Genomic DNA, 144,179 nt, shown 5'->3' with positions numbered 1-144,179 from the left:
CCCCACTGGACATTAAGATAGCAAGCTATCTAGATGTGAAGGTTCCTTTCACAAAGCTCAAGAGAAGAAGATGATGGATTGATTCAAAACAAAAAGGAAATGGAAAGCACATAAACCATAGAAAACCAAGAACCATTAAAAGAAGAAGAAAACATAAAATGGAAAGGAAAGAAATGGTAAAAATGTGAGAAGCACGCCACTACAAGGCTAGGCTAGAAGCCATGACAACCTTGAAGATGAGTGGATGTGTGCCGCCACTTACTATGCAAGATAAGGCTTAAAAGTATTCACTCCCAAGGGAGGAAACTCTCACAAATGGTTGAGACACAAGAGTGTTTTTACTTCAAAATGTTCAACCCTTTTACATGTCTAGGAGCATCCCTTATATAGAAGAGTTTAGGGGCCTCTAAGCAAATAAAAGATACCTAAGGATGTCTCTACAAAAACCTAACCCTAGCTTCTAGAAACTAGGTCAAATAAGGTTACAAAAAATGAAAGACAAAAGAGCTAACTATGGTGTGTCCAAGGCTAATTTCGTTCTAGCACAAAAGGAGACAAAGAATGTGTCTCATATGCCTCCAAAATGTGGCCAAAGTGTGCTAAAAACAAAGGAGACCAAAGGTACATGATATCGCTGTCGTTAGGCGATCAAATTACCACTACTTTAGCAACTTCAGTATTGCCAGTTTGTAGTGAAGAAAATAGTTAGGGTTAAGATAACCCTGAGTCGTCTCACAACGAATACGGAATTGATCTCAAATATTTGATTCTCAAAAAATGTACTTTAAAACTAGCAACTATAAAAATAGGGGGGTTTTGATATGCAAAGAAAATGACACGGAAGATTGTAAACACAGTAATAGTAAATAGGTCAATTCCACTGCTTTTTCTAAATAAGATTCTTCATTGGTTATCTAGAGATTATTGTTAAATTAATTATTGTTGTTGATTTACAAATCAATCAATGTAAAGACTCAATTCATTTGTTGGCATCCTCATTTTTAATCAAAGTACAGTCTCAATTAAAAATGAGAATTGTTAGATTATCCATAGTAAATTCAATCAAAGTACAGTCTCAATTAATTTTACTATGCCTAATCATGTCTATTCCTTTGTTTCTTTACCAAATAGAAAACTTAATTAATCAAAGTAAAGTCTTGACTAATTTTAGTTAAAGTAATTACCTCTAATCAAATTAAAGTCTCAATTATTGGCAAAAACTTATTTAATCAAATGAAAGTTTCTAAACAAAATCAAAGTAAAGTCTCAATTTTATTTAAAAACCTCTTAACTCATATGATTAGCATGCATGTAGATTTAAAATCATTATTTTCTATTCAATTTAGAAGCAAAGGACATAGAATAACAAAAACCACAACAATAATCAAAATAACAAAACATATAAATTCATCTAACCTCAGAATCCATTTAAGAAATTACAGTGGAATCAACCCTTAAAGCTTAGCCCTCCATGGCTTTGATGGAATACATGATGATATGAAAGAAAGAAAATAAAAGAAAGAATGAGAGATGTGGTGGAGACGGTATCTGCCAAAACCAGAGAGTTCTAAGTGTCTAAGCTATCAACTGTAAAAAATATGTCAGTTCCTCCGCTTCTGCTCCCTTAAGTCTCTTTATATAGGCTTCCACTGGACTTTGGGCTTTATTTGTCAGTTGCTAAATTCTTTCATTTTTATTTAATTAATTAGCAACTCAATTTCTGTCCAATTTCCAATTCTGCCCCTCTTATTTAAGCATTTTTACAAAATTGACCAGAGTTTGACCAGTTTGACCAGAGTTTGACCAGAGTTTGACCAGTTGACCAGTTTGACTGTCCAATAGCAGCCTGACACGTGGCGCAGAGTGTCTCTCTCCAGAATTAGGGTTTCACTCTCACACTCTTCTCCCTCCCTCGTGACGGCGCGGCTGCCGGCGTGGTGCTGCTCCAGCGAGCTCTTCCGACGCAGTTCCTGTTCGAAGATGGTGGTGAAGCTGCGGTGGCCATGGTGGTGCAGTGGTGCGGCGGCGAGTTGCAGAGAAAATGAAGCTGTCTCGAATGGAGGACCAAAGTGTGGAGGCGCGACTGCCGGCGTTGCGCTGCTGCGATGTGAAGTGCGACGCGGTGGTGTTGCGGAGGCGCGAACGAAGAGATGCGACGCGGGGGCTGATGCGCGGTGGCCGTCGGCGCTGTTTTGCGAAGGAAGAGATGCGCGAGGTGCAGAGATGGAGGTTGAAGTTTCTGGCGAGGACAGTGGTTGCGGGTTCGTGGTGGCTCTCTGCGGAGAAGATGACCGCGAGTGGCACCGCTGGATGGTTCGCGGTGGTGGTGGTGGTGACGCGTCGCTGCAGAATCGTGGTGGCCGGAAACGGCGGTGGCTGCCGTGGAGGTTGATGGTGGCGGCTAGGGTTTGGGGAAAATTAGGGTTTCTGTTTTGGGAGATGAAGATGATGACGTGGCAGAATCTGATTGGTTAATTTGGTGAGGGTAGGATTATGACACGTGGCTTGTTCTGGTTGGCTAATTTTAAGAGGTGGGGATTGCCACATGGCATGATCTGGTTTAGTGGAGTTTAAGTGGTAGGAGGGGTGCAACTTAGTGAAAACTGGGGGTGCAGAACAGGTTTTTGTGGTCCACTTGAGGGAGGAGTGTGCAAATGAAAACTAGGGGTGCATTTAGCTCCTGATTTATTCTTTTTCAGAATTTCTTGATTTTGGACTTATTTTGTAACTTTGAATATTTCAAAATCACATTATTAATCGACCAAAAATAAATTCCAGCTGCATTAACAAACGTTAAAATATCCAATAATATTTTATGCAACTAAAATCAATTTTTACGCCACTTTTACCAAACTTACTCAATAAATCCAATAATCACAAATCCTAATTAAATCAATCTTTAAGCACAGAAAATTCAATTAAATCCCCAAATTTAAATATTAAATGAGGGCAAAAATTTGAACTCATCACACACCCACACTTATCCTTTTGCACTCCTGGGCAAAATTGAACAATTTCAAAACTCTTTTCTGAGGTCTTTTATTCCATATTTTCAGTGGATTAAAGAATTGAATACCAATGGAAACAGATCAATCTTCTAGAAATCATGTTGTCAAGCACAAACAAATGGATAAAATTCTGTTTTTCACACATGAGTTAATCTTTTGAGTTTACAAGATAATCAAATATGAAAGAGAAACACTCAAGTTAAATATATATTTTCTCACCAAGATTCGCTCAAGTGTTTTGGCTTGTGTTTTCACTCAAAATACCCATGCAAGTAAACACTCTCAATGCTTAGCAAGACTCTATTATTCACAGCTTTCAGAAAACATGCATTCAAAAATCATGAGGACTTTTCACAGGTTATAATGAGGCCAAGGCAAAGGTAGGAAAAACTTTAGGATTTGTGTGTTTTTGAAATAGTAAGGAAGAAAGAGTTTTGGAGCATAGTTTCAAAAACAATCTTTTTTCTTTGTTTTTTTTTTTCTCTTTTATCCTTTGTTTCTCTTTTCCAGACAGCAATCATTTTTCATTTCAATACTCTGTCATCAACAATTATTTTCCTTTTTGCCATTTTTACAACTTTGTGGGGGAAATACTCACCCCCACACTTTATTCCTCAACCAATCTCAACATAATCCACTAGCTCCTTCTTTCTCCCTAAGATAAGGATAAACATGGTCTTTTTCTTTTTAAGGTTTAACAATATGCTCAAAACAAGAAAAAGAGGTTTAAGCTCAAGGGGCTACCAATGGATTAATGTTATGGTTAGCTTATTTGGCCAAGTAGCTAAAAACAAGAAATGCCTCAGTCATATCAAATCATGCATGTTCACCTAAGATGCAAAACAACAGAATCAAGCTAAACATTTGAGTACCAACAAGACATGAGCAAATCACACAAGAAAAATAGGAATGACACACAGTAGTTCATCTTTACAATAAAGCTCAAAACTCACAAGGTCAAAAACTCTTTCACAAAAGATTTATTCCAGAAACTCTCAAATCAACTCAATCAAGTAAATCACAGAAAACAATCCACTCATAGCACATGACTTATTTTCTCAGAATTATGACCGTTCCAATTAGTAAATCAAATCCAAAAATCCAAAGTCAATATGTTTTATTGAAAACAGAAACTTTTTTTTTTTAATAAAAACAAGCAGAAAACAAAATTAGAAAAGGAAAAACAAAACAAATAGAAACAGAAACAGAAAAAGGGGGAAATCTCCCCACACCCCCACACTTTATCCATGCATTGTCCTCAATGTATTCAATATGTATAAAATGCAAAGAAAAAGTATGAAGTGTACTTACCTCCTCAAGGTGGAAGGTATGAGGGAGAAGTCAAGTTCATCCCATCCATCGTCTTATTCAGCATATCTTGATTTTTTTTTTTTAATAAAAACAAGCAGAAAACAAAATTAGAAAAGGAAAAACAAAACAAATAGAAACAGAAACAGAAAAAGGGGGAAATCTCCCCACACCCCCACACTTTATCCATGCATTGTCCTCAATGTATTCAATATGTATAAAATGCAAAGAAAAAGTATGAAGTGTACTTACCTCCTCAAGGTGGAAGGTATGAGGGAGAAGTCAAGTTCATCCCATCCATCGTCTTATTCAGCATATCTTGATTTTCATTGAATATCCGAAGACGATGCCCATTAACTTTAAAAGTTCTTGCTGAAGATTCTTCCTTGATCTCCACTGCTCCATAAGGGAAGACTTTTGTAACAATGTATGGTCCTTCCCAAGTAGAACGCAACTTACCACTCATGTGACCAAGCTTGGATTTGTATAGTAACACCTTTTGGCCTACCTTGAAATCCTTTCTAGCCACAAGCTTTTGGTCATGGAACTTCTTGGTTTTCTCTTTGTAGAACTTTGAATTTTCATAGGCTGCAAGCCTAATCTCCTCTAGTTCTTGCAACTGAAGTTTTCGCTCATTTCCTGCTTCTTCCAAATCCAAGTTGCATGCTTTCACGGCCCAATAGGCCCGATGTTCAATCTCCACAGGTAGATGACAAGCCTTTCCAAAAACCACCCTGAAAGGTGACATACCTATAGGTGTTTTGTAGGCTGTCCTGTGTGCCCAAAGTGCTTCATCCAATCTTGTGGCCCAATCCTTTCGACTAGGCTTCACTACTTTCTCTAGTATCTTTTTAATCTCTCTGTTAGAGATCTCTGCTTGTCCATTGGTTTGGGGGTGATATGGTGTAGCAATGCGATGTGTCACCCCATACTTCTTCAACATGTTCTCAAGTAGCCTATTACAGAAATGAGTCCCCTCGTCACTGATGATGGCTCGTGGTATCCCAAATCTACAGAAAATGTTAGACCTGACAAAACTCATAACAACTCGAGAATCATTAGTCCTTGTAGCTATGGCTTCCACCCATTTGGAGACATAGTCTACAGCAAGCAAAATATAAGAAAACCCAAAAGAAGGAGGAAAAGGACCCATAAAATCAATACCCCAAATATCAAATACCTCACAATATAGCATGGGTTGTTGAGGCATTTCATCCCTTCTTGTAATGGATCTGGCTGCCCTTTGGCACTGCTCACAATTTTCATATACCCTCTGTGCATCTTTAAAAATAGTAGGCCAATATAATCCACAATCCAACACCTTCCTACCTGTTCTTTGTGTGCCATAATGTCCACCAAAAGGAGACGAATGACAGAACTCAAGCACATGAGGTATCTCGATATCTGGAACACACCTCCTTATGACTTGGTCACTACCAATGCGCCATAAGATTGGGTCTTCCCAGATATAGTACTTTGCCTCACTTTTTAGCTTGATTCTTTCATATTTGGAGAAGGAAGGAGGAATAACAGAAACAACCAAATAATTAACAATGTCAGCAAACCAAGGTTCAGGAAACATACCTTTCACAGCAGTCAATGCTAGGAGGACTTCATCAGGAAAGTCATCCTTAATAGGAATGTTATCTTCTCCATTTTCAATCCTGCTAAGATGATCGGCTACTAAGTTATGTGCTCCACTTCTGTCTAGAATCTCAATGTCAAACTCTTGGAGCAGTAGCATCCATCTGATCAACCTTGGTTTTGAATCTGCTTTCTTCAGAAGGAATTTTAATGCTGCATGATCAGTATAAACAATTACCTTGGAACCAAGTATATACGGTCTGAATTTGTCCAAGGCAAACACAACCGCCAATAATTCCTTCTCAGTCGTGGTGTAGTTGGCCTGCGCTGTATCCAATGTTCTGGAAGCATAATATATCACATGTGATAGCTTCCCATCTTTTTGTGCAAGCACCGCTCCTACTGCAAAGTTTGATGCATCACACATCAACTCGAACGGTAATGTCCAGTCAGGTGGCTGGATGATAGGAGTGGTGGTAAGCGCCTTTTTCAATGTATCAAATGCATCTTTGCACCTCTCTCCAAAGTCAAATACTATATCCTTTTGCAATAGGTTGGAGAGAGGGTTGGCTATCTTGCTGAAGTCCTTGATAAACCTCCTGTAAAATCCTGCATGTCCAAGAAAAGATCGAACCTCTTTCACAGAAGAGGGGTAAGGCAATTGTGAAATAATATCAATTTTAGCAGGATCTACAGATATACCATTCTTGGAAACAACGTGACCTAAAACTATACCTTGTTCTACCATAAAATGACATTTTTCAAAATTTAGAACAAGGTTAGTTTCTTCACATCTCTCCAAGACTCTAGCAAGATTAGACAAGCAGTGATCAAAAGATGAACCATATACACTAAAATCATCCATAAAAACCTCAATACAATGCTCCAACAAATCTGTAAAAATACTCATCATACATCGCTGAAATGTTCCAGGAGCATTGCAAAGGCCAAATGGCATTTTCCTATAAGCATATGTACCGAATGGACAAGTAAAAGTAGTCTTATGTTGATCCTCTAGGGCAATACAAATCTGAAAATACCCAGAGAATCCATCAAGAAAACAGTAATGAGACTTACCTGCCAATCGATCTAGCATCTGGTCCATGAATGGTAAAGGAAAGTGGTCCTTCCTGGTGGCCTGGTTTAGTCTTCTATAATCAATACAGACCCTCCAGCTATTCTGAATACGAGTAGGAATCAACTCGTTCTTCTCATTCTTGACCACGGTGATCCCAGATTTCTTGGGGACCACATGTACAGGACTCACCCAAGTGCTGTCAGAAATGGGATATATAATACCTGCTTGTAGCAACTTGGTGACTTCTTTCTTCACAACTTCCATCAGCTGAGGATTCAGTCTCCTCTGAGGTTGCCTCACTAGCTTAGCATCCTCCTCCAAGAGTATTCTATGCATGCAGAAAGAAGGACTAATACCAGGAATATCTGCCAAAGTCCAGCCTATTGCTCGCTTGTGATCTTTGATAACCTGCAATAGCTTTTGTTCCTGCTCGTTAGTAAGCAAGGCAGATATAATAACAGGGAGTTTCCCATCCCTCTCAAGATAAACATATTTCAAATGAGATGGTAAAGGTTTCAACTCCAAAGTGGGTGGCTGTTCCACAGATGGCAACATTTTATTGCCTAAGGTAATTTCAGCCACCTCAGCATCACACTTGGACGCCACAGAGGTATCAAATAGTGACACCGCGTCCTCAACATCACCTGTTTTATAATTTTCTCTTTCGTCTAAAATTGAACCCGAAATATTCGAAAGAGAAAAATCCAAAGAAGAAGAAAAACCAGATAAAACGTCCAAAAGTCCAAAAGCATAATTGTTCACTACATTACTCAATAAATCAATGCAAAACAAAGAATGGTCTTCAATTGGGTGCTTCATGGCTTCTAGCACGTTGAACTGCACCTTCTCATCTCCTATCTCCATAGTCAAGGATCCTGCATGCACGTCTATCTTGGTACGTGCTGTCATCATGAATGGTCTTCCCAAGATAATTGTGGTTGAACTCATTCCTTCATCATCCTTCATGTCCAAGATGTAGAAATCTGCAGGAAAAATTAACTTGTCCACACGGACAAGCACATCTTCTAGCACACCTGCAGGGTTAACTGTGCTACGGTTGGCCAATTGAATGACCACACCAGTAGACTTAAGAGGTCCAAGATGAAGTGAAGTAAAAACAGATAAAGGCATTACATTAATGGAAGCTCCTAAATCTAACATAGCATTGTCAAACTTAGTACTTCCTATAATGCAGGGAACAGAAAACATACCTGGATCCTTACACTTTTGTGGCATTCTGACTGCAGGCTTCTTAATTAAGCTAGAGACATTTCTTCCCATGTTCACTACCTCTTTGTCCATAATACGCCTTTTATGTGTACATAATTCTTTGAGAAACTTGGCGTATTTAGGAATTTGTCTCACAACATCCAACAAAGGAATGTTTATCTCCACTTTCTTGAAGGTATTCAGGATTTCTTTGTCTAACTCCTCCATCTTTTTAGTTTTTGGTTTCAAACGGTTTGGATAGGGAGGAGGAGGAGAATAAGGAGAAGGATTTTCAGAGGAAGTATTAGGGGATACCAACCTGGAGTTATCACTGGGTGCAGGCATCTCAGATGTTGCTTGTGTTGCTTCATCTGATCTTCCTCTTTCATCATTAGGTACAACTTCATTGTCCTTATCTTCATCTTCTTGGGCATCCCCAAGACCTTGTATTTGCTTACCCGATCTTAAAGTAATAGCACTTACATTTCTCGGGTTGATTACAGTTTGTGCAGGCAAATTGTTTGAGCCTTGCTGAGACTTCATCTGATTTAACTCATTTGCCATTTGTCCAATCTGGTTCTGCAAGTTTTGATTGGTTGCTTCCATCGTCTGTTTTAACTCATTGATTTGTCCCTTCATCATGTCAGCCATCATTTTCATCATTGCCTCCATGTTTGAATCACCAGAGGTTGCAGTTGGTTGTGGTTGTTGCCTCTGTTGAGGTGGAACATAGACTTGTTGGTGTTGAGGCTGTTGATTCCCCCATTTCTGGCTGGGATATTCCTTCCAATCTGGGTTGTACTTGTTGGAGGACAGATCATGGTTGTATTGCTGCCGAGGTGGTCTATTATTGCCATAGATGTTTGCAGCATATGCCTGAGGTTGTTCATTGTCTAACGTCCCTGTCTCTTTTAACATAGAACAAGCCTCTGTAGGATGATTAGTAGAAGCACAAATTCCACATAAAGTAGAAGGGATAGGCTTTTTCTGTAAGTCTGTCAAGGTCCTTACCATGGCTGCTAAGTCATCCAACTTCCCTTCTAATTTCTTGTGATCTGCAACATATGAAGCTTCTACTCCATGGGTTCCCTTCAATAGAGTTATAGAATTACTCCTTGTGGAAAATTGTTGATGGTTCGATGCCATAGTTTCAATCAATTGTCTTGCATTTGTTGGCGTTTTGTCCATCAATGACCCTCCACTTGCAGCATCTATCATTTGTCTATCCATGATACTCAATCCCTCATAAAAGTATTGAATGAGGAGATGCTCGTTTATCTGGTGATGAGGACAGAAAGCACACAACTTTTTGAATCTTTCCCAATACTCGTGAAGACTTTCTCTTTCTTGTTGCCTTATCCCATAAATATCTTTGCGAATAGCAGCAACTCTAGATGCTGGAAAAAACTTTTCCAGAAATAATCTTTTCAGAGTCTCCCAGGTATTGATGGATCCTGGCGGAAGGCAGTATAACCAATTCTTAGCGGCATCTTGCAATGAGAATGGAAAAGCCTTAAGCTTGATATGTTCCTCTGTCACTGTTGTAGGTCTCATGGATGAACAAACAACATGAAATTCCTTCAAGTGATGGTATGGGTCTTCTCCTGCTAATCCATGGAATTTGGGTAAAAGATGGATTAACCCAGACTTGAGCTCACATTCTCCATCTGGATATTGGATGCACATGTTTTGTGTAATTGCTGCATCCGGTGAAGCCAACTCTCTTATTGTTCTTTCTTCCATTCTATCTTCTTGAATTTCTGGTTCAGGTGATGGATCAGAAGATATGTTAATCACCGGAGGTGATTCTAGTGGTACACTTTCAGTGGTAGGTTCAGATGATGATGGTGCTCCTTCAGTAGAACACCTGAGATCAAGTCTCCTACGTGATTTACGCAAGTTCCTTTCAAGTTCTGAATCAAGTTGATAAAATTGACCCGGATTGGCCCGAGTCATGCACTATGCAGGTCCACCTGAAAGTGTTTCCCTGTGTGTTGTTTTTTTTTTCTCTTCCTATTCTTGTTTTGGAGAAATATTTCAAGAAAGAAATGAGTTAAGATGTCGTTGGGTCTACTCCCAGGAAAGAGAGGTGCGTCACAGTGGACAACTTAAATACCAAGTCTTTCCTAGACAGAGTTTTCCAAACTAGTCTCAAAAAAATTTCTTAAAAGAAATTCTTAATCAAAACAAAAATAGAAATTTGCTTGGAATATATTGAAAGAAAACTAGAGACTACAAAATAACAAACTATATTAAACGTATATGCGTAAAATAAATAAAAAATAAAAAAATAAAATAAAATAAATTAAATTAAAATAAAATAAAATAAATAAAAACAGAATCAAAATAAAAGAAATACTAACCGTATTCCCCGGCAACGGCGCCAAATTTGATATCGCTGTCGTTAGGCGATCAAATTACCACTACTTTAGCAACTTCAGTATTGCCAGTTTGTAGTGAAGAAAATAGTTAGGGTTAAGATAACCCTGAGTCGTCTCACAACGAATACGGAATTGATCTCAAATATTTGATTCTCAAAAAATGTACTTTAAAACTAGCAACTATAAAAATAGGGGGGTTTTGATATGCAAAGAAAATGACACGGAAGATTGTAAACACAGTAATAGTAAATAGGTCAATTCCACTGCTTTTTCTAAATAAGATTCTTCATTGGTTATCTAGAGATTATTGTTAAATTAATTATTGTTGTTGATTTACAAATCAATCAATGTAAAGACTCAATTCATTTGTTGGCATCCTCATTTTTAATCAAAGTACAGTCTCAATTAAAAATGAGAATTGTTAGATTATCCATAGTAAATTCAATCAAAGTACAGTCTCAATTAATTTTACTATGCCTAATCATGTCTATTCCTTTGTTTCTTTACCAAATAGAAAACTTAATTAATCAAAGTAAAGTCTTGACTAATTTTAGTTAAAGTAATTACCTCTAATCAAATTAAAGTCTCAATTATTGGCAAAAACTTATTTAATCAAATGAAAGTTTCTAAACCAAATCAAAGTAAAGTCTCAATTTTATTTAAAAACCTCTTAACTCATATGATTAGCATGCATGTAGATTTAAAATCATTATTTTCTATTCAATTTAGAAGCAAAGGACATAGAATAACAAAAACCACAACAATAATCAAAATAACAAAACATATAAATTCATCTAACCTCAGAATCCATTTAAGAAATTACAGTGGAATCAACCCTTAAAGCTTAGCCCTCCATGGCTTTGATAGAATACATGATGATATGAAAGAAAGAAAATAAAAGAAAGAATGAGAGATGTGGTGGAGACGGTATCTGCCAAAACCAGAGAGTTCTAAGTGTCTAAGCTATCAACTGTAAAAAATATGTCAGTTCCTCCGCTTCTGCTCCCTTAAGTCTCTTTATATAGGCTTCCACTGGACTTTGGGCTTTATTTGTCAGTTGCTAAATTCTTTCATTTTTATTTAATTAATTAGCAACTCAATTTCTGTCCAATTTCCAATTCTGCCCCTCTTATTTAAGCATTTTTACAAAATTGACCAGAGTTTGACCAGTTTGACCAGAGTTTGACCAGAGTTTGACCAGTTGACCAGTTTGACTGTCCAATAGCAGCCTGACACGTGGCGCAGAGTGTCTCTCTCCAGAATTAGGGTTTCACTCTCACACTCTTCTCCCTCCCTCGTGACGGCGCGGCTGCCGGCGTGGTGCTGCTCCAGCGAGCTCTTCCGACGCGGTTCCTGTTCGAAGATGGTGGTGAAGCTGCGGTGGCCATGGTGGTGCAGTGGTGCGGCGGCGAGTTGCAGAGAAAATGAAGCTGTCTCGAATGGAGGACCAAAGTGTGGAGGCGCGACTGCCGGCGTTGCGCTGCTGCGATGTGAAGTGCGACGCGGTGGTGTTGCGGAGGCGCGAACGAAGAGATGCGACGCGGGGGCTGATGCGCGGTGGCCGTCGGCACTGTTTCGCGAAGGAAGAGATGCGCGAGGTGCAGAGATGGAGGTTGAAGTTTCCGGCGAGGACAGTGGTTGCGGGTTCGTGGTGGCTCTCTGCGGAGAAGATGACCGCGAGTGGCACCGCTGGATGGTTCGCGGTGGTGGTGGTGGTGACGCGTCGCTGCAGAATCGTGGTGGCCGGAAACGGCGGTGGCTGCCGTGGAGGTTGATGGTGGCGGCTAGGGTTTGGGGAAAATTAGGGTTTCTGTTTTGGGAGATGAAGATGATGACGTGGCAGAATCTGATTGGTTAATTTGGTGAGGGTAGGATTATGACACGTGGCTTGTTCTGGTTGGCTAATTTTAAGAGGTGGGGATTGCCACATGGCATGATCTGGTTTAGTGGAGTTTAAGTGGTAGGAGGGGTGCAACTTAGTGAAAACTGGGGGTGCAGAACAGGTTTTTGTGGTCCACTTGAGGGAGGAGTGTGCAAATGAAAACTGGGGGTGCATTTAGCTCCTGATTTATTCTTTTTCAGAATTTTTTGATTTTGGACTTATTTTGTAACTTTGAATATTTCAAAATCACATTATTAATCGACCAAAAATAAATTCCAGCTGCATTAACAAACGTTAAAATATCCAATAATATTTTATGCAACTAAAATCAATTTTTATGCCACTTTTACCAAACTTACTCAATAAATCCAATAATCACAAATCCTAATTAAATCAATCTTTAAGCACAGAAAATTCAATTAAATCCCCAAATTTAAATATTAAATGAGGGCAAAAATTTGAACTCATCAGTACATAGGTACACTTGTTTTATGCCTTTTACTTTATGCTTTATGCCTTTGCTTTAATCTCTCCTCCACATCATTTATGCTCTCCAATCACCATGCGCCACCTAGCCTTGCTTTCTTACTCCTAATTAACCTACAAAGCAAATAAACATAGATTAGCATGTTGGCTTAAGTGAAGTCAACTATAGTCAACAAGTCAAACCTAGTCAAAGGTCAACAAGTCAACTAAAGTTGATTCAACTAAGTCAACTTAGGGAATCAAAAATAACAAACACAAATGAAAGGGATGAAGGATTAGTGAACTTCCCTTCTAAACATGCTTAGTCTTCTTAAGCATGTGCCTCCATCCTTGGTTGGGGTCAATCCTTCATCATCCTCCCCTCCTTGGAGAGAATTTGACCACAAATTCTTTAAGCCTTTGTAGATGGAGATTGACTTGATTTGGGGGAGGTTTTGCGCTTCCCTTTTATGAGCTCTTGTTCCATCTTTTCTAAGGGTACTACCCCTAGCTTTGGTTAGGCCATCCCTCTTTTCTAGACCACTCTTCTTTTCATGCTTGTGCATTGGGTCTTCCTTTTGAGCCTTGCAAGAGAAGGAAGAATGGTGATGTTCATCTTGCTTTTGAAATCTTTTTTTAGAGGCAAGTAACACTGTGGAGGTAACTTGCTCTTTTTCTTTTTCATCTTTTCTCTTATCTTTCACTTTATTTTGGTCCTCATTTGCTTGATTGGGTGAGAGAGGTAGGAGTGTGAACTTCTTGCCTTGGAAGGAGAAAGCATAAGTGTTAGCATGGCCATCATAAAAGACTTTTCTATCAAATTGTCATGGCCTACCTAACAAAATATGAGTTTCTTCCATAGGCACAACATCACATAACACCTCATCTTTAAAATTTCCAATTGAAAAGTTAATGAGGACTTGTTGAGTTACTTTAATGTCTTCTTTCTTAAACCATGATAGCTTGTAGGGCTTGGCATGAGGAATAGTTTTCAAGCCAAGCTTGTCCACAACCCTTGTGCTAGCCACATTTACACAACTTCCATTATCTATAAGGAGGGGACATAGTTTGTCTTTGATATGACACCTTGAATGAAAAAGGTTTTGTCTTTGAGAAGGGTCAAGTTCCTTGGAAACTTGTCTTAGTTGGTGCCTTATCATTAACAATCCACCTTCAAGGGGTTTAATCCTTTCACTTGAAGAAGAAGTGTGGGAAGAAGTACTTTTGGGGGAAGGGGGAGAAGAATGTTCACTCTCTACTTCTTTTTTAAGGTTTAAGGCCATGGTTCTTTTGGTGGGACAATTTGAAGCTATGTGCCCATATCCCAAACACTTAAAACATTTTATAGAACTTGTCCTTGTACCTTGAGAAGAATTAGGAGTTTCATTAGAAGGCCTAAATGAATTAGTCCTAGGAGGTGGATCTTTGGAACTCTTGAGTGGTGATTTATCATGTTTTCTTTCTTTATCTTTCCAAGTACTGGAATAGTAGTCATTGTATGAACCACTTCTCTTGGCCTCTTTTTTCTTTTGCAATTGAGTTTCAACTTTGATGGCCAAATGTAAAACTTTGTCAAGAGAGGAGTACTCATATAACTCTACTAAATCTTGTATGTCTCTCCTTAAACCACTCACAAATCTAGCTACCTTTTCCTCTTCACTTTCAAATTGGAGTCCTACTTTTAGAAGCATGGACTCCATTAACTTGTAATATTCATCCACACACATGGACCCTTGTTGAAGCCTTTGGAGCTTCAAAAGAGTTTCCCTCCTATAGTAGGAAGGAACAAATCTAGCGCGCATCAAATCTTTAAGGTCCCTCCAAGAAGTCGCGAGTGACTCTTGGTTAATATTGTCCATACATAATTGATGCCACCAAGTCATGGCATAATCCTCAAACTCTAAGACTACCAAATCTACTTGCTTTTGATGACTAACTACATGAATGGTAAAAATTTGGTCCACTTTTTGTTCCCACTCAATGTAGATGTTTAGGTCATTTTCTCCTTTGAACTTAGGTATCTTTGGAGTTTGCTTCTCTTGTGATGATTTGCGCCTAGAATGCCCTCTTTTCCTAGCCTCTCTTTCTTGCTCCTTAGCTTCAAGCCTTTGAATGTGCTCATGGATTCTTAGGTCACTTTGCCCCTTGTCCTTTCTCAATTGTTCAAAGGCCTCCTTCCTAGACAACTCCAAATCCCGAAGCAATCTCATCAATGTATTGTTTTTGTTTGGTATAGGTGCATTTGATGAACTTGCCATGATTCCTACAATAAAAACACTCAAATCCGAGACAAAATAAATAGATTAGGGGTTAGACAACATGAAAATCGAGACCAAATCCAACCCAAATTGTAACCCAAGTGTTTAGATCACTCTCCCAAAGTAACAAGGCAAGGCTAGCACTCAAAATCCACCAAAGGAGTGAAGCAAACACTTTTAAAAACTTGTTCAAAACCTTTCAAATGCAAGACAAGTGATTCGGCCACAACATCCCAAGAGTTTCAAGAAAAGAAAACTACTAAGACACAACAAAGAACACCTAGTGACAAGCAAGAAAAGCACAAAAACAAGAAAGTTTAACTTCTAAGGAAATTTTGTTTTAAAGACAAAACTTGAACAAGACTAAAGCAATGAAAAACACTTTTAAAAACTCTATGGAAAGCATTTGAACAAACCAAGATTATACCTCAAATTATGCATACACCAAGAAAGATCATAACCATGTTAAAGCATGGAACTAATTTGCCAATATCACCCAAAATCCAAGTATAAAATTTGGTAGCATAACACCTAGTAAAATTGGCCAAATGGATTCACCAAGCAACACATTAGCTCTCGGCCAAACTGTTTTTGGTCATGAAAATAATTTTTCTTTTCAAAACTAGGTACTTAAGATGATGAGAAGGATATTTTAGGGTGTCTTGAACACTTAGTTCCGTAAAAATTAGGTCAAAATCAATTTCAAGGAGCATGCTACAACAAAAGGCATAGATCTCATGCAATAGCTCAAATACTTAGAAACAAGAATAAGAAAACGCAAAGAAGCATATGACATATGACTCAAGCAAAAGTTAGACACATTTAAAGACTCAACATGACATACACAAAGACACAAACATGTAGCTATCATGCATTTAAACTCATGGATTTGAGGCTCAAAGACTAAGCATCCAAAGACATGTTATCCAACCACATTTAGGAGCTTAAAGAGGTGCAAAAACCGTAGCCAAACTGCCCCAACAAAACCTGAAAACGCTGATTCACGTATTCTTGGCAGATCTGACCTTTGCTCACTAATTTGATCATAACTTTGTCCATAGAACTCCAAATGCGTTGGTTCTTTTTTTTTCTTGAAACTAGACTCAAAGAGCTTTCTTTTGACACCAAAAACGTAATTTTTGGACGGCTGAGCAGGTGCAGTTTAATGTTTTAAAATCGTCACGTTTTCTGCAAGCACTGTTTTTGTGTCATAGAAGTGGATTTGAACCATACCAAGATAGGTACAACAAGACAAGGTTAGAACATGAAAAATACCATATTCAAGATAACCTAGGCTCTAGATACCAAATGATGAAGGATTATCTTGGTCCTTTTTAAGATTATTGAATATGGTGTGAGTTGATTAAGAAAGCAAAGCGAAATCCCCACTGGACATTAAGATAGCAAGCTATCTAGATGTGAAGGTTCCTTTCACAAAGCTCAAGAGAAGAAGATGATGGATTGATTCAAAACAAAAAGGAAATGGAAAGCACATAAACCATAGAAAACCAAGAACCATTAAAAGAAGAAGAAAACATAAAATGGAAAGGAAAGCAATGGTAAAAATGTGAGAAGCACGCCACTAAAAGGCTAGGCTAGAAGCCATGACAACCTTGAAGATGAGTGGATGTGTGCCGCCACTTGCTATGCAAGATAAGGCTTAAAAGTATTCACTCCCAAGGGAGGAAACTCTCACAAATGGTTGAGACACAAGAGTGTTTTTACTTCAAAATGTTCAACCCTTTTACATGTCTAGGAGCATCCCTTATATAGAAGAGTTTAGGGGCCTCTAAGCAAATAAAAGATACCTAAGGATGTCTCTACAAAAACCTAACCCTAGCTTCTAGAAACTAGGTCAAATAAGGTTACAAAAAATGAAAGACAAAAGAGCTAACTATGGTGTGTCCAAGGCTAATTTCGTTCTAGCACAAAAGGAGACAAAGAATGTGTCTCATATGTCTCCAAAATGTGGCCAAAGTGTGCTAAAAACAAAGGAGACCAAAGGTACATAGGTACACTTGTTTTATGCCTTTTACTTTATGCTTTTTGCCTTTGCTTTACTCTCTCCTCCACATCATTTATGCTCTCCAATCACCATGCGCCGCCTAGCCTTGCTTTCTTACTCCTAATTAACCTACAAAGCAAATAAACATAGATTAGCATGTTGGCTTAAGTGAAGTCAACTATAGTCAACAAGTCAAACCTAGTCAAAGGTCAACAAGTCAACTAAAGTTGATTCAACTAAGTCAACTTAGGGAATCAAAAATAACAAACACAAATGAAAGGGATGAAGGATTAGTGAACTTCCTTTCTAAACATGCCTAGTCTTCTTAAGCATGTGCCTCCATCTTTGGTTGGGGTCAATCCTTCATCAAAGAGGACCTTCGCTGAAAGTTTGTGGATGACTTTTGGTAGCCTTAAATTCAGTTACAATCAACCATTAAGTAACGAATCATTATTAGCTTGAGTGGATCATTAATTAATAGCTTTAAGTGGGTTGTAATTGAAATTTATGTGTCTTTTGTAATTTTGATGCTTAAAGCTCCTATATAAGTTGAACCATTTTCATCAATGAAGGCAAGCTGAGTTTTATTCAGAAAATAAACCAGTTTTCTCTCATCTATCTTAGTGAGAGTGATTCTCCTAAGTTCTTGAGTAATTCAAGAATCTTTGAGTTTTACCAAAGTTCCTTTATCCCTTTGAGTGTTTAAACGCTTAGGCTTATCTTCCATTCTTGGAAGTGTGATGTCTATCAATTTCGGCTCCATCTTGTTATATGTTTTCGTGTTCTCGTTTTAAATGATTTGTCAAATTTCTTGCTTATTAGCATTCCAACCTGGAAAGATCAGTAAAACGAATCGAACCCTTTGGATTCACATCATTTGGTATTCATAGCCGGGCAATGTAGATTTGGTATAGGAATGGAAGTTTATTATACAAGGTGTTTAACCGAAGGCCACCCATTTTTAGTTGCATTAGATTACGAAAGTGAAAACAATGTTGTGAGCCAAAGATTGGTGGAGAAACTCCAGTTACCAACAACCTTTCATCTGAATCAAGCATGGATCAAATTGAGTACATGGCAATGTGTGAAAGAAGTATTATGTGATATTGCTCCCATGGACTCTTGTCATCTTCCTTTGGGATGGGCATGGCTTCATTTTAAAACCATCCATCTTGATGAACGTTCCCTTTTTTTGAGGCATGAGGGACATCAAAAGAAGTAGAAATTTATGACACCAAGACAAGTCAGTAAGGATTAACGTAGGCTAAAGGAGAAAACAGAAAAAGAAAGAATAGAAAAAGAAGTAATATAAACTGCAGAAGGAGGGGAAGATAAAGAAAAAGAAATGGAACTAGAGAAAGTTTATTCGTCAATGTTTTTTCTTCTTCAATTTGTGATGTCATTTTACAGGAACAAAAGGATAAGCATGTGAATTTTTGCCCTCATTTAATATTTAAATTTGGGGATTTAATTGAATTTTCTGTGCTTAAAGATTGATTTAATTAGGATTTGTGATTATTGGATTTATTGAGTATGTTTGGTAAAAGTGGCGTAAAAATTGATTTTAGTTGCATAAAATATTATTGGATATTTTAACGTTTGTTAATGCAGCTCGAATTTATTTTTGGTAAATTAATGGTGTGATTTTGAAATATTCAAAGTTACAAAATAAGTCCAAAATCAAGAAATTCTGGAAAAGAATAAATCAGGAGCTAAATGCACCCCTAGATTTTATTTGCACACTCCTCCCTCAAGTGGACCACAAAAAACCTGTTCTGCACCCCCAGTTTTCACTAAGTTGCACCCCTCCTACCACTTAAACTCCACTCAACCAGATCATGCCATGTGGCAATCCCCACCTCTTAAAATTACCCAACCAGAGCAAGCCACGTGGCAATAATCCTTGCACTAACAAGCTGTCCAATGGAAGGCTGCCACGTCATCATCTTCATCTCCCAAAACCCTAACCCTAATTTTCTCCTCTCCTTCCACCCTCCACATAGCCGCCGCCGCCAACCTTTTCCGGCCACCAATGCACGAGTTCCGCCACCTCCAACAGCAGCCTTCACGCACCATCTTCTCCATGGCAGCAGCGAACGCGAGCATCCACCACGCCACCACCATCTCCATCGAGCTCCGCGACCACCACGATTCTGCAGCACACACATCTCCTCGCCGCGCCACCACCATCTTCCTCCATTCACGGCCTCCGCGAATTCTTCATCTTCTCGCGCCATCTGTACCGCTGCAGCAGCGGAAGAGCTACGTCGTTCAGCCACTTCACGCGCAACACCACCACAGCTCCGTCGCGCGAACCTGCGCAGCGCACACGATCCACCACCACGGCCACCGCGAGTTCTTCTTCCTCGCGCACAACCATGGAGACGTCCGCGTGCCACCATCTTCTTCCCGCGAGCCACCAGCGCCTGCACCTACAGGAATCACGAACTATTCTGCGCAAGCAACTCGCCGGAAACGCGCCGCACCATCGGACCACCATGAACCACCGCGCCGTCAGCCGTCATTGCCATCTCCATCTCCATTGCATCTGTAGAAACCCTAATTCTGGAGAGAGAATCTGCACTGCCACGTGTCAGCATCTGATAGGACAGTCAAACTGGTCAACTCTGGTCAACTGGTCAACTCTGGTCAACTGGTCAAAGTCAGCAGTTGACACTGGTCAAAACTGCAAATATGGTTAAATGAGAGGGGCAGAATTGGAAATTGGACAGAAATTAAGGTGCTAATTAATTAAATAAAAATAAAAGATTTTAGCAACTGACAGATAAAGCCCAAAGTCCAGTGGAAGCCTATATAGAGACTTAAGGGAGCAGAAACGGGGGACTGACAATTTTACAACTCACAGCTTAGACACTTAGAACTCTCTGGTTTTGGCAGATACCGTCTCCACCACATCTCTCATTCTCTTCTTTTATTTTCTTTCCTTCATCATATTATCATGTATTCCATCAAAGCCATGGAGGGCTAAGCTTTAAGGGTTGATTCCACTGTAATTTCTTAAATGGATTCTGAGGTTAGATGAATTTATATGTTTTGTTGTTTTGATTATTGTTGTGTTTTTTTTGTTTATCTATGTCCTTTGCTTCTTAATCGAATAGAAAATAATGATTTTAAATCTACATACATGCTAATCATATGAGTTAAAAGGTTTTTAAATTAAATTGAGACTTTACTTTGATTTTGTTTAGAAACTTTCATTTGATTAAATAAGTTTTTGCCAATAATTGAGACTTTAATTTGATTAGAGGTAATTACTTTAACTAAAATTAGTCAAGACTTTACTTTGATTAATTAAGTTTTCTATTTGGTAAAGAAACAAAGGAATAGACATGATTAGGCATAGTAAAATTAATTGAGACTGTACTTTGATTGAATTTACTATGGATAATCTAAAAGTTCTCACTTTTAATTGAGACTGTACTTTGGTTAAAAGTGAGAACGCCAACAAATTAATTGAGTCTTTACATTGATTGATTTGTAAATCAACAACAATAATTAATTTAACAATAATCTCTAGATAACCAATGAAGAATCTTATTTAGAAAAAGCAGTGGAATTGACCTATTTACTATTATTGTGTTTACAATCTTCCGTGTCATTTTATTTGCATATCAAAACCCCCTATTTTTATAATTGCTAGTTTTAATTGCATTTTTAAGAGTCAAATATTTGAGATCAATTCCGTATTCGTTGTGAGACGACTCAGGGTTATCTTAACCCTAACTATTTTCTTCACTACAAATTGGCAATACTGAAGTTGCTAAAGTAGTGGTAATTTGATCGCGTCAACGACAGCGATATCAATTATGCATTTGGTATGTCGATAAGAAGAAAATTCGTCAAACACAATGCATAGAATTATTTATTGTTACATATCAAGGTGGGGTACTGTTGCCAAGAAATGTTATCGACGGATTGCAACCATTGGAAAGTAACAAATATTAAGTTGAATTTGATCCTGGAGGAAGAGAATCATTTTCAACTTATGAAAAAGTAAAAGTCCTTCACAAGATCATAATAAACTTACATTAAAACTAGTGTCTTAAGATTCGGGACAAATCTTCTCGAAGAAGGAGGGTATGATGTGAATTGCATATCGGTCAAATATAGGATGACAAATGTGCCGTGTTGATGCAGTTTCTTTTATTTAAATAAGGGCCCAGTGCTTTGTAAAATTGGCTGACCAAATTGTGTTTTGGCTTAACCAATTAATGGGCTTTAGTTTTGCTTTATTTTCAAGTTGAAGTAAGAGTCAATATATATGCCAACTTAAGAACCAACCTTTGGAAGATGAAGAGGACCTTCGCTGAAAGTTTGTGGATGACTTTTGGTAGCCTTAAATTTAGTTACAATCAACCATTAAGTAACGAATCATTATTAGCTTGAATGGATCATTAATTGATAGCTTTAAGTGGGTTGTAATTGAAATTTATGTGTCTTTTGTAATTCTGATGCTTAAAGCTCCTATATAAGTTGAACCATTTTCATCAATGAAGGCAAGCTGAGTTTTATTAAGAAAATAAACTAGTTTTATCTCATCTATCTTAGTGAGAGTGATTCTCCTAAGTTCTTGAGTAATTCAAGAATCCTTGAGTTTTACCAAAGTTTCTTTATCCCTTTGAGTGTTTAAACGCTTAGGCTTATCTTCCTTTCTTGGAAGTGTGATGTTTATCAATTTCGGCTCCATCTTGTTGTATGTTTTCGTTTTCTTGTTTTAAATGATTTCTCAAATTTCTTGCTTATTAGCATTCCAACCTTGAAAGATCAGTAAAACGAATCGAACCCTTTGGATTCACATCATTTGGTATTCATTGCCTGGCTCTGTAGATTTGGTATAGGAATGGAAGTTTATTATACAAGGTGTTTAACCGAAGGCCACCCATTTTTAGTTGCATTCGATTATGAAAGCGAAAACAATGTTGTGAGCCAAAGATTGGTGGAGAAACTCTAGTTACCAACAACCTTTCATCTGAATCAAGCATGGATCAAATTCAGTACATGGCAATGTGTGAAAGAAGTATTATGTGATATTGCTCCCATGGACTCTTGTCATCTTCCTTTGGGATGGACATGGCTTCATTTTAAAACCATCCATCTTGATGAACGTTCCCTTTTTTTGAGGCATGAGGGACATCAAAAGAAGTAGAAAGTTATGACACCAAGACAAGTCAGTAAGGATCAACGTAGGCTGAAGGAGAAAACAGAAAAAGAAAGAATAGAAAAAGAAGTAATATAAACTGCAGAAGGAAGGGAAAATAAAGAAAAAGAAATGGAACTAGAGAAAGTTTATTCGTCAATGTTTTTTCTTCTACAGTTTGTGATGTCATTTTACAGGAACAAAAGGATAAGCATGTTAATGAAACACACCAATTTTCATGTTGGAAAAGGAAGCTTGTTCATAGTGCTTTATTATGCATTTGGTCCGTTGATAAGAAGCAAATTCGTCAAACACAATGCATGGAATTATATATTGTTACATATCAAGGTGGGGTACTGTTGCCAAGAAATGTTATCGACGGATTAAAACCATTTGAAAGTAACAAATATCAAGTTGAATTTGATTCTGGAAGAAGAGAATTAGTTTGAACTTGTGAAAAAATAAAAGTCCTTCACAAGATCATAATAAACTTACATTAAAACTAGTGTGTTAAGATTCGGGACAAATCTTCTCGAAGAAGGAGGGTATGATGTGAATTGCATATCGGTCAAATATAGGATGACAAATGTGCCGTGTTGATGCAGTTTCTTTTATTTAAATAAGGGCCCAGTGCTTTGTAAAATTGGCTGACCAAATTGTGTTTTGGCTTAACCAATTAATGGGCTTTAGTTTTGCTTTATTTTCAAGTTGAAGTAAGAGTCAATATATATGCCAACTTAAGAACCAACCTTTGGAAGATGAAGAGGACCTTCGCTGAAAGTTTGTGGATGACTTTTGGTAGCCTTAAATTTAGTTACAATCAACCATTAAGTAACGAATCATTATTAGCTTGAATGGATCATTAATTGATAGCTTTAAGTGGGTTGTAATTGAAATTTATGTGTCTTTTGTAATTCTGATGCTTAAAGCTCCTATATAAGTTGAACCATTTTCATCAATGAAGGCAAGCTGAGTTTTATTAAGAAAATAAACTAGTTTTATCTCATCTATCTTAGTGAGAGTGATTCTCCTAAGTTCTTGAGTAATTCAAGAATCCTTGAGTTTTACCAAAGTTTCTTTATCCCTTTGAGTGTTTAAACGCTTAGGCTTATCTTCCTTTCTTGGAAGTGTGATGTTTATCAATTTCGGCTCCATCTTGTTGTATGTTTTCGTTTTCTTGTTTTAAATGATTTCTCAAATTTCTTGCTTATTAGCATTCCAACCTTGAAAGATCAGTAAAACGAATCGAACCCTTTGGATTCACATCATTTGGTATTCATTGCCTGGCTCTGTAGATTTGGTATAGGAATGGAAGTTTATTATACAAGGTGTTTAACCGAAGGCCACCCATTTTTAGTTGCATTCGATTACGAAAGCGAAAACAATGTTGTGAGCCAAAGATTGGTGGAGAAACTCCAGTTACCAACAACCTTTCATCTGAATCAAGCATGGATCAATTTCAGTACATGGCAATGTGTGAAAGAAGTATTATGTGATATTGCTCCCATGGACTCTTGTCATCTTCCTTTGGGATGGACATGGCTTCGTTTTAAAACCATCCATCTTGATGAACGTTCCCTTTTTTTGAGGCATGAGGGACATCAAAAGAAGTAGAAAGTTATGACACCAAGACAAGTCAGTAAGGATCAACGTAGGCTGAAGGAGAAAACAGAAAAAGAAAGAATAGAAAAAGAAGTAATATAAACTGCAGAAGGAAGGGAAAATAAAGAAAAAGAAATGGAACTAGAGAAAGTTTATTCGTCAATGTTTTTTCTTCTACAGTTTGTGATGTCATTTTACAGGAACAAAAGGATAAGCATGTTAATGAAACACACCAATTTTCATGTTGGAAAAGGAAGCTTGTTCATAGTGCTTTATTATGCATTTGGTCCGTTGATAAGAAGCAAATTCGTCAAACACAATGCATGAATTATATATTGTTACATATCAAGGTGGGGTACTGTTGCCAAGAAATGTTATCGACGGATTAAAACCATTTGAAAGTAACAAATATCAAGTTGAATTTGATTCTGGAAGAAGAGAATTAGTTTGAACTTGTGAAAAAATAAAAGTCCTTCACAAGATCATAATAAACTTACATTAAAACTAGTGTGTTAAGATTCGGGACAAATCTTCTCGAAGAAGGAGGGTATGATGTGAATTGCATATCGGTCAAATATAGGATGACAAATGTGCCGTGTTGATGCAGTTTCTTTTATTTAAATAAGGGCCCAGTGCTTTGTAAAATTGGCTGACCAAATTGTGTTTTGGCTTAACCAATTAATGGGCTTTAGTTTTGCTTTATTTTCAAGTTGAAGTAAGAGTCAATATATATGCCAACTTAAGAACCAACCTTTGGAAGATGAAGAGGACCTTCGCTGAAAGTTTGTGGATGACTTTTGGTAGCCTTAAATTTAGTTACAATCAACCATTAAGTAACGAATCATTATTAGCTTGAATGGATCATTAATTGATAGCTTTAAGTGGGTTGTAATTGAAATTTATGTGTCTTTTGTAATTCTGATGCTTAAAGCTCCTATATAAGTTGAACCATTTTCATCAATGAAGGCAAGCTGAGTTTTATTAAGAAAATAAACTAGTTTTATCTCATCTATCTTAGTGAGAGTGATTCTCCTAAGTTCTTTAGTAATTCAAGAATCCTTGAGTTTTACCAAAGTTTCTTTATCCCTTTGAGTGTTTAAACGCTTAGGCTTATCTTCCTTTCTTGGAAGTGTGATGTTTATCAATTTCGGCTCCATCTTGTTGTATGTTTTCGTTTTCTTGTTTTAAATGATTTCTCAAATTTCTTGCTTATTAGCATTCCAACCTTGAAAGATCAGTAAAACGAATCGAACCCTTTGGATTCACATCATTTGGTATTCATTGCCTGGCTCTGTAGATTTGGTATAGGAATGGAAGTTTATTATACAAGGTGTTTAACCGAAGGCCACCCATTTTTAGTTGCATTCGATTACGAAAGCGAAAACAATGTTGTGAGCCAAAGATTGGTGGAGAAACTCCAGTTACCAACAACCTTTCATCTGAATCAAGCATGGATCAAATTCAGTACATGGCAATGTGTGAAAGAAGTATTATGTGATATTGCTCCCATGGACTCTTGTCATCTTCCTTTGGGATGGACATGGCTTCGTTTTAAAACCATCCATCTTGATGAATGTTCCCTTTTTTTGAGGCATGAGGGACATCAAAAGAAGTAGAAAGTTATGACACCAAGACAAGTCAGTAAGGATCAACGTAGGCTGAAGGAGAAAACAGAAAAAGAAAGAATAGAAAAAGAAGTAATATAAACTGCAGAAGGAAGGGAAAATAAAGAAAAAGAAATGGAACTAGAGAAAGTTTATTCGTCAATGTTTTTTCTTCTACAGTTTGTGATGTCATTTTACAGGAACAAAAGGATAAGCATGTGAATGAAACACACCAACTTCCATGTTGGAAAAGGAAGCTTGTTCGTAGTTCTTTATTATGCATTTGGTATGTTGATAAGAAGAAAATTTGTCAAACACAATGCATAGAATTATTTATTGTTACATATCAAGGTGGGTTACTGTTGCCAAGAAATGTTATCGACGGATTGCAACCATTGGAAAGTAACAAATATCAAGTTGAATTTGATCCTGGAGGAAGAGAATCATTTTCAACTTGTGAAAAAGTAAAAGTCCTTCACAAGATCATAATAAACTTACATTAAAACTAGTGTCTTAAAATTCGGGACAAATCTTCTCGAAGAAGGAGGGTATGATGTGAATTGCATATCGGTCAAATATAGGATGACAAATGCGCCGTGTTGATGCAGTTTCTTTTATTTAAATAAGGACCCAGTGCTTTGTAAAATTGGTTGACCAAATTGTGTTTTGGCTTAACCAATTAATGGGCTTTAGTTTTGCTTTATTTTCAAGTTGAAATAAGGGTGCATATGATGAAGGTGTGACCACCTCCTTAGAAGCTCCCTCAAGAAGGATCACTAGAAGCATGTCTAGAGGGGAGTCTTCTATTCCATCACCTTTATCTTTGTTTTGCATTACTTTAGTTTGAATTCCCTAAGTTGGTTTATAGTTGACTTATTTTGGTTGAGTTGTTGACTTTGATCCAAAGTTTACTTTTGACCAATATTAGATTAACTTAAACCAACATGCTAATCCTTGTTTGTCTTCTTTTGTAGGTAATTAAGAGAAAGTAGAGCATGGCTAGGTTGCACTTGGTGATTGGAGCTCCTATATAAGTTGAACCATTTTCATCAATGAAGGCAAGCTGAGTTTTATTAAGAAAATAAACTAGTTTTATCTCATCTATCTTAGTGAGAGTGATTCTCCTAAGTTCTTGAGTAATTCAAGAATCCTTGAGTTTTACCAAAGTTTCTTTATCCCTTTGAGTGTTTAAACGCTTAGGCTTATCTTCCTTTCTTGGAAGTGTGATGTTTATCAATTTCGGCTCCATCTTGTTGTATGTTTTCGTTTTCTTGTTTTAAATGATTTCTCAAATTTCTTGCTTATTAGCATTCCAACCTTGAAAGATCAGTAAAACGAATCGAACCCTTTGGATTCACATCATTTGGTATTCATTGCCTGGCTCTGTAGATTTGGTATAGGAATGGAAGTTTATTATACAAGGTGTTTAACCGAAGGCCACCCATTTTTAGTTGCATTCGATTACGAAAGCGAAAACAATGTTGTGAGCCAAAGATTGGTGGAGAAACTCCAGTTACCAACAACCTTTCATCTGAATCAAGCATGGATCAAATTCAGTACATGGCAATGTGTGAAAGAAGTATTATGTGATATTGCTCCCATGGACTCTTGTCATCTTCCTTTGGGATGGACATGGCTTCGTTTTAAAACCATCCATCTTGATGAACGTTCCCTTTTTTTGAGGCATGAGGGACATCAAAAGAAGTAGAAAGTTATGACACCAAGACAAGTCAGTAAGGATCAACGTAGGCTGAAGGAGAAAACAGAAAAAGAAAGAATAGAAAAAGAAGTAATATAAACTGCAGAAGGAAGGGAAAATAAAGAAAAAGAAATGGAACTAGAGAAAGTTTATTCGTCAATGTTTTTTCTTCTACAGTTTGTGATGTCATTTTACAGGAACAAAAGGATAAGCATGTGAATGAAACACACCAACTTCCATGTTGGAAAAGGAAGCTTGTTCGTAGTTCTTTATTATGCATTTGGTATGTTGATAAGAAGAAAATTCGTCAAACACAATGCATAGAATTATTTATTGTTACATATCAAGGTGGGTTACTGTTGCCAAGAAATGTTATCGACGGATTGCAACCATTGGAAAGTAACAAATATCAAGTTGAATTTGATCCTGGAGGAAGAGAATCATTTTCAACTTGTGAAAAAGTAAAAGTCCTTCACAAGATCATAATAAACTTACATTAAAACTAGTGTCTTAAAATTCGGGACAAATCTTCTCGAAGAAGGAGGGTATGATGTGAATTGCATATCGGTCAAATATAGGATGTCAAATGCGCCGTGTTGATGCAGTTTCTTTTATTTAAATAAGGGCCCAGTGCTTTGTAAAATTGGTTGACCAAATTGTGTTTTGGCTTAACCAATTAATGGGCTTTAGTTTTGCTTTATTTTCAAGTTGAAATAAGGGTGCATATGATGAAGGTGTGACCACCTCCTTAGAAGCTCCCTCAAGAAGGATCACTAGAAGCATGTCTAGAGGGGAGTCTTCTATTCCATCACCTTTATCTTTGTTTTGCATTACTTTAGTTTGAATTCCCTAAGTTGGTTTATAGTTGACTTATTTTGGTTGAGTTGTTGACTTTGATCCAAAGTTTACTTTTGACCAATATTAGATTAACTTAAACCAACATGCTAATCCTTGTTTGTCTTCTTTTGTAGGTAATTAAGAGAAAGTAGAGCATGGCTAGGTTGCACTTGGTGATTGGAGCTCTTAGATGAAGTGGAAGAGGGAGGAAAACAAAAAGCATAAAGCAAAAGCAAAAGTAGACATGTACCTTATCTCCTTTTGCCTTAGTGCTTTATGCCTTAGAAGGTCACTTGGTCTCCTTCCTCTTTTGGCCTAGAATCCTCATGGGAATACCTTCACATTAGGTTTAGGGTTTGCTAGTTAATCCTTTTTCATGTTTTTGTATTTGCTAAAGGACCCATATGAACTCCTATTTAAAGGGTGCTCCTTATCTTGTAAAAGGGTTGATCATTTTGTTTCTAAACTATTATGTTTCAACCATTAAATTTTCGTGAGCTCTCATTCCTAGAAGTGAACTCATGCCAAGCCCTATAAGCTTTCTTGGCTTAGTGAGGAAGGTGAGATTAAAGTGGACAAACAAGTCCTTATTAACTTCTCCATTGGAAACTACAAAGATGAGGTATTATGTGACTTAGTGCCCATGGAAGCAACCCGCATTTTATTAGGAAGGCCATGGCAATTTGATAGGAAAGCTTTTCATGATGGCCATGCCAACAAATTTACCTTTAGCTTCCAAGGCAAGAAGATCACATTACTACCTCTTTCACCAAGAGAAGTCAATGAGGACCAATTGTAAATGATAAAGAAAAGAAAAGAAGAAAAGGCGCAAAAGAATGCACAAGAGCATGGCAATGAGTCCAAGAAGAGCATGATCACCGTCAAAGGGATGAAGAAGGTAAGGCTTGCCCAAAAACCCATCTTCCTAGATTATCCTAGTGAATCTTTCCCCTTCTTCCAAAACCCTCACTCTAGATGTCCCTTAGACTTGTCATGAGTCTTAGATGAGTTCAAAGATGTTTTTCAAGAACCTCCAAAGGGTCTCCCACGCCTAAGAGGTATAGAACACCAAATTGATTTCATACAAGGCTCATCTTTGCCTAATAGGCCAGCCTATAGGACTAGTCCCGAGGAGGCTAAGGAAATTCAAAAACAAGTGAATGAGTTGTTAGAAAAGGGGTGGGTGCAACATAGCATGAGTCCTTGTGTAATGCCCGTGATTCTTGCCCCCAAAAAGGATGGAACATGGAGAATGTGCGTAGATTGTAGGGCTATCAACAACATAACCATCAAGTATAGGCATCCTATTCCTAGATTAGATGATTTGATTGATGAGTTACATGGTGCAACCATATTTTCCAAAATAGACTTGAAGAGTGGGTACAATCAAATTAGAATCAAAGAAGGTGATGAATGGAAAACCTCTTTCAAGACTAAGTTTGGATTATATGAGTGGTTAGTCATGCCTTTTGGCTTGACCAATGCACCTAGTACATTCATGAGACTCATGCACCATGCTCTTAGAGAGTTCTTAGGGAAGTTTATTGTGGTGTACTTTGATGACATTCTCATTTATAGTATGTCTCAAGATGACCACTTGCATCATTTAAGGAGTGTGTTAGAGACCTTAAGGAAGGCATCCTTGTATGCTAACATGGAGAAATGTGTGTTTAGGATGGATCATGTGATCTTCCTAGGTTTCAAAATAAATCAACAGGGGTCCATGTGGACCAAGAAAAAGTGATGGCCATCAAGGATTGGCCTCCCCCAAAGAATGTAAGTGCGCTTAGGTCTTTCCATGGGTTGGCTAGTTTTTATAGGAGGTTTGTGCCAAACTTTAGCACCATAGCCGCCCCTCTTAATGAATTGGTCAAGAAAGGTGTGGTCTATAAGTGGGGCAAAGATCAAGAAAAGGCTTTTGAAACTTTAAAACAAAAATTGATCAATGCACCAGTCTTAGCCCTCCCTAACTTCTCCAAAACTTTTGAAATTGAGTGTGATGCATCCAATGTAGGCATTGGGGCCGTGCTTCCCCAAAAAGGGCACCCCATAGCCTATTTTAGTGAGAAACTCAAGGGGAGTCACATCAACTACTCCACCTATGACAAAGAGCTTTATGCTCTTGTGAGAACTTTGCAAACTTGACAACACTATCTTCTTTCAAAGGAGTTTGTGATACATAGTGACCATGAGTCACTCAAAATTTTGAAAAGCGAAGGCAAGTTAAACAAGAGACATGCTAGGTGGGTAGAGTTCTTAGAGCAATTCCCATATGTGATCAAACATAAGCAAGGGAAGGCTAAAATTGTGGCATCCCATCACCTTTATCTTTGTTTTGCATTACTTTAGTTTGAATTCCCTAAATTGGTTTCTAGTTGACTTATTTTGGTTGACTTGTTGACTTTGATCCAAAGTTGACCTTTGACCAAGATTAGATTAACTTAAACCAACATACTAATCCTTGTTTGTCTTGTTTTGTAGGTAATTAAGAGAAAGTAGAGCATGGCTAGGTGGCACTTGGTGATTGGAGCACTTGGATGAAGTGGAAGAGAGAGGAAAGAAAAAACCATAAAGCAAAAGCAAAAGTAGACATGTACCTTGTCTCCTTTTGCATTTGTGGTTTATGCCTTAGAAGGTCACTTGGCCTCCTTCTTCTTTTGGCCTAGAATCCTCATGGGAATGCCTCCACCAATCATCTCCCTTCACTTGGCCAAGACTCACTCTCACATTAGGTTTAGGGTTTGCTAATTAATCCTTTTTCATGTTTTTGTATTTGCTAAAGGACCCCTATGAACTCCTATTTAAAGGGTGCTCCTTGTCTTGTAAAAGGGTTGATCATTTTGTTTCTAAACTATTGTGTTTCAACCATTAAATTTTCGTGAGCTCTCCTTCCTAGAAGTGAATTCACCTTTGTCTTATCTTGCTTGCAAGTGGCGGCACCATCACTCATCTCTAGGGCTTGGTTGGCTTAGATCCCCCCCTATGAGTGGCGTGCTTCTTTCATTTTGGTTCTTTAAGTGTTGTTAATGCCGTGTGAGTTTAAGCTTGAATCCAACTCTCTTCTTCCTTTCATAAGCTTGAGAAATGAACCTTCACATCTAGATAGCTTGATGTCTTAATGTCCAGTGGGAATTTTCAAAAAGCTTTCTTAAACAACTACACCATATTCATAACTCTAAAAGAAAACCAGATAATCCTTCATCACATCCACTCATCTTCAAGGTTGCCATGGCTTCTAGCCTAGCCTTGTAGTGGCGTGCTTCTCACATTTTTACCATTTCTTTCCTTTCCATTTTATTCTTTCTTCTTCCTTTAATTGTTCTTGGTTTTCTATGGTTTATGTGCCTTCCATTTCCTTTTTGTTTTGAATTAATCCATCATCTTCTTCTCTTGAGCTTTGTGAAAGGAACCTTCACATCTAGATAGCTTGCTATCTTAATGTCCAATGAGGATTTCACTTAACTTTCTTAATCAACTCACACCATATTCAATCATCTTAAAAAGGAACAAGATAATCCTCCCGTATTTGACCCGGGAGGACCTTTCAGAATTCGGGTCGAATTCTCTCCAAACAGGGGAGAATGATAAAGAATCTTCAAGTGAGACGAATTTGAGGAGAAATTCCCTTTAAGAAGGAGGGTACGATATAAGTCTATTTCCTAAACTTCAAATGGTAGAATTTGAGGACAAATTCTCTTCAAGAAGGAGGGAATGATAGAGGATTATCCCAAGATTCCATACAAGAAGAACTTAAAGATGAACTTTTGGGTTTTCTTTTAGAAATTAGTTATGTTTTATGTTTTTGGGTTTTGAGCTTTCTTTCATAATTAGTTTATGCTTTTATGTTTTGGGCTTGGGCCTTCTTGTAGGGTTTGCAGGTTTGCTTAAACTTATGTGCCTATAAATAAAGGTACTAAAAACTGATGTAGACACTTTGAGTCATATATTGAATTTGATTTCATTAAAGAGAGGGTTCTCTTTGTTCTTGGCTTAGACCTCTCGTTCTTATCAAAGATTAACATCTTTGTGGCGAATCTTCATTTCACTTATCAATCTGCTAGATTGTGGCATCCTCCATCTTTGTCTTATTTCGCATTCTTCTCTGATTTATTCGTGTCGTGCCTATTGAGGGTTCAAATTCAAAAACGATCATACTCTTTCCTGGATAGGATTGTATCACACCACCACCACCATCACCACCATGACCACCATCATTACCACCATAACCACGACCACCATCACAACCACCATGACCACCACTATCACCACCAACATCATCACCACCACAATCGCAACCAGACCACGACCACCACCTCCACCCCTCCGCACCACCACCACCATGGCCACCTCCACCATAACCACCACCACAACCACCATGCCCACCACCACCACCACCCCAAACCATAAACCATACATCGTAAACCCTAAACCCTAACCTTAAAAACTTAAAATATAAACCTAAACCCTAAACTATACACCCTAAACCATTAACCCTATACCCTATACCCTAAACTCTAATCCATAACCACAAACCCTAAACACTAAACCCTAACCATAAACCCTAAACCCTAAATCCTAAATCATAAACGCTAAACCCTAAACCATAAATCCTGAACCCTGAACCCACCTCAACCCACTTGAACCCCCACCACCACGATCACAATCACTACGACTACCACCACAACCACCACCAGCATCACCCCGACCACCACCACAACCACCACCACCATCACCACCACCACGACCACTACCACCACGATCACAATCACTACGACCACCACCACAACCACCACCAGCATCACCCCGACCACCACCACAACCACCACCACCATCACCACCACCACGACCACCACCACCAACACTACCACCACGACCACCAACACTACCACCACCAACACCACCACCACCTCTACCGCCACCACCACCACCACAACCAGCACGACAACCACGACCACCACGACCACTACTATCACTAGCACAACAACAACCACCACCCGCCCCCATTACATTAACCACCACCACCAACACTACCACAACAACCACAACCACAACCACGCCTACCACCACCTCCATCACCACCACCACCACCACCATCGCCACCACCACAACCACCACCGTTGCCACAACCACCACCACCACCACCATAATCACCACCACCCCCACCACCACTACCACCACCACCACTACCACCATTACCACCATAACCACCACCAGCATCACGACCACGACGACCACCACCATCACCAACAACATCATCACCACCACCACCGTACAAAACCACGACCACGACTTCCTCGACCACGACCACCACCGCCACCACCACCACAACCACCACCGTCACCATAATCACCACCACCCCCACCCCCAGCACCACCACCATCACGGCCACCATTACCACCACAACCATCACAACCACCACAACCACCACCACCACCAACATCACTACCACCACCATCGCAACCACGGACACCATCACCGCCTCCACCTCCATCGCCACCACCACAACCACCATGAACCTCAAAACCTTAAACCATAAACCCTAAACCCTAAACTATACACCCTAAACCATAAACCCTATACCCCAAACTCTAAACCATAACCATAAACCATAAACACTAAACCCTAACCATAAACCCTAAACCTTAAATCATAAATGCTAAACCCTAAACCATCAATCTTGAACCCTGAACCCACCTGAACCCACCTCAACCCCCATCACCACCCCTACCACACCAGAACCACTATTATCACCTTCACCACAACGATCAGAATCCCTACGACCACCACCACAACCACCACCAGCAATACCACGAGCACTACCACCACCACCACAACCACTAGCACTACCACCACGACCACCAACACCAGCATAACCACCAAGGCCACCATCACCACGACCACGACCTCTACCACTGCTACCACCATCACCACCACCAACACCACCACGACCACCACAACCACGCCCACCATCGCCACCACCACTACCACCACCATCGCCATCACCACATCCACCACCGCCACCACAACCACCACCACGCCCACCACCACCACCACCATTACCACCATAACCACCACCACCATCACAACCACCACGACTACCACCATCACCACCAACATAATCACCACCACCACCGCAATTAGACCATGACCACCCCCTCCACCACCACCACCCCCACCCCCACCACCACCACCATCATTACCACCACAACAATCATAACCATCACTACCACCACCACCACCAACAACCACATCATCACCACCATCGCCACCACCACCACCTTCACCACCACCACCACCATCTCCACAACCACAACCACCATCGCCACCCCAAATCATAAACTATACATCATAAACCCTAAACATTAAACCATAAACCCTAAACCTTAAACCCTAAACCCTAATGGGGGTCGTGGTGGTGGTAAGTGTTGTGGTGGTGATCATAGTGGACGTGGAGGCCGTGGTCGCCGTGCTTGTTGTGGTTGTGGTTGTGGCGGTAGAGGTGGTGGTGTTGATGGTGGTGGTGGTGGTGGTGGTAGCGGTTGTGGTGGTCGTAATGGTGGTGATGGTGGCCTTGGTGATTGTGGTGGTGGTGGTTGTGGTGGTGTTGGTAGTCATGGTGGTAGTGCTGGTGGTGGTGGTCGTGGTGGTGATGGTTGTGACCGTGGTGGCGACGGTGGTGGTAGTGGTGATGGTGCTCGTTGTGATGTTGGTGGTGGTTGTGGTGGTGGTCGTAGTGATTGTGATCGTGGTGGTGAAGGTGATAATAATGGTCATGGTGTGGTAGGGGTGGTGATGGTGGTTCAGGTAGGTTGAGGTGGGTTCAGGATTTAGGATTTATGGTTTAGGGTTTAGCGTTTATGATTTAGGGTTTAGTGTTTACGGTTTATGGTTAGGGTTTAGTGTTTAGTGTTTAGGGTTTATGGTTATGGTTTAGAGTTTAGGGTATAGGGTTTATGGTTTATGGTGTATAGTTTAGGGTTTAGGGTTTATGTTTTAAGGTTTTGAAGTTAGGGTTTACAGTTTAGGGTTTATGGTTTAATGTTTAGGGTTTATGATGTATGGTTTATGGTTTGGGGTGGTGGTGGTGGTTGTGGTTGTGGTGGTGGGCATGGTGGTTTTAAAGTTAGGGTTTATGGTTTTGGGTTTATGGTTTAATGTTTAGGGTTTACGATGTATGGTTTATGGTTTGGGGTGGTGGGGTTGGTTGTGGTTGTGCTGGTGGTGGTGGGCATGGTGGTTGTGGTGGAGGTGGCCATGGTAGTGGTGGTGGTGGGGGTTGTGGTGTGGGTGGTGGTGGTGGTGGTGGCGGCGGTGGTGGTTGTGGTTGTGGCGATGGTGGTGGTGGTGTTAGTGGAGGTGGTGGTGGTAGCGGTGGTGGTGGTGGTGGTCGTGGTGATTGTGGCCCTGGTGGTTGTGGTGGTGGTTGTTGTGGTGCTGTTGGTTGTCGTGGTGGCAGTGCTAGTGGTGATTGTCGTGGTGGTGGTGATGGTGGTCGTGGTGCTCGTAGTGCTCGTGGTAATGCTGGTGGTGGTTGTCGTGGTTGTGGTGGTGATCGAAGTGATTGTGATCGTGGTGGTGAAGGTGATAATAGTGGTTGTAGTGTGGTAGGGGTGGTGATGGTGGTTCAGGTGGGTTGAGGTGGTTTCAAGGTTCAATATTTATGGGTTAGGGTTTAGCGTTTATGATTTAGGGTTTCATGTTTATGGTTAAGGTTTAGTGTTTAGGGTTTATGGCTATGGTTTAAAGTTTAGGGTATAGGGTTTATGGTTTAGGGTGTATAGTTTAGGGTTTAATGTTTATGGTTTGAGGTTTTAAGGTTAGGGTTTAGGGTTTATGGTTTAATGTTTAGGGTTTACGATGTATGGTTTATGGTTTGGGGTGGTGGGGTTGGTTGTGGTTGTGCTGGTGGTGGTGGGCATGGTGGTTGTGGTGGAGGTGGCCATGGTAGTGGTGGTGGTGGGGGTTGTGGTGTGGGTGGTGGTGGTGGTGGTGGCGGCGGTGGTGGTTGTGGTTGTGGCGATGGTGGTGGTGGTGTTGGTGGAGGTGGTGGTGGTAGCGGTGGTGGTGGTCGTGGTCGTGGTGATTGTGGCCCTGGTGGTTGTGGTGGTGGTTGTTGTGGTGCTGTTGGTTGTCGTGGTGGCAGTGCTAGTGGTGATTGTCGTGGTGGTGGTGATGGTGGTCGTGGTGCTCGTAGTGCTCGTGGTAATGCTGGTGGTGGTTGTCGTGGTTGTGGTGGTGATCGAAGTGATTGTGATCGTGGTGGTGAAGGTGATAATAGTGGTTGTAGTGTGGTAGGGGTGGTGATGGTGGTTCAGGTGGGTTGAGGTGGTTTCAAGGTTCAATATTTATGGGTTAGGGTTTAGCGTTTATGATTTAGGGTTTCATGTTTATGGTTAAGGTTTAGTGTTTAGGGTTTATGGCTATGGTTTAGAGTTTAGGGTATAGGGTTTATGGTTTAGGGTGTATAGTTTAGGGTTTAATGTTTATGGTTTGAGGTTTTAAGGTTATGGTTTAGGGTTTATGGTTTAATGTTTAGGGTTTACGATGTATGGTTTATGGTTTGGGATGGTGGTGGTGGTTGTGGTTGTGGTGGTAGTGGTGGGCATGGTGGTTGTGGTGGAGGTGGCGATGGTGGTGGTGGTGGGGGTGGTGGTGATGGTGGTTGTTGTGGTAGTGGCGGCGGTGGTGGTTATGTTGGTGGCGATGGTGGTGGTTGTGGTGGTAGAGGTGGTGTTGGTGGCCGTGGTTGCGATGGTGGTGGTGGTGATGTTGGTCGTGGTTGTGGTGGTCGTGGTGGTTGTGATGGTTGTGGTGGTTATGGTGGTCGTGCTGGTGGTGGGGTTGTTGAAGGTGGTGATGGTGGTGGTGGTGGTTGTTGTAGCGGCGGTGGTGATTGTGGTGGTGGCGATGGTGGTGGTGGTTGATGGACGTCCTTGGTGTAGGAGAGGAAGGAGGTCCATGGAAGACACCAAAAAGAAGAAGAAATGCAGCGGAAATTAAGATAAGAGCAAGAAGAGCTCTAGGCAATGGAGGTTTTTGGTGAAGATGATGAGTAGAAGTGGAACTATGGTATGGAAGGCGGCTAGAGGAGATGAAGGAGAAGGTTAGCCATGTATGCTCTCAAAATAATAGAAGAGTGCAGTGATCTGAACACAAACATTCTATTAGAAATTTTAATAGTTAAAATGTACAAATGCTCTACTTTTGGCTTTTATATGTGAGACTAAAAGCTAGACTAATTCTTGGCCCTTAGATTAAGCTTGGAGGAGAAACTTTAATCATCACCCTTGGATGGTGGCTTGGAGAAGGAGGCATCTTCCTAGCCTTTGGATGAAGACTTGGAAAAGAAGACACTCTCTTAGCCCTTGGATGAAGGAGGCACATGGGTGGAGTGTGGACTTGGCTCCATGGGATGCATGATCCATGAGGTGTAGGAAGGAATGTTGACTTCCACTTAGTCTACCTTTGAACTTTGGTAGCTCATGGCCAAATCTCCTATTGGGCTTAGTCAAGCCCAATTTTATCAATTCAACTACAGATTGTTTGACTTATTATTCTAGAAAACAAGGCCTAAACAATGGTCCAATTTAAATCTATACTACTTCCTTCACGCATCATCTCATATTTTAGAGATTTCTTTAGCCCATGTGAATAATGTAAAAAGCCCATGATTGACTTGATCATCTTGTGAGAGGCCCATGTGAATCTTTCTCATCATGCTTCTAGTGATTGGGCCTTGATGTGGGCTTGGGCTTGTTGATGCACTTGAGCCTGGGCTTGTTGATGCACTTGAGCTTGGGCTTGTTGGGGTCACATCATCCCCTCCCCTTTGAAGAGGATTTGCCCTCAAATCTTGGTGGTCACCCTCTTCATCAAAAATACCTACAAAAGGAACCAAATCCGTAATGTTGAAAGTAGGATGCACACCATATTCCAGAGGAAGATCCAATTGATAAGCATTATTATTGATCTTATTGATGATTTGGAATGGACCATCACCTCAGGGACTAAGTTTGGATTTTCTTATATTAGGAAATCTTTCCTTCCTTAAGTGCATCCAAACTAAATCTCCTTCATTAAAAGACCGAACTCTCTTGCCCTTGTTTTTAGAATGAGCAATCTTTTCAACATGGGCTTGAATTTGGTATTTAACCTTCTCATGAAAATCTTTTATGAACTTGGACTTAGAAGCCCCTTCTTTATGAACAAAATCAAAAGAAGTTGGAAGAGGTAATAAGTCCAATGGTGTGAGAGGGTTAAAACCATAAACTACCTCAAAAGGTGAGAGTTTGATGGTGCTATGGACCACTTTATTGTAAGCAAATTCAATGTGGGGAAGATACTCATCCCAAGATTTATGATTCCCCTTAAGCAAAACCCTAAGCAATGTGGAAAGGGATCTATTGACTACCTCGATTTTCCCATCAGTTTGTGGGTGATAAGAGGTAGAGAAAAAAAGTCGTGGTGGTGGGGGTGGTTGTGATGGTGGTGGTGAGCGTGGTTGTGGTGGTGTAGGTGGTGGTGGCCGTGGTGGTGGTGGATGTAATGGGGGTCGTGGTGGTGGTGGTTGTTGTGGTAGTAGAGGTGGGGGTGGTGGGGGTGGTGGTGATGGTGATGGTGGTGGTGGTGGTGATTGTGGCGGTGGTGGTGGTTGTGGTGGTGGCGATGGTAGTGGTGGTGGTGGTGGAGGTGGTGGTCGTGGTCTGGTTGTGGTGGTGGTGATGATGTTGGTAGTGATGGTGGTGGTCGTGGTGGTTGTGATGATAGTGGTGGTTATGGTGGTAATGGTGGTGGTGGTGGGGGTGGTGGTGATGGTGGTGGTGGTGGTTGTGGTGGTGGTGGTGGGCGTGGTTGTGGTGGTTGTGCTGGTGTAGGTGGCGGTGGCCGTTGTTGTGGATATAATGGGGGTCGTGGTGGTGGTGGTTGTTGTGGTGTTGATCGTAGTGGTCGTGGAGGTGGTGGTCGCCGTGCTGGTTGTGGTTGTGGTTATGGCGGTAGAGGTGGTAGTCATGGTGGTGGTGGTGGTGATGGTGGTGGTGGTGGTGGTGGTGGTGGTAGCGGTGGTGGTGGTCGTGGTGATGTAGATGGTGGTTGTGGTGGTGGTCGTAGGGATTGTATACATATCACAACAGTACGAAAAATAGCATTTCAAATCCCCTGACCTGTAATTCTGCAATGAAATTGGGAAAAAGAAGGTTCCTTATTCCCCAACCTTTTGCTTGAGCCCTTTGCACACCCAAACTCTCCTCTCCTTCTCTCAATTCATGCTCCTCTCCAAAAGCCAAACCAGAAACTCCAGAAACCTTTCTTCTCTCCTAAAATTTGGCTTTTATAGGTGCCATAATAATGGGTTGAAAATAATGAAACGAAAATGGCTTAATTATGGTTTTAAATTCCTATTCAATGTTAACTATGGTTTTTCGGCCCCCTTCTTTTGGTGCCCCTTCTGCTGGAGTTCCCGCTGCCTTTTCACGTCATACCCATTAAAATTTAATGACTTCAAAGCTTCCCACCACTTCCACCGGTCTCACATTCCCCTCAACTCAAAAGAATTTTCGTCCTCGAAAATGAGACTTACTAGAAAACAGGTGAGGGTATGACCTCCTCATGACCTCCTCATGGTCGTGGTGGTAATGGTGGTGGTGGAGGGGGGGGTGGTTGTGGCCGTGGTGGTGGTGCTGGACGTGGTGGAGGTGTTGGTGGTGGTCGTGGTCGTGGTTGGGGTGGTGGTGCAGCTGTGGTTGTGGTGGTGGTGGCCGTATATCCAGCCCCAGATTCATGTCCCGAAACTGTTCTATCAGCTCCAACTCTTTAATCATCATAGCTGACACATGAATTATCTTCCTACTCAGAGCATCTGCTACAATGTTAGCTTTACTAGGATGGTAAAATAGCTCAAAATCGTAGTCCTTTAGATACTCCATCCAACGCCTCTGTCTCATATTCAGCTCCTTCTGATCAAACAAATATTTTAAGCTTTTATGATCGCTGAATACCAGAAACTGCGCCCCATACAAATAATGCGTCCAAGTATTGAGGGCAAACACAACTGCCGCTAACTCCAAGTCCTGTGTCGGGTAATTGATAACGCTGTCGTTGACGCGATCAAATTAATTCTACTAAACTATAGCAACATCAGTATTGCTAAGATAGTAGTCAAAAAATAGAAAGGGTAAAGTAACCCAAAGTCGTCTCCCAACGAACACGGAATTGATTTTTAACAAATTAGTTCTTATAAAACTATACAAATGAGTTAGTCAAATAAAATTATAAAATATGAGGGATAAAGATAAAAAGATAAAATAAGATATAAACAATAGTAAAGAAAATAGATTGATTCCATTGCTTTTTCAAAATAGATTCATCATCGGTTATCTAAAGATTATTGCTCAATTAATTATTGTTGTAGATTTACAAATTAATCAATGTAAAGTCTCAATTAATTTGTTGGCGTTCTCACTTTTAACCAAAGTACAGTCTCAATTAAAAGTGAGAACTTTTAGATTATCCACAGTAAATTCAACCAAAGTACAGTCTCAATCAAATTTTACTATGCCTAATCATGTCTATTCTTTTATCTCCTCACCAAATAAAAAGCTTAATTAATCAAAGTAAAGTCTCAATTAATTTTCGTTAGAGTAAATACCTTTAATCAAAGTAAAGTCTCAATTATTGGTAAAAACTCATTTAATCATATGAAAGTTTCTAAATGAAATCAAAGTAAAGTCTCAATTAAATTTAAAAACCCTTGACTCATATGATCAATATGCATATAGATTTAAAATCATTACTTTTTATGTGATTCAAAGATAAAAGACATAGATAAATTAAAACCTCAATAATAATAAAAAGAACAAAGAAATTAATTCATTCTAACCTCAGAATCCATAATGAAATTACAATGGAATCAACCCAAGAAGTTTAGCAATTCATGGAATACAAAATAAAAAGAAGAATAGAGAGAAGAAAAGAGAGAGAAAGGAAACGAAATTAGGCACCCCTAAGGGTTCCAAAACTCCGAAGTCCCGAGCTTGTTTTCTACTTCTCCCTTGGTCTCTTTATATAGGAATTGGACTGAGCTTTTCTGTTGCTAAAATCTCTCAAATATCTTTTGAAATAAAGATAAATATAAATATTTAAAAATACTTGGAGAGATATAGACTATTTGACAAATATAATTGGTTGATAATATCAATATCTAATATAATTAAATTAATTAATTACTTAAAGATATATGATAAATTATCACCAATTAATATTTGTATTAATATTCCAAATCAACCCTTTGCAATCTCCTCAAATTATCTTCTAAATAATCCAATATCTTCAAGATATATTTGTTTGTTGTGGATCTAAAAATATTCCAGAAGATCTTGTCATATTTAAAAAGATTGGTAGTTAATATCTTTTAATATTTTATGATATAATTAAATAAGATAATTATTTAAAAATATCAAATAAAATATCTAAAGATATATTTTTCCTAAATTATCTTCTATCATAAAGATAAAGAAAACCGCAGGGTCCAATTTTTTTGTTCCTCTCTTCTCGGTTTAGCCAAACTTCCTCACTTTTTCAAGTTTTTCTTGCCGTCTTCATGCAATGCTTGGCTTGAAGTTTTGTGCTTTTGATAATTTTTTATTCTTCGATTAAGGTGTCATGAAGTTTTAATCAATTTATTTCCACACCTTCATGAGCTCAACTTAGCTGCAGCTGCACTAACACACCTCAAAATATCCAAAGAACATTTATGCAACTAAAAAGCTATTTTTAACATGTTTTTGTATCTCATGCTCAATAAACCCAATTATAGGAAATCCCAATTAAATCAATCTTTAAGCACACAAATTCAATTAAATACCCATAATTAAACATTAAATGAGGGTAAAAATACGCACTCATCAGTAATTTTTCTCATTCACCTTTAACTATCTCGATGCATAGGCCACATGTCGTTTATCCTGCATCAGCACACAACCCAACACTTGATACGAGGCATCACAGTATACCTCAAACATTTTAGTCGTGTCAGGGATCGCTAGTATTGGTGCGATCGTCAATCTTCTCTTCATATCTTCAAAATAGGCCTCACACTCATCTGTCCATGAGAAGGCTGATCCTTTCTAGTGAGATGTGTCAGGGGACTCACCATCTTGGAGAAACCCTCCACAAATCTTCGATAATACCCTGCCAAACCCAGGAAACTCTGCACCTTTGTCACTGTCTGAGGCCTCTCCGACTTCACCACCATCTTGATCTTAGTCGGATCAACTGCTATTCCTTAGGCTGAGATCACAAGGCCCAGGAATTGTACTTCCTCCAACCAGAATTCACATTTCGATAACTTCCCATACAACTGATGTTCTTTGAGAATCCCCAACACCACCCTTAGATGCTCTGCGTGTTCTTCTCTGCTCTTAGAGTAGATCAGAATATCGTAGATAAACACTACCACAAACTGATCTAGATAGGGCCAGAAAATTCTATTCATATAGTCCATGAATATAGTCAGTGCATTGGTCACCCCAAATGGCATCACCACATACTCGTAGTGACCATAACGTGACCTAAAAGTAGTCTTCTGTACGTCCTCCGGCCTGACCAGGATCTGATGGTATCCAGACCTCAAGTCTATTTTCGAGAACACCGCAGCTCCTCTCAACTGATCCAACAGGTCATCAATCCTCGGCAGCGGGTACTTATTCTTTATCGTTAACTTGTTCAGCTATTGGTAATCAACACATAACCTGGAGCTACCATCCTTCTTTTTCACTAACAGAACCGGTGCTCCCCACGGTGATGCACTCGGTCAGATAAACTTCTTCTAAGGTAGATCCTTAATCTGTTTCTTTAATTCGGCTAACTCAACAGGCGACATCTTGTACGGTGCCATAGAAACTGGCCCAGCGTCAGGGATGAGGTCAATGGAGAAATCCACATCCCTACTAGGCGGCAACTCTAGAATCTCATCCAGAAAGACATCTGCGTATTCATCCATTACCAGAATCCTACTGATCTTCTCAGTTGTACTCATCTTTTCTGCATGAGCCACTATCATATAACATGTAGCCCCAACCTCAATCTCCTTCACCGCCTGATTAGACAAGATAAGCTCCAACCCTACTGTATCTGGGAACACTACCTTGCGCCGTCCGCAATCGATGACAACATGATTGCTCGACAGCCAGTCCATGCCCAGAATCACGTCCCAACCCTCCATCGGCAGCCAGATAAGATTCAACTTGAACCTGCGGCCTGCAACCTCCATGGGGCACCCCACACACACAGAAGTGGTGGATAACTCTCCAGATACTGGCGTCGCGACTATCAATTAGCACTCCAACTCTCGCATCGCAAGCCCGAGCCTCCTCACGCATTTATTAGACACGAATGAATGGGTGGCTCCTAAGTCAAATAACACCACAACCTCGTGGTCACACAACAAACACAAGAACTGCAATAAGTTACCTGACTAGGTTGCCTCTGTAGTCGTCAAGGCGAACACACGCCCTGGTGCTCTAGGCCGATCTCCAACTGGTTTCTTGGCTGGTGCATCGCCAGCTAGTTTTCTGTTAGGACACTAACGTGCAAAGTGCCCAGTCTGCTCACATACGTAGCACTTACCAGTGCTACTTCCTCCACCCGTACTGCTGGCAGGTCTAGTGCAGTCTCTCCTCAGGTGCTCCTCGCTATAGTTATAGGACTGTAGCCTCCTGGAGGTAGTTGGTGGCCTGCTATATGGTTTTTCTACTGTCGTGTGTCTGTCACAGCCCATCTCTAGCTGCTCAACTATTTTGGCTTGCTCGACCAAAATTGGGAACTTTCTGATCTTGAGAGGTACCAACAATCTTTGCAGCTCATGTTTTAGTCCACCCTCGAACTTCCTGCGCTTCCACTCCTTAGTGACCAATGGAGTATAGAAACGTGCGAGGTACTCAAACCTCTCGATGTAAGCCTCCACAGTCATGGTTCCCAGCTGCAACATGAGGAACTCTGCCTCCCGCTCATGTCTCGCACTGTCCGGGAAATATTTCTCCAGGAACCTCGTCCTTAAGGTATCCCAGGTCACCTCCTCTCCACGAGTTTGCATCAGCCGCTGCATCCCCTGCCACCAATACTCTGCATCTGCCACCAGAAGAAAGGTGACAAACAATAGCACTCCCGCATCCAGGCGTCTGCCTCATCAAGAGTAGCCTTGCCAGAGAACTTCGTCGGCCTATGTTTCATGAAATCCTCCATAGTTACCAGCCTAGTAGGTGCAACTACAGCCCTGGGTGGCGCTGCTATAGGCTGCATCGCGTCCATTGCATATTACAAATGTAACATCCCATCAGGATATTACGAATTTATAATTAAATAAAAGCAAAAATCTAAAAAATATGCGGCAGTTAATAATACCTCCATTTGGCCCATATGATATTCACACCATATCCTCCTTCTTCGAGAAGATTCATCCCGAATCTTAAAACACTAGTTTTAATATAAGTTTATTATGATCTTCTGAAGGACATTATTTTTTCACAACTTGAAACTCATTCTCTTCCTCCAGGATCAAATTCAACTTGATATATGTTACTTTCCAATGGTTGGAATTCATGGAGCACTTTACTTGCCAACACTACCCTACCTTGATATGTAACAATAAATAATTCAATCCATTGTGTTTGACGAATTTGCTTCTCATCAGCGGACCAAATGCATAATAAAGCACCGTAAAGAATTTTCTATTTCAGACATGGAAGTTGGTGTGTTTCATTCACATGCTTATCCTTTTGTTCCTATAAAATAACGTCACAAACTATAGAAGAGAAACATTGACAAATAAACTTTCGATCATAGTTTTCTCTACTTCCATTTCTTTTTCCTCTTTTTCCCTACGTTCTGCAGTTTTTATTGCTGCTTTTTCTATTCTTTCTTTCTCTATTTTCTCCTCCAGCCTATGGTGATCCTTACTGACTTGTCTTGGTGTCATAAATATCAACTTCATTTTATGTCCCTCATGCCTCAAATAAAGGGAACGTTCATCAAGATTGAGTGTTTTAAAACGAAGCCATGCCTATCCCAAAAGAAGATTACAAGAGTCCACGAGAGCAATATCACATAATACTTCATTCACACATTGCCATGTACTGAATTTGATCCATGCTTGATTCCGATGAAAGGTTATTGGTAACTGCAGTTTCTCCACTAATCTTTGGCTTACAACATTGTTGTCGCTTCTGTAATCGAATGCAACTAAACATGGGTGACCTTCGATTAAACACCTTGTATAATAAACTTCCATTCCTATTCCAAATCTAGATAGCCAGGCTCTGAATACCAAATGATGTGAATCTAGAGGGTTGGATTTGTTTTACTGATCTATCAAGGTTGGAATGCTAATAAGCAAGAAATTTGAGAAATTATTTAAAATGAGAAAATGGAAACACAAAAGAACATGGAGCAGAAATTGATAGACATCACCCTTCCAAGAATGGAAGATAAGCCTAAGAGTTTAAACACACAAAGGGATAAAGGACCTTTGATAAAATTCAGAGATTCTTGAATCACTCAAGAACTTAGGAGAATCGCCCTCACTAAGATAGAAGAGATAAAACTCTTATATTTTTTTAATAAAACTCAGCTTGCCTTCATTGATGAAAATGGCTCAGCTTATATAGGAGCTTTAACCATCAGAATGACAGAAGACACAAATTTCAATTACAACCCTCTTAAAGCTATTAATGATCCACTCAAGCTAATAATGATCCGCTACTTAATGGTTGATTGTAACTAAATTTAAGGCTACCAAAAGTCAACCATAAAGTTTCAGCAAAGGTCTTCTTGATCTTCCAAAGGTTGGTTCTTAAGTGGGCATATGGACCCTATTACAACTTGAAAATAAAGCAAAACTAAAGCCCATTAATTGGTTAAGCCAAAACCCATTTTGGTAAGCCAATTTTACAAAGCATTGGGCCCTTATTTAAATAAAAGAAACTGCATCAACATGGCGCATTAGTCATCCTCCATTTGGCCCATATGAAATTCACACCACACCCTTCTTCTTCAAGAAGATTCGTCCTGAATCTTAAGACACTAGTTTTCATATAAGTTTATTATGATCTTCTGAAGGACTTTATTTTTCCACAACTTGAAACTCATTCTCTTCCTCCAGGATCAAATTCAACTTGATATATGTTACTTTCCAATGGTTGCAATTCGTGGAGCACTTTTTTTGCCAACACTACCCTACCTTGATATGGAACAATAAATAATTTCATGCATTGTGTTCGACGATTTTGCTTCTGATTAGCGGAGAAAATGCATAATAAAGCACTGTGAACAATTTTCTATTTCTTACATGGAAGTTGGAATATTTCATTCACATGCTTATCCTTTTGTCCCTGTAAAATGACATCACAAACTATAGAAGAGAAAACATTGACAAATAAACTTTCCATCATAGTTTTCTCTACTTCCATTTCTTTATCTTCTTTTTCCCTACGTTCTGCAGTTTTTATTGCTGCTTTTTCTATTATTTCTTTCTCTATTTTCTCCTCCAGCCTATGGTGATCCTTACTGACTTATCTTGGTGTCATAAATATCAACATCATTTTATGTCCCTCATGCCTCAAATAAAGGGTACCTTCATCAAGATTGAGTGTTTTAAAACGAAGCCATACCCATCCCAAAAGAAGATGACAAGAGTCCATGGGAGCAATATCACATAATACTTCTTTCACACATTTCCATGTACTGAATTTGATCCATGCTTGATTCCGATGAAAGTTTGTTGGTAACTGCAGTTTCTCCACCAATCTTTGGCTCACAACATTATTGTCGCTTGCGTAATCGAATGCAACTAAACATGGGTCGCCTTCGATTAAATACCTTGTATAATAAACTTCCCTTCCTATTCCAAATCGAGATAGCCAGGCTTTGAATACCAAATGATGTGAATCCACAGGGTCAGATTCGTTTTACTGATCTAACAAGGTTGGAATGCTAATAAGAAAGAAATTTTAGAAATTATTGAAAACGAGAAAATGGAAACACATAAGAACATGGAGCAGAAATTGATTGACATCACCCTTCCAAGAATGGAAGATAAGCCTAAGAATTTAAACACACAAAAGGATAAAGGACCTTTGATAAAATTCAGGGATTCTTGAATCACTCAAGAACTTAGGAGAATCACTCTCACTAAGATAGAAGAGATAAAACTCTTATATTTTCTTAATAAAACTCAGCTTGCCTTCATTGATGAAAATGGTTCAGCTTATATAGGAGTTTTAACCATTAGAATTACAAAAGACACGCAAAGGTCCTCTTGGTCTTCCAAAGGTTGGTTCTTAAGTTGGCATATGGACCCTAATTACAACTTGAAAATAAAGCAAATTTTACAAAGCATTGGGCCCTTATTTAAATAAAAGAAACTTCATCAACATGGCGCATTAGTCATCCTCCATTTGGCCCATATGCAATTCACACCATACCCTCCTTCTTCGAGAAGATTCGTCTCGAATTTTAAGACACTAGTTTTAATATAAGTTTATTATGATCTTCTGAAGGACTTTATTTTTCCACAACTTGAAACTCATTCTCTTCTTCCAGGATCAAATTCAACTTGATATATGTTACTTTCCAATGGTTGCAATTCGTGCAGCATTTTTCTTGCCAACACTACCCTACCTTGATATGTAACAATAGATAATTCCATGCATTGTGTTTGACGAATTTGCTTCTCATCAGCAGACCAAATTCATAATAAAGCACCTTGAACAATTTTCTATTTCAAACATGGAAGTTGGTGTGGTTCATTCACATGCTTATCCTTTTGTTCCTGTAAAATGACATCACAAACTATAAAAGAGAAAACATTGATAAATAAACTTTCCATCATAGTTTTCTTTACTTCCCTTTCTTTTTCTTCATTTTCCCTTCCTTTTACAGTTTTTAGTACTGCTTTTTCTATTCTTTCTTTTTCAATTTTCTCCTTCAGCCTATGCTGATCCTTACTGACTTGTCTTGGTGTCATAAATTTCAACTCCTTTTGATGTCCCTCATGCCTCAAATAAAGGGAACGTTCATCAAGATGGAGTGTTTTAAAACGATGCCATGCCCATGCCAGAAGAAGACGACAAGAGTCCATGGGAGCAATATCACATAATACTTCTTTCACACATTGCCATGTACTGAATTTGATCCATGCTTGATTCCGATGAAAGGTTGTTGGTAACTGGAGTTTCTCCACCAATCTTTGGCTTACAACATTGTTGTTGCTTCCGTAATCGAAAGCAACTAAACGTAGGTGGCCTTCGATTAAAGACCTTGTATAATAAACTTCCATTCCTATTCCAAATCTAGATAGCAAGGCTCTGAATACCAAATGATGTGAATCTAGAGGGTTGGATTCATTTTACTGATTTATCACGGTTGGAATGCAAATAAGCAAGAAATTTGAGAAATTATTTAAAACGAGAAAATGGAAACACATAAACTTTCAATCATAGTTTTCTCCACTTCCATTTGTTTTTCTTCATTTTCCCATTCCTTTTGCAGTTTTTATTGCTGCTTTTTCTATTATTTGTTTTTCTATTTTCTCCTTCAATTGACCAAATGCATAATAAAGCATTGTGAACAATTTTCTATTTCAAACATGGAAGTTGGGGTGTTTCATTCACATGTTTATCCTTTTGTTCCTGTAAACTGACATCACAAACTATAGAAGAGAAAACATTGACAAACAAACTTTCCATCATAGTATTCTCTACTTCCATTTCTTTTTCTTCATTTTCCCTTCCTTTTGCAGTTTTTATTGTTGCTTTTTTTATTCTTTCTTTTTCTATTTTCTCCTTCAGCCTATGGTGATCCTTACTGACTTGTCTTGGTGTCATCAATTTCAACTTCATTTTATGTCCATCATGCCTTAAATAAAGGGAACGTTTATCAAGATTGAGTGTTGTAAAACGAAGCCATGCCCATCCCAAAAGAAGATGACAAGAGTCCATGGGAGCAATATCACATAATACCTCTTTCACACATTGCCATGTACTGAATTTGATCCATGATTGATTCCGATGAAAGGTTGTTGGTAACTGGAGCTTCTCCACCAATCTTTGGCTTACAACATTGTTGTTGCTTCCGTAATCGAATGCAACTAAACATGGGTGCCCTTCGATTAAACACCTTGCATAATAAACTTCCATTCCTATTCCAAATCTAAATAGCAAGGCTCTGAATACCAGATGATGTGAATCTAGAGGGTTGGATTCATTTTACTGATCTATCAAGGTTGGAATGCTAATTAGCAAAAAATTTGAGAAATTATTTAAAACGAGAAAATGGAAACACATAAGAACATGGAGCAGAAATTGATTGACATCACCCTTCCAAGAATGGAAGATAAGCTTAAGAGTTTAAACACACAAAGGGATAAAGGATCTTTGATAAAACTCAGGGATTCTTGAATCACTCAATAACTTAGGAGAATCACTCTCAATAAGATAAAAGAGTTAAAACTCTTATATTTTTCTTAATAAAACTCAGCTTGCCTTCATTGATGAAAATGGTTCAGGTTATATAGGAGCTTTAACCATCAGAATTACAAAAGACACATAAATTTGAATTACAACCCTCTTAAAGCTATTAATGATCCACTCAAGCTAATAATGATCCGCTACTTAATGGTTGATTGTAACTGAATTTAAGGCTACCAAAAGTCAACCACAAACTTTCAGCAAAGGTCCTCTTGGTCTTCCAAAGGTTGGTTCTTAAGTTGGCATATGGACCCTTATTACAACTTGAAAATAAAGCAAAACTAAAGCCCATTAATTGGTTAAGCCAAAACCCATTTTGGTCAGCCAATTTTACAAAGCATTGGGCCGTTATTTAAATAAAAGAAACTGCATCAACATGGCGCATTAGTCATCCTCCATTTGGCCGATATGCAATTCACACCATACCCTCCTTCTTCGAGAAGATTCGTCCCGAATCTTAAACTAGTTTTAATATAAGTTTATTATGATCTTCTGAAGGAATTTATTTTTCCACAACTTGAAACTCATTCTCTTCCTCCAGGTTCAAATTCAACTTCATATATGTTACTTTCAAATGGTTGCAATTCGTGGAGCATTTTTCTTGCCAACACTACCCCTACCTTGATATGTAACAATAAATAATTCCATGCATTGTATTTGACGAATTTGCTTCTCATCAGCGGACCAAATGCATAATAAAGCACTGTGAACAATTTTCTATTTCAAACATGGAAGCTGGTGTGTTTCACTCACATGCTTATCCTTTTGTTCCTGTAAAATGACATCACAATCTATAGAAGAGAAAACATTTACAAATAAACTTTCCATCATAGTTTTCTCTACTTCCATTTCTTTCTCTTCATTTTCCCTTCCTTCTGTAGTTTTTGTTGTTGCTTTTTCTATTCTTTCTTTTTCTATTTTCTCCTTCAGCCTATGTTAACCATAACAGACTTGTCTTGGTGTCATAAATTTCAACTTCATTTTCTCTCCCTCATGCCTCAAATAAAGGGAACGTTCATCAAGATTGAGTGTTTTAAAACGAAGCCATGCCCATCCCAAAAGAAGATGACAAGAGTCCATGGGAGCAATATCACATAATACTTCTTTCACTCATTGACATGTACTGAATTTGATCCATGCTTGATTCCGATGAAAGTTTGTTGGTAACTGGAGTTTCTCAACATATCTTTGGCTCACAACATTGTTGTCGCTTCTGTAACCGAATGCAACTGAGCATGGGTGGCCTTTGATTAAACACCTTGTATAATAAACTTTCATTCCTTTTCCAAATCTAGATAGCCAGGTCCTGAATACCAAATGATGTGATTCGAGAAGGTTGGATTCGTTTTACTGATCTATCAAGGTTGGAATGGTAATAAGTAAGAAATTTGAGAAATTATCTAAAACATCACTTAAGCTAATAATTTTATATAGGAGCTTTAACCATCAAAATTACAAAAGACACATAAATTTCAATTACAACCCATTTAAAGCTATTAATTAATGATCCACTCAAGCTAATAATGATCCGTTACTTAATGGTTGATTGCAACTGAATTTAAGGCTACAAAAGTCATCCACAAACTTTCAGCAAAGGTACTCTTGATCTTCCAAAGGTTAGTTCTTAAGTTGGCATATAGTCCCTTATTTCAACTTGAAAATAAAGCAAAACTAAAGCCCATTAATTGGTTAAGTCAAAACACAATTTCGTCTGCCAATGTTACAAAGCATAGGGCCCTTATTTAAATAAAAGAAACTGCATCAACACGACGCATTAGTCATCCTCCATTTGACCCATATGCAATTCACATCATACCCTCCTTCTTCGAGAAGATTTGTCCCGAATCTTAAGACACTAATTTTAATGAAAGTTTATTATGATCTTGTGAAGGACTTTTATTTTTTCAAGTTGAAACTAATTCTCTTATTCCAGGATAAAATTCAACTTGATATTTGTTACTTTCCAATGGTTGCAATCCATCGATAACATTTCTTTGCAACAGTACCCCACCTTGATATGTAACAATAAATAATTCCATGCATTGTGTTTGACGAATTTGCTTCTTATCGACAGACCAAATGCATAATAAAGCACTCTGAACAAGCTTCCTCTTTAAACATGGAAGTTGGTGTGTTTCATTCACATGCTTATCCTTTTGTTCCTCTAAAATGACATCACAAACTATAGAAGAAAAAACATTGACGAATAAACCTTCTCTAATTCCATTTCTTTTTCTTTATTTTCCCTTCCTTCTGCAGTTGATATTACTTCTTTTTCTATTCTTTCTTTTTTTTTGTTTTCTCCTTCAGCCTACGTTGATCCTTACTGACTTGTCTTGGTGTCATAAATTTCTACTACTTTTGATGTCCCTCATACCTCAAATAAAGGGAATATTCATCAAGATGGAGTGTTTTTAAACGAAGCCATGCCCATCCCAAAAGAAGATGACAAGAGTCTATGGGAGCAATATCACATAATACTTCTTTCACACATTGCCATGTACTGAATTTGATCCATGCTTGATCCAGATGAAAGGTTGCTGGTAACTAGAGTTTCTCAACTAATCTTTGGCTCACAACATTGTTTTCGCTTCCGTAATCGAATGCAACTAAACATGGATGGCCTTCGGTTAAACACTTTGTATAATAAACTACCTTTCCTATTCCAAATCTAGATAGCCAGGCTCTGAATACCAAATGATGTTAATCCACAGGGTTCGATTCGTTTGACTGATAAATCATTGTTGGAATGCTAACAAGCAAGAAATTTGAGAAATTATTTAAGACGGGAAAATGGAAACATAAAAGAAGATGGAACTGAAATTGATAGACATCACACTTCCAAGAATGGAAGATACGCCTAAGAGTTGAAACACACAAAGGGATAAAGGACTTTTGATTAAACTCATGGATTCTTGAATCACTCAAGAACTTAGGAGAATCACTCTCTGATGAGTCATTATTTTCTTCCATTTCACTAGCCTTTGTGTACCCATTAGATAGTTGATTAGTGCTTAATTGTTCATCATTAGAGTGTTTTTCATCTGTTGGGCTTTATTGGGCCACTGTTCCGAATTTGGACTAATTTCACATTATTTGGCCTAATTTTTGTTTTTAATTATTTTTAGGTATTTGGGTGAAGCAATTTTGGAGCTTGGACATTAATATTTAGTTGAAGAAACTTTCCACATCATTGCCACATCATTTCCATGTCATTTCCACGTCAGCAAAGTCAATGGGTCAACATTTGAGGCCCAGAGTGGCATTTTTGTAATTCTGCGGCTCATAATGGCAGTTTTGTAATTCTGAGTGGCAGGGGGTGATACGACCACGAATTAGGTCAGCATGAGAGGAGGCCAGCCGCTCCATCATCTTCAACCTCTCTTCAAAAACCTCCATTTTCGTTCTCCAAGCTTCCATGGACGCCCACCTTGCGGTTTTTCACGTTTTTGGCTCATTTTTACCGTTTTTATGCATATTTGACAACACCCATTGAGGGTTTTACGTTTTGAATTCGTTTTCTTGCTTGGGCAGTTCGTTTTGTGGGTTTTATTGACTTGGAACAATACCCATTCATGGGGTTTTCGCATTTATATATGATAACACCGTTTTGCATTCCATTTAAGCTTTGAAATCTCAATTTTTGCTCTTAAATTGCGTTTTCAGATTTGATAAGTTAGGGTTCTTGGTTCTGATTTTTGTGATTTCAGTTTTGAAGTGTTTAATTACTCATTTCCATGTCTAGCTAAATTCGTGTATTGACTCCTTGATGAAAAATGCAATGAAGCTTTGAGGTTGTGCTTGTTTTGTGAAATCTGCCATGTTTTTGTTCTGAATTCGTGGAATGCATGTGGTGAATCTGTCAATGCTTAATTTACAGAGTACTTGCATGTGTTTTGTTTAAGATACGTTCATGCTTAATGTATGTAGCTTGGCTGTCACGAATTTAAGGATGTGTGCATTGCTTAATTGCACAATGAAGCTAGATTGTAATTTTCGCTTAGTGAATTATTATCTAGTGGATTGAGACAAGGCAGGGTTGGTGTTAATTTGGTGGCCTATGATAAGTGAAATTGCGTTTGAATCAGGGATTTCAATACGGTTTTAGTCACTGTAGCATTTAAATTAATCTATTGATTAGCATTCTGAATCTGTCTGCCAACCCCCCCTGTGTTTTATTGTTGTGTTCATCTGGGAAATTCGCTTTGAATGAAAATATTGGTCGTTGGGAGACGACTTGGTTCACTTTCATGTACTGCATTTAATATGTTTTAATTCCCGCCTGTGTTTTATTGTTGTGTTCATCTGGGAAATTCGCTTTGAATGAAAATATTGGTCGTTGGAGACGACTTGGTTCACTTTCATGTACTGCATTTAATATGTTTTAATTTGGTCGGGTACGACCTCTATCACTCTCATTTATGAGATAAAACTCATTTATTTTCTGAAAAAACCTCAGCTTGCCTTCATTCATGAAAATGGTTCAAGTTATATAGGAGCTTTAACCATCAGAATTACAAAAGACAGGTAAATTTCAATTACAACCCGATTAAAGCTAATAATTAATGATCCACTCAAGCTAATGACGATACGCTACTTAATGGTTGATTGTAACTGAATTTAAGGCTACCAAAAGTCATCCACAAACTTTGAGCAAGGGTCGTCTTGATCTTCCAAAGGTTGGTTCTTAAGTTGGCATATGGACCCTTATTTCAACTTGAAGATAAAGCAAAACTAAAGCCCATTAATTGGTTAAGCACAAACACAATTTGGTCAACCAATTTTACAAAGCATTGGGCCCCTATTTAAATAAAAGAAACTACATCAACACGGCGCATTAGTCATCCTCCATTTGACCCATATGCAATTCACATCATACCCTCCTTCTTCGAGAAGATTTGTCCCGAATCTTAAAACACCAGGTTTAATGTAAGTTTATTATGATCTTCTGAAGGACTTTTATTTTTTCACAAGTTGAAACTAATTCTCTTCTTCCAGGATCAAATTCAACTTGATATTGTTACTTTCCAACAGTTGCAATCCGTCGATAACATTTCTTGGCAACAGTACCCCACCTTGATATCTAACAATAAATAATTCCATGCATTGTGTTTGACGAATTTGCTTCTTATCGACGGACCAAATGCATAATAAAGCATTATCAACAAGCTTCCTTTTTAAACATGGAACTTGGTGTGTTTCATTCACATGCTTATCCTTTTGTTCCTGTAAAATGACATCACAAACTGTAGAAGAAAAAACATTGACGAATAAACTTTCTCTAGTTCCATTTCTTTTTCTTTATTTTCCCTTCCTTCTGCAGTTTATATTACTTGATTTGCTATTCTTTCTTTTTTGTTTTCTCCTTCAGCCTACGTTGATCCTTACTGACTTGTCTTGGTGTCCTAAATTTCTACTTCTTTTGATGTCCCTCATGCCTTAAATAAAGGGAACATTCATCAAGATGGAGTGCTTTAAAACGAAGCCATGTCCATCCCAAAAGAAGATGACAAGAGTCCATGGGAGCAATATCACATAATACTTCTTTCACATATTGTCATGTACTGAATTTGATCCATGCTTGATCCAAATGAAAGGTTGCTGGTAACTGGAGTTTCTCCACCAATCTTTGGCTCACAAAATTGTTTATGCTTCCGTAATCGAATGCAACTAAGCCTTCGGTTAAACACTTTGTATAATAAACTTCCTTTCCTATTCCAAATCTAGATAGCCAGGCTATGAATACCAAATGATGTGAATCCACAGGGTTCGATTCGTTTGACTGATCTATCATTGTTGGAATGCTAACAAGTAAGAAATTTGATAAATTATTTAAGACGAGAAAATGGAAACATAAAAGAAGATGGAACGGAAATTGATAGACATCACACTTCCAAGAATGGAAGATAAGTTAGACTAACTCGGCCTAGGTTGAATACTTGACTGCTTTGATGCATTTCTTACTTATTTGATTGAGTTTGGTTAGGTGTGGTACACCAATCCCCCAGCCTTGTCCGATAGGAGTGATCGGTCAAGGGTGATATGTGTTGGTATGCTAGCGGAACCAGCTAGGTGTGAGACACAAGTCCCCCAACCTTTAAGTGTGATGAACAATGTTAAGGCTAAAAAAGTGGTAACCATTTGAAGGTAGGTGAGGGGGTGTTAGGGGTCAAATCAATACGTTTTGGCGTCGTCGTTTTTAAAGGTCGCATCTTTCGCAATAATGGTGTCGATTGGTCTGGGGTATTATTTTGGCGGGAAAATTTTTCGTCGTTTGGGATCGTGGACTATAAATATAGGTTTCAAAACGGGGGAAGGGTTACTTGGTTCATTTACGAGAGTTTTGCATTCAGAGGTCTTGTGTGCGCATCATACTATCTGACTAGTTCCCAAATTCAACCGACATCTTCCCGTAAAAACGAAAACAGGTATGTCTAGTAGCGATAGCATATCGTTATCTTCGTCATCTAGTAGTAGTGAGAGTACTGAGTCTAAGAGAAGTAAGGGTGGACGATTTGACGAGGAGGATATGAGTTCTGGGGCCGTGACAAGTAGGATTCCAATGGAGATTGTAAGGGAGGTTCGAGAAGATCCCCCCGAAGAGTTGGCGGAAAGTGACTGGCCGACGAAAGGTGGCTATGGGTGGGCGGCTGCCGACGTCCGCAGCTAATCATCCCTGTTCCGGTGGTCCCGTCTACTGAACTCTTGGTTAAACTGCACACCTTTTATCTCCAAGGGTGTCAGTGGGGACATTGTTTCCCTAGAGAGGGTTAGTGCCGTCGATCGGGGATGCCATGGGCAGGAGGGGGCTACCGATAAGTTTTTCTACATGTATATGTGCCATTTCTCTCAACTTCATATGCGATTATTGTTAGATGATTTCACTGTGGGCGTATTGCGGGCTTTGAATGTGGCACCTACACAGCTACATCCGAATAGCTGGGCCTACTTGCAAGCTTTTCGCATCCTGTGCCAATCCTTGTATTTGGAGCCCACTCCTTATGCTTTTTTATATTTTTACGATACCAGACCCCGGCGGCCGGCTACTTGGTTATCTTTGATAAGTCGGCCCAATATCAGTAGACTGGATGACTTTTCCCAATCTTTCAAGCATTTCAAAGATGGGTATTTCAAGGTTGTCATTAAGGAAGGAGGCAAATCTCATTTTTTTAATGCAGATGGAAGTACCAAGTTTCCCTTTATTTGGACCAGCAATCCTTCCCGGTATAAAGACATGGGGATGGAGGAGTTGTCGGCTGGTGATAAGGAGGTGGTGGGGATGTTGTTGAAGTTTGTTGATAAGTTGCCCACTAAGGGTCTAGTTAGAGTTTATAATTCGGTGCATCCGATAATAGATATCGAAGGTATTTGTTTGTTACTTAAACTGTGTTAATAATTCTAAGTTGTCTTCATCCAAATTGTAATGTATTATTGTAGGGCATATGGCGTAGTCTGGAAAGAAGAACTTAGCGCTTTTCCAAACGCTGAGGAAGGAGATGGCCGCTAAGGCTAAGGCAACCAGGAAGACTGATGTTCCCAACTTACAAGAATTTGTGGTGGAGGTGCATGTGCACGACGGAACGAAGAGGAAGGCTGAGTTACCACCTCGACCTGGGAAGGGAAAAGACGTGAAGAAGGTAAGGGCGGCCCTGCTCGGAACGGGGTCGGTTAGTGGAGCAGGATCGGCCAGTGGCGAGAAAGGGCCGGAATCTGGGTAGATCGAGCTGCCGAAAATATCCGTGAGGAAGGACATTTCGATTACCCTCCCAGATACCCTTTTGAATTCTATTGACGGCATGGATGCGGACCACCTTGTGAGGACCATGGTGGACTTTGGGAGCAAGGCTTTAGTTTTGAGCCGACGCGTGGGGTCCCTTTATAGGAGAGAAGTGAAGGAGGGTGGTCGGGAAAAAATGGAGGAGTTGTAGGGGAAGGTGGTTAAGCTGGAGGAGGAAAAGGCTGCGTTGGAGAAGGCAAAGGAAAGTTGGGAAGCGGAGAGGAAAATTCTGGTTGACGAATTTTCTTCTTATCGACGGACCAAATTCATAATAAAGCACTATGAACAAGCTTCCTTTTTAAACATGGAAGTTGGTGTGTTTCATTCACATGCTTATCCTTTTGTTCCTGTAAAATGACATCACAAACTATAGAAGAAAAAACATTGACGAATAAACTTTCTCTAGTTCCATTTCTTTTTCTTTATTTTCCCCTCCTTCTGCAGTTTATATTACTTCTTTTTCTATTCTTTCTTTTTCTGTTTTCTCCTTCAGCTTACTTTGATCCTTACTGACTTGTCTCGGTGCCATAAATTTTTACTTCTTTTGATGTCCCTCATGCCTCAAATAAATGGAACGTTCGTCAAGATGCAGTGTTTTAGGGTTGGTTCCTAAGTTGGCATATGGACCCTTATTTCAACTTGAAGATAAAGGAAAACTAAAGCCCATTAATTGGTTAAGCACAAACACAATTTGGTTAGCCAATTTTACAAAGCATGGGCCCTTATTTAAATAAAAAAAATGCATCAACACGACACATTAGTCATCCTCCATTTGACCCATATCCAATTCACATCATACCCTCCTTCTTCGAGAAGATTTGTCCTGAATCTTAAGACACAAGTTTTCATGTAAGTTTATTATGATCTTGTGAAGGACTTTTATTTTTTCACAAGTTGAAACTAATTCTCTTCTTCCAGGATCACATTCAACTTGATATTTGTTAATTTCCAATGGTTGCAATCCGTCGATATCATTTCTTGGCAACAGTACCCCACCTTGACGAATTTGCTTCTTATCGACAGACCAAATGTATAATAAAGCACTATGAACAAGCTTCCTTTTTAAACATGGAAGTTGGTGTGTTTCATTCACATGCTTATCCTTTTGTTCCTGTAAAATGACATCACAAACTGTAGAAGAAAAAACATTGACGAATAAACTTTCTCTAGTTCCATTTATTTTACTTTATTTTCCCTTCCTTTTGCAGTTCATATTACTTCTTTTTCTATTCTTTCTTTTTCTGTTTTCTCCTTCAACCTACGTTGATCCTTACTGACTTGTCTTGGTGTCATAATTTTCAACTTCTTTTGATGTCCCTCATGCCTCAAATAAAGGGAACATTCATCAAGATTGAGTGTTTTAAAACGAAGCCATGCCCATCCCAAAAGAAGATGACAAGAGTCTATGGGAGCAATATCACATAATACTTCTTTCGCACATTGCCATGTACTGAATTTGATCCATGCTTGATCCAGATGAAAGGTAGCTGGTAACTGGAGTTTCTCCATCAATTTGTGGCTAACAACATTGTTTTTGCTTCCGTAATCGAATGCAACTAAACATAGATGGCCTTCGGTTAAACACTTTGTATAATAAACTTCCTTTCCTATTCCAAATCTAGATAGTCATGCTCTGAATACCAAATGATGTGAATCCACAGTGTTTGATTCGTTTGACTGATCTATCATTGTTGGAATGCTAACAAGCAAGAAATTTGAGAAATTATTTAAGACGAGAAAATGGAAACATAAAAGAAGATGGAACGGAAATTGATAGACATCACACTTCCAAGAATGGAAGACAAGCCTAAGGGTTGAATCACACAAAGGGATAAAGGACCTTTGATTAAACTCATGGATTCTTGAATTACTCAAGAACTTAGGAGAATCACTCTCACTAAGATAGATGAGATAAAACTCGTTTATTTTCTGAATAAACCTCAGCTTGCCTTCATTAATGAAAATAGTTCAAGTTATATAGGAGCTTTAACCATCAGAATTACAAAAGACACATAAATTTCAATTACAACCCGATTAAAGCTATTAATTAATGATCCACTCAAGCTAATGATGATGCGCTACTTAATGGTTGATTGTAACTAATTTTAAGGCTACCATAAGTCATCCACAAACTTTGAGCAAAGGTCCTCTTGATCTTCCAAAGGTTGGTTCTTAAGTTGGCATATGGACCCTTACTTCAACTTGAAGATAAAGCAAAACTAAAGCCCATTAATTGGTTAAGCACAAATACAATTTGGTCAGCCAATTTTACAAAGCATTGGGCCCTTATGTAAATAAAAGAAATTGCATCAACACGGCGCATTAGTCATCCTCCATTTGACCCATATGCAATTCACATCATACCCTCCTTCTTTGATAAGATTTGTCCCGAATCTTAAGACTCTAGTTTTATTGTAAGTTTATCATGATCGTGTAAAGGACTTTTATTTTTTCACAAGTTGAAACTAATTCTCTTCTTCTAGGATCAAATTCAACTTGATATTTGTTACTTTCCAATGGTTCCAATCCGTCGTTAACATTTCTTGGCAACAGTACCCCACCTTGTTAAGTAACAATAAATAATTCCAAGCATTATGTTTGACAAATTTGCTTTTTTTCGACGAACCAAATGCATAATAAAGCACTATGAACAAGCTTCCTTTTTAAACATGGAAGTTGGTGTGTTTTATTCACATGCTTATCCTTTTGTTCCTGTAAAATGACATCACAAACTGTAGAAGAAAAAACATTGACGAATAAACTTTCTCTAGTTCCATTTCTTTTTCTTTATTTTCCCTTCCTTCTGCAGTTTATATTACTTCTTTTTCTATTCTTTCTTTTTTTGTTTTCTCCTTCAGCCTACGTTGATCCTTACTGACTTGTCTAGGTGTCATAAATTTCTACTTCTTTTGATGTCCCTCATGCCTCAAATAAAGGGAACATTCATCAAGATGGAGTGTTTTAAAACGAAGCCATGCCCAACCCAAAAGAAGATGACAAGAGTCCATGAGAGCAATATCACATAATACTTCTTTCACACATTGCCATGTACTGAATTTGATCCATGCTTGATTCCGATGAAAGGTTGTTGGTAACTGGATTTTTTGCACATATCTATGGCTCACAACATTGTTGTCGCTTCCGTAATCAAATGCAACTAAGCATGGGTGGCCTTCGATTAAACACCTTGTATAATAAACTTCCATTCCTATTCCAAATCTAGATAGCCAGGCATTGAATACCAAATGATGTGATTCCAGATAGTTGGATTCGTTTTACTGATCTATCGAAGTTGGAATGCTAAAAAGCAAGAAATTTGAGAAATTATTTAGGACGAGAAAATGGAAACATAAAAGAAGATGGAACTGAAATTGATAGACATCACACTTCCAAGAATGGAAGATAAGCCTAAGAGTTGAAACACACAAAGGGATAAAGGACCTTTGATTAAAATCATGGATTCTTGAATCACTCAAGAACTTAGGAGAATCACTCTCACTAAGAAAGATGAGATAAAACTCGTTTATTTTCAGAATAAAACTCAGCTTGCATTCATTCATGACAATGGTTCAAGTTATATAGGAGCTTTAACTATCAAAATTACAAAAGACACATAAATTTCAATTACAACCCGATTAAAGCTATTAATTAATGATCCACTCAAGCTAATAACGATCCGCTACTTAATGGTTGATTGTAACTGAATTTAAGGATACCAAAAGTCATCCACAAACTTTGAGCAAGGGTCGTCTTGATCTTCCAAAGGTTGGTTCTTAAGTTGGCATATGGACCCTTATTTCAACTTGAGGATAAAGCAAAACTAAAGCCCATTAATTGGTTAAGCACAAAGACAATTTGGTCAGCCAATTTTACAAAGCATTGGGCCCTTATTTAAATAAAAGAAACTGCATCAACACGGCGCATTAGTCATCCTCCATTTGACCCATATGCAATTCACATCATACCCTCCTTCTTCGAGAAGATTTGTCCCGAATCTTAAGACACCAGGTTTAATGTAAGTTTACTATGATCTTCTGAAGGACTTTTATTTTTTCACAAGTTGAAACTAATTCTCTTCTTCCAAGATCAAATTCAACTTGATATTTGTTACTTTCCAATGGTTGCAAACCGTCGATAACATTTCTTGGCAACAATAACCCACCTTGATATCTAACAATAAATAATTCCATGCATTGTGTTTGACGAATTTGCTTCTTATTGACGGACCAAATGCATAATAAAGCACTATCAACAAGCTTCCTTTTTAAACATGGAAGTTGGTGTGTTTCATTCACATGCTTATCCTTTTGTTCCTGTAAAATGACATCACAAACTGTAGAAGAAAAAACATTGACGAATAAACTTTTTCTAGTTCCATTTCTTTTTCTTTATTTTCCCTTCCTTCTGCAGTTTATATAACTTGATTTTCTGTTCTTTCTTTTTCTGTTTTCTCCTTCAGCCTACGTTGATCCTTACTGACTTGGCTTGGTGTCCTAAATTTCTACTTCTTTTGACGTCCCTCATGCCTTAAATAATGGGAACGTTCATCAAGATGGAGTGTTTTTAAACGAAGCCATGCCCATCCCAAAAGAAGATGACAAGAGTCCATGGGAGCAATATCACATAATACTTGTTTCACACTTTGCCATGTACTGAATTTGATCCATGCTTGATCCAAATGAAAGGTTGCTGGTAACTAGAGTTTCTCCACCAATCTTTGGCTCACAAAATTTTTTACGCTTCCGTAATCGAATGCAACTAAACATGGATGGCCTTCGGTTAAACACTTTGTATAATAAACTTCCATTCCTATTCCAAATCTAGATAGCCAGGCTGTGAATACCAAATGATGTGCATCCACAAGGTTCGATTCGTTTGACTGATCTATCATTGTTGGAATGCTAACAAGCAAGAAATTTAGGAAATTATTTAAGACGAGAAAATGGAAACATAAAAGAAGATGGAACTGAAATTGATAGACATCACACTTCCAAGAATGGAAGATAAGCCTAAGAGTTGAAACACACAAAGGGATAAAGGACCTTTGATTAAACTCATGGATTCTTGAATCACTCAAGAACTTAGGAGAATCACTCTCACTAAGAAAGATGAGATAAAACTCGTTTATTTTCAGAATAAAACTCAGCTTGCATTCATTCATGACAATGGTTCAAGTTATATAGGAGCTTTAACCATCAAAATTACAAAAGACACATAAATTTCAATTATAACCCGATTAAAGCTATTAATTAATGATCCACTCAAGCTAATGACGATGCGCTACTTAATGGTTGATTATAACAGAATTTAAGGCTACCAAAAGTCATCCACAAACTTTGAGCAAAAGTCGTCTTGATCTTCCAAAGGTTGGTTCTTAAGTTGGCAAATGGACCCTTATTTCAACTTGAAGATAAAGCAAAACTAAAGCCCATTAATTGGTTAAGCACAAACACAATTTGGTCAGCCAATTTTACAAAGCATTGGGCCCTTATTTAAATAAAAGAAACTGCATCAACACGGCGCATTAGTCATCCTCTATTTGACCCATATGCAATTCACATCATACCCTCCTTCTTCGAGAAGATTTGTCCCGAATCTTAAGACACTAGTTTTAATGTAAGTTTATTATGATCTTTTGAAGGACTTTTATTTTTTCACAAGTTGAAACTAATTCTCTTTTTCCAGGATCAAATTCAACTTGATATTAGTTACTTTCCAATGGTTGCAAACCGTCGATAACATTTCTTGGGAACAATAACCCACCTTGATATGTAACAATAAATAATTCCATGCATTGTGTTTGACGAATTTGCTTCTTATCGACGTACCAAATGCATAATAAAGCACTATCATCAAGCTTCCTTTTTAAACATGGAAGTTGGTGTGTTTCATTCACATGCTTATCCTTTTTAAACATGGAAGTTACTTGATTTTCTATTCTTTCTTTTTCTGTTTTCTCCACCAATCTTTGGCTCACAAAATTGTTTACGCTTCCGTAATCGAATGCAACTAAACATGGATGGCCTTCAGTTAAACACTTTGTATAATAAACTTCCTTTCCTCTTCCAAATCTAGATAGCCAGGCTGTGAATACCAAATGATGTGAATCCACAGGGTTCGATTCGTTTGACCGATCTATCATTGTTGGAATGCTAACAAGCAAGAAATTTGAGAAATTATTTAAGACGAGAAAATGGAAACATAAAAGAAGATGGAACGGAAATTGATAGACATCACACTTCCAAGAATGGAAGATAAGTTAGACTAACTCAGCCTAGGTTGAATACTTGATTGCTTTGATGCATTTCTTACTTATTTGATTGAGTTTGGTTAGGTATGGTACACCAGTCCCCCAGCCTTATCCGATAGGAGTTATCGGTCAAGGGTGATATGTGTTGGTATGCTAGCGGAACCGGCTAGGTGTGATACACAAGTCCCCCAGGCTTTAAGTGTGATGAACAATGTTAAGGCTAAAAAAGTGGTAACCGTTTGAAGGTAGGTGAGGGGGTGTCAGGGGTCAAATCAATACGTTTTGGCGTCGTCGTTTTTAAAGGTCGCATCTTTCGCAATGATGGTGTCGATTGGTCTGGGGTATTATTTTGTCGGGAAAAGTTTTCGTCGTTTGGGATCCTGGAATATAAATATAGGTTTCAAAACGGGGGAAGGGTTACTTGGTTCATTTACGAGAGTTTCGCATTCAGAGGTCTTGTGTGCGCATCATACTGTCTGACTAGTTCCCAAATTCAACCGACATCTTCCCGTAAAAACGAAAACAGGTATGTCTAATAGCGATAGCATATCGTTATCTACGTCATCTAGTAATAGTGAGAGTACTGAGTCTGAGAGAAGTAAGGGTGGACGATTTGACGAGGAGGGTATGAGTTCTGGGGCCGTGACACCTGTTATCTCCAAGGGTGTCAGTGGGGACATTGTTTCCCTAGAGAGGGTTAGTGCCGTCGATCGGGTATGCCATGGGCAGGAGGGGGCTACCGAGAAGTTTTTCTACATGTATATGTGCCATTTCTCTCAACTTCATATGCGATTGCTGTTAGATGATTTCACTATGGGCGTATTGTGGGCTTTGATTGTGGCACCTACACAGCTACATCCGAATAGCTGGGCCTACTTGCAAGCTTTTCGCATCCTGTGCCAATCCTTGTATTTGGAACCCACTCCTTATGCTTTTTAATATTTTTACGATACCAGACCCCGGCGACCGGCTACTTGGTTATCTTTGATAAGTCGGCCCAGTATTAGTAGACTGGATGACTTTTCCCAATCTTTCAAGCATTTCAAAGATGGGTATTTCAAGGTTGTCGTCAAGGAAGGAGGCAAATCTCATTTTTTTAATGCAGATGGAAGTACCAAGTTTCCCTTTAGTTGGACCAGCAATCCTTCCCGGTATAAAGACATGGGGATGGAGGAGTTGTCGGCTGGTGATAAGGAGGTGGTGGCGATGTTGTTGATGTTTGTTGATAAGTTGCCCACTAAGGGCCTAGTTAGATTTTATAATTTGGTGCATCCGATAATAGATATCGAAGGTATCTATTTGTTACTTAAACTGTGTTAATAATTCTAAGTTGTCTTGATCCAAATTGTAATGTATTATTGTAGGGCATATGGCGTAGTCTGGAAAGAAGAACTTAGCGCTTTTCCAAACGTTGAGGAAGGAGATGGCCGCCAAGGCCAAGGCAACCGGGAAGACTGATGTTCCTAACTTACAAGAATTTGTGGTGGAGGTGCATGTGCACGGCGAAACGAAGAGGAAGGCTGAGTTACCACCTCGACCTGGGAAGGGAAAAGACGTGAAGAAGGTAAGGGCGGCCCTGCTCGGAACGGGGTCGGTTAGTGGAGCAGGATCGGCCAATGGCGCGAAAGGGCCAAAATCTGGGTTGATCGAGCTGCCGAAAATATCCGTGAGGAAGGACATTTCGATTACCCTCCCAGATACCATTTTGAATTCTATTGACGGCATGGATGCGGACCACCTTGTGAGGACCATGGTGGAGTTTGGGAGCAAGGCTTTAGTTTTGAGCCGGCGCGTGGGGTCCCTTTATAGGAGAGAAGTGAAGGAGGGTGGTCGGGAAAAAGTGGACGAGTTGTAGGGGAAGGTGGATAAGCTGGAGGAGGAAAAGGCTGCGTTGGAGAAGATTTGTCCACTAGACATGACCACCTCCTTAGACAAGATTGGAGAAGAGTTGTAGGGGAAGGTGGTCATGATGAAGGCATGACCACCTCCTTAGAAGCTCCATCAAGAAGGATCACTAGAATCATGTCTAGAGGGGAGTCTTCTATTCCATCACCTTTATCTTTGTTTTGCATTACTTTAGTTTGAATTCCCTAAGTTGGTTTCTAGTTGATTTATTTTGGTTGACTTGTTGACTTTGATCCAAAGTTGACCTTTGACCAAGATTAGATTAACTTAAACCAACATGCTAATCCTTGTTTGTCTTGTTTTTGATGAAGGATTGACCCCAACCAAGGATGGAGGCACATGCTTAAGAAGACTAAGCATGTTTAGAAAGGAAGTTCACTAATCCTTCATCCCTTTCATTTGTGTTTGTTATTTTTGATTCCCTAAGTTGACTTAGTTGAATCAACTTTAGTTGACTTGTCGACCTTTGACTAGGTTTGACTTGTTGACTATAGTTGACTTGACTTAAGCCAACATGCTAATCTATCTTTATTTGCTTTGTAGGTTAATTAGGAGTAAGAAAGCAATGCTAGGTGGCGTATGGTGATTGGGGAGCATAAAAGATGTGGAGGAGAGAGTAAAGCAAAGGCATAAAGCATAAAGTAAAAGGCATGAAGCAAGTGTACCTATGTACCTTTGGTCTCCTTTGTTTTTAGCACACTTTGGCCACATTTTGGAGACATATGAGACACATTCTTTGTCTCCTTTTATGCTAGAACGAAATTAGCCTTGCACACACCATAGTTAGCTCTTTTGTCTCTCATTTTTTGTAACATTATTTGACCTAGTTTCTAGAAGCTAGGGTTAGGATTTTGTAGAGACATCCTTAGGTATCTTTTATTTGCTTAGAGGCCCCTAAACTCTTCTATATAAGGGGTGCTCCTAGACATGTAAAAGGGTTGAACATTTTGAAGTAAAAACACTCTTGTGTCTCAACCATTTGTGAGAGTTTCCTCCCTTGGGAGTGAATACTTTTAAGCCTTATCTTGCATAGCAAGTGGCGGCACACATCCACTCATCTCTAAGGTTGCCATGGCTTCTAGCCTAGCCTTGTAGTGGCGTGCTTCTCACATTTTTACCATTTCTTTCCTTTCCATTTTATGTTTTCTTCTTCCTTTAATTGTTCTTGGTTTTCTATGGTTTATTTTCTTTCCATTTCCTTTTTGTTTTGAATCAATCCATCATCTTCTTCTCTTGAGCTTTGTGAAAGAAACCTTCACATCTAGATAGCTTGTTATCTTAATGTCCAGTGGAGATTTCGCTTAGCTTTCTTAATCAACTCACACCATATTCAATAATCTTAAAAAGGAACAAGAAAATCCTTCATCATTTGGTATCTAGAGCTTTGGTTGTCCTTGAATATGGTGTTTTCATGTTCTAACCTTGTCTTGTGTAGCTATCTTTGAATGTTCCACATAAAAACAGTGTTGGCAGCAACGTGTGCGTTTTTGAAAAACATACTTCAGCTAGCTCAGTGGTCCAAAAGTAACGTTCTTTATATCAAAAGAAAGCTCTGTGAGTCTAGTTTCTAACAAAAAAAGAATTAACGCATTTGGAGTTCTGTGGAGAGAGTTATGATCAAATGAGTGAGCAAAGGTCAGAGCTGCCGAGAATACGAAAAACAACGTTTTCAGGTTATGTTGTCGCAATTTTGGCTTCGGTTTTGTGACTCTTTTGCTCCTAAATGTGGTTGGATAACATGTCTTTTGATGCTTAGTCTTTGAGCCTCAAATCCATGAGTTTAAATGCATGATAGCTACATGTTTGTGTCTTTGTGTATGTCATGTTGAGTCTTTAAATGTGTCTAACTTTTGCATGAGTCATATGTCATATGCTTCTTTGAGTTTTCTTATTCTTGTTTCTAAGTATTTGAGCTATTGCATGAGATATATGCCTTTTGTTGTAGCATGCTCCTTGAAATTGATTTTGACCTAATTTTTAAGGAACTAAGTGTTCAAGACACCCTAAAATATCCTTCTCATCATCTTAAGTACCTAGTTTTGAAAAGAAAAATTATTTTCATGACCAAAAACAGTTTGGCCGAGAGCTAATGTGTTGCTTGGTGAATCCATTTGGCCATTTTTACTAGGTGTTATGCTACCAAATTTTATACTTGGATTTTGGGTGATATTGGCAAATTAGTTCCATGCTTTAACTTGGTTATGATCTTTCTTGGTGTATGCATAATTTGAGGTATAATCTTGGCTTGTTCAAATGCTTTCCATAGAGTCTTTAAAAGTGTTTTTCATTGCTTTAGTCTTGTTCAAGTTTTGTCTTTAACACAAAATTTCCTTAGAAGTTAAACTTTTTTGTTTTTGTGCTTTTCTTGCTTGTTACTAGGTGTTCTTTGTTTTGTCTTAGTAGTTTTCTTTTCTTGAAACTCTTGGGGTGTTGTGGCCGAATCACTTGTCTTGCATTTGAAAGGTTTTAAACCAGTTTTAAAAAGTGTTTGCTTCACTCCTTTGGTGGATTTTGAGTGCTAGCCTTGCCTTGTTACTTTGGGAGAGTGATCTAAACACTTGGGTTATATTTTGGGTTGGATTTGGTCTTGGTTTTCATGTTGTCTAACCTCTAATCCATTTATTTTGTCTCGAATTTGAGTGTTTTTGTTGTAGGAATCATGGCAAGTTCATCAAATGCACCTACACCAAACAAAAACAATACATTGATGAGATTGCTTCGGGATTTGGAGTTGTCTAGGAAGGAGGCCTTTGAACAATTGAGAAAAGATAAGGAGCAAAGTGACCTAAGAATCCAAGACCACATTGAAAGGCTTGAAGCTAAAGAGCAAGAAAGAGAGGCTAGGAAAGGAGGGCATTCTAGGCGCAACCCATCACAAGAGAAGCAAACTCCAAAGATTCCTAAGTTCTATGGAGGAAGTGATCCCAAAATCTTCCTTGATTGGGAAGCTAAAGTTGATCAAATTTTCAATGAAAATCATGCAAAGGATCAAGCACAAGTTGATCTAGTAGTTTTAGGATTTTTGGAGTATGCCAATACTTGGTGGCATAAAGTTTGTAAGAATTATGACCAAGGGCCACCCGCGGCTTCTTGGATGACATTAAAACTCTTATGCACGCTAGATTTGTTCCTCCCTCCTATAGGAAGGAACTTCTTTTGAAGCTCCAAAGGCTTCACCAAGGTTCTATGAGTGTGAGTGACTACTTTAAAGAATTAGAGTCTCAAATGCGTAGGGTTGGAATAAAAGAAACTAACAAAGAGAAATTAAAAAGATTTGTGAGTGGTCTTAGGAGAGACATACAAGACCAAGTAGAGTTGTATGAGTACTCCACTCTCGAAAATGTTTTCACACTTGCCCTTGGGATTGAAATTCAATTGAAAAGAAAAAGAAGGGCAAAGAAGAGTTACTCACCCAACCACTACTTTAGTCACTCATGGAAGGGAAAGGATAAAGAGAAACATGATAAGTTCCCTTCTAACTCTCATCAAGAACCACCAAGTGAAAGTAAGTCTCTAAGTGATCACATTCACCATTCCACTTCTCAAAGATCAAGTTCCATTAAATGTTTTAAATGTTTGGGTTATAATCACATTGCTTTAAATTGCCCAACCAAAACAACCATTATCTTAAAGAAGAGTAATGATGTTGAAAGTGAACACTCATCTCCCCATTCTCTTTCAAAAGAATCTTCTTCCTCTAGTAAAACTAAAATTTTGAGAAAGACCCTATGTTATTAAGGCGCATGATAGGTCAAGATCAAAGTGAGCTTGAGCCAACTCAAAGAGAAAACGTTTTTCAATCTAGATGCAAAATTAACAAATGGATTTGCTCTCTAATTATTGATGGAGGAAGTAGTACCAATGTAGCTAGCACAAGGTTGGTGGAAAAGCTTAGCTTAGAGACCATTCCTCATGCTAAGCCCTACAAGCTTGCTTGGATAAGTAAAGAGGGAGAAACAGATGTCAATAAACAAGTCCTAATTAATTTCTCTATAGGAAACTACAAAGATGAGGTGCTATGCGATGTTGTTCCAATGGAAGTCACACATATGTTACTAGGTAGGCCATGGCAATTTGATAAACAAACTTTACATGATGGCCATACCAACCAATACATTTTCTTCAAAAATGGGAAAAAGACAACTTTACTACCTCTATCACCTCAAGAAGTTAATAAGGATAGAAATATAATAAGAAAAGATAAAGAAGAAAAACAAAAGGGGCAAGCTTTCACCAAGGTGTTACTTGCCTACAAAAAAATTCTTCCAAAGCAAGATGTGCATCACCCTTCCTTCCCTTCCCAAGCCAAAAAGGAAGGCCCAAAGCACAAGAAAGAGAGGAAGAGTAGTCTAGAAAATAAAGATGGCCTAACCAAAGCTAGGGGTAATACCCTTAAAAAGGATGGAACAAGAGCTCATAAAAGGGAGGCGCAAATCCTCCCCCAAATCAAGTCAAGCTCCATCTACAAAGGCTTAAAAAATTTGTGGTCAAATTCTCTCCAAGGAGGGGAGGATGATAAAGGATTGACCCCAACCAAGGATGGAGGCACATGCTTAAGAAGACTAAGCATGTTTAGAAAGGAAGTTCACTAATCCTTCATCCCTTTCATTTGTGTTTGTTATTTTTGATTCCCTAAGTTGACTTAGTTGAATCAACTTTAGTTGACTTGTCGACCTTTGACTAGGTTTGACTTGTTGACTATAGTTGACTTGACTTAAGCCAACATGCTAATCTATCTTTATTTGCTTTGTAGGTTAATTAGGAGTAAGAAAACAATGCTAGGTGGCGCATGGTGATTGGGGAGCATAAATGATGTGGAGGAGAGAGTAAAGCAAAGGCATAAAGCATAAAGTAAAAGGCATGAAGCAAGTGTACCTATGTACCTTTGGTCTCCTTTGTTTTTAGCACACTTTGGCCACATTTTGGAGACATATGAGACACATTCTTTGTCTCCTTTTATACTAGAACGTAATTAGCCTTGCACACACCATAGTTAGCTCTTTTGTCTCTCATTTTTTGTAACCTTATTTGACCTAGTTTCTAGAAGCTAGGGTTAGGATTTTGTAGAGACATCCTTAGGTATCTTTTATTTGCTTAGAGGCCCCTAAACTCTTCTATACAAGGGGTGCTCCTAGACATGTAAAAGGGTTGAACATTTTGAAGTAAAAACACTCTTGTGTCTCAACCATTTGTGAGAGTTTCCTCCCTTGGGAGTGAATACTTTTAAGCCTTATCTTGCATAGCAAGTGGCGGCACACATCCACTCATCTTCAAGGTTGCCATGGCTTCTAGCCTAGCCTTGTAGTGGCGTGCTTCTCACATTTTTACCATTTCTTTCCTTTCCATTTTATGTTTTCTTCTTCCTTTAATTGTTCTTGGTTTTCTATGGTTTATTTGCTTTCCATTTCCTTTTTGTTTTGAATCAATCCATCATCTTCTTCTCTTGAGCTTTGTGAAAGGAACCTTCACATCTAGATAGCTTGCTATCTTAATGTCCAGTGGGGATTTCGCTTAGCTTTCTTAATCAACTCACACCATATTCAATAATCTTAAAAAGGAACAAGATAATCCTTCATCAGTTTTGTAGGTAATTAAGAGAAAGTAGAGCATGGCTAGGTGGCACTTGGTGATTGGAGCACTTGGATGAAGTGGAAGAGAGAGGAAAGCAAAAGCAAAAGTAGACATGTACCTTGTCACCTTTTGCCTTTGTGGTTTATGCCTTAGAAGGTCACTTGGTCTCCTTCCTCTTTTGGCCTAGAATCCTCATGGGAATGCCTCCACCAATCATCTCCCTTCACTTGGCCAAGACTCACTCTCACATTAGGTTTAGGGTTTGCTAGTTAATCCTTTTTCATGTTTTTGTATTTGCTAAAGGAACCCTATGAACTCCTATTTAAAGGGTGCTCCTTGTCTTGTAAAAGGGTTGATCATTTTGTTTCTAAACTATTGTGTTTCAACCTTTAAATTTTCGTGACCTCTCCTTCCTAGAAGTGAACTCACCTTTGCCTTATCTTGCTTGCAAGTGGCGGCACCATCACTCATCTCTAGGGCTTGGTTGGCTTAGATCCCCCCCTATGAGTGGCGTGCTTCTTCCATTCTTCATCTTCTATGCTTTCCATTTTTATTGTTTCTTCTTTCATTTTGCTCTTTAGTGTTGTTATTGCCGTGTGTGTTTAAGCTTGAATCCAACTCTCTTCTTCCTTTCATGAGCTTGACAAATGAACCTTCACATCTAGATAGCATGCTATCTTAATGTCCAGTGGGAATTTTCAAAAAGCTTTCTTAAACAACTTCACCATATTAATAACTCTAAAAGGGAACAAGATAATCCTTCATCACATCATACCCTCCTTCTTCGAGAAGATTTGTCCCGAATCTTAAGACACCAGGTTTAATGTAAGTTTACTATGATCTTCTGAAGGACTTTTATTTTTTCACAAGTTGAAACTAATTCTCTTCTTCCAAGATCAAATTCAACTTGATATTTGTTACTTTCTGATGAAGGATTGACCCCAACCAAGGATGAAGGCACATGCTTAAGAAGACTAAGCATGTTTAAAAAGGAAGTTCACTAATCCTTCATCCCTTTCATTTGTGTTTGTTAATTTTGATTCCCTAAGTTGACTTAGTTGAATCAACTTTAGTTGACTTGTTGACCTTTGACTAGGTTTGACTTGTTCACTATAGTTGACTTAACTTAAGCCAACATGCTAATCTATGTTTATTTGCTTTGTAGTTAATTAGGAGTAAGAAAACAATGCTAGGTGGTGCATGGTGATTGGGGAGCATAAATGATGTGGAGGAGAGAGTAAAGCAAAGGCATAAAGCATAAAGTAAAAGGCATGAAGCAAGTGTACCTATGTACCTTTGGTCTCCTTTGTTTTTAGCACACTTTGACCACTTTTTGGAGACATATGAGACACATTCTTTGTCTCCTTTTGTGCTAGAACGAAATTAGCCTTGCACACACCATAGTTAGCTCTTTTGTCTCTCATTTTTGTAACCTTATTTGACCTAGTTTCTAGAAGCTAGGGTTAGGTTTTTGTAGAGACATCCTTAGGTATCTTTTATTTGCTTAGAGGCCCCTAAACTCTTCTATATAAAGGGTGCTCCTAGACATGTAAAAGGGTTGAACATTTTGAAGTAAAAACACTCTTGTGTCTCAACCATTTGTGAGAGTTTCCTCCCTTGGGAGTGAATACTTTTAAGCCTTATCTTGCATAGCAAGTGGCGGCACACATCCACTCATCTTCAAGGTTGCCATGGCTTCTAGCCTAGCTTTGTAGTGGCGTGTTTCTCACATTTTTACCATTTCTTTCCTTTCCATTTTATGTTTCCTTCTTCTTTTAATTTTTCTTGGTTTTCTATGGTTTATGTGCTTTCCATTTCCTTTTTGTTTTGAATACATCCATCATCTTCTTCTCTTGAGCTTTGTGAAAGGAACCTTCACATCTTGATAGCTTGCTATCTTAATGTCCAGTGGGAATTTCACTAAGTTTTCTTAATCAACTCACACCATATTCAATAATCTTAAAAATGAACAAGATAATCCTTCATCACTTTCCAATGGTTGCAATCCGTCGATAACATTTCTTGGCAACAGTACCCCACCTTGATATGTAACAATAAATAATTCCATGCATTGTGTTCGACGAATTTGCTTCTTATCGACGGACCAAATGCATAATAAAGCACTATGAACAAGCTTCCTTTTTAAACATGGAAGTTGGTGTGTTTCATTCACATGCTTCTCCTTTTGTTCCTGTAAAATGACATCACAAACTGTAGTAGAAAAAAACATTGACGAATAAACTTTCTCTAGTTCCATTTCTTTTTCTTTATTTTCCCTTCCTTCTGCAGTTTATATTACTTCTTTTTCTATTCTTTCTTTTTCTGTGTACTCCTTCAGCCTACGTTGATCCTTACTGACTTGGCTTGGTGTCATAAATTTCTACTTCTTTTGATGTCCCTCATGCCTTAAATAAAGGGAATGTTCATCAAGATGGAGTGTTTTAAAACGAAGCCATGCCAATCCCAAAAGAAGATGACAAGAGTCCACGGGAGCAATATCACATAATACTTCTTTCACACATTGCCATGTACTGAATTTGATGCATGCTTGATCCAGATGAAAGGTTGTTGGTAACTGGAGTTTCTCCACCAATCTTTGGCTCACAACATTGTTTTCGCTTCCGTAATCGAATGCAACTAAACATGGATGGCCTTCGGTTAAACACTTTGTATAATAAACTTCCTTTCCTATTCCAAATCTAGATAGCCAGGCTCTAAATACCAAATGATGTGAATCTGCAGGGTTCGATTCGTTTGACTGATCTATCATTGTTGCAATGCTAACAAGCAAGAAATTTGAGAAATTATTTAAAACGAGAAAATGGAAACATAAAAGAAGATGGAACGGAAATTGACAGACATCACACTTCCAAGAATGGAAGATAAGCCTAAAAGATTAAACACAAAAAGGGATAAAGGACCTTTGATTAAACTCATGGATTCTTGAATAACTCAAGAACTTAGGAGAATCACTCTCACTAAGATGGATGAGATACAACTCGATTATTTTCTGAATAAAACTCAGCTTGCCTTCATTGATGAAAATGGTTCAACTTATATATGAGCTTTAACCATCAGAATTACAAAAGACACCTAAATTTCAATATCAACCCGCCTAAAGCTATTAATTAATGATCCACTCAAGCTAAAAACGATCCGCTACTTATCGGTTGATTGTAACTAAATTTAAGGCTACCAAAACTCATCCACAAACTTTGAGCAAAGGTCCACTTGATCTTCCAAAGGTTGGTTCTTAAGTTGGCATATGGAGCCTTATTTTAACTTGAAGATAAAGCAAAACTAAAGCCCATTAATTGGTTAAGCATAAACACAATTTGGTCAGCCAATTTTACAAAGCATTGGGCCCTTATTTAAATAAAAGAAATTGCATCAACACGGCGCATTAGTCATCCTCCGTTTGAACCATATGCAATTCACATCATCCTCCTTCTTCGAGAAGATTTGTCCCGAATCTTAAGACACTAGTTTTAATGTAAGTTTATTATGATCTTGTGAAGGACTTTTATTTTTTCACAAGTTGAAACTAATTCTCTTCTTCCAAGATCAAACTCAACTTGATACTTGTTGCTTTCCAATGGTTGCAATCCGTCGATAACATTTCTTAGCAACAGTACCCCACCTTCATATGTAACAATAAATAATTCCATGCATTGTGTTTGACGAATTTGCTTCGTATCGATAGACCAAATGCATAATAAAGCACTATGAAGAAGCTTCCTTTTTAAACATGGAAGTTGGTGTGTTTCATTTACATGCTTATCCTTTTGTTCCTGTAAAATGACATCACAAACTGTAGAAGAAAAAAAATTGACGAATAAACTTTTCATCATATTTTTCTCTAGTTCCATTTTTTTTATTTTCCATTCCTTTTGCAGTTTATATTACTTCTTTTTCTATTCTTTCTTTTTCTGTTTTCTCCTTCCTTCGGCCTACGTTGATCCTTACTAACTTGTCTTGGTGTCATAAATTTCTACTTCTTTTGATGTCCCTCATGCCTCAAATAAAGGGAACGTTCATGAAGATGGAGTGTTTTAAAACGAAGCCATGCCCATCCCAGAAGAAGATGACAAGAGTCCATAGGAGCAATATCACATAATACTTCTTTCACACATTGCCATGTACTGAATTTGATCCACGCTTTATCGAGATGAAAGGTTGCTGGTAACTGGAGTTTCTCCATCAATCTTTGCCTCACAACATTGTTTTCGCTTCCCTAACAGACTGCAACTAAACATGGATGGCCTTCGGTTAAACACTTTGTATAATAAACTTCATTTCCTATTCCAAATCTAGATAGCCAGGCTGTGAATACAAAATGATGTGAAACCACAGGGTTCGATTCGTTTGACTGATCTATCATTGTTGGAATGCTAACAAGCAAGAAATTTGAGAAATTATTTAAAACGAGAAAATGGAAACATAAAAGAAGATGGAACAGAAATTGATAGACATCACACTTCCAAGAATGGAAGATAAGCCTAAGAGTTGAAACACAAAAAGGGAAGAAGCACCTTTGATTAAACTCATGGATTCTTGAATCACTCAAGAACTTAGGAGAATCACTCTCACTAAGATAGATGAGATACAACTTGTTTATTTTCTGAATAAAACTCAGCTTGCCTTCATTGATGAAAATGGTTCAACTTATATAGGAGCTTTAACCATCAGAATTACAAAAGACACCTAGATTTCAATATCAACCCGCCTAAAGCTATTAATTAATGATCCACTCAAGCTAAAAACGATCCGCTACTTAACGGTTGATTGTAACTGAATTTAAGGCTACCAAAAGTCATCCACAAACTTTGAGCAAAGGTCCTCTTGATCTTCCAAAGGTTGGTTCTTAAGATGGCATATGGACCTTTATTTCAACTTGAAGATAAAGCAAAACTAAAACCCATTATTTGGTTAAGCACAAACACATATTGGTCAGCCAATTTTACAAAGCATTGGGCCCTTATTTAAATAAAAGAAACTACATCAACACGGCGCATTAGTCATCCTGCATTTGACCCATATGCAATTCACATCATACCCTCCTTCTTCGAGAAGATTTGTCCCGAATCTTACGACACCAGTTTTAACGTAAGTTTATTATGATCTTATGAAAGACTTTTATTTTTTCACAAGTTGAAACTGATTCTCTTCTTCCAGGATCAAATTCAACTTGATATTTGTTACTTTCCGATGGTTGCAATCCATCGATAACATTTCTTGGCAACTGTACCCTACCTTGATATGTAACAATAAATAATTCCATGCATTGTGTTTGGCGAATTTGCTTCTTGTCGACGGACCAAATGCATAATAAAGCACTGTGAACAAGCTTCCTTTTTAAACATGGAAGTTGGTGTGTTTCATTCACATGCTTATCCTTTTGTTCCTGTAAAATGACATCACAAACTATAGAAGAAAAAATATTGACGAATAAACTTTAGCTAGTTCCATTTCTTTTTCTTTATTTTCCCTTCCTTCTGCAGTTTATATTACTTCTTTTTCTGTTTCCTCCTTCAGCCTACCTTGATCCTTAGTGAGTTGTCTTGGTGTCATAAATTTCTACTTCTTTTAATGTCCCTCATGCCTCAAATAATGGGAACGTTCATCAAGATGGAGTGTTTTAAAACGAAGCCATGCCCATCCCAAAAGAAGATGACAAGAGTCCATGGGAGCAATATCACATAATACTTCTTTCACACATTGCCATGTACTGAATTTGATGCATGCTTGATCCCGATGAAAGCTTGTTGGTAACTAGAGTTTCTCCACCAATCTTTGGCTCACAACATTTCTTTCGCTTCCGTAACATACTGCAACTAAACATCGATGGCCTTCGGTTTTTTCTCTAGTTCCATTTTTTTTTATTTTCCCTTCCTTATGCAGTTTATATTAGTTCTTTTTCTATTCTTTCTTTTTCTGTTTTCTCCTTCCTTCGGCCTACGTTGATCCTTACTAACTTGTCTTGGTGTCATAAATTTCTACTTCTTTTGATGTCCCTCATGCCTCAAATAAATGGAACGTTCATGAAGATGGAGTGTGATTGAGGTCGTACCCCACCAAATTAAAACATATTAAATGCAGTACATGAAAGTGAACCAAGTCGTCTCCCAACGACCAATATTTTCATTCAAAGCCAATTTTCCAGATCAACACAACAATAAAACACAGGGGGGGGGGGGTTGGCAGACAGATTCGGAATGCTAATCAATAGATTAATTTAAATGCTACAGTGACTAAAACCGTATTGACATCCCTGATTCAAACGCAATTTCACTTATCATAGGCCACCAAATTAACACCAACCCTGCCTTGTCTCAATCCACTAGATAATAATTCACTAAGCGAAAATTACAATCTAGCTTCATTATGCAATTAAGCAATGCACACATCCTTAAATTCGTGACAGCCAAGCTACATACATTAAGCATGAACGTATCTTAAACAAAACACATGCAATTACTCTGTAAATTAAGCATTGACAGATTCACCACATGCATTCCACGAATTCAGAACAAAACATGGCAAATTTCACAAAACAAGCACAACCTCAAAGCTTCATTGCATTTTTCATCAAGGAGTCAATACACGAATTTAGCTAGACATGGAAATGAGTAATCAAACACTTCAAAACTGAAATCACAAAAATCAGAACCAAGAACCCTAACTTATCAAATCTGAAAACGCAATTTAAGAGCAAAAATTGAGATTTCAAAGCTTAGATGGAATGCAAAACGGTGTTATCATATATAAATGCGAAAACCCCATGAATGGGTATTGTTCCAAGTCAATAAAACCCACAAAACGAACTGCCCAAGCAAGAAAACGAATTCCAAACGTAAAACCCTCAATGGGTGCTGTCAAATATGCATAAAAACGGTAAAAATGAGCCAAAAACGTGAAAAACCGCAAGGTGGGCGTCCATGGAAGCTTGGAGAACGAAAATGGAGGTTTTGAAGAGAGGTTGAAGATGATGGAGCGGCTGCCTCTTCCTCATGCAGACCTAATTCGTGGTCATATCACCCATGCCACTCAGAATTACAAAACTGCCATTATGAGCCGCAGAATTACAAAAATGCCACTCTGGGCCTCAAATGTTGACCCATCGACTTTGCTGACATGGAAATGACATGGAAATGATGTGGCAATGATGTGGAAAGTTTCTTGAACTAAATATTAATGTCCAAGCTCCAAAATTGCTTCACCCAAATACCTAAATATAATTAAAAACAAAAATTAGGCCAAATAATGTGAAATTAGTCCAAATTCGGAACAGTGGCCCAATAAAGCCCAACATATGAAAAACACTCTAATGATGAACAATTAAGCACTAATCAACTGTCTAGTGGGTACACAAAGGCTAGTGAAATGGAAGAAAATAATGACTCATCAAAATCGACCACACTTACCCTTTTGCACTCCTGGGCAAAATTAAAGAGTAAAGCAAAGCAAGGACATCACAAACATAACAAGAGAGACAAAAAGACACAAGATAAACAGACACATGACAAACGGACTCGACACAGACAAATGGAAACACATCTAACACAAAAGGATTCAAAGCTGCAAGGTATCCGTGAACATCATCCAAGCAGTTCAAAACATGTCAAGTACTCAGTTCAGCTTAAGGAGAGAATTGAAAGCAACATAACCTCACGAAATATGCACTGTATCACTCAAATCTCTAGGCTACTGTTTACTCTCAAAGCACCCCTGAAAAACAAACATCAAACAGACTTGGCAAGCCTCTAGAACAAACAACCAAACCAGAAACACATGCAGGTCAAGATCAGAAGGACTTTTCAAGGTTGTAATGGGGCTGAGGACAAGGTGTGGAACATATGGATAAGTAGCTAAGCAACCAAGGAAATAGAGGAGCAGTGGGGAATAAGTCTCAATCAATCATTAAAAGTAATCCCAAACACCAACACTTCCAACTTCGGTTCTCACACAATGCTCAAATCCAAACTCCTTTTTATTTCTTTTCTTTATTCTCTTTTCTTTTCTTTTTTTTTCTTTTTCTTTCTTTTTTTCTATACAGAGAACATGCAGAGAAACAACAATTTTGAAATCCCACTTTGGTGTACAAATGAGCAATTCCAAGAACCAACAACAAGTGCGCGCACAACCACACTTGTTGTGCGCGACCACACTTAATTGAGCACCCATTCCCAAAACAATTCCAAAGCTCCAAAATTTCCTAAGGTAGGAATAATCATGGTTTTTCAGGCTAAGGGCTTGTAATGAGCTGTAAAACAATGAAAGGGTATGCAGGCTCAAAAAGGGGTATCAACGGAAACAGTTCAAGGTAGGCTCATCTGGTTGTAGGCTCACAGAACAAAATTGCCTAAATCATATCCCAACATGCATGTGAATCAGAAAGGCATTCAGAAAGAGTCAAGCCAAGGCCACTGTGCAAGCATTCAAGAGGCATATATCACACAATCAAAGAACAGAGAGTGGCTCAAATTCTTACACAGGGTAAACTAATTCCAAAAGCAAGTTGACATGCAAAGACAAAGCAAGGATAACAGTTCACAGAATAACCAACAACTCATCCTCCAAAAGTGAAGTGAGTGTCCCAAACAGAAAACAAAAACATCACACTAATTAACACAAATTAACAATAATGAAACAAACAAACAGAAACAACAACAGACAGACAGACCTGAACAAGTGCATTAAAAGTAAAGAAGAAGGGGGAAGAAGGGCAAAGAAAACTCCCTGAATCATGGTGAAACAGCAGTAGGGTCAAGCAGGGAAGTTTCCTCCACAACAGTATCCACCAAGGCAAGATTGCTGAGGAATGGCTTAAGACGATGCCCATTCACTTTGAAGCTCTTATCTGTGGACTGGCTTTTGATTTCAACTGCACCATAAGGATAAACATTAGTGACAACAAAAGGACCAATCCACTTTGATCTCAACTTACCCCTCATGAGTCCAAGTCTGGAGTTATACAGTAAAACTTGCTGACCAACAACAAATTCCTTTCTAGCAATGGAGCTATCATGGAATCTCTTAGTCTTCTCCTTGTAGAACATAGAGTTCTGATATGCCTCCAAACGGATCTCATCCAACTCATTCAACTGCAGCTTCCTTTCCTCCCCAGCTTGATCAAGAGAGAAGTTGCATGACTTGACAGCCCAATAGGCTCGATGCTCTATCTCCACTGGAAGGTGGCATGGCTTACCAAAGACAACCCGATAAGGAGACATCCCTATAGGTGCCTTGTAAGCAGTCCTGTGAGCCCATAGAGCGTCCTCAAGTCTATTGCTCTAATCCTTCTTGTTGGGCTGCACAATCTTCTCCAAGATCCTCTTGATTTCTCTGTTTGAGATCTCAGCTTGGCCATTAGTTTGGGGGTGATATGGTGTAGAAAGTTTATGCACAACCCCGTACTTTTGAAGCAAAACCCCCAAGGATCTGTTGCAAAAATAGATGCCTTGGTCACTAACAATAGCTCGAGGAACTCCAAACCTGCAAAATATGTGAGACCTAACAAAATCCACAACAACTCGAGCATCATTAGTTCTAGTGGCTTTGGCTTCCACCCATTTTGAAACATAATCAACAACAAGCAAGATGTAAGTGAAACCAAAAGAGACAGGGAAAGGGCCCATGAAATCTATACCCCAGACGTCAAACACCTCACAAAATAGCATGGGTTGTTGAGGCATCTGTTGTCTCCAAGAAATGGCTCCTCCTGCTCGTTGGCATTCCTCACATGTGCTACAAATCCTCCATGCATCTTTGAAGATGGTGGGCCAATAAAATCCGCAATCTAGCACCTTACGAGTTGTCCTTTGTGTGCCAAGGTGACCACCAGGTGTAGATGAATGACAAAATTTGAGGACCCAGTCAATCTCATGGTCCGGAATGCATCTCCTAGTAGCCTGATCACTGCACATTTTCCACAGATAGGGGTCATCCCAAATGTAGTACCTAGCATCGCTCTTGAGTTTATCACATTGAGCTCTGAATGCTAGGGGAGGAAAAACAGAAGCAGTAAGATAATTAACAATGTTAGCAAACCAAGGTGAGGAAGAAGTAGAGAGTGTCAACAAACTTTCATCGGGAAAGTCATCCCGGATCAGTGTAGCATCATCAGTAGACCTCTCAATCCTGCTTAGGTGGTTTGCAACCAGGTTTTGTGCTCCGCTCCTATCACGGATCTCCAAATCAAATTCTTTGAGCCAGAGCATCCATCTTATCAGCCGAGGTTTGATTCTGCCTTCTTCAACAGGTACTTAAGAGCTGCATGGTCAGTAAACACAACAACAAGAGAACTAAGCAGATAAGATCGAAACTTTTCAAGTGCAAAAACAACCGCAAGGAGCTCTTTTTCTGTTGTGGTGTAATTTGATTGGGCAACATCTAATGTCCTGGAGGCATAGTAGATTACCCTCGGCTGCTTATCAATCCTTTGAGCTAGAACATCCCCTAATGCATAGTTGGATGCATCACATATAAGCTCAAATGGGGCTGTCCAATCGGGCGCCTGAATGATTGGAGTTGTGGTCAGGGCCTTCTTTAGGCAATCAAAAGCCTCTTTGCATCCTTCATCAAAGATGAAGTCAACATCCTTTTGCAATAGGTTGGACAGTGGGAGGGCCTTCTTACTGAAGTCTTGAATGAAGCGCCTGTAAAACCCTGCATGGCCAAGAAAAGAACGAACCTCTCGCACAGAAGAGGGGTAAGGCAATTGTGAAATAATTGAGATCTTGGCAGGGTCAACTTCAATGCCCTTTTTTGAAATTATGTGCCCCAATACTATGCCTTGTTCTACCATGAAATGACATTTCTCAAAATTGAGAACAAGGTTAGATTGGATGCACCTGTTTAAAACTCTGTCCAAACTATCCAAACATGCATCAAATGAGGACCCATATACAGTAAAGTCGTCCATAAACACCTCTATGCATTTTTCAAGAAAATCACTAAAAATGCTTAGCATGCACCGCTGGAATGTGCCAGGGGCATTGCATAGACCAAACGGCATCCTCCTATAGGCAAAAGTGGCAAAGGGGTAGGTGAATGTGGTTTTCTCTTGGTCCTCAGGTGCAATGTGAATTTGAAAATAACCAGAAAACCCATCAAGAAAGCAATAGTGGGACTTACCTGCCAAGCGCTCAAGCATCTGATCAATAAAAGGCAGGGGGAAGTGGTCTTTTCTGGTTTCTCGATTTAGCTTTCTGTAGTCAATGCAAACCCTCCAACTGTTTTGCACTCTTGTTGGAATTAGCTCCTCTTTTTCGTTCTTGACTACAGTGAGGCCAGTCTTCTTTGGAACAACATGGATGGGGCTAACCCACTGACTGTCAGAAATGGGGTAGATGATCCCAGCCTGTAGAAGCTTGGTCACCTCCTTCTTTACAACATCCGAGATGACAGGGTTGAGTCGCCTCTGTGGCTGTCTCACTGGCTTTGCTCCATCTTCCAACAATATCCTGTGCATGCATGTTGATGGGCTAATACCAGGGATGTCAGCTAATGTCCATCCAATTGCCTTCTTATGCTTCTTAAGAACTTGCAACAACCTCTGCTCTTGTTCAGCAGTAAGGGAGGTGGAAATGATGACAGGCAGTTTGTTCTCCTCCTCTAAGTAGACATACTTGAGGTTGTCTGGCAGTGGTTTCAACTCTAGAGTACTGGATGCTGGCTGAATATCAGGAACCAGAGGGGAGGGAGAAATGGGTTCCACAGCCTGTACTTGAGCATAACAATCAGATGCATATGTACTTCCTGCAACATGGTTAGTGCAACCTGATTGTATAGCATCAAAGTGAATAGGTACAACATCCAGAGAGTCAAACTCTGTACATTCAACATTATCCACATCATATTCAGCATCATCAGAATCAGAATCAGAATTAGAATCAAGAACATCAATGCATGCAAATTCAGATAACTCAGACACAGATGAATGTTTTAATGTATGCAAAGAGTGGAAATCAGAAATCAATCCATCAACAACATCATCAATAATATCCACGTGAAAAACAGAATGATCCTCAGAAGGATGTTTCATGGCATCCAGAATGTTGAATCGCACAACAATATCATCAAACTCCATGGACAAAGTACCTGCATGGACATCAATTTTGGTTCGTGCAGTTTTCAAAAATGGTCTGCCTAAAATGATTGGTGCAGAACCATGTGAAAATCCCTCTTCCATGTCAAGAATGTAAAAATCGGCAGGGAAAATCAATTCACCAACACGAACCAAAACATCATCAACCAAACCTGCGGGGTAGGCAACACTTCTATTTGCCAACTGAATCACCACACCCGTAGGTTGCAGGGGTCCAAGAGAAAGAGATTTAAAAATAGACAGAGGCATTACATTTATTGAGGCACCAAGATCAAGCATTGCATTTTCAAATTTATTGTTACCTATGATGCAAGGTACACAAAATGTACCTGGGTCCTTGCACTTCTCAGGAATCTGAGGAACAGATTTACATATCAATGCTGACACGTTTCTGCCCATGCTGATCTTTTCGTTTCCCTTTAGCCTCCTCTTGTGCGTGCATAGCTCCTTCAAGAACTTTGCATATCTGGGAATCTGTTTAATGGCATCCAACAGAGGTATGTTCACATCCACCTTCCTGAAAGTTTCTAAGATCTCCTTGTCAACCTCTTCCATCTTTCATGCTTCCGCATCCAACACCATCCATGGAGCCTCCATTCTTCATGCAAGCTTCAATGGAGACAAGAAGAAGCCATCATGTGGTATCATGAGCCTTGGTTTTAGTGAGTTAAGTGCTTCTTCTCCATTTTTTTTTTCAATTCCGTGTTGTTCATCACTTCTCCTACTTGTCTTGCTGTTTTTGTTCATTTTATTTTGAGTATTAATGTCTTTTTACTTTGGTTCATCTTCATTTGCTTCATCTTGAACCATCCTTGTGTGCTTTAGGTGTTCTATTTGGTTTCTACCATTTACTTTTCATTTTAATTGTGTATTTGTTTTTTTTTTGTTTAGTTCATTCTCTTGATTCTTGAGTTTATTTTGATTTTAAGATCTATATGTTTTGTCTAGAGTCATGTTTAGTCCATATATGTCATTAATTCCTTGTTTAGCTTTTAATTTTCTTTGAATTTGTTGGTGATGTGTTGCTGAATTTTTTTCAGATTTGAGTGCAGTTTTTAATCCTTAAAAATTAACACTCTCTTCTCTCTTTGAGCCTTGGAAATGAACCTTCACATCTAGATAACCTTAGTTATCTTAATGTCCAGTGGGAATTTTCCTTGTGCTTGCTTAAAATCACCATAAACCACACTAAATTTCCTTTCAATTAATTGTGCTTTGGTGCTTTTTCATTTCTGTTTTTGAGTTCAGATTGCTATTTAGATCTTAGCAATGTCTTAGAGTCAATTTCCATTGTGTTTCATTGTGTTTCATGATCTTCTTTTGATTCCTTTAAGTTTCCTTCTCCTTTGTGCTTTTTGTTTCCATTAAAATGCAAATGATCAAGCATAGTGTGGTGGTGATTCTGTTTTGTGGTGGAAACTAGCTGCTGTAAGAGCTATAAAAAGAAAGAAAAAGAGCACAAAAAGAATACAAGCAAGTGCCAAAAAGAATCAAAAGAAAAGATCAAAAGAAAGTGGCAAAAGAAGTACACTAGAATCACTACCATCACTTGAGTTTGAGAGCATTATTTTGTTGTATTTTACTGCTGTTCCAGTTTCTGTCTGACTGCACACTGTTTGTATTTGATTTATCATAAAAAATTGGCCGGTGCAAATCCAAATCTAATTTTTGCCTCTTTTAGCTAAGACATAGACGAAAAAGTGAAAAAAAGAATCATTGAAAAATGTTGAGAAATGAAAAAATGAAAAATATCTGAAGCAGAGGCCTGAATTCACGTTTTTGGACTGGCAGTGAGTGAAAAATCAAATTCAGTGCAGTTTTCTAGCTTATTTTGGTTGTTTTTCATCCATTCTAGTGCCATTCATTAGGTAATTCATTTGAGTGCTTATCTTGTTTCTTTACCTTATTTCTAGTTTGTCATTTCTTTGGTGATCCTTTGAGTTTGTCATGGCATTATTCACTTTTGGTTTAGCAATTATAATTTTGTGCTTTTCTTGCTTTATTTCTTGACCTCTTTTGGTTTGGTTTCTATATTTGGTGCATACTTCTTTTTGGAGGTGATCTAATTTTCCTAAGGTAGCATCCTAGGAGGTGGAGTACCTAGTCCCGAAAGAGAATCCTCTTTGGTGAGATCAAGAGGAAGTGCAAGAGTGAAACACTTGTGAGGACCAAGCCAAGAAGACAAAGCCAAGAAGACCTTTTACATTTTGTGCACTTTGATTGTATTCAAATTGAGTTGTAAAATTGTAATGCTTTCCTTCTTGTGTTCATGGCCTAGTTAGGTGTCTTGGGGGAGTCTTAGGTACTCAATCCCATCTCCTAACTAGAACCTCTTCTATACATTAGTGAAGCGCTTTTAGTGGTGAAGTTTGAAGGTTCCAAGTGCCTTCTACTTTTACCAAAACTTAGGCCGCATATAGCTTATAATCTTTCTTGTTTTTAATTTTCTTGTTTAATAGTTTAGTGTGTGTCAACTTAGTCTTTGAATTAATTTCATTTAAGAAGTTTTGTACAAAAGTTTCAAGTTCCCTTGGCTAGGAAAGACTTGGTATGTAAGCAATCCAAGTGATTCACCTCTCTTTCCTGGAGGAGAACTAAAAGCTTTTGCTATCTACTTCTTCTTTGAAATTTTCTTTTAAAGACCAAAATCTTAAAAAAAAAATGTCTCAACCTCCTTCTCAATGTATGAGTGCTTCAAATGAAGAAGAAATAAGTTTGAAACAAATTGCCTTTGATTTGAGAGCACTACTACGTTGGAAGGAAGATGAAATAATTGCAAGGGAAAGGGAAAAACAAGAAAGAGATAGATTTCATCAACTTTTAGATGAAGAGAGGAGGGGAACAAGAAATATGGAAAGGTTGCATGAGAGGATGAGTAATAGGAGTCAACATTTGTACTCCCACACTCCAACACTAGTCACACACTATGAAGAAGATAGTAGACTAGTTGACAACTTCTATCAACCTCCTCCTCCTCTAAGAAGAGAAAGAAGAGAGCCTAGGGAACCAAGAGCCATTAGAATAGACCTCCCTCACTTTTATGGGAAAGATGATGTTGAAGCTTATCTTGATTGGGAAATGAAGGTTGAGCAACTCTTTGCTTGCCATCAAATAAGTGAGGAGAGGAAAGTACCCTTAGCTACCCTTAGCTTCCAGGGCAATGCTATGTATTGGTGGACTGCCCTCGAAAGAGATAGGAGAATCAATCAAAGTCCCGAGGTCAAATATTGGAATGACCTCAAAGGAGCCCTTAGGAGAAGACATATTCCCTCCTATTATCATAGAGAGCTAATGGATAAGCTTCAAAGACTCCATCAAAATAAAATGAAAGTGGAAGAATATAGACAAAAGATGGAGTTATATATGATGAGGGCTGGGATTAGGGAGTCCGAGGATACCACCATTGCAAGGTTTCTTAGTGGTTTAAGTCTTGAGATAAGAGATAGAGTAGAATTGTTGCCCTACCAAGACTTAAATGACTTGGTTCAACTTTGCATAAAGGTAGAGCAACAAATTCTAAGGAAAAATTTTCGAAATGACTACTCTAACTCTTATACCAAGAAAGAATTCAAGAGGGAGGGTAAGCAAGTCAAAGAGGAACCCTCCAAAAGTTTCAAGGAAAAGGAGAAACCAAGGGAAGGCACATCTTCACACACTCGCACTAGTGAAATCAAATGTTTCAAGTGTCTTGGTAGAGGTCATGTTGCATCTCAATGCCCCACCAAAAAGACCATGATCTTAAGGGGTGTTGACCACTATAGTAGCCAAGATGAGCAAGAAAGTGAGAGTGAGACTTCTAGTGAGGAGTCTAATGATGAGGCTAAGGAAATTGCCTATCCTTGTGAAGGAGACCTTCTAATGATTAGAAGACTTCTTAGCAACCAACCCATTCCAAAAGAGCCAACACAAAGAGAGAACATCTTTCATACAAGATGTAAAATTTTAGAAAACACTTGTTCTCTCATTGTTGATAGTGGTTCATGTTGCAATTGTTGTAGTATAAGGATGGTTGATAAGTTGGCTTTGACTATCATTCCCCATCCAAAACCTTACAAATTGCATTGGCTTAATGAAAGTGGGGATTTGACAGTCCAACATCAAGTGAAGGTCAAGTTATCCATAGGGAAATATGAAGATAGTGTGCTATGTGATGTAGTACCTATGGAAGCTTGCCATGTTTTATTGGGAAGACCTTGGCAATTTGACAAGAAAACCATGCATAATGGTCTTACCAATGAAATCACCTTCACTCACAAGGATAGAAAATTTGTCTTGCATCCTTTATCACCATCCCAAGTGGTAGAGGATCAAATCCAAATGAGAAAGAAGTTGGAAAAGGAGAGAAAAGAGGATAAAAAAAAAAGTCCTCCCTCTCTCCCAAAAAAAGTAACTAAAGATGAATCTGAGGTGGGAGAGATTGGTGTTCCTTCTCCCAAGGTCATTCAACATGAGAACATTTTGACTATAAAATCTTTGAATCAAGTTCTCAATGATGAACAACCTTCATGCCTCTTGTTGTGTAAAGGAACACTCACATGTACTGCCACAACTCTTGAACGTAAGAATCTACCTCCTAAAATTGAAAATCTTTTGAAAGAGTTTGAGGATATATTCCCTAAGGAAGGGCCTATTGGGCTTCCTCCCTTTAGAGGAATTGAACATCAAATAGATTTAGTGCCTGGGGCTAGTCTACCAAATAGACCAGCCTATAGGACAAATCCTCAAGAAACAAAGGAGATAGAGTCTCAAGTCCAAGAGTTGTTGGAGAAGGGTTGGGTTCAAAAGAGCCTTAGCCCTTGTGCTGTGCCTGTTTTGTTAGTACCTAAAAAGGATGGGAAATGGAGAATGTGCTGTGCCTGTTTTGTTAGTGCCTGTTTTGGACTATATGAGTGGTTAGTGATGCCCTTTGGGCTTACTAATGCACCTAGCACATTCATGAGACTAATGAATCACGTTCTTAGAGAGTGCATAGGAAAGTTTGTGGTTGTCTATTTTGATGATATCTTGATTTATAGCAAGAGCTTGCATGAGCACATAGACCATCTAAGGTCTGTCCTTACCATCCTTAGGGTAAATAGTTTGTTTGCTAATAAAGAGAAATGTACTTTCTGTGTAGATAGTGTAGTTTTCTTAGGTTTTGTTGTGAACAAAAATGGGGTCCATGTTGACCCTACAAAAATAAAGGCCATCCAAGAATGGCCTACTCCTAAAAATGTTGGAGAGGTTAGGAGCTTCCATGGTTTGGCAAGCTTTTATAGGAGGTTTGTTCCTAACTTCTCTACTTTGGCTTCACCCCTCAATCAACTTGTCAAGAAAGATGTATCTTTTAATTGGGGTGAAAAACAAGAGTCTGCTTTTCAACAACTCAAGGAAAATCTCACCAATGCACCCATTCTAGCTTTACCAAACTTTTCAAAAACCTTTGAGCTAGAGTGTGATGCATCCGGTGTAGGAATAGGTGCTGTGTTGTTGCAAGGAGGGCACCCAATTGCTTATTTCAGTGAAAAACTTCATGGTGCCTCCCTCAACTATCCCACCTATGATAAGGAATTGTATGCCTTAGTTAGGGCCCTTCAAACTTGGGAACACTACCTTGTGTCCAAAGAGTTTGTCATTCATAGTGACCATGAGTCGCTAAAATATTTGAAGGGCCAACATAAGCTGAATAAAAGACATGCTAAGTGGATGGAATTCTTGGAACAATTTCCTTATGTGATAAAGTACAAGAAGGGCAAAAGTAATGTGGTGGCTGATGCCTTGTCTAGAAGGCACACATTGTTTTCAAAATTGGGAGCCCAAATTCTTGGATTTGATCACATTCCAGAAATGTATAATCAAGATTCTGAGTTTTCCTCTACTTATGCTGAATGTATGGAAAGACCTCAAGGAGGTTTCTATGTGAATGAGGGGTATTTGTTTAAAGAAGGAAAAATTTGTATTCCCCAATGTTCACAAAGAAAACTCCTTGTTCAAGAAACACATGAAGGGGGACTAATGGGTCATTTTGGGGTAGAAAAAACCCTAGGTCTTTTAAAAGAGAAATTCTTTTGGCCCCATATGAGGAAGGATGTCCAAAGGCATTGTAATAGATGTATTTCATGCTTACAATCTAAGTCTAAAATAATGCCTCATGGATTATACACCCCCTTGCCTGTTGCTTCAGCCCCTTGGGAAGATATAAGTATGGATTTTGTCTTAGGACTCCCAAGAACACAAAGGGGTTTTGATTCCATTTTTGTGGTGGTAGATCGTTTTAGCAAAATGACACACTTTATACCCTGCCACAAAGTGGATGATGCTAGCAACATTGCTAGGCTTTTCTTTAGAGATGTGGTCAAGCTTCATGGTATACCCCGCACCATAGTTTCTGATAGAGACACCAAGTTCCTTAGCCACTTTTGGAAAACACTTTGGTCAAGGTTAGGAACTAAGCTTAATTTCTCTACTTCATGTCACCCACAAACTGATGGGCAAACTGAAGTTGTTAATAGGTCTTTGTCTACTATGTTAAGGGCAATTTTGAAAGGGAACCACAAATCTTGGGATGAATGCCTTCCCCATATTGAGTTTGCCTACAATAGAGTAGTTCATAGGACTACTAAAATCTCTCCATTTGAAGCTGTTTATGGCTTTAATCCTCTCACTCCCATGGACTTGCTACCACTTCCTACATCTTTTGATTTTATTCATAAAGAAGGGGTGGCAAAATCTGATTTTGTTAAGAAAATGCATGAAAAGATTAAAAGCCAAATCCAGCAACAAACAGAGAGGTATGCTAAGTACAACAATAAGGGGAAGAGGGAAATGATTTTTGAAGAAGGGGATTGGGTGTGGCTACACCTTAGAAAAGATAGATTTCCTAAGCAAAGGAAGTCTAAACTTAGTCCTCGAGGTGATGGTCCCTTTAAAGTGCTGAAAAGAGTAAATGATAATGCGTATAGGCTAGAGTTGCCTGAAGGCTATGATGTGCATGCCACCTTTAATGTTGCTGACTTAATACCTTTTGCAGGTGGTACAGATGATGAGGCAGAGAATACAGATTTGAGGACAAATCCTTCTCAAGAGGGAGGGGATGATGAGAAGCCTCGGGCCAAGGGACCTACAACAAGAGCCATGGCTAGGAGAATACAAGAGGAATGGGCCTTAAATGCGCATGCAAGGCCCAAGATGAACTTCACATGGGCCAAGGAAGATGTCAAGACCTAGCCTAGGACATTTTGTTTGTAAATACTAGATTAGGATTTTATTTTGGGCTTTGTATTTTGGGCCCAGTAGAATAGGATTTTTCTTTGGGCCATGTATTGGGCCTTAGAGGAAATTGGGCTTTAGAAGTAATTTTGGACCAAAAAGGGGAATTGGGCCAAATGGGCCAAGAATAGTGTGTCTACTCTAGAAAAGCCTAGAAGCTTCTCAAACTTGCTCTCCAAGGATGAGAGTTAGCTTCCCATGGCAAGACAAGTGTGACTTGCTTAGGTGGCAAGTCACACCTCCCACATGCTCCTTTTTGGCTCCAAAATTCAACTTTCTAGACTCCTTTTTCCCTCCACTTTTTGGAGACCCCTTGGTCTCATTTTAGACTATAAATAGAAGGCTTAGGAGATGTATTTTTCAGCTTGAAATTGAGTAATGAATTGCTGCCCAAATTTGTGCACAAATCTCTTTTGAGCTCACCTTAGAGTAAACTCTTCTCTAGTTTACTCTAGTCTTCTTCCTTAGGAGTTGGCCTCACCTCTCTTAAGAATCCTTTCACCTACACCAAACCAAACACCTTAAGCTCCTTTCCTTCATGCTTCCGCATCCAACACCATCCATGGAGCCTCCATTCTTCATGCAAGCTTCAATGGAGACAAGAAGAAGCCATCAAGGTGGAACAGGTGGAACAGGAGCAGCTTGTGGTGCAGGTGCAACTCTTTGTTGCGGAGGTGGTTGCACATTTTGAAATTGTTGGGGCTGCTGGTTACCCTGGTTTCCCCATCTCAAATTAGGGTGATTCCTCCATCCTGGATTATATCTGTTGGTTGACAAATCATGGTGGTTTTGTTGTTGCTGTTGGGGCCTATTGTTGTTGAAAATATTTGCTGCATAGGCCTGAGGGGTATCCACTGGTGTAGAAGAAGAAGCCCGTTGTTGCAATACTGGGCAAGAGTCTGTAAAATGATCAACAGATGTACAAAGGCCACAAACTCTTGCAGCTGGAGCTCTCTGATTGGAAGCAAGTTGATTGACTAGTGTAGTAAGAACATCAATCTTACTTTCCAACTTCTTTGTGTACTCGGCTGCTCCTACATCATGAACACCTCTAACAACTATGGCATCACTCCTTGTGCCAAATTGTTGAGAATTTGAAGCCATGTTCTCTATCAATTGTCTGGCTGCAGCTGGGGTTATGTTACCAAGGGCACCACCACTTGCGGCATCAATCATATTTCGATCCATGTGGTGTAAGCCTTCATAAAAATACTGCAGGAGGAGATGTTCAGAAATTTGATGGTGTGGACAACTGGAACAGAGATTCTTGAACCTCTCCCAGTACTCATAAAGGGTCTCCCTAGATTGCTGCTTGATGCCAGAAATCTCCTTCTATATGGTTGTTGTCCTTGAAGCAGGAAAGAACTTGGCAAGGAACAATCTCTTCAGGTCATCCCAGCTTGTGATGGACCTGGGTGCTAGGTAGTACAGCCAGTCTTTCGCATTACCCTCCAAAGAATGAGGGAAAGCCTTCAAGTATACATGGTCCTCTTGTACATCTGCAGGCTTCATGGTGGAACAGACGACATGAAACTGCTTCAAGTGTTTGCACGGGTCCTCACCTTCAAGACCATGAAACTTTGGCAACAAGTGTATTAAACCAGTTTTCAGAACATATGGAACCTCCTCCTCAGGGTATTGTATGCATAAACTATCATAAGTGAACTCTGGTGCAGTGAGCTCACTCATGGTTCTCTCATGAGGTGGAGGAGGTTGAGCCATGTTATCAGTATGAAAATGCTCAGAATATACAGTATGCTCAGAATGCAAAGAATGAGGAGTGTCAGGAATGTGATGAGAATCAGAAGAATCAGGAAATGTCACTGAATATTCAGCATGCAAAGATGGATTCCTAGGATGCCTACTTCCTCTGTGGAATGTCCTATCAATCTCAGGGTCAAATGGTTGTAATTCACTTGGGTTTCCCCTGGTCATGCACCAAAAAGCACTAATTGTAGTGATATTGGCATAACAAAGGGTATAACTACAAGTATACTCAAACGACCTTCAAATGACTTGAAAATTGGTAGGATATTCCTTTGAGTGGTCAAACAGAAGCACAAAAAAAATCAGATCAAAACTCAAAGCACAAGTATTTTTTTCAATTTTTCAAAAGTAAAAAAAATGAAGAAAAATCACAAAAAACATTGCTGAAATGTAGAAAATGGCATTTTCTGGAGAATCTGAGTTTGCAAACCGGCAAAGCCGATCACAACAAGGTGGGAAATCAAATTCTACCCCAAGTCCATATAAAATAATAGTGATTCTGATAACTAGAGCAAAAGTTATGGTCTTCTGAAGTTTCACTAAAAATCAGTCCAAAATTTTTTTGAATCTCTTAACTCAGACCATACCAACTGCTCTAGCTATTTTTCCTATCAAGTTCAACGTCTTAGAAGTGGGGGAAAAAAATTTCAAGTCAAAACAAGCTCCGTAGCTACCAAAACAAAAATCCAGAAGTTAAATGCCAGATTTGGACACTATTCAAACACTATTCACTACTACAAATGACATTATTCATGCGCGTCGCGACACTATTTACTACACTACACAGAAACACACAGGAATGGAAACAGGCACTGAACTTAACACAACATTAACATCACAATGAACATATACCAACTCAACCACACTTGAACTACACACACACACCAAAACACAAAACACAAACACACTGGAAATTTTACTATGAACGAAACGATTGGTCCCCGGCAACGGCGCCAAATTTCATATAGGTCGTACCCCACCAAATTAAAACATATTAAATGCAGTACATAAAGTGAACCAAGTCGTCTCCCAACGACCAATATTTTCATTCAAAGCCAATTTTCCAGATGAACACAACAATAAAACACACGGGGGGGGATGGCAGACAGATTCAGAATGCTAATCAATAGATTAATTTAAATGCTACAGTGACTAAAACCGTATTGACATCCCTGATTCAAACGCAATTTCACTTATCATAGGCCACCAAATTAACACTAACCCTGCCTTGTCTCAATCCACTAGATAATAATTCACTAAGCGAAAATTACAATCTAGCTTCATTATGCAATTAAGCAATGCACACATCCTTAAATTCGTGACAACCAAGCTACATACATTAAGCATGAACGTATCTTAAACAAAACACATGCAATTACTCTGTAAATTAAGCATTGACAGATTCACCACATGCATTCCACGAATTCAGAACAAAATATGGCAAATTTCACAAAACAAGCACAACCTCAAAGCTTCATTGCATTTTTCATCAAGGAGTCAATACACGAATTTAGCTAGACATGGAAATGAGTAATTAAGCACTTCAAAACTGAAATCACAAAAATCAGAACCAAGAACCCTAACTTATCAAATCTGAAAACGCAATTTAAGAGCAAAAATTGAGATTTCAAAGCTTAAATGGAATGCAAAACGGTGTTATCATATATAAATGCGAAAACCCCATGAATGGGTATTGTTCCAAGTCAATAAAACCCACAAAACGAACTGCCCAAGCAAGAAAACGAATTCCAAACGTAAAACCCTCAATGGGTGCTGTCAAATATGCATAAAAACGGTAAAAATGAGCCAAAAACGTGAAAAACCGCAAGGTGGGCGTCCATGGAGAACGAAAATGGAGGTTTTGAAGAGAGGTTGAAGATGATGGAGCGGCTGCCTCTTCCTCATGCAGACCTAATTTGTGGTCATATCACCCATGCCACTCAGAATTACAAAACTGCCATTATGAGCCGCAGAATTACAAAAATGCCACTCTAGGCCTCAAATGTTGACCCATTGACTTTGGTGACGTGGAAATGACATGGAAATGATGTGGCAATGATGTGGAAAGTTTCTTCAACTAAATATTAATGTCCAAGCTTCAAAATTGCTTCACCCAAATACCTAAAAATAATTAAAAACAAAAATTAGGCCAAATAATGTGAAATTAGTCCAAATTCGGAACAGTGGCCCAATAAAGCCCAACAGATGAAAAACACTCTAATGATGAACAATTAAGCACTAATCAACTGTCTAATGGGTACACAAAGGCTAGTGAAATGAAAGAAAATAATGACTCATCAGAGTGTTTTAAAACGAAGCCATGCCCATCCCAAAAGAAGATGACAAGAGTCAATGGGAGTAATATCACATAATACTTCGTTCACACGTTGCCATGTACTGAATTTGATCCATGCTTGATACAGATGAAAGGTTCCTGGAAACTAGAGTTTCTCCACCAATCTTTGGCTCACAACATTGTTTTCGCTTCCGTAATCGAATGCAACTAAACATGGATGGCCTTCGGTTAAACACTTTGTATAATAAACTTCCTTTCCTATTCCAAATATAGATAGCCAGGCTTTGAATACCAAATGAAGTGAAACCACAGGGTTCGATTCGTTTGACTGATCAATCATTGTTGGATGCTAACAAGCAAGAAATTTGAGAAATTATTTAAAACGAGAAAATGGAAACATAAAAGAAGATGGAACAGAAATTGATAGACACCACACTTCCGAGAATGGAAGATAAGCCTAAGAGTTGAAACACACAAAGGGATAAAGGACCTTTGATTAAACTCATGGATTCTTGAATCACTCAAGAACTTAGGAGAATCACTCTCACTAAGATAGATGAGATAAAACTCGTTTATTTTCTGAATAAAACACAGCTTGCCTTCATTGATGAAAATGGTTCAACTTATATAGGAGCTTTAACAATCAGAATTACAAAACACACATAAATTTCAATATCATCCCGCTTAAAGCTATTAATTAATGATCCACTCAAGGTAATGATGATCCGCTACTTAATGGTTGATTGTAACTGAATTTAAGGCTACCAAAAGTCATCCACAAACTTTGAGCAAAGGTCCTCTTGATCTTCCAAAGGTTGGTTCTTAAGTTGGCATATGGACCCTTATTTCAAATAGAAGATAAAGCAAAAATAAAGCCCATTAATTGGTTAAGCACAAACACAATTTGATCAACCAATTTTACAAAGCATGGGGCACTTATTTAAATAAAAGAATCTGCATCAACACGGCGCATCAGTCATCCTCATTTGACCCATATGCAATTCACATCATACCCTCCTTCTTCGAGAAGATTTGTCCCGAATGTTAAGACACTAGTTTTAATGTAAGTTTATTATGATCTTATGAAGGACTTTTATTTTTTAACATGTTGAAACTAATTCTCTTCTTCCAGGATCAAATGCATCTTGATATTTGTTACTTTCCAATGGTTGCAATCCGTCGATAACATTTCTTTGCAACAGTACCCCACCTTGATATGTAACACTAAATAATTCCATGCATTGTGTTTGGCGAATTTTGCTTCTAATCGACGGACCAAATACATAATAAAGCACCATGAACAAGCTTCACTTTTAAACATGGAAGTTGGTGTGTTTCATTCACATGCTTATCCTTTTGTTCCTGTAAAATGACATCACAAACTGTAGAAGAAAAAACATTGACGAATAAACTTTCTCTAATTCCATTTCTTTTTCTTTATTTTCCCTTCCTTCTGTAGTTTATATTACTTCTTTTTCTATTCCTTCTTTTTCTGTTTTCTCCTTCAGCCTACGTTGATCCTTACTGACTTGTCTTGGTGTCATAAATTTTTACTTCTTTTGATGTCCCTCATGCCTTAAATAGAGGGAACGTTCATCAAGATGGAGTGTTTTAAATCGAAGCGATGCCCCATCCCAAAAGAAGATGACAGGAGTCCATGGAAGCAATATCACATAATACTTCTTTCACACATTGCCATGTACTGCATTTGATCCATGATTAATCCAGATGAAAGGTTGCTGGTAACTGGAGTTTCTCCACCAATCTTTGGCTCACAACATTGTTTTCGCTTTCGTAATCGAATGCAACTAAACATGGATGGCCTTCGGTTAAACACTTTGTATAATAAACTTCCTTTCCTATTCCAAATCTAGATAAGCAAGCTCTGAATACCAAATGATGTGAATCCGCAGCGTTCAATTCGTTTGACTGATCTATCATTGGTTGAATGCTAACAAGCAAGAAATTTGACAAATTATTTAAAACGAGAAAATGGAAACATAAAAGCAGATGGAACGGAAATTGATGGACATACACTTCCAAGAATGGAAGATAAGCCTCAGAGTTAAAACACACAAAGGGATAAATGATCTTTGATTAAACTCATGGATTCTTGAATCACTCAAGAACTTAGGAGAATCACTTTCACTAAGATAGATGAGATAAAACTCGTTTATTTTCGCAATAAAACTTAGCTTGCCTTGACTGATGAAAATGGTTCAAGTTATATAGGAGCTTTAACCATCAGAGTTACAAAAGACACATAAATTTCAATATCATCCCGCTTAAAGCTATTAATTAATGATCCACTCAAGCTAATAACGATCCGCTACTTAATGGTTGATTGCAACTGAATTTAAGGCTACCAAAAGTCATCCACAAACTTTAAGCAAACGTCCTCTTGATCTTCCAAAGGTTGGTTCTTAAGTTGGCATATGGACCCTTATTTCAACTTGAAGATAAAGCCAAACTAAAGCCCATTAATTGGTTAAGCACAAACACAATTTGGTCAGCTAATTTTACAAAGCATTGGGCCCTTATTTAAATAAAAGAAACTGCATCAACAAGACGCATTAGTCATCCTCCATTTGACCCATATGCAATTCACATCATACACTCCTTCTTCGAGAAGATTTGTCCCGAATCTTAAGACACTAGTTTTAATGTTAGTTTATTATGATCTTGTGAAGGACTTTTATTTTTTCACAAGTTGAAACTAATTCTCTTCTTCCAGGATCAAATTCAACTTGATATTTTTTACTTTCCAATGGTTGCAATCCGTCGATAACATTTCTTGGCAACAGTACCCCACCTTGATATGTAACAATAAATAATTCCATGCGTTGTGTTTGACGAATTTGCTTCTTATCGACGGACCAAATGCATAATAAAGCACTATGAATAAGCTTCCTTTTTAAACATGGAAGTTGGTGTGTTTCATTCACATGCTTATCCTCTTGTTCCTGTAAAATGACATCACAAACTGTAGAAGAGAAAACATTGACGAATAAACTTTCTCTTGTTCCATTTCTTTTTCTTTATTTTCCCTTCCTTCTGCAGTTTATCTTACTTCTTTTTCTATTCTTTCTTTTTCTGTTTTATCCTTCATCCTACGTTGATCCTTACTGACTTGTCTTGGTGTCATAAATTTCTACTTCTTCTGGTGTCCCTCATGCCTCAAATAAAGGGAATGTTCATCAAGATGGAGTGTTTTAAAACAAAGTCATGCCCATCCCAAAAGAAGATGACAAGAGTCCATGGGAGCAATATCACATAATACTTCTTTCACACATTGCCATGTACTGAATTTGATGCATGCTTGATCCAGATGAAAGGTTGCTGGTAACTGGAGTTTCTCCACCAATCTTTGGCTCACAACATTGTTTTCGCTTTCGTAATCGAATGCAACTAAACATGGATGGCCTTCGGTTAAACACTTTGTATAATAAACTTCCTTTCCTATTCCAAATCTAGATAAGCAAGCTCTGAATACCAAATGATGTGAATCCGCAGCGTTCAATTCGTTTGACTGATCTATCATTGGTTGAATGCTAACAAGCAAGAAATTTGAGAAATTATTAAAAATGAGAAAATGGAAACATAAAAGCAGATGGAACGGAAATTGATGGACATCACACTTCCAAGAATGGAAGATAAGCCTAAGAGTTAAAACACATAAAGGGATAAAGGACCTGTGATTAAACTCATGGATTCTTGAATCACTCAAGAACTTCGGAGAATCACTCTCACTAAGATAGATGAGATAAAACTCGTTTATTTTCTGAATAAAACTCAGCTTGCCTTCACTGATGAAAATGGTTCAAGTTATATAGCAGCTTTAACCATCAGAATTACAAAAGACACATAAATTTCAATATCATCCTTCTTAAAGCTATTAATTAATGATCCACTCAAGCTAATAACGATCCGCTACTTAATGGTTGATTGTAACTTAATTTAAGGCTACCAAAAGTCATCCACAAACTTTAAGCAAACATCCTCTTGATCTTCCAAAGGTTGGTTCTTAAGTTGGCATATGGACCCTTATTTCAACTTGAACATAAAGCAAAAGTAAAGCCCATTAATTGGTTAAGCACAAACAAAATTTGGTCAGCTAATTTTACAAAGCATTGGGCCCTTATTTAAATAAAAGAAACTGCATCAACACGACGCATTAGTCATCCTCCATTTGACCCATATGCAATTCACATCATACCCTCCTTCTTCGAGAAGATTTGTCCCGAATCTTAAGACACTAGTTTTAATGTTAGTTTATTATGATCTTGTGAAGGACTTTTATTTTTTCACAAGTTGAAACTAATTCTCTTCTTCCAGGATCAAATTCAACTTGATATTTTTTACTTTCCAATGGTTGCAATCCGTCGATAACATTTCTTGGCAACAGTACCCCAACTTGATATGTAACAATAAATAATTCCACGTATTGTGTTTGACGAATTTGCTTCTTATCGACGGACCAAATGCATAATAAAGCACTATGAACAAGCTTCCTTTTTAAACATGGAAGTTGGTGTGTTTCATTCACATGCTTATCCTTTTGTTCCTGTAAAATGACATCACAAACTGTAGAAGAGAAAACATTGACGAATAAACATTCGCTAGTTCCATTTCTTTTTCTTTATTTTCCCTTCCTTCTGCAGTTTATATTACTTCTTTTTCTATTCTTTCTTTTTCTGTTTTCTCCTTCAACCTACGTTGATCCTTACTGACTTGTCTTGGTGTCATAAATTTCTACTTCTTTTGATGTCCCTCATGCCTCAAATAATGGAAACGTTCATCAAGATGGAGTGTTTTAAAACGAAGCCATGCCCATCCCAAAAGAGGATGATAAGAGTCCATGGGAGCAATATCACATAATACTTCTTTCACACATTGCCATGTACTGAATTTGATGCATGCTTGATCCAGATGAAAGGTTGCTGGTAATTGGAGTTTCTCCACCAATCTTTGGCTCACAACATTGTTTTCGCTTCCGTAATCGAATGCAACTAAACATGGATGGCCTGCGGTTAAACACTTTGTATAATAAACTTCCTTTCCTATTCCAAATCTAGATAGGCAGGCTCTGAATACCAAATGATGTGAATCCACAGGGTTCAATTCGTTTGACTGATCTATCATTGGTTGAATGCTAACAAGCAAGAAATTTGAGAAATTATTTAATACGAGAAAATGGAAACATAAAAGAAGATGGAACGGAAATTGATGGACATCACACTTCCAAGAATGGAAGATAAGCCTAAGAGATAAAACACACAAAGGGATAAAGGACCTTTGATTAAACTAATGGATTCTTGAATCACTCAAGAACTTAAGAGAATCACTCTCACTAAGATAGATGAGATAAAACTCGTTTATTTTCTGAATAAAACTCAGCTTGCCTTCACTAATGAAAATGGTTCAAGTTATATAGGAGCTTTAACCATCAGAATTACAAAAGACACATAAATTTCAATATCATCCCACTTAAAGCTATTACTTAATGATCGCTTCAAGGTAATAACGATCCGCTACTTCACGGTTGATTGTAACTGAATTTAAGGCTCCCAAAACTCATCCACAAATTTTAAGCAAACGTCCTCTCGATCTTCCAATGGTTGGTTCTTAAGTGGGTATATGGACCCTTATTTCAACTTGAAGATAAAGCAAAACTAAAGCCCATTAATTGGTTAAGCACAAACAAAATTTGGTTAGCTAATTTTACAAAGCATTGGGCCCTTATTTAAATAAAAGAAACTGCATCAAAACTGCATAAAAGAAACTTCATGCTTATCCTTTTGTTCCGGTAAAATGACATCACAAACTGTAGAAGAGAAAACATTGACGAATAAACTTTCGCTAGTTCCATTTCTTTTTCTTTATTTTCCCTTCCTTCTGCAGTTTATATTACTTTTTTTTCTATTCTTTCTTTTTCTGTATTCTCCTTCAGCCTACGTTGATCCTTACTGACTTGTCTTGGTGTCATAAATTTCTACTTCTTTTGATGTTCCTCATGCCTCAAATAAAGGGAACGTTCATCAAGATGGAGTGTTTTAAAACGAAGCCATGCCCATCCCAAAAGAAGATGACAAGAGTCCATGGGAGCATGATGAAGGCATGACCACCTCATTAGAAGCTCCATCAAGAAGGATCACTAGAAGCATGTCTAGAGGGGAGTCTTCTGTTCCATCGCCTTTATCTTTGTTTTGCATTACTTTAGTTTGAATTCCCTAAGTTGGTTTCTAGTTGATTTATTTTGGTTGACTTGTTGACTTTGATCCAAAGTTGACCTTTGACCAAGATTAGATTAACTTAAACCAACATGCTAATCCTTGTTTGTCTTGTTTTGTAGGTAATTAAGAGAAAGTAGAGCATGGCTAGGTGGCACTTGGTGATTGGAGCACTTGGATGAAGTGGAAGAGAGAGGAAAGCAAAAAGCATAAAGCAAAAGCAAAAGTAGACATGTACCTTGTCTCCTTTTGCCTTTGTGGTTTATGCCTTAGAAGGTCACTTGGTCTCCTTCCTCTTTTGGCCTAGAATCCTCATGGGAATGCCTCCACCAATCATCTTCCTTCACTTGGCCAAGACTCACTCTCACATTAGGTTTAGGGTTTGCTAGTTAATCCTTTTTCATGTTTTTGTATTTGCTAAAGGACCCCTATGAACTCCTATTTAAAGGGTGCTCCTTGTCTTGTAAAAGGGTTGATCATTTTGTTTCTAAACTATTGTGTTTCAACCATTAAATTTTCATGAGCTCTCCTTCCTAGAAGTGAACTCACCTTTGCCTTATCTTGCTTGCAAGTGGCGGCACCATCACTCATCTCTAGGGCTTGGTTGGCTTAGATCCCTCCCTATGAGTGGCGTGCTTCTTCCATGCTTCATCTTCTATGCTTTCCATTTTTATTGTTTCTTCTTTCATTTTGCTCTTTAGTGTTGTTATTGCCGTGTGTGTTTAAGCTTGAATCCAACTCTCTTCTTCCTTTTATGAGCTTGAGAAATGAACCTTCACATCTAGATAGCATGCTATCTTAATGTCCAGTGGGAATTTTCAAAAAGCTTTCTTAAACAACTTCACCATATTCATAACTCTAAAAGGAAACAAGATAATCCTTCATCATTTGGTATCTAGAGCTTTGGTTGTCCTTGAATATGGTGTTTTCATGTTCTAACCTTGTCTTGTGTAGCTATCTTTGAATGGTCCACATAAAAACAGTGCTGGCAGCAACGTGTGCGTTTTTGAAAAAAATACTGCAGCTAGCTCAGTGGTCCAAAAGTAACGTTCTTTATATCAAAATAAAGCTCTGTGAGTCTAGTTTCCAACAAAAAAAGAATTAACGCATTTGGAGTTCTGTGGAGAGAGTTATGATCAAATGAGTGAGCAAAGGTCAGAGCTGCCGAGAATACGAAAAACAACGTTTTCAGGTTATGTTGTGGCAATTTTGGCTTCGGTTTTGTGACTCTTTTGCTCCTAAATGTGGTTGGATAACATGTCTTTGGATGCTTGAGTCTCTTGTCATATGCTTCTTTGAGTTTTCTTGTTCTTGTTTCTAAGTATTTGAGCTATTGCATGAGATGTATGCCTTTTGTTGTTGTATGCTCCTTGAAATTGATTTTGACCTAATTTTTTTGGGAACTAAGTGTTCAAGACATCCTAAAATATCATTCTCATCATCTTAAGTACCTAGTTTTGAAAAGAAAAATTATTTTCATGACCAAAAACAGTTTGGCCGAGAGCTAATGTGTTGCTTGGTGAATCCATTTGGCCATTTTTACTAGGTGTTATGCTACCAAATTTTATACTTGGATTTTGGGTGATATTGGCAAATTAGTTCCATGCTTTAACTTGGTTATGATCTTTCTTGGTGTATGCATAATTTGAGGTATAATCTTGGCTTGTTCAAATGCTTTCCATAGAGTCTTTGAAAGTGCTTTTCATTGCTTTAGTCTTGTTCAAGTTTTGTCTTTAAAAACAAGTTTCCTTAGAAGTTAAACTTTCTTGTTTTTTGAGCTTTGCTTGCTTGTTTTTAGGTAATCTTTGTTTTGTCTTAGTAGTTTTCTTTTCCTTGTCTTCCTAGAGTGTTGTGGGCGAGCCACTTGTTTGAGCTTTTAAAAGGTTTTCATCTCTTTAAAGGTATTTTCACTTGTTTGGAAGGTTTTTGAGTGCTAGCCTTGCTTGTGTGCTTTGGGAGTGTGATCAAAAACACTTGGGTGCTTGAGAAGACCACACTTGGTCTCGGGTTTGGAATTTTTTGTTAGCTAACCTCTTCATTGTCTCGGTTTTTGGTGAGTATTTGGTGTAGGAACATGAATATGGATCCAATCTTGGAGGTAGAAGAAGAGGAGGAGTCGGCCTCACCTTATTCCCCTCCCATGGTGACTCCTATGGCCCAAGAAAGTGGACAAATAACCCTTGCCAACATCTTACGTGAGATGGAAGTGAGTAGGAGAGAAACTTTTGACCAATTGAGGGCGGATAGGAGGCAAAGTGAGATCTTCCTACAAAAGCACATCCAAAGACTTGAGCTTAGGGAAGATGAGAGGAGAAGGAGGAGGTCCTCTTCCGAGGACTCTAGCCATGGTGGAAGAAGAAGAAGACACGGCTATGATGGTGGTGGAAGGCACAATCAACTCCCACAAAGACAACCTCCACCAATCAAGATTCCAAAGTTCAAGGGGAAGAATGATCCAAACCTCTACATAGAGTGGGAGCAAAAAGTGGACCAAATCTTCAATATTCATTTAGTTAGTAATCAAGAACAAGTAGATTTAGTAGTTTTACAATTTGAAGATTATGCCATGACATGGTGGCATCAATTGTGTATGGACAATATTAACCAAGAGCCACTCGCGGCCTCTTAGATGGACATTAAAACTTTGATGCGCGCTAGATTTGTTCCTTCCTACTATAGCAGGGAGACTCTTTTGAAGCTCCAAAGGCTTCAACAAGGGTCTATGTGTGTGAACGAATATTTTAAAATGATGGAGTCAATGCTTCTCAAAGTAGGACTCCAATTTGAAAGTGAAGAAGAAAAGGTAGCTAGATTTGTGAGTGGTCTTAGAAGAGAAGTTCAAGATGTAGTTGAGTTGTATGAGTATTCCACTCTTGACAAAATTTTACACTTGGCCTTAAAATATGAAAGTCAATTGAAAAAGAAACAAGAGGCCAAGAGGAATACTTCATACAATGAATACTACTCTAGAACTTGGAAAGGAAAAGAAAGAAAAGATGAGAAACCTCCTTCCAAAGACCACCCACCTAGGACCAATTCGTCTAGAACCTCCCATGAAAATGCCAACTCCTCTCAAAGTTCAAGAACTAGTTCCATCAAATGTTTTAAGTGTTTGGGCTATGGTCACATTGCTTCAAATTGCCCAACAAAAAGGAACATGATCTTGAACCCTAAAGGAGAGGTTGAAAGTGAACATTCTTCTCCCCCCTCCCCTAAAAGTTCTTCCTCCCACACTTCTTCCCAATCTTCAAGTGAGGACGAAATCAAACCTAATGAAGGAGGTTTGTTGGTGGTTAGGCGCATGCTAGGCCAAGTGCCTAAAGAATTTGAAAACCAAAGAGAAAATATTTTTCACTCAAGGTGCCAAATCAACAAAAAAACTTGCTCCCTCATAATTGATAGTGGAAGTTGTGTTAATGTGGCTAGCACAAGGGTTGTGGACAAGCTTGGCTTGAAAACCATCCCTCATGCCAAGCCCTATAAGCTTTCTTGGCTTAGTGAGGAAGGTGAAATTAAAGTGGACAAACAAGTCCTTATTAACTTCTCCATTGGAAACTACAAGGATGAGGTATTATGTGACTTAGTGCCCATGGAAGCAACTCACATTTTATTAGGAAGGCCATGGCAATTTGATAGAAAAGCTTTTCATGATGGCCATGCTAACAAGTTTACCTTTAGCTTCCAAGGCAAAAAGATCACATTACTACCTCTTTCACCAAGAGAAGTCAATGAGGACCAATTGCAAATGATTAAGAAAAGAAAAGAAGAGAAGGCGCAAAAGAAGGCGCAAGGGCATGAGTCCAAGAAGAGCATGATCACTCTCAAGGGGGTGAAGAAGGTAATGCTTGCCCAAAAACCCATCTTCCTAGCTTATCCTAGTGAATCTTCCCCCTCCTTCCAAAACCCTCACTCTAGATGTCCCTTAGACTTGTCATTAGTCTTAGATGAGTTCAAAGATGTTTTTCAAGAACCTCCAAAGGGTCTCCCACCCCTAAGAGGTATAGAACACCAAATTGATTTCATACAAGGCTCATCTTTGCCTAATAGGCCAGCCTATAGGACTAGTCCCGAGGAGGCTAAAGAAATTCAAAAACAAGTGAATGAGTTGTTAGAAAAGGGGTGGGTGCAACATAGCATGAGTCCTTGTGCAATGCCCGTGATCCGAGTCCCCAAAAAGGATGGAACATGGAGAATGTGCATAGATTGTAGGGCTATCAACAACATAACCATCAAGTATAGGCATCTCATTCCTAGGTTAGATGATTTGATTGATGAGTTACATGGTGCAACCATATTTTCCAAAATAGACTTGAAAAGTGGGTACAATCAAATTAGAATCAAAGAAGGTGATGAATGGAAAACCTCTTTCAAGACTAAGTTTGGATTATATGAGTGGTTAGTCATGCCTTTTGGCTTGACCAATGCACCTAGTACATTCATGAGACTCATGCACCATGTTCTTAGAGAGTTCTTAGGGAAGTTTGTTGTGGTATACTTTGATGACATTCTCATTTATAGTATGTCTCAAGATGACCACTTGCATCATTTAAGGAGTATGTTAGAAACCTTAAGGAAGGTATCCTTGTATGCTAACATGGAGAAATGTGTGTTTGGGATGGATCATGTGATCTTCCTAGGTTTCAAAATAAATCAACATGGGGTCCATGTGGACCAAGAAAAAGTGATGGCAATCAAGGATTGGCCTCCCCCAAAGAATGTAAGTGAGCTTAGGTCTTTCCATGGGTTAGCTAGTTTCTATAGGAGGTTTGTGCCAAACTTTAGCACCATAGCTGCCCCTCTCAATGAATTGGTCAAGAAAGGTGTGGCCTATAAGTGGGGCAAAGATCAAGAAAAGGCTTTTGAAACTTTAAAATAAAAATTGATCAATGCACCACTCTTAGCCCTCCCTAACTTCTCCAAAACTTTTGAAATTGAGTGTGATGCATCCAATGTAGGCATTGGGGCCGTGCTTCTCCAAGAAGGGCACCCCATAGCTTATTTTAGTGAGAAACTCAAGGGGAGTCACATCAACTACTCCACCTATGACAAATAAACATAGATTAGCATGTTGGCTTAAGTCAAGTCAACTATAGTCAATAAGTCAAACCTAGTCAAAGGTCAACAAGTCAACTAAAGTTGATTCAACTAAGTCAACTTTGGGAATCAAAAATAATAAACACAAATGAAAAGGGATGAAGGATTAGTGAACTTCCTTTCTAAACATGCTTAGTCTTCTTAAGCATGTGCCTTCATCCTTGGTTGGGGTCAATCCTTCATCATCCTCCCCTTCTTGGAGAGAATTTGACCAGAAATTCTTGAAGCCTTTGTGGATGGAACTTGACTTGATTTGGGGGAGGATTTGCACCTCCCTTTTATGAGCTTTTGTTCCATCCTTTCTAAGGGTATTACCCCTAGCTTTGGTTAGGCCATCTTTATTTTCTAGACTACTCTTCCTCTCTTGCTTATGCTTTGGGCCTTCCTTTTTGGCTTGGGAAGAGAAGGAAGAGTGATGCACATCTTGCTTTGGATGAATTTTTTTGTAGGCAAGTAAAACCTTGGTGAAAACTTGCCCCTTTTCTTTTTCTTCTTTATCTTTTCTTATTATATTTCTATCCTTATTAACTTCTTGAGGTGATAGAGGTAGTAAAGTTGTCTTTTTCCCATTTTTGAAGAAAATGTATTGGTTGGTATAGCCATCATGTAAAGTTTGTTTATCAAATTGGCATGGCCTACCTAGTAAGATATGTGTGACTTCCATGGGAACAACATCACATAGCACCTCATCTTTGTAGCTTCCTATAGAGAAGTTAATTAGGACTTGTTTATTGACATCTATTTCTCCCTCTTTACTTATCCAAGCAAGCTTGTAGGGCTTAGCATGAGGAATGGTCTCTAAGCTAAGCTTTTCCACCAACCTTGTGCTAGCAACATTGGTACTACTTCCTCCATCAATAATTAGAGAGCAAACCCATTTGTTAATTTTGCACCTAGATTGAAAAATGTTTTCTCTTTGAGTTGGCTCAAGCTCACTTTGATCTTGACCTATCATGCGCCTTAATAACATAGGGTCTTTCTCAAAAATTTTAGTTTTACTAGAGGAAGAAGATTCTTTTGAAAGAGAATGGGGAGATGAGTGTTCACTTTCAACATCATTAGTCTTCTTTAAGATCATGGTCCTTTTGGTTGGGCAATTTAAAGCAATGTGATTATAACCCAAACATTTAAAACATTTAATGGAACTTGATCTTTGAGAAGTGGAATGGTGAATGTGATCACTTGGTGACTTACTTTTACTTGGTGGTTCTTGATGAGAGTTAGAAGGGAACTTATCATGTTTCTTTTTATCCTTTCCCTTCCATGAGTGACTAAGGTAGTGGTTGGGTGAGTAACTCTTCCTTGCCCTTCTTTTTCTTTTCAATTGAATTTCAATCCCAAGGGCAAGTGTGAAAACATTTTCAAGAGTGGAGTACTCATACAACTCTACTTGGTCTTGTATGTCTCTCCTAAGACCACTCACAAATCTTTTTATTTTCTCTTTGTTAGTCTCTTTTATTTCAACCCTACGCATTTGAGACTCTAATTCTTTAAAGTACTCACTCACACTCATAGAACCTTGGTGAAGCCTTTGGAGCTTCAAAAGAAGTTCCTTCCTATAGGAGGGAGGAACAAATCTAGCGCGCATAAGAGTTTTAATGTCCATCCAAGAAGCCGCGGGTGGCCCTTGGTCATAATTCTTACAAACTTTATGCCACCAAGTATTTGCATACTCCAAAAATCCTAAAACTACTAGATCAACTTGTGTTTGATCATTTACATGATTTTCATTGAAAATTTGATCAACTTTAGCTTCCCAATCAAGGAAGACTTTGGGATCACTTCCTCCATAGAACTTAGGAATCTTTGGAGTTTGCTTCTCTTGTGATGGGTTGCGCCTATAATGCCCTCTTTTCCTAGCCTCTCTTTCTTGCTCTTTAGCTTCAAGCCTTTGAATGTGCTCTTGGATTCTTAGGTCACTTTGCTCCTTGTCTTTTCTCAATTGTTCAAAGGCCTCCTTCCTAGACAATTCCATATCCCGAAGCAATCTCATCAATGTATTATTTTTGTTTGGTGTAGGTGCATTTGATGAACTTGCCATGATTCCTACAACAAAAACACTTAAATTCGAGACAAAATAAATGGATTAGAGGTTAGACAACATGAAAACCGAGACCAAATCCAACCCAAATTGTAACCCAAGTGTTTAGATCACTCTCCCAAAGTAACAAGGCAAGGCTAGCACTCAAAATCCACCAAAGGAGTGAAGCAAACACTTTTAAAAACTTGTTCAAAACCTTTCAAATGCAAGACAAGTGATTCGGCCACAACATCCCAAGAGTTTCAAGAAAAGAAAACTACTAAGACACAACAAAGAACACCTAGTGACAAGCAAGAAAAGCACAAAAACAAGAAAGTTTAACTTCTAAGGAAATTTTTTTTTTTAAAGACAAAACTTGAACAAGACTAAAGCAATAAAAAACACTTTTAAAGACTCTATGGAAAGCATTTGAACAAGCCAAGATTATACCTCAAATTATGCATACACCAAGAAAGATCATAACCAAGTTAAAACATGGAACTAATTTTCCAATATCACCCAAAATCCAAGTATAAAATTTGGTAGCATAACACCTAGTAAAAATGGCCAAATGGATTCACCAAGCAACACATTAGCTCTCTTCCAAACTGTTTTTGGTCATGAAAATAATTTTTCTTTTCAAAACTAGGTACTTAAGATGATGAGAAGGATATTTTAGGGTGTCTTGAACACTTAGTTCCTTAAAATTAGGTCAAAATCAATTTCAAGGAGCATGCTACAACAAAAGGCATAGATCTCATGCAATAGCTCAAATACTTAGAAACAAGAATAAGAAAACTCAAAGAAGCATATGACATATGACTCAAGCAAAAGTTAGACACATTTAAAGATTCAACATGACATACACAAAGACACAAACATGTAGCTATCATGCATTTAAACTCATGGATTTGAGGCTCAAAGAGTAAGCATCAAAAGACATGTTATCCAACCACATTTAGGAGCAAAAGAGTCACAAAACCGAAGCCAAAATTGCCACAACATAACCTGAAAACGTTGTTTTTCGTATTCTCGGCAGCTCTGACCTTTGCTCACTCATTTGATCATAACTCTCTCCACAGAACTCCAAATGCGTTAATTCTTTTTTTGTTGGAAACTAGACTCACAGAGCTTTCTTTTGATATAAAGAACGTTACTTTTGGACCACTGAGCTAGCTGCAGTATTTTTTTCAAAAACGCACACCTTGCTGCCAGCACTGTTTTTATGTGGACCATTCAAAGATAGCTACACAAGACAAGGTTAGAACATGAAAACACCATATTCAAGGACAACCAAAGCTCTAGATACCAAATGATGAAGGATTATCTTGTTCCTTTTGAAGATTATTTAATATGGTGTGAGTTGATTAAGAAAGCTAAGTGAAATCCCCACTGGACATTAAGATAGCAAGCTATCTAGATGTGAAAGTTTCTTTCACAAAGCTCAAGAGAAGAAGATGATGGATTTATTCAAAACAAAAAGGAAATGGAAGGCACATAAACCATAGAAAACCAAGAACAATTAAAGGAAGAAGAAAACATAAAATGGAAAGGAAAGGAATGGTAAAAATGTGAGAAGCACGCCACTACAAGGCTAAGCTAGAAGCCATGACAACCTTGAAGATGAGTGGATGTGTGCCGCCACTTGCTATGCAAGATAAGGCTTAGAAGTATTCACTCCCAAGGGAGGAAACTCTCACAAATGGTTGAGACACAAGAGTGTTTTTACTTCAAAATGTTCAACCCTTTTACATGTCTAGGAGCACCTCTTATATAGAAGAGTTTAGGGGCCTCTAAGCAAATAAAAGATACCTAAGGATGTCTCTACAAGAACCTAACCCTAACTTCTAGAAACTAGGTCAAATAAGGTTACAAAAAATGAGAGACAAAAGAGCTAACTATGGTGTGTGCAAGGCTAATTTCGTTCTAGCACAAAAGGAGACAAAGAATGTCTCTCATATGTCTCCAAAATGTGGCCAAAGTGTGCTAAAAACAAAGGAGACCAAAGGTACATAGGTACACTTGTTTTATGGCTTTTACTTTATGCTTTACGCCTTTGCTTTACTCTCTCCTCCACATCATTTATGCTCCCCAATCACCATGCACCACCTAGCATTACTTTCTTACTCCTAATTAACCTACAAAGCAAATAAACATAGATTAGCATGTTGGCTTAAGTCAAGTCAACTATAGTCAATAAGTCAAACCTAGTCAAAGGTCAACAAGTCAACTAAAGTTGATTCAACTAAGTCAACTTTGGGAATCAAAAATAATAAACACAAATGAAAAGGGATGAAGGATTAGTGAACTTCCTTTCTAAACATGCTTAGTCTTCTTAAGCATGTGCCTTCATCCTGCTATCTTAATGTCCAGTGGGGATTTCACTAAGTTTTCTTAATCAACTCACACCATATTCAATAATCTTAAAAAGGAACAAGATAATCCTTCATCACTTTCCAATGGTTGCAATTCGTCGATAACATTTCTTGGCAACAGTACCCCACCTTGATATGTAACAATAAATAATTCCATGCATTGTGTTTGATGAATTTGCTTCTTATCGACGGACCAAATGCATAATAAAGCACTATGAACAAGCTTCCTTTTTAAACATGGAAGTTGGTGTGTTTCATTCACATGCTTATCCTTTTGTTCCTGTAAAATGACATCACAAACTGTAGTAGAAAAAAACATTAACGAATAAACTTTCTCTAGTTCCATTTCTTTTTCTTTATTTTACCTTCCTTCTGCAGTTTATATTACTTCTTTTTCTATTCTTTCTTTTTCTGTGTACTCCTTCAGCCTACGTTGATCCTTACTGACTTGTCTTGGTGTCATAAATTTCTACTTCTTTTGATGTCCCTCATGCCTCAAATAAAGGGAACGTTCATCAAGATGGAGTGTTTTAAAACGAAGCCATGCCCATCCCAAAAGAAGATGACAAGAGTCCACGGGAGCAATATCACATAATACTTCTTTCACACATTGCCATGTACTGAATTTGATGCATGCTTGATCCAGATGAAAGGTTGTTGGTAACTGGAGTTTCTCCACCAATCTTTGGCTCACAACATTGTTTTCGCTTCCGTAATCGAATGCAACTAAACATGGATGGCCTTCGGTTAAACACTTTGTATAATAAACTTCCTTTCCTATTCCAAATCTAGATAGCCAGGCTCTGAATACCAAATGATGTGAATCCGCAGGGTTCGATTCGTTTGACTGATCTATCATTGTTGGAATGCTAACAAGCAAGAAATTTGAGATATTATTTAGAACGAGAAAATGGAAACATAAAAGAAGATGGAACGGAAATTGACAGACATCACACTTCCAAGAATGGAAAATAAGCCTAAAAGTTTAAACACATAAAAGGATAAAGGACCTTTGATTAAACTCATGGATTCTTGAATCACTCAAGAACTTAGGAGAATCACTCTCACTAAGATAGATGAGATACAACTCGTTTATTTTCTGAATAAAACTCAGCTTGCCTTCATTGATGAAAATGGTTCAACTTATATAGGAGCTTTAACCATCAAAATTACAAAAGACACACAATTTTCAATATCATCCCGCCTAAAGCTATTAATTAATGATCCACTCAAGCTAAAAATGATCTGCTACTTAACGGTTGATTGTAACTGAATTTAAGGCTACCAAAAGTCATCCACAAACTTTGAGCAAAGGTCTTCTTGATCTTCCAAAGGTTGGTTCTTAAGTTGGCATATGGACCGTTATTTGAACTTGAAGATAACGCAAAAGTAAAGCCCATTAATTGGTTAAGCACAAACACAATTTGGTCAGCCAAATTTACAAAGCATTGGGCCCTTATTTAAATAAAAGAAACTGCATCAACACGGCGCATTAGTCATCCTGCATTTGACCCATATGCAATTCACATCATACCCTCCTTCTTCGAGAAGATTTGTCCCGAATCTTACGACACCAGTTTTAACGTAAGTTGATTATGATCTTGTGAAAGACTTTTATTTTTTCACAAGTTGAAACTAATTCTCTTCTTCCAGGATCAAATTCAACTTGATATTTGTTACTTTCCGATGGTTGCAATCCATCGATAACATTTCTTGGCAACTGTACCCCACCTTGATATGTAACAATAAATAATTCCATGCATTGTGTTTGACGAATTTCCTTCTTGTCGACGGACCAAATGCATAATAAAGCACTATGAACAACTTTCCTTTTTAAACATGGAAGTTGGTGTGTTTCATTCACATGCTTATCCTTTTGTTCCTGCAAATTTGATATCGCTGTCATTAGGCGATCAAATTACCACTACTTAGCAACTTCAGTATTGCCAGTTTGTAGTGAAGAAAATAGTTAGGGTTAAGATAACCCTGAGTCGTCTCACAACGAATACGGAATTGATCTCAAATATTTGATTCTCAAAAATGCAATTTAAAACTAGCAACTATAAAAATAGGGGGGTTTTGATATGCAAAGAAAATGACACGGAAGATTGTAAACACAGTAATAGTAAATAGGTCAATTCCACTGCTTTTTCTAAATCAGATTCTTCATTGGTTATCTAGAGATTATTGTTAAATTAATTATTGTTGTTGATTTACAAATAAATCAATGTAAAGACTCAATTCATTTGTTGGCATCCTCACTTTTAATCAAAGTACAGTCTCAATTAAAAGTGAGAATTGTTAGATTATCCATAGTAAATTCAATCAAAGTACAGTCTCAATTAATTTTACTATGCCTAATCATGTCTATTCCTTTGTTCCTTTACCAAATAGAAAACTTAATTAATAAAAGTAAAGTCTTGACTAATTTTAGTTAAAGTAATTACCTCTAATCAAATTAAAGTCTCAATTATTGGCAAAAACTTATTTAATCAAATGAAAGTTTCTAAACAAAATCAAAGTAAAGTCTCAATTTAATTTAAAAACCTTTTAACTCATATGATTAGCATGCATGTAGATTTAAAATCATTATTTTCTATTCGATTAAGAAGCAAAGGACATAGATAAACAAAAACCACAACAATAATCAAAATAACAAAACATATAAATTCATCTAACCTCAGAATCCATTTAAGAAATTACAGTGGAATCAACCCTAAAAGCTTAGCCCTCCATGGCTTTGATGGAATACATGATAATATGAAGGAAAGAAAATAAAGAAAGAATGAGAGATGTGGTGGAGATGGTATCTGCCAAAACCAGAGAGTTCTAAGTGTCTAAGCTGTCAGCTGTAAATTGTCAGTCGTCAAATTGTGTCTCGTTTCTGCTCCCTTAAGTCTCTTTATATAGGCTTCAACTGGACTTTGGGCTTTATCTGTCAGTTGCTAAAATCTTTTATTTTTATTTAATTAATTAGCAACTTAATTCCTGTCCAATTTCCAATTCTGCCCTTCTCATTTAACCATATTTGCAGTTTTGACCAGAGTTGACTGCTGACTTTGACCAGTTGACCATAGTTGACCAGTTGACCAGTTTGACTGTCCTATCAGACGCTGACACGTGGCGCAGAGTACACTTTCCAGAATTAGGGTTTCTGCCCCTTCCTCCTTCCTCCCTGGCTGCGCGGCTGACGGCGGCTGCTCCGGCTTCTTCTCCGGCGAGGTGGCGCGACGCGGAGGTGCCGCTGCAGTGGTGAAGATAGTGCGCGATGCTCGATGACGGCCGCGAATGGAGGAAGATGGTGGTGGCGCGGCGAGGAGATGTGTGTGCTGCAACTGTGGCGTGCGAAGGCCGTAGATCTGGTGCGGAGAAGGTGGCGGCGCTTCGCGGTGGTTCGTCCGGTGGGCGCGGTGGTTGCAGGTGCAGTGGCGGCACTGGTTCGCGCGAAGATGGTGTTGCAGAACAGGTGGTGACTGCGCGATCTGGTGGCGCGAGTGAAGAAGATGATCGCGATGGTGGAGGAACTGGTGCAGGCGAAGGAGCTCCATGGTTGTGCGCTGTAGAATCGTGGTGGTCGCGAAGCAAACCTCGCGGAGGCGTGAAGATGGTGTTGTCATGGTGAGCGCGACGGAGAAGATGATGGAGATGGAGGTGCTGCGTCGCGGTGTTCTAGTTCGCGGAGGTGTGGCGAGCGGAGGTGTGGCAGTTTCCATGGCTGATGCGTGAGTGAAGTGGCTGTGTGCTCACGGTGAAGGTTCGCGCGGAGCTGCGATGGTGGTCGGAAAAGGTTGGCGGCGGCGGCTGTGTGGAGGGTGGAAGGAGAGGAGAAAATTAGAGTTAGGGTTTTGGGAGATGAAGATGATGACGTGGCAGAATCTGATTGGTTAACTTGGTGAGGGTAGGATTATGACACGTGGCTTGTTCTGGTTGGCTAATTTTAAGAGGTGGGGATTGCCACATGGCGTGATCTGGTTGAGTGGAATTTAAGTGGTAGGAGGGGTGCAACTTAGTGAAAACTGGGGGTGCAGAACAGGTTTTTGTGGTCCACTTGAGGAAGGAGTGTGCAAATAAAATCTGGGGGTGCATTTAGCTCCTGATTTATTCTTTTTCAGAATTTCTTGATTTTGGACTTATTTTGTAACTTTGAATATTTCAAAATCACATTATTAATTGACCAAAAATAAATTCCAGCTGCATTAACAAACGTTAGAATATCCAATAATATTTTATGCAACTAAAATCAATTTTTACGCCACTTTTACCAAACTTACTCAATAAATCCAATAATCACAAATCCTAATTAAATCAATCTTTAAGCACAGAAAATTCAATTAAATCCCTAAATTTAAATATTAAATGAGGGCAAAAATTTGAACTCATCACACACGCACACTTATCCTTTTGCACTCCTGGGCAAAATTGAACAATTTCAAAACTTTTTTTTTTCTGAGGTCTTTTATTCCATATTTTCAGTGGATTAAAGAAATGAATACCAATGGAAACAGATCAATCTTCTAGAAATCATGCTGTCATGCACAAACAAATGGATAATATTCTGTTTTTCACACATGAGTTAATCTTTTGAGTTTACAAGATAATCAACTATGAAAGAGGAACACTCAAGTTAAATATATATTTTCTCACCAAGATTCGCTCAAGTGTTTTGGCTTGTGTTTTCACTCAAAATACCCATGCAAGGAAACACTCTCAATGCTTAGCAAGACTCTAATATTCACAGCTTTCAGAAAACATGCATTCAAAAATCATGAGGACTTTTCATAGGTTTTAATGAGGCCAAGGCAAAGGTAGGAAAAACTTTAGGATTTGTGTGTTTTTGAAATAGTAAGGAAGAAAGAGTTATGGAGCATAGTTTCAAAAACAATTTTTTTTCTTTTATCCTTTGTTGCTCTTTTTCAGACAGCAATCATTTTTCATTACAACACTCTGTCATCAACAATTATTTTCCTTTTGCCATTTTTACAACTTTGTGGGGGAAATACTCATCCCCACACTTTATTCCTCAACCAATCTCAACATAATCCACTAGCTCCTTCTTTCTCCCTAAGGACAAACATGGTCTTTTTCTTTTTAAGGTTTAACAATATGCTCAAAACAAGAAAAAGAGGTTTAAGCTCAAGGGGCTACCAATGGATCAATGTCATGGTTAGCTTATTTGGCCAAGTAGCTAAAAACAAGAAATGCCTCAGTCATATCAAATCATGTATGTTCACCTAAGATGCAAAACAACAGAATCAAGCTAAACATTTGAGTACCAACAAGACATGAGCAAATCACACAAGAAAAATAGGAATGACACATGGTAGTTCATCCTTACAATAAAGCTCAAAACTCACAAGGTCAAAAACTCTTTCACAAAAGATTTATTCCAGACACTCTCAAATCAACTCAATCAGTAAATCACAGACAACAATCCACTCATAGCACATGACTTTTATTTTCCCAGAATTATGACCGTTCCAATTAGTAAATCAAATCCAAAAATCCAATGTCAATATGTTTTATTGAAAACAGAAACTTTTTTTTTTTAAATAAAAACAAACAGAAAACAAAATTAGAAAAGGAAAAACAAAACAAATAGAAAACAAAAACAGAAAAGGGGGAAAATCTCCCCACACCCCCACACTTTATCCATGCATTGTCCTCAATGTATTCAATATGTATAAAATGCAAAGAAAAAGTATGAAGTGTACTTACCTCCTCAAGGTGGAAGGTATGAGGGAGAAGTCAAGTTCATCCCATCCATCGTCTTGTTCAGCATATCTTGATTTTCATTGAATATTCGAAGACGATGCCCATTAACTTTGAAAGTTCTTGCTGAAGATTCTTCCTTGATCTCCACTGCTCCATAAGGGAAGACTTCTGTAACAATGTATGGTCCTTCCCAAGTAGAACGCAACTTACCACTCATGTGACCCAGCTTTGATTTGTATAGTAACACCTTTTGGCCTACCTTGAAATCCTTTCTAGCCACAAGCTTTTGGTCATGGAACTTCTTGGTTTTCTCTTTGTAGAACTTTGAATTTTCATAGGCTGCTAGCCTAATCTCCTCTAGTTCTTGCAACTGAAGCTTTCGCTCATTTCCTGCTTCTTCCAAATCCAAGTTGCATGCTTTCACGGCCCAATAGGCCCGATGTTCAATCTCCACAGGTAGATGACAAGCCTTTCCAAAAACCACCCTGAAAGGTGACATACCTATAGGTGTTTTGTAGGCTGTCCTGTGTGCCCAAAGTGCTTCATCCAATCTTGTGGCCCAATCCTTTCGACTAGGCTTCACTACTTTCTCTAGTATCTTTTTAATCTCTCTGTTAGAGATCTCTGCTTGTCCATTGGTTTGGGGGTGATATGGTGTAGCAATGCGATGTGTCACCCCATACTTCTTCAACATATTCTCAAGTAGCCTATTACAGAAATGGGTCCCCTGGTCACTGATGATGGCTCGTGGTATCCCAAATCTGCAGAAAATATTAGACCTGACAAAACTCATAACAACTCGAGAATCATTAGTCCTTGTAGCTATGGCTTCCACCCATTTGGAGACATAGTCTACAGCAAGCAAAATATAAGAAAACCCAAAAGAAGGAGGAAAAGGACCCATAAAATCAATACCCCAAATATCAAATACCTCACAATATAGCATGGGTTGTTGAGGCATTTCATCCCTTCTTGTAATGGATCTGGCTGCCCTTTGGCACTGCTCACAATTTTCATATACCCTCTGTGCATCTTTAAAAATGGTAGGCCAATATAATCCACAATCCAACACCTTCCTACCTGTTCTTTGTGTGCCATAATGTCCGCCAAAAGGAGACGAATGACAGAACTCAAGCACATGAGGTATCTTGATATCTGGAACACACCTCCTTATGACTTGGTCACTACCAATGCGCCATAAAATTGGATCTTCCCAGATATAGTACTTTGCCTCACTTTTTAGCTTGATTCTTTCATATTTGGAGAAGGAAGGAGGAATAGCAGAAACAACCAAATAATTAACAATGTCAGCAAACCAAGGTTCAGGAAACATACCTTTCACAGCAGTTAATGCTAGGAGGACTTCATCAGGAAAGTCATCCTTAATAGGAATGTTATCTTCTCCATTTTCAATCCTGCTAAGATGATCAGCTACCAAGTTATGTGCTCCACTTCTGTCTAGAATCTCAATGTCAAACTCTTGGAGTAGTAGCATCCATCTGATCAACCTTGGTTTCGAATCTGCTTTCTTCAGAAGGAATTTTAATGCTGCATGATCAGTATAAACAATTACCTTGGAACCAAGTATATACGGTCTGAATTTGTCCAAGGCAAACACAACAACCAATAATTCCTTCTCAGTCGTGGTGTAGTTAGCCTGCGCTGTGTCCAACGTTATGGAAGCATAATATATCACATGTGATAGCTTCCCATCTTTTTGTGCAAGCACCGCTCCTACTGCAAAGTTTGATGCATCACACATCAACTCGAACGGTAATGTCCAGTCAGGTGGCTGGATGATAGGAGTGGTGGTAAGCGCCTTTTTCAATGTATCAAATGCATCTTTGCACCTCTCTCCAAAGTCAAATACTATATCCTTTTGCAACAAGTTGGAGAGAGGGTTGGCTATCTTGCTGAAGTCCTTGATAAACCTCCTGTAAAATCCTGCATGTCTAAGAAAAGATCGAACCTCTTTCACAGAAGAGGGGTAAGGCAATTGTGAAATAATATCAATTTTAGCAGGATCTACAGATATACCATTCTTGGAAACAACGTGACCTAAAACTATACCTTGTTCCACCATAAAATGACATTTTTCAAAATTTAGAACAAGGTTAGTTTCTTCACATCTCTCCAAGACTCTAGCAAGATTAGACAAGCAATGATCAAAAGATGAACCATATACACTAAAATCATCCATAAAAACCTCAATACAATGCTCTAACAAATCTGTAAAAATACTCATCATACATCGCTGAAATGTTCCAGGAGCATTGCAAAGGCCAAATGGCATTTTCCTATAAGCATATGTACCGAATGGACAAGTAAAAGTAGTCTTATGTTGATCTTCTGGGGCAATACAAATCTGAAAATACCCAGAGAATCCATCAAGAAAACAGTAATGAGACTTACCTACCAATCGATCTAACATCTGGTCCATGAATGGTAAAGGGAAGTGGTCCTTCCTGGTGGCCTGGTTTAGTCTTCTATAATCAATACAGACCCTCCAGCTATTCTGAATACGAGTAGGAATCAACTCGTTCTTCTCATTCTTGACCACGGTGATCCCAGATTTCTTGGGGACCACATGTACAGGACTCACCCAAGTGCTGTCAGAAATGGGATATATAATACCTGCTTGTAGCAACTTGGTGACTTCTTTCTTCACAACCTCCATCAGCTGAGGATTCAGTCTCCTCTGAGGTTGCCTCACTGGCTTAGCATCCTCCTCCAAGAGTATTCTGTGCATGCAGAAAGAAGGACTAATACCAGGAATATCTGCCAAAGTCCAGCCTATTGCTCGCTTGTGATCTTTGATAACCTGCAATAGCTTTTGTTCCTGCTCGTTAGTAAGCAAGGCAGATATAATAACAGGGAGTTTCCCATCCCTCTCAAGATAAATATATTTCAAATGAGATGGTAAAGGTTTCAACTCCAAAGTAGGTGGTTGTTCCACAGATGGCAACATTTTATTGCCTAAGGTAATTTCAGCCACCTCAGCATCACACTTGGACGCCACAGAGGTATCAAATAGTGACACCGCGTCCTCAACATCAACTGTTTTACAATTTTCTCTTTCGTCTAAAATTGAGCCCGAAACATTCGAAAAAGAAAAATCCAAAGAAGAAGAAAAACCAGATAAAACGTCCAAAAGTCCAAAAGCATAATTGTTCACTACATTACTCAATAAATCAATACAAAACAAAGAATGGTCTTCAATTGGGTGCTTCATGGCTTCTAGCACGTTGAACTGCACCTTCTCATCTCCTATCTCCATAGTCAAGGATCATGCATGCACGTCTATCTTGGTACGTGCTGTCATCATGAATGGTCTTCCCAAAATAATTGTGGTCGAACTCATTCCTTCATCATCCTTCATGTCCAAGATTGATGAAGGATTATCTTATTTCTTTTCAAGATTATTGAATATGGTGTGAGTTGATTAAGAAAGCTAAGTGAAATTCCCACTAGACATTAAGATAGCAAGCTATCTAGATGTGAAGGTTCCTTTCACAAAGCTCAAAAGAAGAAGATGATGGATTGATTCAAAATGAAAAGGAAATGAAAAGCACATAAATCATAGAAAACCAAGAACAATTAAAGGAAGAAGAAAACATAAAATGAAAAGGGAAGAAATGGTAAAAATGTGAGAAGCACGCCACTACAAGGCTAGGCTAGAAGCCATGGCAACCTTGAAGATGAGTGGATGTGTGCCGCCACTTGCTATGCAAGATAAGGCTTAAAAGTTTCACTCCCAAGGGAGGAAACTCTCACAAAATGGTTGAGACACAAGAGTGTTTTTACTTCAAAATCTTCAACCCTTTTACATGTTTAGGAGCACCCCTTATATAGAAGAGTTTAGGGGCCTCTAAGCAAATAAAAGATACCTAAGGATGTCTCTACAAAAACCCAACCCTAGCTTCTAGAAACTAGGTCAAATAAGGTTACAAAAATGAGAGACAAAAGAGCTAACTATGGTGTGTGCAAGGCTAATCTCGTTCTAGCACAAAAGGAGACAAAAAATGTGTCTCATGTGTCTCCAAAAAGTGGCCATAGTGTGCTAAAAACAAAGGAGACCAAAGGTACATAGGTACACTTGCTTCATGCCTTTTACTTTATGCTTTATGCCTTTGCTTTACTCTCTCCTCCACATCATTTATGCTCCCCAATCACCATGCGCCACCTAGCATTGCTTTCTTACTCCTAATTAACCTACAAAGCAAATAAACATAGATTAGCATGTTGGCTTAAGTCAAGTCAACTATAGTCAACAAGTCAAACATAGTCAAAGGTCAACAAGTTAACTAAAGTTGATTCAACTAAGCCAACTTAGGGAATCAAAAAATAACAAACACAAATGAAAGGGATGAAAGATTAGTGAACTTCCTTTCTAAACATGCTTAGTCTTCTTAAGCATGTGCCTCCATCCTTGGTTGGGGTCAATCCTTCATCATCCTCCCCTTCTTGGAGAGAATTTGACCACAAATTCTTTAAGCCTTTGTGGATGGAACTTGACTTGATTTGGGGGAGGGTTTACGCCTCCCTTTTATGAGCTTTTGTTCCATCATTTTTAAGGGTATTACCCCTAGCTTTGGTTAGGCCATCTTTATTTTCTAGACTACTCTTCCTCTCTTGCTTATGCTTTGGGCCTTCCTTTTTGGCTTGGGAAGAGAAGGAAGAGTGATGCACATCTTGTTTTGGAAGAATTTTTTTGTAGGCAAGTAACACCTTGGTGAAAGCTTGCCCCTTTTCTTTTTCTTCTTTATCTTTTCTTATTTTATTTCTATCCTTATTAACTTCTTGAGGTGATAGAGGTAGTAAAGTTGTCTTTTTCCCATTTTTGAAGAAAATGTATTGGTTGGTATGGCCATCATGTAAAGTTTGTTTATCAAATTGCCATGGCCTACCTAGTAAGATATGTGTGACTTCCATGGGAACAACATCACATAGCACCTCATCTTTGTAGCTTCCTATAGAGAAGTTAATTAGGACTTGTTTATTGACATCTATTTCTCCCTCTTTACTTATCCAAGCAAGCTTGTAGGGCTTAGCATGAGGAATGGTCTCTAAGCTAAGCTTTTCCACCAACCTTGTGCTAGCTACATTGGTACTACTTCCTCCATCAATAATTAGAGAGCAAACCCATTTGTTAATTTTGCATCTAGATTGAAAAATGTTTTCTCTTTGAGTTGGATCAAGCTCACTTTGATCTTGACCTATCATGTGCCTTAATAACATAGGGTCTTTCTCAAAAATTTTAGTTTTACTAGAGGAAGAAGGTTCTTTTGAAAGAGAATGGGGAGATAAGTGTTCACTTTCAACATCATTACTCTTCTTTAAGATCATGGTCCTCTTGGTTGGGCAATTTAAAGCAATGTGATTATAACCCAAACATTTAAAACATTTAATAGAACTTGATCTTGGAGAAGTGGAATGGTGAATGTGATCACTTGGTGACTTACTTTTACTTGGTGGTTCTTGATGTGAGTTAGAAGGGAACTTATCATGTTTCATTTTATCATTTCCCTTCCATGAGTGACTAAAGTAGTAGTTGGGTGAGTAACTCTTCCTTGCCCTTCTTTTTCTTTTCAATTGAATTTCAATCCCAAGGGCAAGTGTGAAAACATTTTCAAGAGTGGAGTACTCATACAACTCTACTTGGTCTTGTATGTCTCTCCTAAGACCACTCACAAATCTTTTTATTTTCTCTTTGTTAGTCTCTTTTATTTCAACCCTACGCATTTGAGACTCTAATTCTTTAAAGTACTCACTCACACTCATAGAACCTTGGTGAAGCCTTTGGAGCTTCAAAAGAAGTTCCTTCCTATAGGAAGGAGGAACAAATCTAGCGCGCATAAGAGTTTTAATGTCCATCCAAGAAGCCGCGGGTGGCCCTTGGTCATAATTCTTACAAACTTTATGCCACCAAGTATTGGCATACTCCAAAAATCCTAAAACTACTAGATCAACTTGTGCTTGATCCTTTACATGATTTTCATTGAAAATTTGATCAACTTTAGCTTCCCAATCAAGGAAGATTTTGGGATCACTTCCACCATAGAACTTAGGAATCTTTAGAGTTTGCTTCTCTTGTGATGGTTTGCGCCTAGAATGCCCTCTTTTCCTAGCCTCTCTTTCTTGCTCCTTAGCTTCAAGCCTTTGAATGTGCTCTTGGATTCTTAGGTCACTTTGCTCCTTGTCTTTTCTTAATTGTTCAAAGGCCTCCTTCCTAGACAACTCTAAATCCCGAAGCAATCTCATCAATGTATTGTTTTTGTATGGTGTAGGTGCATTTGATGAACTTGCCATGATTTCTACAACAAAAACACTCAAATCCGAGACAAAATAAATGGATTAGAGGTTAGACAACATGAAAACCGAGACCAAATCCAACCCAAATTGTAACCCAAGTGTTTAGATCACTCTCCCAAAGTAACAAGGCAAGGCTACACTCAAAGCTCCTCCAAAGGAGTGAAGCAAACACTTTTAAAAACTTGTTCAAAACCTTTCAAATGCAAGACAAGTGATTCGGCCACAACATCCCAAGAGTTTCAAGAAAAGAAAACTACTAAGACACAACAGAGAACACCTAGTGACAAGCAAGAAAAGCACAAAAACAAGAAAGTTTAACTTCTAAGGAATTTTTTTTTAAAGACAAAACTTGAACAAGACTAAAGCAATGAAAAACACTTTTAAAGACTCTATGGAAAGCATTTGAACAAGCCAAGATTATACCTCAAATTATGCATACACCAAGAAAGATCATAACCAAGTTAAAGCATGGAACTAATTTACCAATATCACCCAAAATCCAAGTATAAAATTTGGTAGCATAACACCTAGTAAAAATGGCCAAATGGATTCACCAAGCAACACATTAGCTCTCGGCCAAACTGTTTTTGGTCTTGAAAACACTTTTTCTTTTCAAAACTAGGTACTTAAAATGATGAGAAGGATGTTTTAGGGTGTCTTGAACACTTAGTTCCTTAAAATTAGGTCAAAATCAATTTCAAGGAGCATGCTACAACAAAAGGCATAGATCTCATGCAATAGCTCAAATACTTAGAAACAAGAATAAGAAAACTCAAAGAAGCATATGACATATGACTCAAGCAAAAGTTAGATACATTTAAAGACTCAACATGACATACAGAAAGACACAAATATGTAGCTATCATGCATTTAAACTCATGGATTTGAGGCTCAAAGACTAAGCATCAAAAGACATGTAATCCAACCAGATTTAGGAGTAAAAGAATCACAAAACCGAAGCAAAAATTGCCACAACATAACCTGAAAACGTTGTTTTTCATATTCTCGGCAGCTCTGACATTTGCTCACTCATTTGATCATAACTCTCTCCACAGAACTCCAAATGCATTGGTTCTTTTTTTGTTAGAAACTAGACTAACAGAGCTTTCTTTTGACATCAAGAACGTAATTTTTGGATCACTGAGCAGGTGCAGTTTAATCTTTTAAAATCGTGAACAGTTTCTGCCAGCATTGTTTTTGTGTGCAATGGAAGTGGATTTGAACCATACAAAGATAGTTACAACAAGACAAGATTAGCACATGAAAAAACACCATATTCAAGATAACCTAGGCTCTAGATACCAAATGATGAAGGATTATCTTATTTCTTTTCAAGATTATTGAATATGGTGTGAGTTGATTAAGAAAGCTAAGTGAAATCCCCACTAGACATTAAGATAGCAAGCTATCTAGATGTGAAGGTTCCTTTCACAAAGCTCAAAAGAAGAAGATGATGGATTGATTCAAAATGAAAAGGAAATGAAAAGCACATAAATCATAGAAAACCAAGAACAATTAAAGGAAGAAGAAAACATAAAATGAAAAGGGAAGAAATGGTAAAAATGTGAGAAGCACGCCACTACAAGGCTAGGCTAGAAGCCATGGCAACCTTGAAGATGAGTGGATGTGTGCCGCCACTTGCTATGCAAGATAAGGCTTAAAAGTTTCACTCCCAAGGGAGGAAACTCTCACAAAATGGTTGAGACACAAGAGTGTTTTTACTTCAAAATCTTCAACCCTTTTACATGTTTAGGAGCACCCCTTATATAGAAGAGTTTAGGGGCCTCTAAGCAAATAAAAGATACCTAAGGATGTCTCTACAAAAACCCAACCCTAGCTTCTAGAAACTAGGTCAAATAAGGTTACAAAAATGAGAGACAAAAGAGCTAACTATGGTGTGTGCAAGGCTAATCTCGTTCTAGCACAAAAGGAGACAAAAAATGTGTCTCATATGTCTCCAAAAAGTGGCCATAGTGTGCTAAAAACAAAGGAGACCAAAGGTACATAGGTACACTTGCTTCATGCCTTTTACTTTATGCTTTATGCCTTTGCTTTACTCTCTCCTCCACATCATTTATGCTCCCCAATCACCATGCGCCACCTAGCATTGCTTTCTTACTCCTAATTAACCTACAAAGCAAATAAACATAGATTAGCATGTTGGCTTAAGTCAAGTCAACTATAGTCAACAAGTCAAACATAGTCAAAGGTCAACAAGTTAACTAAAGTTGATTCAACTAAGCCAACTTAGGGAATCAAAAATAACAAACACAAATGAAAGGGATGAAAGATTAGTGAACTTCCTTTCTAAACATGCTTAGTCTTCTTAAGCATGTGCCTCCATCCTTGGTTGGGGTCAATCCTTCATCAAAGATATAGAAATCTGCAGGAAAAATTAATTTGTCCACATGGACAAGCACATCTTCTAATACACCTGCAGGGTTAACTGTGCTACGGTTGGCCAACTGAATGACCACACCAGTAGACTTAAGAGGTCCAAGATGAAGTGAAGTAAAAACAGATAAAGGCATTACATTAATGGAAGCTCCTAAATCTAACATAGCATTGTCAAACTTAGTACTACCTATAATGCAGGGAACAGAAAACATACCTGGATCCTTACACTTTTGCGGCATTCTGACTGCAGGCTTCTTAATTAGGCTAGAGACATTTCTTCCCATGTTCACTACCTCTTTGTCCATAATACGCCTTTTATGTGTACATAATTCTTTGAGAAACTTGGCGTATTTAGGAATTTGTCTCACAGCATCCAACAAAGGAATGTTTATCTCCACTTTCTTGAAAGTATTCAAGATTTCTTTGTCTAATTCCTCCATCTTTTTAGTTTTTGGTTTCAAACGGTTTGGATAGGGAGGAGGAGGAGAATAAGGAGAAGGATTTTCAGAGGAAGTATTAGGGGATATCAACCTGGAGTTATCACTGGGTGCAGGCATTTCAGATGTTGCTTGTGTTGCTTCATCTGATCTTCCTCTTTCATCATTAGGTACAACTTCATTGTCCTTATCTTCATCTTCTTGGGCATCCCCAAGACCTTGTATTTGCTTACCCGATCTTAACGTAATAGCACTTACATTTCTCGGGTTGATTACAGTTTGTGCAGGCAAATTGCTTGAGCCTTGTTGAGACTTCATCTGATTTAACTCATTTGCCATTTGTCCAATCTGATTTTGCAAATTCTGATTGGTTGCTTCCATTGTCTGTTTCAACTCATTGATTTGTCCCTTCATCATGTCAGCCATCATTTTCATCATTGCTTCCATGTTTGAATCACCAGAGGTTGCCGCTGGTTGTGGTTGTTGCCTCTGTTGAGGTGGAACATAGACTTGTTGGTGTTGAGGCTGTTGATTTCCCCATTTCTGGCTGGGATATTCCTTCCAATCTAGGTTGTACTTGTTGGAGGACAAATCATGGTTGTATTGCTGCCGAGGTGGTCTATTATTGCCATAGATGTTTGCAGCATATGCCTGAGGTTGTTCATTGTCTAACGTCCCTGTCTCTTTTAACATAGAACAAGCCTCTATAGGATGATTAGTAGAAGCACAAATTCCACATAAAGTAGAAGGGATAGGCTTTTTCTGTAAGTCTGTCAAGGTCCTTACCATGGCCGCTAAGTCATCCAACTTCCCTTCTAATTTCTTGCGATCTGCAACATATGAAGCTTCTACTCCATGGGTTCCCTTCAATAGAGTTATAGAATTACTCCTTGTGGAAAATTGTTGATGGTTCGACGCCATAGTTTCAATCAATTGTCTTGCATTTGTTGGCGTTTTGTCCACCAATGACCCTCCACTTGCAGCATCTATCATTTGTCTATCCATGATACTCAATCCCTCATAAAAGTATTGAATGAGGAGATGCTCGTTTATTTGGTGATGAGGACATGAAGCACATAACTTTTTGAATCTTTCCCAATACTCGTGAAGACTTTCTCTTTCTTGTTGCCTTATCCCATAAATATCTTTGCGAATAGCAGCAACTCTAGATGCTAGAAAAAACTTTTCCAGAAATAATCTTTTCAGAGTATCCCAGGTATTGATGGATCCTGGCGGAAGGCAGTATAACCAATTCTTAGCGGCATCTTGCAATGAGAATGGAAATGCCTTAAGCTTGATATGTTCCTCTGTCACTGTTGTAGGTCTCATGGATGAACAAACAACATGAAATTCCTTCAAATGATGGTACGGGTCTTCTCCTGCTAATCCATGGAATTTGGGTAAAAGATGGATTAACCCAGACTTAAGCTCACATTCTCCATCTGGATATTGGATGCACATGTTTTGTGTAATTGCTGCATCCGGTGAAGCCAACTCTCTTATTGTTCTTTCTTCCATTCTATCTTCTTGAATTTCTGGTTCAGGTGATGGATCAGAAGATATGTTAATCACCGGAGGTGATTCTAGTGGTACACTTTCAGTGGTAGGTTCAGATGATGATGGTGCTCCTTCAGTAGAACACCTGAGTTCAAGTCTCCTACGTGATTTACGCAAGTTCCTTTCAAGTTCTGAATCAAGTTGATAAAATTGACCCGGATTGGCCCGAGTCATGCACTATGCAAGTCCACCTGAAAGTGTTTCCCTGTGTGTTTTTTTCTTCCTATTCTTGTTTTGGAGAAAGATTTCAAGAAAGAAATAAGTTAAGATGTCGTTGGGTCTACTCCCAGGAAAGAGAGGTGCGTCACAGTGGACAACTTAAATACCAAGTCTTTCCTAGACAGAGTTTTCCAAACTAGTCTCAAAAATTTCTTAAAAGAAATTCTTAATCAAAACAAAAATAGAACTTTGCTTGGAGTATATTAACAGAAAACTAGATACTACAAAATAACAAACTATATCAAACGTATATGCATAAAATAATAAAATAAAATAAAATAAAATAAAATAAATAAAAACAGAATCAAAATAAAAGAAATACTAACCGTATTCCCCGGCAACGGCGCCAAATTTGATATCGCTGTCGTTAGGCGATCAAATTACCACTACTTAGCAACTTCAGTATTGCCATTTTGTAGTGAAGAAAATAGTTAGGGTTAAGATAACCTTGAGTCGTCTCACAACGAATACGGAATTGATCTCAAATATTTAATTCTCAAAAATGCAATTTAAAACTAGCAACTATAAAAATAGGGGGGTTTTGATATGCAAAGAAAATGACACGGAAGATTGTAAACACAGTAATAGTAAATAGGTCAATTCCACTGCTTTTTCTAAATCAGATTCTTCATTGGTTATCTAGAGATTATTGTTAAATTAATTATTGTTGTTGATTTACAAATAAATCAATGTAAAGACTCAATTCATTTTTTGGCATCCTCACTTTTAATCAAAGTACAGTCTCAATTAAAAGTGAGAATTGTTAGATTATCCATAGTAAATTCAATCAAAGTACAGTCTCAATTAATTTTACTATGCCTAATCATGTCTATTCCTTTGTTCCTTTACCAAATAGAAAACTTAATTAATCAAAGTAAAGTCTTGACTAATTTTAGTTAAAGTAATTACCTCTAATCAAATTAAAGTCTCAATTATTGGCAAAAACTTATTTAATCAAATGAAAGTTTCTAAACAAAATCAAAGTAAAGTCTCAATTTAATTTAAAAACCTTTTAACTCATATGATTAGCATGCATATAGATTTAAAATCATTATTTTCTATTCGATTAAGAAGCAAAGGACATAGATAAACAAAAACCACAACAATAATCAAAATAACAAAACATATAAATTCATCTAACCTCAGAATCCATTTAAGAAATTACAGTGGAATCAACCCTAAAAGCTTAGCCCTCCATGGCTTTGATGGAATACATGATAATATGAAGGAAAGAAAATAAAGAAAGAATGAGAGATGTGGTGGAGATGGTATCTGCGAAAACCAGAGAGTTCTAAGTGTCTAAGCTGTCAGCTGTAAATTGTCAGTCGTCAAATTGTGTCCCGTTTCTGCTCCCTTAAGTCTCTTTATATAGGCTTCAACTGGACTTTGGGCTTTATCTATCAGTTGCTAAAATCTTTTATTTTTATTTAATTAATTAGCAACTTAATTCCTGTCCAATTTCCAATTCTGCCCTTCTCATTTAACCATATTTGCAGTTTTGACCAGAGTTGACTGCTGACTTTGACCAGTTGACCAGAGTTGACCAGTTGACCAGTTTGACTGTCCTATCAGACGCTGACACGTGGCGCAGAGTACACTTTCCAGAATTAGGGTTTCTGCCCCTTCCTCCTTCCTCCCTGGCTGCGCGGCTGACGGCGGCTGCTCCGGCTTCTTCTCCGGCGAGGTGGCACGACGCGGAGGTGCTGCTGTAGTGGTGAAGATAGTGCGCGATGCTCTGTGACGGCCGCGAATGGAGGAAGATGGTGGTGGCGCGGCGAGGAGATGTGTGTGCTGCAACTGTGGCGTGCGAAGGCCGTAGATCTGGTGCGGAGAAGGTGGCGGCGCTTCGCGGTGGTTCGTCCGGTGGGCGCGGTGGTTGCAGGTGCAGTGGCGGCACTGGTTCGCGCGAAGATGGTGCTGCAGAACAGGTGGTGACTGCGCGATCTGGTGGTGCGAGTGAAGAAGATGATCGCGATGGTGGAGGAACTGGTGCAGGCGAAGGAGCTCCATGGTTGTGCGCTGCAGAATCGTGGTGGTCGCGAAGCAAACCTCGCGGAGGCGTGAAGATGGTGTTGTCATGGTGAGCGCGACGGAGAAGATGATGGAGAGAAAATGGAGGTGCTGCGTCGCGGTGTTCTGGTTCGCGGAGGTGTGGCGAGCGGAGGTGTGGCAGTTTCCATGGCTGATGCGTGAGTGAAGTGGCTGTGTGCTCACGGTGAAGGTTCGCGCGGAGCTGCGATGGTGGTCGGAAAAGGTTGGCGGCGGCGGCTGTGTGGAGGGTGGAAGGAGAGGAGAAAATTAGAGTTAGGGTTTTGGGAGATGAAGATGATGACGTGGCAGAATCTGATTGGTTAACTTGGTGAGGGTAGGATTATGACACGTGGCTTGTTCTGGTTGGCTAATTTTAAGAGGTGGGGATTGCCACATGGCGTGATCTGGTTGAGTGGAATTTAAGTGGTAGGAGGGGTGCAACTTAGTGAAAACTGGGGGTGCAGAACATGTTTTTGTGGTCCACTTGAAGAAGGAGTGTGCAAATAAAATCTGGGGGTGCATTTAGCTCCTGATTTATTCTTTTTCAGAATTTCTTGATTTTGGACTTATTTTGTAACTTTGAATATTTCAAAATCACATTATTAATTGACCAAAAATAAATTCCAGCTGCATTAACAAAGGTTAGAATATCCAATAATATTTTATGCAACTAAAATCAATTTTTACGCCACTTTTACCAAACTTACTCAATAAATCCAATAATCACAAATCCTAATTAAATCAATCTTTAAGCACAGAAAATTCAATTAAATCCCCAAATTTAAATATTAAATGAGGGCAAAAACTTGAACTCATCAAAGCACTATGAACAACTTTCCTTTTTAAACATGGAAGTTGGTGTGTTTCATTCACATGCTTATCCTTTTGTTCCTGTAAAATGACATCACAAACTATAGAAGAAAAAACATTGACGAATAAACTTTTCATCATATTTTTCTCTAGTTCAATTTTTTTTTTATTTTCCCTTCCTTTTGCAGTTTATATTACTTCTTTTTCTATTCTTTCTTTTTCTGTTTTCTCCTTCCTTCGGCCTACGTTGATCCTTACTAACTTGTCTTGGTGTCATAAATTTCTACTTCTTTTGATGTCCCTCATGCCTCAAATAAAGGGAACGTTCATGAAGATGGAGTGTTTTAAAACGAAGCCATGCCGATCCCAAAAGAAGATGACAAGAGTCCATGGGAGTAATATCACATAATACTTCTTTCACTCATTGCCATGTACTGAATTTGATCCACGCTTTATCGAGATGAAAGGTTGCTGGTAACTGGAGTTTCTCCATCAATCTTTGCCTCACAACATTGTTTTTGCTTCCGTAACAGACTGCAACTAAACATGGATGGCCTTCGGTTAAACACTTTGTATAATAAACTTCCTTTCCTATTCCAAATCTAGATAGCCAGGCTCTGAATACAAAATGATGCGAAACCACAGGGTTCGATTCGTTTGACTGATCTATCATTGTTGGAATGCTAACAAGCAAGAAATTTGAGAAATTATTTAAAACGAGAAAATGGAAACATAAAAGAAGATGGAACAGAAATTGATAGACATCACACTTCCAAGAATGGAAGATAAGCCTAAGAGTTGAAACACAAAAAGGGAAGAAGCACCTTTGATTAAACTCATGGATTCTTGAATCACTCAAGAACTTAGGAGAATCACTCTCACTAAGATAGATGAGATACAACTTGTTTATTTTCTGAATAAAACTCAGCTTGCCTTCATTGATGAAAATGGTTCAACTTATATAGGAGCTTTAACCATCAGAATTACAAAAGACACCTAGATTTCAATATCAACTCGCCTAAAGCTATTAATTAATGATCCACTCAAGCTAAAAACGATCCGCTACTTAACGGTTGATTGTAACTGAATTTAAGGCTACCAAAAGTCATCCACAAACTTTGAGCAAAGGTCCTCTTGATCTTCCAAAGGTTGGTTCTTAAGTTGGCATATGGACCTTTATTTCAACTTGAAGATAAAGCAAAACTAAAACCCATTATTTGGTTAAGCACAAACACATATTGGTCAGCCAATTTTACAAAGCATTGGGTCCTTATTTAAATAAAAGAAACTGCATCAACACGGCGCATTAGTCATCCTGCATTTGACCCATATGCAATTCACATCATACCCTCCTTCTTCGAGAAGATTTGTCCCGAATCTTACGACACCAGTTTTAACGTAAGTTGATTATGATCTTGTGAAATACTTTTATTTTTTCACAAGTTGAAACTAATTCTCTTCTTCCAGGATCAAATTCAACTTGATATTTGTTACTTTCCGATGGTTGCAATCCATCGATAACATTTCTTGGCAACTGTACCCCACCTTGATATATAACAATAAATAATTCCATGCATTGTGTTTGACGAATTTCCTTCTTGTCGACGGACCAAATGCATAATAAAGCACTATGAACAAGCTTCCTTTTTAAACATGGAAGTTGGTGTGTTTCATTCACATGCTTATCCTTTTGTTCCTGTAAAATGACATCACAAACTATAAAAGAAAAAATATTGACGAATAAACTTTAGCTAGTTCCATTTCTTTTTCTTTATTTTCCCTTCCTTCTGCAGTTTATATTACTTCTTTTTCTGTTTCCTCCTTCAGCCTACCTTGATCCTTAGTGAGTTGTCTTGGTGTCATAAATTTCTACTTCTTTTAATGTCCCTCATGCCTCAAATAAAGGGAACGTTCATCAAGATGGAGTGTTTTAAAACGAAGCCATGCCCATCCCAAAAGAAGATGACAAGAGTCCATGGGAGCAATATCACATAATACTTCTTTCACACATTGCCATGTAATGAATTTGATCCACGCTTGATCCAGATGAAAGCTTGCTGGTAACTAGAGTTTCTCCACCAATCTTTGGCTCACAACATTGCTTTCGCTTCCGTAACATACTGCAACTAAACATCGATGGCCTTCGGTAAAACACTTTGTATAATAAACTTCCTTTCCTATTCCAAATCTAGATAGCCAGGCTCTGAATACAACATGATGTGAATCCACGAGGTTCGATTCGTTTGATTAATCTATCATTTTTGGAATGCTAACAAGCAAGAAATTTTTGAAATTATTTAAAACGAGAAAGTGGAAACATAAAAGAAGATGGAACTGAAATTGATAGACATCACACTTCCAAGAATGGAAGATAAGCCTAAGAGTTGAAACATAAAAAGGGATAAAGGACCTTTGATTAAACTCATGGATTCTTGAATCACTCAAGAACTTAGGAGAATCACTCTCACTAAGATAGATGAGATACAACTCGTTTATTTTCTGAATAAAACTCAGCTTGCCTTCATTGATGAAAATGGTTGAACTTATATAGGAGCTTTAACCATCAGAATTAGAAATCACACATCAATTTCAATATCATCCCGTTTAAAGCTATTAATTAATGATCCACTCAAGGTAATGATGATCCGCTACTTAATGGTTGATTGTAACTGAATTTAAGGCTACCCAATGTCATCCACAAACTTTGAGCAAAGGTCCTCTTGATCTTCCAAAGGTTGGTTCTTAAGTTGGCATATGCACCCTTATTTCAACTTGAAGATAAAGCAAAACTAAAGGCCATTAATTGGTTAAGCACAAAGATAATTTGGTCAGCCAATTTTACAAGGCATTGGGCCCTCATTTAAATAAAAGAAACTGTATCGACTCATTAGTCATCCTCTATTTGACCCATATGCAATTCACATCATACCCTCCTTCTTCGAGAAGATTTGTCCCGAATCTTAAGACACCAGTTTTAATGTAAGTTTATTATTATCTTGTGAAGGACTTTTATTTTTTCACAAGTTGGAACTAATTCTCTTCTTCCAGGATCAAATTCAACTTGATATTTGTTACTTTCCAATGGTTGCAATCCATCGATAACATTTCTTGGCAACAGTACCCCACCTTGATATGTAACAATAAATAATTCCATGCATTGTGTTTGACTTGCTTGTTATCGACAGACCAAATGCATAATAAAGCACTATGAACAAGCTTCCTTTTTAAACATGGAAGTTGGTGTTTTTCATAAACATGCTTATCCTTTTTTCCTGTAAAATGACATCACAAACTGTAGAAGAAAAAACATTGACAAATAAACTTTTCATCATATTTTTCTCCAGTTCTATTTCTTTTTTTTTATTTTCCCTTCCTTCTGCAGTTTATATTACTTCTTTTTCTATTCTTTCTTTTTCTCTCTTTTCTCCTTCCTTCAGCCTACGTTGATCCTTAGTGACTTGTCTTGGTGTCATAAATTTCTACTTCTTTTGATGTCCCTCATGCCTCAAATAAATGGAACGTTCATCAAGATAAAGTGTTTTAAAATGAAGCCATGCCCATCCCAAAAGAAGATGACAAGAGTCCATGGGAGCAATATGATGAAGGATTATCTTGTTCCTTTTTAAGATTATTGAATGTGGTGTGAGTTGATTAAGAAAACCAAGGAAATCCCCACTGGACATTAAGATAGCAAGCTATCTAGATGTGAAGGTTCCTTTCCAAGGTTCTAGAGAGGAGGAGAATGGATTGATGGGGAGTAAGAAATCAAAAGGAAAAACATATAATAGAAACAATATAAACCAAGAAGAGTAAAGAAACATAAAATGAAAAGCAAGCAAAATGGGAGGAATGGAGGATTCACGCCACTACAAGGCTAGGCTAGAAGAAGCCATGGGAACCTTGAAGATGAGTGGTGTATGCCGCCACTTGCCAAGGCAAGATAAGGCTTGAAAGAACTCCAGTCCCTAAGGAGGAATGCTCTCACCAAAGGTTGAAACACAAAGTGTATAATTTCTCCAAAATGTTCAACCCTTGTACAAGTGTTAGAGGTCCCCTTAAATAGACAAGTGTTAGGGGCCCCTTAGCAAAACAACTAAGTTAAAGGATTACAAAAGAAACCTAGCATGTTCTAGAAAGTAGGTCATCCTAGGGTGCACATGGGTGAATTTTCGTCCAAGCCATCTAGGTGGCAAGTCTTCATGGCCAAGGCTCCCAAAGGAAGGTTCTAGAACATTCTAGAAGACTTGGTGTCCAAGGCATGTGGGCCTCCCCTTTCTAGATGCTTCTAGAAAGTCTTATTCCTTCTCTCTCTTCCTTAGGACGCCAAGTGTCTCCTATGTAGTCCTCCTCCTTTCTTATTCCTTCAAAAGCAAATTAAGGAATTTATTACCATGTTGGTTTAAGGTTAAGCTAATCTTTTGAGTCAACAAGTCAACCCAAAGTCAAGGTCAACAAGTCAACTCAAAAATAGTCAACCAAGCCAACTTAAAGGAATTTTAAACTAAAGAAAATAAAAGCAAAGGAAGGGATCAAGGAACTCCCTTTCTTCTAAGCATGTGCTATGGGCAATCATCCTTGGTAGGGATCAATCCTTTATCACAATATCACATAATACTTCTTTCACACATTGCCATGTATTGAATTTGTTCCACGCTTGATCCAGATGAAAGGTTGCTGGTAATTGCAGTTTCTCCACCAATCTTTGGCTCACAACATTGTTTTCGCTTCCGTAATCGAATGCAACTAAACATGGATGGCCTTCGGTTAAACACTTTGTATAATAAACTTCCTTTCCTATTCCAAATCTAGATAGCCAGGCTCTAAATACCAAATGATTTGAATCCACAGGGTTCGATTCGTTTGACTGATCTATCATTGTTGGAATGCTAACAAGCAAGAAATTTGAGAAATTATTTAAAACGAGAAAATGGAAACATAAAAGAAGATGGAACAGAAATTGATAGACATCACACTTCCAAGAATGGAAGATAAGCCGAAGAGTTGAAACACACAAAGGGATAAAGGACCTTTGTTTAAACTCATGGATTCTTGAATCACTCAAGAACTTAGGAGAATCACTTTCACTAAGATAGATGAGACAAAACTCGTTTATTTTCTGAATAAAACTCAGCTTGCCTTCATTGATGAAAATGGTTCAACTTATATAGGAGCTTTAACCATCAGAATTACAAAAGACACATAAATTTCAATTACAACCCGATTAAAGCTATTAATTAATGATCCACTCAAGCTAATGACGATGCGCTACTTAATGGTTGATTGTAACTGAAATTAAGGCTACCAAAAGTCATCCACCTTGATATGTAACAATAAATAATTCCATGCATTCTTATCGACGGATCAAATGCATAGTAAAGCACTATGAGCAAGCTTCGTTTTTAAACATGGAAGTTGGTGTGTTTCATTCGCATGCTTATCCTTTTGTTCCTGTAAAATGGCATCACAAACTTCAAAAGAAAAAACATTGACGAATAAACTTTCTCTAGTTCCATTTCTTTTTCTTTATTTTCCCTTCCTTCTGCAGTTTATATTACTTCTTTTTCTATTCTTTGTTTTTCTATTTTCTCCTTCAGCCTACGTTGATCCTTACTGACTTGTCTTGGTGTCATAAATTTCTACTTCTTTTGATGTCCCTCATGCCTCAAATAAAGGGAACGTTCATCAAGATGGAGTGTTTTAAAACGAAGCCATGCCCCATCCCAAAAGAAGATGACAAGAGTCCATGGGAGCAATATCACATAATACTTCTTTCACACATTCCCATGTACTGAATTTGATTTATGCTTGATCCAGATGAAAGGTTGCTGGTAACTGGAGTTTCTCCACCAATCTTTGGCTCACAACATTGTTTTTGCTTCTGTAATCGAATGCAATTAAACATTGATGGCCTTCGGTTAAACACTTTGTATAATAAACTTCCTTTCCATTTCCAAATCTAGATAGCCAGGCTCTGAATACCAAATGATGTGAATCCACAAGTTTCGATTCGTTTGACTGATCTATCATTGTTGGAATGCTAACAAGCAAGAAATTTGAGAAATTATTTAAAATGAGAAAATGGAAACATAAAAGAAGATGGAACGGAAATTGATAGACATCACACTTCCAAGAATGGAAGATAAGCCAAAGAGTTGAAACACACAAAGGATAAAGGACCTTTGATTAAATTCATGGATTCTTGAATCACCCAAGAACTTAGGAGAATCACTCTCACTAAGATAGATGAGATAAAACTCGTTTATTTTCTGAATAAAACACAGCTTGCCTTCATTGATGAAAATGGTTCAACTTATATAGGAGCTTTAACAATCAGAATTACAAAACACACATAAATTTCAATATCATCCCGCTTAAAGCTATTAATTAATGATCCACTCAAGCTAATGACGATGCGCTACTTAATGGTTGATTGTAACTGAATTTAAGGCTACCAAAAGTCATCCACAAACTTTGAGCAAAGGTCCTCTTGATCTTCCAAAGGTTGGTTCTTAAGTCGACATATGGACCCTTATTTCAACTAGAAGATAAAGCAAAAATAAAGCCCATTAATTGGTTAAGCACAAACACAATTTGATCAACCAATTTTACAAAGCATTGGGCACTTATTTAAATAAAAGAATCTGCATCAACACGACGCATCAGTCATCCTCATTTGACCCATATGCAATTCACATCATACCCTCCTTCTTCGAGAAGATTTGTCTCGAATGTTAAGACATTAGTTTTAATGTAAGTTTATTATGATCTTATGAAGGACTTTTATTTTTTAACATGTTGAAACTAATTCTCTTCTTCCAGGATCAAATGCACCTTGATATTTGTTACTTTCCAATGGTTGCAATCCGTCGATAACATTTCTTTGCAACAGTACCCCACCTTGATATATAACACTAAATAATTCCATGCATTGTTTTTGGCGAATTTTGCTTCTTATCGACAGACCAAATGCATAATAAAGCACCATGAACAAGCTTCACTTTTAAACATGGAAGTTGGTGTGTTTCATTCACATGCTTATCCTTTTGTTCCTGTAAAATGACATCACAAACTGTAGAAGAAAAAACATTGACGAATAAACTTTCTCTAGTTCCATTGCTTTTTCTTTATTTTCCCTTCCTTCTGTAGTTTATATTACTAATTTTTCTATTCTTTCTTCTTCTGTTTTCTCCACCAGCCTACGTTGATCCTTACTGACTTTTATTGGTGTCATAAATTTCTACTTCCTTTGATGTCCCTCATGCCTCAAATAAAGGGAACGTTCATTAAGATGGAGTGTTTTAAAACGAAGCCATACCCATCCCAAAAGAAGATGACAAGGGTCCATGGGAGAAATATCACATAATACTTCTTTCACACATTGCCATGTACTGAATTTGATCCATGCTTGATCCAGATGAAAGGTTGCTGGTAACTGGAGTTTCTCCAACAATCTTTGGCTCACAACATTGTTTTCGCTTTCGTAATCGAATGCAACTAAACATGGATGGCCTTCGGTTAAACACTTTGTATAATAAACTTCCTTTCCTAATCTAGATAGCCAGGCTCTGAATACCAAATGATGTGAATCCACAGGTTTCGATTCGTTTGACTGATCTATCATTATTGGAATGCTAACAAGCAAGAAATTTGAGAAATTATTTAAAACGAGAAAATGAAAACATAAAAGAAGATGGAACGGAAATTGATAGACATCACACTTCCAAGAATGTAAGATAAGCCTAAGAATTGAAACACACAAAGGGATAAAGGACCTTTGATTAAACTCATTGATTCTTGAATCACTCAAGAACTTAGGAGAATCACTCTCACTAAGATAGATGAGATAAAACTCGTTTATTTTCTGAATAAAACTCAGCTTGCCTTCATTGATGAAAATGGTTCAACTTATATAGGAGCTTTAACCATCAGAATTACAAAAGACACCTAAATTTCAATATCATCCCGCTTAAAGCTATTAATTAATGATCCGCTCAAGCTAATGACGATGCGCTCCTTAATGGTTGATTGTAACTGAATTTAAGGCTACCAAAAGTCATCCATAAACTTTGAGCAAAGGTCCTCTTGATCTTCCAAAGGTTGGTTCTTAAGTTGGCATATGGACCCTTATTTCAACTTGAAGATAAAGCAAAACTAAAGCCCATTAATTGGTTAAGCACAAACACAATTTGGTCAGCCAATTTTACAAAGCATTGGGCCCTTATTTAAATAAAAGAAACTGCATCAACACGGCACATTACTCATCCTCCATTTGACCCATGTGCAATTCACATCATACCCTCCTTCTTCGAGAAGATTTATCCTGATTCTTAAGACGCGAGTTTTAGTGTAAGTTTATTATGATCTTGTGAAGGACTTTTATTTTTTCACATGTTGAAACTAATTCTCTTCTTACGGATCAAATGCACCTTGATATTTGTTACTTTCCAATGGTTGCATTCCGTCGATAACATTTCTTGGCAACAGTACCCCACCTTGATATGTAACACTAAATAATTCCATGCATTGTGTTTGGCGAATTTGCTTCTTATCGACGGACCAAATGCATAATAAAGCACTATGAACAAGCTTCATTTTCAAACATGGAAGTTGGTGTGTTTCATTCACATGCTTATCCTTTTGTTCTTGTAAAATGACATCACAAACTGTAGAAGAAAAAACATTGACGAATAAACTTTCTCTATTACTTCTGTAGTTTATATTACTTCTTTTTCTATTCTTTATTTTTCTGTTTTCTCCTTCAGCCTACTTTGATCCTTAGTGACTTTTCTTGGTGTCATAATTTCTACTTCCTTTGATGTCCCTCATGCCTCAAATAAAGGGAACGTTCATCAAGATGGAGGGTTTTAAAACGAAGCCATGCCCATCCAAAAAGAAGATGACAAGAGTCCATGGGAGCAATATCACATAATACTTCTTTCACACATTGCCATGTACTGAATTTGATGCATGCTTGATCCAGATGAAAGGTTGCTGGTAACTGGAGTTTCTCCAACAATCTTTGGCTCACAACATTGTTTTCGCCTTCGGTTAAACATGGATGGCCTTCGGTTAAACACTTTGTATAATAAACTTCCTTTCCTAATCTAGATAGTCAGGCTCTGAATACCAAATGATGTGAATCCATAGCTTTCGATTCGTTTGACTGATCTATCATTATTGGAATGCTAACAAGCAAGAAATTTGAGAAATTATTTAAAACGAGAAAATGAAAACATAAAAGAAGATGGAACGGAAATTGATAGACATCACACTTCCAAGAATGTAAGATAAGCCTAAGAGTTGAAACACACAAAGGGATAAAGGACCTTTGATTAAACTCATTGATTCTTGAATCACTCAAGAACTTAGGAGAATCACTCTCACTAAGATAGATGAGATAAAACTCGTTTATTTTCTGAATAAAACTCAGCTTGCCTTCATTGATGAAAATGGTTCAACTTATATAGGAGCTTTAACAAATCAGAATTACAAAAGAAACATAAATTTCAATATCATCCCGCTTAAAGCTATTAATTAATGATCCACTCAAGCTAATGACGATGCGCTACTTAATGGTTGATTGTAACTGAATTTAAGGCTACCAAAAGTCATCCATAAACTTTGAGCAAAGGTCCTCTTGATCTTCCAAAGGTTGGTTCTTAAGTTTGCATATGGACCCTTATTTCAACTTGAAGATAAAGCAAAACTAAAGCCCATTAATTGGTTAAGCACAAACACAATTTGTAAGGCCCCTTTATATTTTTCTGCCCTAAAGATTAGTGGGCTGCCATTATAAGTGGGCCTAAGGCCGGCCCAACGCATAAAGTTCTTAGGTCTGCCCTAATTCCACACTCACTCTCACTCTTGCAGAAATCAGCAGCCGTCGCCTTCCGCACTAGAGCTCTGCTAGGGTTTGTCCGTGTCTCGAACCAGTTCGTCCCAAGAGCTCAACTAACGATTTCTACTCCACGTAAGTAACTCTAAACCTATTGTACTTACCTCCTAAAGCTTTACATTCGTTTTCCACCGATTAAAGCCCGAAAATAATCGTGTCCTTTGCTGTTCCGGCAGTTCTTAGGTCCGTCACTCGAGCTGCTATGCTCCGGAGTCCAGTGCCGAGGTCTGTACGAACAATTTCCAGGTACGGGAAGTTAGGGTTTCAGTCTTTTGGTGTTGTCTTGGTTGTTCTTGAGTGAGTTACTGATTGCATGGATAAATCCTTCATTTTGGTGTGATTAAATGCGTTGTATGCTTGGTTGGTTCGATATACATGGTTGTTGTAGTGAAGAACAGTGGCGAGACCTGTTAATCTCGCCCAAGCGAGTCAATCTCGCCTAGGCGAGATGAAACAGGGAGCTCGCCTAGGGCTATTGCACGAAAAGTCGCCCAGGCGACTCGCTCAACTTTTTAGCGAGCAGGCAACTCACCCAAGCGAGATCCCGCATTGCTCATGCTCCTGTTTTTGTGCTCTCGCCTAGGCGAGGGGGAGGCTCGCCTGAGCGAGACCCCTCAGCCTGAGCGAGATGCTGGGCGAGACAGTGCTGTGATTCAGATGTTTGATGGTTCCCGAGTGATCTATCTTGGTTGAGTATGATTGTGTGATGATGGACATGTATATAATAGAATATTTTGCATGTTTGGCATGAGTTATAAACGACGTATGACGGGTCGGGTATGATATTGACATGTGAAATGAATGAATGGGTTGGAACTAAAGGAATACGTGATTAATATGAGATGAGACCCTAGATTCATGGGGTGGTGATGATCAGAGGTATGGATTCGAAATCTGACGCGTATGAGGAATTAATCTCAGGGGTTGGTATGGAAATGTAAATATGATTTTAATATTCTCTTATTTCTGAATTATGAGTGTTGGTCCGTGTCAGCGTGTAAATTCCTTGGGGTCTCTAGGCGAGACCTCCGGGGTCGCGCTTCAGTGGTCGGGACGTAATTCCATGGCCCCTGTTAGTGGGTGTTCATGGTGGTGCCCCATCTGTATAACTAGGTAAGGATTCAAGGTAAGGTTGCATTCTGACGCTCTGAGGAGCCAGTTAGTCTCACTTAGAGCGGACTGACTCTGGTGGGGGGAGTAGCAGGAGGCCTGAAACTCATTACGGGCTAACCTTGTGGTGGGAGAGATTTTGATTCATCGTAACACTGGTAACACATGGCTCAGGATCGAGCAGCTCAGGGTCGAGCAGAGGTATTCACCACAAGTGCAAGCATCCGCTGAATCCGACCGAGTTATACGTATCCGGATGAGTCGAGTCGAGTCGTAGTGTATTGAATGAGGAGTCATAACATGTTTGGTTGCTATGTGGGTGAGATGATGAAAACATATTTGATTGCATGTTGAATATGTTGTTGGCCCTAGCTTACCCGTTTTGTTGCATGGTTGTGATGTATGTGGCTGTTCTTTCTTGCGATGATCATCAACTTGGTTGATGGGAGCAGATGGGCGAGGCTCTCGTGGTCAACCAGGGAATGACGACTCCGCTACTTAGCCATCTGGGCTAGATCTTGAACGTCTTTCTTTCATGTTTCTTTAGGGCTATGGCCCCTGTATTCGTGGTTATTAGATTGTAAACTTTTAGTTAAACAACTATCCTGCTTTTGTTGGCATCGTGGTGTGCCTAGTTTTGTAGGGGTGAGGTTGAGAACCCCAGGACTGCGTTGTTATGCTGTTATCACGTGACGTTTCCTTTAATTTCGTTTAATAATTAAATGGGACGTTACACAATTTGGTAAGCAAATTTTACAAAGCATTGGGCCCTTATTTAAATAAAAGAAACTACATCAACACGGCACATTACTCATCCTCCATTTGACCCATGTGCAATTCACATCATACCCTCCTTCTTCGAGAAGATTTGTCCTGATTCTTAAGACACGAGTTTTAGTGTAAGTTTATTATGATCTTGTGAAGGACTTTTACTTTTTCACATGTTGAAACTAATTCTCTTCTTCCAGGATCAAATGCACCTTGATATTTGTTACTTTCCATTGGTTGCAATCTGTCGAGAACATTTCTTGGCAACAGTACCCCACCTTGATATGTAACACTAAATAATTCCATGCATTGTGTTTGGCGAATTTGCTTCTTATCGACGGACCAATTGCATAATAAAGCACTATGAACAAGCTTCATTTTTAAACATGGAAGTTGGTGTGTTTCATTCAAATGCTTATCCTTTTGTTCCTGTAAAATGACATCACAAACAGTAGAAGAAAAAACATTGACGAAAAAACTTTCTCTAGTTCCATTTCTTTTTCTTTATTTTCCCTTCCTTCTGTAGTTTATATTACTTCTTTTTCTATTCTTTCTTTTTCTGTTTTCTCCTTCAGCCTACGTTGATCCTTACTGAGTTTTCTTGGTGTCATAAATTTCTACTTCCTTTGATGTCCCTCATGCCTCAAATAAAGGGAACGTTCATCAAGATGGAGTGTTTTAAAACGAAGCCATGGCCATCCCAAAAGAAGATGACAAGAGTCCATGGGACAAATATCACATAATACTTCTTTCACACATTGCCATGTACTGAATTTGATGCATGCTTGATCCAGCTGAAAGGTTGCTGGTAACTGGAGTTTCTCCACCAATCTTTGGCTCACAACATTGTTTTCGCTTCCGTAATCGAATGCAACTAAACATGGATAGCCTTCGGTTAAACACTTTGTATAATAAACTTCCTTTCCTATTGCAAATCTAGATAGGCAGGCTATGAATACCAAATGATGTGAATCCACAGGGTTCGATTCGTTTGACTGATCTATCATTGTTGGAATGCTAACAAGCAAGAAATTTGAGAAATTATTTAAAACGAGAAAATGGAAACATAAAAGAAGATGGAACGGAAATTGATAGACATCACACTTCCAAGAATGGAAGATAAGCCTAAGAGTTGAAACACACAAAGGGATAAAGGACCTTTGATTAAACTCATCGATTCTTGAATCACTCAAGAACTTACTAGAATCACTCTCACTAAGATAGATGAGATAAAACTCGTTTATTTTCTGAATAAAACTCAGCTTGCCTTCATTGATGAAAATGGTTCAACTTATATAGGAGCTTTAACCATCAGAATTTCAAAAGACACATAAATTTCAATATCATCTCGCTTAAAGCTATTAATTAATGATCCACTCAAGCTAATGACGATGCGCTACTTAATGGTTGATTGTAACTGAATTTAAGGCTACCAAAAGTCATCCACAAACTTTGAGCAAAGGTCCTCTTGATCTTCCAAAGGTTGGTTCTTAAGTTGGCATATGGACCCTTATTTCAACTAGAAGATAAAGCAAAACTAAAGCCCATTAATTGGTTAAGCACAAACACAATTTGGTCCGCCAATTTTACAAAGCATTGGGCCCTTATTTAAATAAAAGAAACTGCATCAACACGGCACATTAGTGATCCTCCATTTGACCCATGTGCAATTCACATCATACCCTCCTTCTTCGACAACATTTGTCCTGATTCTTAAGACACGAGTTTTAGTGTAAGTTTATTATGATCTTGTGAAGGACTTTTATTTTTTCACATGTTGAAACTAATTCTCTTCTTCCAGGATCGAATGCACCTTGATATTTGTTACTTTCCAATGGTTGCAATCCGTCGATAACATTTCTTTGCAATAGTACCCCACCTTGATATGTAACACTAAATAATTCCATGCATGGTGTTTGGCGAATTTGCTTCTTATCGACGGACCAAATGCATAATAAAGCACTATGAACAAGCTTCATTTTAAACACTGAAGTTGGTGTGTTTAATTCACAAGCTTATCCTTTTGTTCCTGTAAAATGACATCACAAACTGTAGAAGATAAAACATTGACGAATAAACTTTCTCTAGTTTCATTGCTTTTTCTTTATTTTCCCTTCCTTCTGTAGTTTATATTACTTCTTTTTCTATTCTTTCTTTTTCTGTTTTCACCTTCAGCCTACGTTGATCCTTACTGACTTTTCTTGGTGTCATAAATTTCTACTTCCTTTGATGTCCCTCATGCCTCAAATAAAGGGAATGTTCATCAAGATGGAGTGTGTTAAAACGAAGCCATGCCCATCCCAAAAGAAGATGACAAGAGTCCATGGGAGCAATATCACATAATACTTCTTTCACACATTGCCATGTACTGAATTTGATCCATGCTTGATCCAGATGAAAGGTTGCTGGTAACTGGAGTTTCTCCAACAATCTTTGGCTCACAACATTGTTTTCGCTTCCGTAATCGAATGCAACTTAACATGGATGACCTTCGATTAAACACTTTGTATCATAAACTTCCTTTCCTAATCTAGATAGCCAGGCTCTGAATACCAAATGATGTGAATCCACAGGTTTCAATTCGTTTGACTGATCTATCATTGTTGGATTGCTAAAAAGAAAGAAATTTGAGAAATTATTTAAAATGAGAAAATGGAAACATAAAAGAAGATGGAACGGAAATTGATAGACAT

At 38.4% G+C, this 144,179-nt stretch overlaps 1 protein-coding gene across 1 annotated transcript; it reads right to left on the bottom strand.

The window, feature by feature from the left end:
* Positions 1 to 7,737: 7,737 nt before the first annotated feature.
* Positions 7,738 to 9,873, bottom strand: LOC114177317 (the record flags this gene model as incomplete). The annotated part of the gene is made up of 2 exons (XM_028062606.1): positions 8,587 to 9,873; positions 7,738 to 8,532 (listed from the first exon to the last, which is right to left on the bottom strand). Coding segments are annotated over exons 1-2 (2,082 nt in total), but the record flags the coding sequence as incomplete, so codon positions are not given.
* Positions 9,874 to 144,179: the final 134,306 nt, after the last annotated feature.

This window comes from Vigna unguiculata, chromosome 3 (assembly GCF_004118075.2).
Source record: "Vigna unguiculata cultivar IT97K-499-35 chromosome 3, ASM411807v1, whole genome shotgun sequence".
Classification (NCBI taxonomy): Eukaryota; Viridiplantae; Streptophyta; class Magnoliopsida; order Fabales; family Fabaceae; genus Vigna; species Vigna unguiculata.
This window is presented reverse-complemented; position numbering and strand designations above follow the sequence as displayed.